This window comes from Neoarius graeffei, chromosome 16 (genome assembly GCF_027579695.1).
Source record: "Neoarius graeffei isolate fNeoGra1 chromosome 16, fNeoGra1.pri, whole genome shotgun sequence".
In the NCBI taxonomy this organism is placed as follows: Eukaryota; Metazoa; Chordata; class Actinopteri; order Siluriformes; family Ariidae; genus Neoarius; species Neoarius graeffei.
Genome location: NC_083584.1, coordinates 48,573,690 through 48,717,868, shown reverse-complemented (window position 1 = coordinate 48,717,868; position 144,179 = coordinate 48,573,690). Strand labels below are relative to the sequence as shown.

General features: G+C 41.3%; 3 protein-coding genes and 1 pseudogene across 6 annotated transcripts; 3 read left to right on the top strand and 1 right to left on the bottom strand.

The window, feature by feature from the left end:
* The first annotated feature begins 42,807 nt into the window (after window positions 1-42,807).
* On the top strand, window positions 42,808-61,937 carry kdm8 (lysine (K)-specific demethylase 8). Of its 2 annotated transcripts, XR_009656807.1 has the most exons (8): window positions 42,808-43,520; window positions 43,660-43,832; window positions 46,585-46,717; window positions 46,816-46,863; window positions 55,190-55,339; window positions 55,648-55,740; window positions 55,878-57,477; window positions 57,753-61,937. XR_009656807.1 is itself a non-coding variant. In XM_060943108.1 (7 exons), the coding sequence occupies exons 1-7, from the start codon at window positions 43,071-43,073 to the stop codon at window positions 56,040-56,042; spliced, it is 1,212 nt and encodes a 403-aa protein (XP_060799091.1). In that variant the 5' UTR covers window positions 42,808-43,070; the 3' UTR covers window positions 56,043-61,937. The 2 variants fall into 2 exon arrangements, 1 of the variants encoding a protein (XP_060799091.1); XM_060943108.1 differs by having other exon boundaries at window positions 55,878-61,937.
* nsmce1 (NSE1 homolog, SMC5-SMC6 complex component) lies at window positions 60,037-103,134 on the bottom strand. Of its 3 annotated transcripts, none has more exons than XM_060943112.1 (8): window positions 102,771-103,134; window positions 84,370-84,517; window positions 84,141-84,262; window positions 83,974-84,051; window positions 83,632-83,778; window positions 67,690-67,806; window positions 61,734-61,860; window positions 60,037-61,622 (listed from the first exon to the last, which is right to left on the bottom strand). In XM_060943112.1, exons 2-8 carry the CDS (start codon window positions 84,485-84,487, stop codon window positions 61,528-61,530), a joined length of 804 nt encoding a protein of 267 aa, XP_060799095.1. In that variant the 5' UTR covers window positions 84,488-84,517; window positions 102,771-103,134; the 3' UTR covers window positions 60,037-61,527. The 3 variants fall into 3 exon arrangements, with proteins under 3 accessions (XP_060799095.1, XP_060799096.1, XP_060799094.1); XM_060943113.1 differs by lacking the exon at window positions 102,771-103,134 and adding an exon at window positions 100,099-100,116; XM_060943111.1 differs by lacking the exon at window positions 102,771-103,134 and adding an exon at window positions 99,518-99,589.
* Window positions 89,574-93,066, top strand: LOC132900244 (probable ATP-dependent RNA helicase DDX46; annotated as a pseudogene).
* A 34-nt stretch (window positions 103,135-103,168) lies between the features above and the next one.
* On the top strand, window positions 103,169-129,469 carry LOC132900805 (uncharacterized). Its single transcript, XM_060943105.1, has 9 exons — window positions 103,169-103,389; window positions 109,698-109,791; window positions 109,885-110,157; window positions 113,417-113,577; window positions 113,689-113,833; window positions 113,919-114,012; window positions 124,074-124,137; window positions 127,811-127,896; window positions 127,998-129,469. Exons 2-9 carry the CDS (start codon window positions 109,707-109,709, stop codon window positions 128,800-128,802), a joined length of 1,713 nt encoding a protein of 570 aa, XP_060799088.1. The 5' UTR covers window positions 103,169-103,389; window positions 109,698-109,706; the 3' UTR covers window positions 128,803-129,469.
* Window positions 129,470-144,179: the final 14,710 nt, after the last annotated feature.

The window sequence follows — 144,179 nt, the reverse complement described above, 5'->3', positions numbered from 1 at the left end:
AAAGTATGAGCGAGAGTAAAGTGACACGATGGCTGATAATTCTGGTTATGTGAGTACATTACCAGCTGCAGAAAGGGCACGGTATGTGGAGAAACTGGCTGTGATTGATGGGTTTGACCCATATGATAAGACTCACGGCAAGGGAGAATGGAAACATAAGGAGGACCTGACACCAATTCTGCCATCTGTTTGCTACCCAGACATTGTAAACTATTTGTTGTTTACACCCAGTGCCTACACTCAGTGTTCGAACTATGCTGATATTTTCGGGGGTCCCTTTTTGTTCCCTTGGGGGGGGGCGCTTGCGCTTGTCTCGGAGCGTGGATCTCCAAACACATGAGAAGCCTTGCGCTTGTCTCGGAGCACAGATCTCCAAACACATGAGAAGCCTTGCGCTTGTCTCGGAGCGCGGATCTCCAAACACATGAGAAGCCTTGCGCTTGTCTCGGAGCGCGGCTCTCCAAACACATGAGAAGCCTATCTTACGCACATATCACGCGGACTCCACACCTCCACACACGCATCGCGTCTGAAGTCATAACTCATCAGGGGAAATCGTGTCCGCATTGGCATGTTCAAAAAACAACCTCGCGTCAACAATGATACCACATGCAAGAAAAAAAAAAACAGTCAGGCTACTCAACAACCAACCTGGCAGCAGCGAGCAAGCCCCAAACCATCCTAAATTATTATTATTATTAAATTGTAGAAGTCTGGGAGGCTTGCTCCTCATACAGTTATCAACTTGGGGCCAATTTAGCATGTTTTAAATCTGAATTTCTTGCGTTTGCTTACCTCAAAGTGTCCGCAGATCATGCACAGACTTATCCATTATATCCACAGTTTTTTGCCAAGTCTCACACAGGTTTCTTTCAAGTCTACTGTTGGGCCAATAAATCATAAATAAAACAGCTCAGATTTGTTTGTTTAAGTCGTTTGCCACTCCACTTTATTCTCGTGGGTTCACATATCACTGCTGTTATTTTCCCCTAATCACGAGTTTGTTGGTCTTCCAATATGGCGCAGGGTCTGTTTACTTCCGGTTTCGGGTGACGTCAGTGAAAGGGGTCTATAGATGACTGTAAATGATAAACTGTGCAGCAAACTAATAAGGTGCAAAGGTAGAATATGGGATGATATTACCGTGTGTGGCTGTGGCCATCACCATTAATAAAGTACTGGAGTCACTATTTCTATATAGCAAACCAAACACTAGGGTATCAGTTCTCCAAGTGTGCTACTGATACTCAGTGTCTATATGTATGGTGCGCCACAATTGACTGGTGTCCCATCCAGGGTGAATTCTCCAACTCGGCAGCCAGTGTTTCCAGGATAGGCTCTGGAACTGTCATGATCCTAACCAGGATACTGAATCAATCTGACATTATATTACTCCTTACCTAGGGCGGCACAGTAGTGTAGTGGTTAGCACGGTCCCCTCACAGCAAGAAGGTTCCGGGCTCGAACCCAGCGGCCGGCGAGGGCCTTTCTGTGTGGAGTTTGCATGTTCTCCCCGTGTCTGCGTGGGTTTCCTCCGGGTGCTCCGGTTTCCCCCACAATCCAAAGACATGCAGTTAGGTTGATGTGGGGCGGCCTTGGGCTGAGGTGCCCTTGAACAAAGTACCTGACCCCTGCCTGCTCCCCGGGTGCTCTGGTGTGGCTGCCCACTGCTCTGAGTGTGTGCTTCAGATGGGTTAAATGCAGAGGATGAATTTCACTGTGCTTGCAGTGTGCATGTGACGAATAAAGGTTTCTTCTTCTTCTACGATATGCCCTAGTGGTGGTGGCACAAAAGGTTGACTCTTTAAAAGTTTCTATCATGTATAAATATCCATTTTACAAACACAATATGAACTGATATGCAGCACAATCCAGTTGACCTGATCTTCTTTAGGTGGGGTTTACATTAGTCTGTATCAGCGGATCATCAGATTAACGTTTTTAAAACGATTAGCGTGCACACAGCAACACCAATACACGATTCGCGTGCACACAGCAACACCAATACACGGATACGCTCGGCTCCGCAGGCATCCTGCGCTCCAAATCACTCCACCCTGAACAGCGAGTGCCCTCTGGAGGGTGCGCACTCCGGCCCTGCGCAGCTCACAGAGCGCGCGAGTATAGCGCACGAGCAGTGATTCGGGACTGAGCCGCTGTGTGTGTGATCCCAGCGCATATCACTTACCACTTGCAAGTGGAAGGATGGCAAGCCTAAAGACAATCATAAGTACACAATGGGCAGTATTTTCATACTTTTATACTCTTTAATGAAAGGTGATACAAGGCGGAAGTCCGCGCCGTTTTTCAGCAGTCGCGTCACATGACCAACGCCAGCGAATCAGGAAGGTGGATGTCACAGTGACGTTGTCCAATGACGATGCCAGCTAGAGCTCAGCACAGCATATCCGCGTATTCTCAATGTTTACACAGCACCGGATCAGACACGATCTGGATTGAATACGTGGACCCTGGCGGATTCCCGTTTCCTGGCGTTTCCAGGCATTTTAATGTAAACGGACAGTGCATCCGCGAAGAAAACGAGACAGATACGGTCTAATGTAAACTTGGCCTTAGAGTGTTTACCAAAAAAAAAAAAAAAACCTGAGGATCAGGCCCCAGCTGCAGTGCTAGTGTTTTTAAATACGTGCTTAACTGCCAGGAACATCTGACATTACTCTGCCACTCATCTCTAACTTCAAAGCCAACTCTGACCCCTTCCCAGTCTCATGGGACACCGCTCTCTGTTGTACTGAATACCCATAGATCCCTCTTGTCTTCTCTGTAACAGCTTTAGTGGGTCTCGTTTAGTGTCAATCGTTCCCTTGAGAATCCTAAGCCATCAGAAAGAAAGCTCTGCTTTCTTCAAATCTTTTCCTTCAAATTTCCAATAAAATGGCAACATGGGGAACATTATCTTATTAATAGAGTTGAACTGATGGCACCAAAATAATGCAGGTTACAGACTATAACCCTTGCATGTTTATCAGATTGTCACTCTGTGAATAAAATCAAATTGAGTTACAAGTAAGATCAGTTTGTGAGCTCATGAAATAAGTTGCATATAATATGCAAATTATTTGTAAATGACGTCTTAGGCTACCTGGAAACCTTTACCTCCAGAGCCTGTGAAGCTAAAATTAGCTAATGAATAAGGTAATGGTGTGACAGCTTTGACTACTGTTGAATAAACTTCAAAGAATAAGATGATGTTGCTGATGCACTAATGGGCAGGCTATTTCAGACGGAAGAAGCGCATGACAGCAATTTGCATACATACATACATAAATACATATATTTACATATGGAGTGTAAAGGGGTACAGATGTTCACCGGTCATTTTCAGTAGTTTCTTAAACACATTTAATGTGTATTAAATAATTATTTCACATTGATTCCTTTCATGGTTTAAAATGGCAGGTCTATGGGTATAAGGGGTATACAATGATCAATTTCTGCCCAAAAAAAAAAAAAGCTCATTCACATTCCACTATACACTAATAGGTGCTGAAATACACAATATGGCCAAAAGTTTGTGGACACCTCTGGCCATCACACTCATACGTGCTTGCTGAACATCTCGTTCCAGATTTAGTCCCTATTTGCTGTTATAATAAGCTCCACTCTTCTGGGAAGGCTTTCCACTAGGTTTTGGAGTGTGGCTATGGGGATTTGTGTTCATTCAGCTGCAACAGCATTAATGAGGTCAGGTACTGATATCGGATGTGCAGTCTGTATCCCAAAAGTGTTCAGGAGCATTAAGGTCAGGGTTGTTTACAGGACACTTGAATTCTTCTACAACGACTTTGGCAAACCATGTTTTCTTGTGGAGCTCGCTTTGTTCAAAGGGGCATTGTCATGCTGAAACAGTTTGAGAAGTTTAATGCTACAGCATACAAAGACTTTTTAAACAAGTATGTGCTTCCAAATTTGCCACAACAGTTTGAGGAAAGCTGACATACTGTACATACCGTAAAAGTCTTCAGCACCCTAATTTTTTTCATACAGACTTTGTTATAGATTTCTATTCTATTACTTCTACATTAGGGTGGCACGGTGGTGTAGTGGTTAGCGCTGTCGCCTCACAGCAAGAAGGTCCGGGTTCGAGCCCCGTGGCCGGCGAGGGCCTTTCTGTGCGGAGTCTGCATGTTCTCCCCGTGTCCGCGTGGGTTTCCTCCGGGTGCTCCGGTTTCCCCCACAGTCCAAAGACATGCAGGTTAGGTTAACTGGTGACTCTAAATTGACCGTAGGTGTGAATGTGAATGGTTGTCTGTGTCTATGTGTCAGCCCTGTGATGACCTGGCAACTTGTCCAGGGTGTACCCCGCCTTTCGCCCGTAGTCAGCTGGGATAGGCTCCAGCTTGCCTGCAACCCTGTAGAACAGGATAAAGCGGCTAGAGATAATGAGATGAGATGTTCATTTTCTAGCACAAAATTAAATGTTACAGAAAAAAAATATGTTTGTATCTGAGCAGCATATTACATAAAACAGCACTTTTCAGATTAAAAAAGAAAACAATGAAGGCTACTCGGTTTTCGTGCAAAATTAGGAAGCAAGTGTGACAAAGTGTCCAGAAGAACTGTGGCTGGTTCTGTAAGATGCTCAGTAAAACCTACAGCTCATTTCCTTATCAAACTGCACTCACTGTACCTCAGACTACTATTTTTTTTTAAAGCAAAGGATCGTCTCAAATATTGACTTTGCTTCATTTATTATGGCTTACTGCTGTTTATAGTTTTTTTTTGTAATGTTGAAACATTTCATTTCATTATTTTTAAAGCCTTTTTTTGTCTATAGCTTTTCTTTACATGTGCCTAAGACTTTTGCACAGCACTGTACATTGGTGTGATGGTCAGATGTATACAAACCTTTGGCCATAGAGGGTAGTTTCACCATCATCTGAAAATGCAGACTTACTAAGGGCTATGAATTTAAACAAACCCTACAGGAACTGCCTAGCCAGCTAGCAATTATGGCTTTATTTAGTTTAACAGTTAGAGCTAATTTTCATGCTATAGTTCCCAACACTAGCCTGAACATTACCCATGGGTCTGTTTCAACACTGCACTAGATTGCTCTTTTTCTCTTGATGCTATCACTGGCATTAGACTTAACATTTCAATTTACCAAGACTGAGACAGAGAAGCCTATACTGCATGGCTGGTAGTGCATGCTTTAATACATAGATATACTTAAGGAAAAAACAACAACAAGCAGTTCAAAACTGGCTCGATTTTTGAGAAAATCATAGCCCTTGGACCTGGCAGACAACCGTGATCATTAAATATTAGGGTATTTGATGTGTCAATATGCAAACCATGTGATCCAACAAGGGCATACGTAGAGGGATTTGTCCCATAGGTCTATCCTGAAACAGCTGTTCTGACTCTAATTAAAGAACTGTAGCAGGTGCCACCTGAGCCCAGACGTCACAGGCACACATCTGGCTGAATTAATTTGATCCAAAATGGTTGCGACAACAGTGCATGCACTGTGGTGTGGTGTTCAGATTATTTACTTGCATTAGGCCAGCTAAAGCAGCACGGTGGTGTAGTGGTTAACGCTGTCGCCTCACAGCAAGAAGGTCCGGGTTCGAGCCCCATGGCCGGCGAGGGCCTTTCTGTGTGGAGTTTGCATGTTCTCCCCGTGTCCACGTGGGTTTCCTCCAGGTGCTCCGGTTTCCCCCACAGTCCAAAGACATGCAGGTTAGGTTAACTGGTGACTCTAAATTGACCATAGGTGTGAATGTGAGTGTAAATGGTTGTCTGTGTCTATGTGTTAGCCCTGTGATGACCTGGCGACTTGTCCAGGGTGTACCCTGCCTTTTGCCCGTAGTCAGCTGGGATAGGCTCCAGCTTGCCTGCGACCCTGTAGAACAGGATAAAGCAGCTAGAGATAATGAGATGAGATTAGGCCAGCTAAAGCACCTGTTGCAAAACCGTCCTGTGCAGTTTTAAAGTGGCATGGCTTAGCCCAGGGTATTTGTCATAGACTGCTCTGTCAGTGAGGTACACAAAGAGCATGATGTACATTGAAATAAAATTAGATCTGGAGTGGTTGCGCTTGGAAAGAAAACTACTCTTATTAAAGTTTGCTGTGCTTGTTTAAATAGGCCTACTTTCTTCACACAGCGTCAAACTTTAAGATACCCATTTGTTACATCCTCAAAGAGTTGCCCTACGTCCATTAAGGACAGCCATAGAACTCAGCAACCCTTAACCTTTAATAGCTTTTATGCATGCATAAATTGCCTTGTGGACGCGCCGGGACATTGCAGTGGTCATTATTTACCCTGACAAGCTGCAGCTGGGGAGGAATGCAGGAGAGCAGGGACGAATGCGAACACAGCGGGCCGAGTTCCATCAGATAGCCTTCACTTCTTGCTCCATTAGGCTCTATTAAAAGCCTATCAGTGCCGTCTATAACTACTGTACATTGACAGTAGGTCAATGTACTGGTTGTCAATTCCAGTACATGATCAAGGGATTAGTGAGATGCTTGCCTTGTGCTTTCTCACTGACAATGAAATAACATCTGCCAGGTATGTAAGCTGTGTCAATGTGAATGGTACCCTGAGGAAGCCATGCATTCTAGCACACTGGGTGCTTTTATGGGATCACAATGCTTTAATTTCATGAGTCAACAGGCTATGACTGGCAGGCTGCAAAAACTAAACAGTGATTAATTGCATTCTGATCCACAGCAACCCAACTACAAGGTTGTTTGGTGCTCTACATGTCCTCACTCACTCACTTTTTTTTTTCAGAAGACCTAGAGCGTAATGGAGGTGATTGGTTTCAGTGTTCCAGACCCCTGGGAGGGTGTTGTTTACGGTCATGCTCCAGCAGTGTCTTCATGCCCTGGCACTGGGCCTGGCAGTTAATGCCGCTAATACTACCGCCTCTGCTCAAGTCAAGTCACCCCAGGTGTTTCAGCCAGGATTAACCTTAAGTGATTTCTGCCACAAAGTTCATCTCCTGCTGTGAAAACAAGCTCAGGATACAGTCCATTTCACAGCCCATGAGAGAAAGCTTAGGAATTCACTAGTGAGAATAATCAGCAGGGAGAAATTTACTGATGCCGCCCTCTTTAGGACATTCTAGGTATTACAGTCTGGGCTTGTGGGGGAAAGGCGATTATAAGGGCAGACCAAACTGCCATGGTGCATTACACGCCTTTAGCAGACGCTCTTTTCCAGAGCAAAGTGCAACAAGTTCAACAATTTTTATCTACTCGGAGGAAACCCACACAGACATGGAGAGAACATTCAAACTCCACACAGAAAGGCCCCCGTCGGCCATGAGGTTCGAACCCGCAACCTTCTTGTCGTGAGGCAACAAAGCTAACCACTGCACAACTGTAATAATATGTAACAAACATTACAAGATAACTGCCAAGTACTAAAAATATTCTCTGTACTTGTCACTCTAAGTGCATACGGACCATCAGAGTATGTGAACTCAAATGTCCTGCACAAAAACTGCTCCAGGATTTTTGTAAATATATATATAATCTCTAGCCGCTTTATCCTTCTACAGGGTCACAGGCAAGCTGGAGCCTATCCCAGCTGACTACGGGTGAAAGGCGGGGTACACCCTGGACAAGTCGCCAGGTCATCACAGGGCTGACACATAGACACAGACAAACACTCACATTCGCACCTACGGTCAATTTAGAGTCACCAGTTAACCTAACCTGCATGTCTTTGGACTGTGGGGGGAAACCGGAGCACCCGGAGGAAACCCACGCGGACACGGGGAGAACATGCAAACTCCGCACAGAAAGGCCCTTGCCGGCCACAGGGCTCGAACCCAGAACCTTCTTGCTGTGAGGCGACAGCGCTAACCACTACACCACCATGCCGCCCATATATATAAAATCTCCACGGTGCAAGAAGGAACGATACCGCAGGTCTTTCATCCCAAGTGCTACCAGGTTCTTCAACGACAGCCTGGCATAATTTAGCACTGTTTTTCCCCCAATGTCACTATTATGTTTTTGTTACTTTATCCGCATCTCATCACCATCATCTACTTATGCTATGCAACAATATTACTATTTGGTACAATATCCTTTTCATTGCAAGTATTTTCTTATTCATGTCTCACTGTCGTACTTGTTGTGTACAATTATGCCCATAGCCTGTTTTTTTTTGTCATTTATTGGTTAGTTTACACACATGTTCCATTCTCATTAGTTATATTATGCTATGCAATAACATTCATTACCTGGTGCAATATTTCTATTCCTATTTCAGGTGCCAGTATTTAATTAGGGCAATATTGCTTCTTCAAATGAAGTACTACTCTTAAGTTCCATTCTTATTTTGTTGTGTACAGTACATACATGGCCTGTGTTTTTATTCTTTTATTTATTTTATTATTATATTTTTACTTTATTTCACCCTATTTCTTTTTGTTACTGTCTATTCCTGACCTTTTCTATCTGTGCTGCTGGAATATGTAAATTTCCCCATCGAAGGATGAATAAAGTATCATTTTTATTTATATATATATATATATATATATGGGCGGCACGGTGGTGTAGTGGTTAGCGCTGTCGCCTCACAGCAAGAAGGTTCTGGGTTCGAGCCCCGTGGCCGGCAAGGGCCTTTCTGTGCGGAGTTTGCATGTTCTCCCCGTGTCCGCGTGGGTTTCCTCCGGGTGCTCCGGTTTCCCCCCACAGTCCAAAGACATGCAGGTTAGGTTAACTGGTGACTCTAAATTGACCGTAGGTGCGAATGTGAGTGTTTGTCTGTGTCTATGTGTCAGCCCTGTGATGACCTGGCGACTTGTCCAGGGTGTACCCCGCCTTTCACCCGTAGTCAGCTGGGATAGGCTCCAGCTTGCCTGCGACCCTGTAGAAGGATAAAGCGGCTAGAGATTTTATATATATATATATATATATATATATACACACACACACACAGCTCAGCGTAAATGAGTACATCCCCTTTGAAAAGGGACATTTTAAACAATATCTTAATGAACACAATTTCCAAAATGTTGACAAATCAGCCTATCTGAAAAATCCAGAAATATCTGGAATTATTATACATACAGGACACTTTTTCAACGGAATAAAAACATGTATTCTATTCCCTTCTAGCGGGTTTCATTCATTTGGTTTGATAGCATGCAATATTATCATCTCGCTTATCCTACATATATTACATCACTCTACCCAATGGAGAACGAGTGTTGAATATGGTTTACGATATTGCATGGTTGTCAAGACAACATGACGTCACACGTCGGAGACGTAAAACTTCCGCGCTAGCAAGCGACTGTGACAATTTGTAAACAAACATGGCCGCCAGGTTTGCATCGTTAAATACAGAAAATTGAGAGAATTTTGAAAGAGAAAGATGCGTTGAAAATCTGAAAGGAATGTGTATAATAATAATAATAATAATAATAATAATAATAATATCATCTGCTGGCTTTTTTGTGGTCTATCAGATATATTCCATTCAACTAGCATGATACTGCACTCGTCTTCGACTCATTCAGTATCATGCTAGCTGAATGGAATATATCTGATATACCACGAAAAAAGCCAGCCAATATTATTTAAATATGTCACTCAGATCTGTGATGTATTTCATATGAAAAATGCAAGTTTTTCAACACGAGAAGATAAACTTCATATCTTCAAGCCAACATGTAATTTTCTTTTTATTATATCAACACATTCACAAACAAAAAGTACCCAAATTTATCAGAACATTTCATCAATTTCCTCACAAGTGATATATATGTTATTTACCAGCTGGGAGGTCCGTATCGTGAAATACCGTGACCGAGGTCTTGAAAGTACTGAGCGAGGCCCTCTGGGCCGAGGTCAGGGTATTTCACCATACAAACCGACCTTAAGCTGGTAAATAATATATTTATTTTTTTCTTTACCAAATTCTAACAGAAAACGAGAGCACCGGAAAAGGAAAACTGAGCCGAGGCGAGCCGCCATTTTGAATCCTCATTCACGGCTGTAATGCAAATGGCTTCCTCCTCGGTATACAAGTGCACTTCCATGACAGGAAAAAAAAATACATTTTACTGCCTATGTAGTCCCCTATTTATACAAAATTGAGTCATTCAGGATTCAGCCATGTTTTTGCTAGGCGTCAGCAACAGTTACAGGTTTTTAGCTTTCTCCTGAAATGTTCTTTTATTTCTTCTTCCTCAGGGTAGTAAAACTCGCTTTCGCTGTGAAGACTGTCGTTATCGCTATCCATGCTGTAAAATTAATGCTATTCTCCTGAGAAATGCTGGCAAAACTGTATAAGATTTTTGATAATCTTATAAATAAATCTTATTAAAAAAAGATAAATGATGACAAAAAATGCTACTATGTTTGTTTTTGTTGTGAATGAGCGAGTCGCCATAGGTCCATAACCAGGGTCCGTATCGTAGGATACGGACCCACTCGCCAGCCAATCAGCACGCAGGATTTGATGGAAACCGGACTGTGAAAAAAATAAAGAGATTTATGTCACAGTTTCAGTTCTCCATGTCCCGGATGGAGCTCGTATGAAAAATACAAGTAGCGTATTTCCCAGTAAAACACTTGTGTCCATGCAATATAAAAGTAATATGACACTAATAATCAAGCAGTTACAGTGGGGCAAAAAAGTATTTAGTCAGCCACCAATTGTGCAAGTTCTCCCACTTAAAAAGATGAGAGAGGCCTGTAATTTTCATCATAGGTACACTTCAACCATGAGAGACAGAATGGGGGGAAAGAATCCAGGAAATCACATTGTAGGATTTTTAATGAATTAATTCGTAAATTCCTCAGTAAAATAAATATTTGGTCACCTACAAACAAGCAAGATTTCTGGCTCTCACAGACCTGTAACAACTTCTTTAAGAGGCTCCTCTGTCTTCCACTCATTACCTGTATTAATGGCACCTGTTTGAACTCATCAGTATAAAAGACACCTGTCCACAACCTCAAACAGTCACACTCCAAACTCCACTATGGCCAAAACCAAAGAGCTGTCAAAGGACACCAGAAACAAAATTGTAGACCTGCACCAGGCTGGGAAGACTGAATCTGCAACAGGTAAGCAGCTTGGTGTGAAGAAGCATTTCAAGGTCCTGGAGTGGCCTAGCCAGTCTCCAGATCTCAACCCCATAGAAAATCTTTGGAGGGAGTTGAAAGTCCGTGTTGCCCAGCGACAGCCCCAAAACATCATTGCTCTAGAGGAGATCTGCATGGGCCAAAATACCAGCAACAGAGTGTGAAAACCTTGTGAAGACTTACAGAAAACATTTGACCTCTGTCATTGCCAACAAAGGGTATATAACGAAGTATCGAGATGAACTTTTGTTACTGACCAAATACTTATTTTCCACCATAATTTACAAATAAATTCTTTAAAAAACAGACAGACAATGTGATTTTCTGGATTTCTCATTTTGTCTCTCATACTTGAGGTGTACCTATGATGAAAATTACAGGCCTCTCATCTTTTTAAGTGGGAGAACTTGCACAATTGGTGACTGACTAAATACTTTTTTGCCCCACTGTACATTGAATATCAGCATGGCTGTGATTAGCTACAGTCAATTCACAGCTGTAGCAATATTCAGTATAACTGCGTTCTTGCTCATTAGATATTGCTTAATTAGAAAACTTGCCAGAATATTCACAGGGCCTCTAGCTGAGACTAGAGGTTAGCATCTGGATCCCATGAGACGCCACAAAAAAGGTCCTTGCTTTCATGTGGGTGCAACCAATTAATCAAATAAGAAGTTATAACATGCATTTACAATGTTCATTCATTCAGCTTTACCAACTCACTACCCAGGGTCACAGTGGTTAGATCAATGAGACTACTAACAGAGTTGGGATTTCTACCTCTAAGTTTTTTATTCAGTGCGTTCAGTGGCACTATGGTTTATAGTTAATTAAACAAACAAAAATAAGAAGAACTCAACTGGTCTAGGCCATGCCCATTTTGGGTTTAAATCCAGATACAGATATCAATATTTGGAGACCTAAACAAGTACAGATGCAGATAGAGATAGTGGTATTGCATTACTCCACCCCTACAATACCAATAACCAGCACGGCACTTGTTTTGGGTCAGTTTTAGATTAATATTTTATTTCAACAATGAAAATAATTCTGCAACAATGAAAAAAAAATTCAGCACTAAAACTATAGTGGTTAGCACTGTGACCTCATAGTAAGAAGGTTCTGGGTTTGAGCCCAGTGGCTGTTGGGGGCCTTTCTTTGTGGAGTTTGCATGTTCTCCTTGTGCCTGTGTGAGTTTCCTCTCCAGTCAAAAGACATGCAGATTCATTCAATTGGCTACTCTAAATTGGGGCGGCACGGTGGTGTAGTGGTTAGCACTGTCACCTCACAGCAAGAAGGCTCTGGGTTTGAGCCCAGTGGCCTTTCTGTGTGGAGTTTGCATGTTCTCCCCGTGTCTGTATGGGTTTCCTCCGGGTGCTCCGGTTTCTCCTACAGTCCAAAGACATGCAGGTTAGGCTGATTGGTGGCTCTAAATTGACTGTAGGTGTGAGTGTGAGTGTGAATGGTTGTCTGTGTCTATGTGTCAGCCCTGTGATGACCTGGTGACTTGTCCAGGGTGTACCCCGTCTGTCACCCATAGTCAGCTGGGATAGGCTCCAGCTTGCCTGCGACCCTGCACAGGATAAGCGGCTACAGATAATGGATGGATGGATACTCTAAATTGCCCATTTGTGTTTGTGATTTTGGGTCACTCTGGTGGGCTATGAATACCCAAGACAATTCATGGAAGCTAGTTGATGGCTTCCTGGATCACTGATCCTCAACTATGAGGACAGCAGACAGACAGACAGACATACTATAATTATTACTCTCAACATGAACTGTTGTTTTGATCTGATATTATGTAATAATACGTTATAGAAACACCCAGCAATTTTAGTCCTGATAGCATCCTTATTTTTAAGATTTAAGATCAATCTGTGTAAAAACAAATAACTTAAAGAGACGTTATCTTTATTATAAGTGGTTCAAATTCATCCTGGAATTGTCAAAAAAGTCCTGACCTTAACCCAATCAAAATGTTGTGGAAGGACCTGAAGCGAGCAGTTCATGTGAGGAAACCCACCAACATCCCAGAGTTGAAGCTGTTCTGTACAGAGGAATGGGCTAAAATTCCTCCAAGCTGGTGTGCAGGACTGATCAACAGTTACTGCAAACGTTTAGTTACAGTTATTGCTGCACAAGGGGGTCATACCAGATACTGAAAGCAAAGGTTCACATACTTTTGCCACTCACAGATATGTAATATTGGATCATTTTCCTCAATAAATAAATGACCAAGTATAATATTTTTGTCTCATTTGGTTAACTGGGTTCTCTTTATCTACTTTTAGGACTTGTGTGAAAAGCTGATGATGTTTTAGGTCATATTTATGCAGAAATATAGAAAATTCTAAAGGGTTCACAAACTTTCAAGCACCACTGTATGTACACAGTGGATATAAAAAGTGTACACACCCCGTTAAAATGATAGGTTTTTCTGATGTAAAAAAATGAGACCACGATTGTAGCAAGCGTTCTAGGTGGGTGGAGCACAGAAGCAAGGCAGGCCAGTACGGAGTTCTCAATAACTCTTATTGTCAGCTTTTCAGTTTCTACACATTTACTCATATACTTACACACACACACACACACACACGTGTTCTGTTCGGGAGAGAGCCCGCTCTGCTCTCGCTCTCTTCCTTAAATAGGGCGCGGCTCCTGTGAAGACGCACAAATACAGGTTAATTCACATCAGGTGTAGTGATTCTGCCACTTACCTTCCCTGACTCCGCCCTCTGGTCACAGCCCAACGCTTGACCACGCCCCCACTGCCACATTCCCCACCGCCCGACTCAGGCCGGGCAGCCATCCGGCCCGCAATCGACTCCCCCCCCTCCTTGACGGGAGAGGAAGTCCGCCACGACCACCTGCGCCCCCGGCCTGTGGACCACCTTGAAGTTAAAGGGTTGGAGTGCCAGATACCAACGGGTGATCTGAGCGTTGGCATCCTTCATGCGGTGGAGCCACTGGAAGGGCGTGTGGTCCGAACAGAGGGTGAAAGGGCGTCCCAGCAGGTAGTAACGGAGGGCGAGGACCGCCCACATGATGGCCAGGCACTCCTTCTCTATGGTGCTGTAGCGCCCCTCACGCACTGACAGCTTTCAACTTATATATAGCACTGGGCAATCCTCCCCCTCCACCTCCTGGGACAAAACAGCCCCCAGCCCTCTGTCCGACATGTCCGTCTGCAATATAAAAGGGAGAGAAAAGTCAGGGGAGTGTAACAGTGGCCCCCCACACAGTGCAGCCTTTACCTCAGAAAAAGCCCGCTGGCATTGCTCCGTCCACTGGACCGGATCTGGTGCCCCCTTTTTAGTGAGATCAGTCAGCGGGCTGGTGACGTCCAAATAATTAGGTATAAACCTACGATAATAGCCAGCCAGCCCCAGGAACTGTCTCACCCCCTTTTTGGTCTTGAGCCTCGGGCAGGCCACAATTGCCACTGTCTTGTTAATTTGTGGACGCACCTGCCCGTTGCCCAAGTGGAAGCCCAGATACCGTACTTCCACCCGCCCAATCGTACACTTCTTCGGGTTGGCTGTGAGGCCCGCCCGCCTCAGCAACCTAAGGATGGCCCTCAGATGTTGGAGGTGCCTCGACCAGTCATTACTATAGATAATGATATCGTCGAGATAGGCGGCCGCATAGGTGGCGTGGGGGCGAAGGACCCTATCCATCAGCCACTGAAACATAGCGGGCGCCCCAAACAGCCCAAAAGGAAGTGTGACAAACTGGTGTAAGCCGAACGGTGTGGAAAAGGCCGTTTTTTCTCGGGATAATGGAGTCAAGGGGATCTGCCAATAACCCTTTGTTAAATTCAGTGTCGAGTAAAAGCGAGCCGTGCCTAGTCGATCAAGCAACTCATCAATACGAGGCATTGGGTACACATCGAATTTAGACACCGTGTTGACTTTTCTATAGTCTACACAGAACCGGATCGACCCGTCGGCCTTGGGTACCAAGACCACCGGACTGCTCCAGTCACTGTGTGACTCCTCGACAATGCCCATTTCGAGCATGGTCTCGAGTTCTTCCCGAACCACCTTTTTCTTGTGTTCGGGCAGTCTGTAAGGGCGGCTGTGCACTACCACCCTCGGGGGTGTCTCAATGTGGTGTTCTATGAGGTGGGTGCAGCCGGGCAGGGGCGAGAACACGTCAGAAAATTCTGTTTGCAACCGGACGACCTCCACGAGCTGGGTCGGTGAGAGGTGGGCTCCACAGGGGACCGGAGCGGTGGGTGATGCCAATTTTTCCTTTTGAACCTCCGGCCCCAGCTCTGCCTTCTCAGGAACCACCGACACCAGTGCCACAGGGACCTCCTCGCTCCAACGTTTTAACAGATTGAGGCGGTAATGCCCCACCCCTGTCCGTTTGCCTCAACTCATAGTCAACGTCCCCGACTCGCCGTGTGACCTCAAAGGGTCCTTGCCATCTGGCGATTAATTTAGAGCTCGATGTGGGCAACAGTACGAGTACTTTATCTCTCGGTGCGAACTCCCTGAGGCGCGTACCCTTGTTGTACCGGCGAGTTTGTCGTTCTTGGGCCTGCCGCAAATTCTCCCGGGTTAGGTGGGCAAGTGTGTGGAGTTTTGCATGCAGGTCAATAACATTTTGGATTTCATTTTTACTTTGTGAAGGTCCCTCCTCCCAATTTTCCCGCAGCACATCTAGAATGCCACGCGGCTTATGCCCGTATAACAATTCAAACGGGGAGAACCCCGTGGAGGCTTGGGGGACCTCTCGCACTGAAAACAACAAGGGTTCGAGCCACTTATCCCAATTACGTGCGTCCTCACTTATGAATTTTTTAATTATATATTTGAGGGTGCGATTGAACCGTTCAACTAAACCATCCGTTTGTGGGTGATAAACGCTGGTGTGGATCGGCTTAATACCCAACAACCTATACAGTTCCTTTAGGGTACGTGACATAAACGCGGTGCCTTGGTCAGTCAGAATCTCTTTCGGGATTCCAACTCGGGAGATAACGCGGAAGAGCGCCTCCGCAATACTGTGTGCTGAGATATTGCGAAGAGGCACTGCTTCCGGGTATCGCGTTGCATAGTCCACCAGAACTAATATAAAGCGGTAGCCTCGTGCTGACCGATCTAATGGCCCGACGAGATCCATCCCAATTCTTTCGAATGGGGTCTTGATTAATGGCAGAGGGCGCAAAGGCACTTTTGAAATGGCCACTGGATTTACTAACTGGCATTCGTGGCACGCCGTACACCACCTACGGACATCGCCGCGAATCCCTGGCCAATAGAACCAGGCCATTATTCGGGCTAGTGTTTTATCCTGCCCTAAGTGTCCAGCCATGGGATTAAAGTGAGCGGCCTGGAATACCAATTCCCGGCGGCTCTTCAGAATCAACAGCTGCGTGACTTGCTCTTTAGTTTGAGTGTCCTGCGTCACTTGGTAGAATCTATCCTTCATAATTGAGAAGTAAGGGAAGGACGGGGTGGCGTTTGGCTGGAGCGTTTGACCGACGATTACTCTCACTTGGTCAAACGCATGCCGCAGAGTCTCGTCTCGCGACTGCTCTAATGGAAAATCCGCGAGGGATTCCCCGAGAGAGAGAGGAGCCGGCGGCTCCTCACTCTGACGTGGAGCTGACGTAGACGGCTCTGTGACAGCTGCTCCCGCCAAAGCGACACCGGGACCTCCCCTTATTAAACTCCGGCAGGACCCACTCTTTACTAGGTGCCTCATTAATTCCTCAAATCCCGGCCAATCCGTCCCCAAAATTATTGAGTGGGTAAGGCGAGGATTAACCGCCACCTTCACTATAAATTTTTCCCCTCGAAAAAAAATGTGGACCGACACCAAAGGGTAGCTGTGAACATCCCCGTGCACACACAACACCTTCACCAATTATGCTCCCCCAATGCCTCGTCTTGCACCAGGCTTTGGTGGATTGAGGTCTGATTACAACCAGAATCCACCAACGCCTGATATGTATCCCCTTGGATACTCACCGGTATGCGATACACTCCGGCCCGATCGAGGGTGGCTCCTGGTGTGTCGGGGATCCGAACCACCGCGCCCACCTCCATTACCGAGCACTGCTGTTGTTGGAGGTGGCCCGGCTCCCTGCAGAGCCAGCAAACCGGCCCGGGCTTCCTGTCTGCACTGGTGCTCTGGGGCTCACTCACCTGGGGGGGGGGGGGAGAGAGAGACAGACACAGAAGGGAGAAATGGGAGGGCACCGTGGGTGCGGCCAGCCGGCTGGGGTGGGGCCGGCCCTGGCCTCCGCAGTGGGGGAACGGGGCGAGGAGGAGACACAGGAGGAGGGGGAGAGAGAGAGGAGAAGAGGTTGTCTGCTCTCCTGCCGTCGGGACAGCCGCCAAATGGTCCTCCGCCAGCTTGATTGCCTGATCCAGCGACGCCGGTCAGTGGCACTGGACCCACTCTGCAGCTCCGGCTGGTAGACGCACGATGAACTGCTCCAGCGCCACCTGGTCGATGATCCCCTCGGCGTCGCAGTTGTCGGCCCTCAACCACCACCCGCAGGCGTCCCGGAGTTGCTGGCCAAACGTGAATGGCCGGCCAAATTCCTCCAAGGGCAAAGTGCGGAAGCACTGCCGTTGTTGCTCAGGGGTGCGCCCCACACGCTGGAGGACGGCCCGGCGAAGGTTCGCGTAGGCCAGCCGGCGGTCAGCAGGGAGCTGTAGCGCGGCCAGCTGCGCCTCTCCCGTTAGCAGGGGGAGGAGGCGCGCCACATGCTGTTCCATCGGCCATCCCGAGGTCTCTGCCACCTGCTCAAAGAACGTGAGGAAGGCCTCAGGGTCGTCCTGCGGGCCCATCTTCATTAGGGTGAAGGGGGACAGCCCCGCGGTGGTGGACCCTGCCGATGCGAGGAGGTGCCGGAACGCCTGTCGCTCTTCCTGCTGAGCCAGCACCAGGGCCTCGAACCGCTGTTCCTGTTCCTCCCGGAGGGCGACTAGTGCCTGGTGCTGGCTTTGCTGGGCCGTGGCGAGGGCGTGGACCAGCTCGGCGAAAGGGGAGGACTCCATGGGGCTGTTCTGCTTCGGCGCTCCAATCCCGGGTTTCGGCACCACTGTAAATAAGCGTTCTAGGTGGGTGGAGCACAGAAGCACGACAGGCCAGTACTGAGTTCTCAATAACTCTTTTATTGTCAGCTTTTCAGCTTCTACACGTTTACTCATATACTTATACACACATGCCACACACACGCACACACACGTGTTCTGGTCGGGAGAGAGCCCGCTCTGCTCTTGCTCTCTTCCTTAAATAGGGCGCGGCTCCTGGGAAGACACAAACACGTTAATTCACATCAGGTGTAGTGATTCTGTCACTTACCTTCCCTGACTCCGCCCTCCGGTCACAGACCGACGCTTGACCACGCCCCCACTGCCACAACGATAAATCATTTCAAAACTTTTTCCACCTTTAATGTGACCTATAACCTGTACACTTCAAATGAAAAACAAACAAATCTTTTAGGAGGAAAAATATAAAAAATAAAAAATGTATAATAAGCATTCAGTCTTTTTGGGTTCACACCTGCCATCAATTAAACTGACTCTGATTAACCCCAAATAAGGTTCAGCTGTCCTAGTAGAATTTTCCTGACATTTTCTCAGTTGCATCCTCCAGCAAAAGCCAGGGTTCACAGAGAGCTTACAAAGCATCAAAGGGATCTCATAAGCCTCGGTCACAACCGGCCGTACGTGCTCCTACGGCCGGTCTACATGCAAAAAACGCAAGAAACGCACGGAGAGCGCATGTGTGACGTGCTGATTTTCGAGCCGTAGACTGGCCGCAGAGGTTCTTTGTCATGTCAAACAAACTCTACGGGCGCTTACGTTTTTTTCAGGTTGCAAGACAAACTTACGGCCAACGTGCATCTTTCTCCACGAACAAAAAAAACGCAGCGATTTGGGAAATGCCAAAAATCGCACGGCCAAAAAATCGTACGTCCGGTTGTGACCTAGGCTATAGTTGAAAGGTATCAGTCAGGAGAAGGGTACCAAAACATTTCCACGGCCTTAGATATACCATGGAGCACAGTGAAGACAGTCATCGAGAAGTGGAGAAAATATGGGACAACAGTGACATTACCGAGAACTGGATGTCCCTCCAAAATTGATGAAAAGATGAGATGAAAACTAGTCAGGGAGGCTGCCAAGAGGCCTACAGCAACACTGAAGGAGCTGCAGGAATTTCTGGCAAGTACTGGTTGTGTATTACATGTGACAACAATCTCCCGTATTCTCCATATGTCTGACTATGGGGTAAGGTCGCAAGACGGAAGCTTTTTCTTCCAAAGAAAAACATCCAGGCCTGGCTAAATTTTGCAGAAATATACATCAACTCTCCCAAAAGCATGTGGGAAAATGTGTTATAGTCTGATGAAACCAAGGTTAAACTTTTTGGCCACAATTCCAAAAGTTATGTTTGGCACAAAAACAACACTGCGCATCACCAACAGAACACCATACCCATGGTGAAGTATGATGGTGGCAGCATCATGTTTTGGGGTTGTTTTTCTTCAGCTGGAACAGGGGCTTTAGTCAAGGTGGAGGGAATTATGAACAGTTCTAAATATGAGTCAATTTTGGCCCAAAACCTTCAGGTGTCGGCTAGAAAGCTGAAGATGAGGAATTTCATCTTTCAGCACAACAATGACCCCAAGCACACATCGAAATCAACAAAAGAATGGCTTCACCAGAAGAAAATTAAAGTTTTGGAATGGCCCAGCCAGAGCCCAGACCTAAATCCAATTGAAAATCTGTGGGGTGACCTGAAGAGGGCTGTGCACAAGAGATGGATCGCTTTTGCAAGGAAGAGTGGGCAAATATTGCCAAGTCTAGAAGTGGCAGGCTGATAGACTCCGGCCCAAAAAGACTGAATGCTGTAATTAAATCAAAAGGTGCTTCAACAAAGTATTAGTTTAAGGGTGTGCACACTTAAGCAACCAGCTTATTGTACATTTTTTATGCTTTTCCCTGGCGGCACGGTGGTGTAGTGGTTAGCGCTGTCACCTCACAGCAAGAAGGTCTGGGTTCGAGCCCCATGGCCGGCGAGGGCCTTTCTATGCGGAGTTTGCATGTTGTCCGCGTGGGTTTCCTCCGGGTGCTCCGGTTTCCCCCACAGTCCAAAGACATGCAGGTTAGGTTAACTGGTGACTCTAAATTGACCGTGAGTGTGAATGGTTGTCCGTGTCAAGCCCTGTGATGACCTGGTGACTTGTCCAGGGTGTACCCCGCCTTTCACCTGTAGCCAGCTGGGATAGGCTCCAGCTTGCCTGTGACCCTGTAGAACAGGATAAAGCAGCTAGAGATAATGAGATGAGAGATAAGATGCTTCCCCCCCCCCCCAACAGATTTGTTTGTTTTTCAATTGAATTGTACACTTATATCCACTGTGTGTACACTTATATCCACTGTGTCTGTGTATATATATATATATATATTTAAGTTTTATTTATATATATATTTATATATATATATATATATATATATATATACACACACACACACACACACACAGGGCGCGATTTGCTGGGGGGGAATCATCCCCCCCCCCTCTGGTTTTTATCTCTGCTGAAAAAAAATCCTCGGGGACAACCCCGTCAATAAAACAAACAAACCAAAAAAAAAAAGTTGACATGACAGGCATGTTGTGACAGTTTTCTATGGTCTACATTGCACTCACTTTCTAAATGACCCGAAGTGGCAGCTTTGATGTTCACGAACGTCCCCAGCAAATAGACACATTGTAGATAATAACAATATCTTTGCATTCTCATAGAACGCAAAGATATTGTTATTATCTACAATGTATCAATGTATCTGCAGGGATGCAAACAGCGCGCCTTTTGGCGGATGCCGCCTTTTTCACGGCCGATTTTTTTTTTTTTAGGGGGGGGCGTTGGAGTGTCTGATTATAATTTCAAAGTAAATTCTGTATTAAAATTACTAAATAAGCAAATCCGTTACGGTCCATGAAACAGGAAGTATAAGGATGAGAAAAAAACAGTTTAAATCGGAAAGCTGCGCACAATGTGAACTGCGCCATCAGAGCAAACTGTTCATTTAGTATTCATGTATTTTAGTGATTTTCGAGTCACTGTCCATTTAATCCGGAGGGAGAGAAACATCACAGCAACGCGACAAGCACTGCGAACTTTGTTGTGTTAGTGTTCGTGTATTTAGTCAGAGAGATAGGAAGATGAATTTACTGTACTATCTCTGGTTTAGTGTTCATTTTCATTTAGTGTTATTCATTTGATATCATCGGATGTTATTGAGCTGTTAGCCTATTGTTACCTTAATTTTGTGACCTTTCATGATTAAAAAAAAAAAAAAACATCCCCCCTTCTGGTTTTTTGACAAATCGCACCCTGTAAATATATATATATATATATATATATATATATATATATATATATATATATATATATCTCATCTCATTATCTCTAGCCGCTTTATCCTGTTCTACAGGGTCGCAGGCAAGCTGGAGCCTATCCCAGCTGAGTATGGGCGAAAGGCAGGGTACACCCTGGACAAGTCGCCAGGTCATCACAGGGCTGACACAGACACAGACAACCATTCACACTCACATTCACACCTACGGTCAATTTAGAGTCACCAGTTAACCTAACCTGCATGTCTTTGGACTGTGGGGGAAACCGGAGCACCCAGAGCGGACACGGGGAGAACATGCAAACTCCACACAGAAAGGCCCTCACCGGCCGCGGGGCCCAAACCCAAAACCTTCTTGCTGTGAGGCAACAGTGCTAACCACTACACCACCGTGCCACCCATATATATATATATATATATATATATATATATATATATATATATATATATATATACACACACACACACTGCTGACACAAATTTAGCAATTTTATCATACAAAGGCAGCTTTCAAGCTTAAAATAGCCCCGACAGGTGATTACACAGATGGAGCATTCATTGATTCTGTCATCCAACTGTCAGTAATTAAATATAACATAACTGCTCACCTTGACCATGTGTCACGTTTAGAGGAATATAGGTTCTCTCATTACAGCACTTCTGTCTTAATCACAGTCATCTACACCAGCACATAAACCATGTTTTAGTTTTTATTCAATCTTTTTTTTTTCAGGTTGAGTGACAGGTGTTAACGAGGCCAGTGGCCTATCAGGAGCCTGGACTGGACCTGGCACTGTATGATGAGAAAGCCTGAGAAAGGTCAGCCGCTTGCACTGACAAGCTTTCTGGAAGTCAGCCAGCAGCTGATGTCAACACTGATCACCCAGAGAGAGATGGCATCACCGAGCCTCTGACCTTCAGCACCTTCACCCCCAACCACTCCCCACAGCATGAGGCGCATTTAAATAAAACATTTGCTTCTCCACAGAGCAGTCACGGCCAATACCGAACCAAGGCTAAACAAGCACATTGATAACATGCCAGTATGGTACAAGTTTCACACAGCACAGCCGGCAGATACTGCTGAGAACAAGCAGTTTCATGGTAAAACCATTTTCACAGAAATTTCATACATCAGTGATGTGTCAAATATTGTGACACTCAACCAACTACGTTTAGGAAATTAAAGTGTATTTTTACTGAAATGTTTCAAGAGAATTTTACTGTCATTGTGAGATCACACACAGTGTTGAGGATCTTACATCATTCATGCACAGGATGCGTAAAGTTCTAGGTATACTGTAAGTATTGACATTTCTACTAAACAGCCTCACTCACCAGGGCTCAGCAAAAAATCCAAAGGTATATCCTTACTGAGAGCACGTGTCACTTTCCCATCATGGGCAATAACTCTGCCTGAGAAACTAGGTGTTTCTCTGGAGGTTATTGTCTGATACGTTGTGAAATCCTAATTACTTTTTTTCAACCAAAAACTTCTTTTTTTCAATATTCTGAGTGTCCATTTATTGCAACCAGTTGTAATTGTGGTTCAATGAGTTTCTTCTGAACCATGCCATCTTCAAAACCTTCAACAAAGTGACTGTATGACTGTATTTGATATAAATACTGCCATCATTCCTAGGAAGCCCTTGCATTATACAACCACAGATATGTAAGTAACTAGCATTCCATTTTACCCCTCTTAAAGCTAGGGTAGATAATTTTTTGAAGCATTTTTGTAATATTTCTTAAAATTCTCTTTACACCCCGACAGCAATAAATAAATCAAATGCTCTGACAATAAAAAGAAAGAAAAAATAGTCCTCTGTGGCAGTCACAGTGCTGTAAAAAGCCCGTCTAATCATTGATGTCATTAGGTCTGAAAGAAATGACTGGTTGGCCTTCCTGCCTGTCTACCTGCACACACTCTGCTTGGCCCAGAGTCTTCTACATACAACACTAGACAGTCATGCTACAGATACAGTGGGGCAAAAAAGTATTTAGTCAGCCACCAATTGTACAAGTTCTCCCACTTAAAAAGATGAGAGAGGCCTGTAATTTTCATCATAGGTACACTTCAACTATGAGAGACAGAATGGGGGGAAAGAATCCAGGAAATCACATTGTAGGATTTTTAATGAATTAATTGGTAAATTCCTCGGTAAAATAAGTATTTGGTCACCTACAAACAAGCAAGATTTCTGGCTCTCACAGACCTGTAACTTCTTTAAGAGGCTCCTTTGTCCTCCACTCGTTACCTGTATTAATGGCACCTGTTTGAACTCATTATCAGTATAAAAGACACCTGTCCACAACCTCAAACAGTCACACTCCAAACTCCACTATGGCCAAGACCAAAGAGCTGTCAAAGGACACCAGAAACAAAATTGTAGACCTGCACCAGGCTGGGAAGACTGAATCTGCAATAGGTAAGCAGCTTGGTGTGAAGAAATCAACTGTGGGAGCAATTATTAGAAAATGGAAGACATACAGGACCACTGATAATCTCCCTCGATCTGGGGCTCCATGCAAGATCTCACCCGTGGGGTCAAAATGATCACAAGAATGGTACATGTCCAGGCCCATCTGAAGTTTGCTAGAGAGCATTTGGATGATCCAGAAGAGGATTGGGAGAATGTCATATGATCAGATGAAACCAAAATAGAACTTTTTGGTAAAAACTCAACTTGTCATGTTTGGAGGAGAAAGAATGCCGAGTTGTATCCAAAGAACACCATACCTACTGAGAAGCATGGGGGTGGAAACATCATGCTTTGGGGCTGTTTTTCTGCAAAGGGACCAGGACGACTGATCCGTGTAAAGGAAAGAATGAATGGGGCCATGTATAGTGAGATTTTGAGTGAAAACCTCCTTCCATCAGCAAGGGCATTGAAGATGAAACGTGGCTGGGTCTTTCAGCATGACAATGATCCCAAACACACCACCCGGGCAACGAAGGAGTGGCTTTGTAAGAAGCATTTCAAGGTCCTGGAGTGGCCTAGCCAGTCTCCAGATCTCAACCCCATAGAAAATCTTTGGAGGGAGTTGAAAGTCCGTGTTGCCCAGCGACGGCCCCAAAACATCACTGCTCTAGTGGAGATCTGCATGGAGGAATGAGCCAAAATACCAGCAACAGTGTGTGAAAACCTTGTGAAGACTTACAGAAAACATTTGACCTCTGTCATTGCCAACAAAGGGTATATAACAAAGTATTGAGATGAACTTTTGTTATTGACCAAATACTTATTTTCCACCATAATTTGCAAATAAATTCTTTAAAAATCAGACAGACAATGTGATTTTCTGGATTTTTTTTCCTCATTTTGTCTCTCATAGTTGAGGTATACCTATGATGAAAATTACAGGCCTCTCTCATCTTTTTAAGTGGGAGAACTTGCACAATTGGAGACTGACTAAATACTTTTTTGCCCCACTGTATATTCCCTTATCAAAAAGAAGTATACTTCACATTCATTTTATTAAGTATACTTAAGTTAAAGTATATTTTTAAGTATACTTTTGTGTACCACATATACTGATATCAATGTACTTACAGTATACTTGTAAGTAAACTAATCTAATACTTCTTGGGACTAAATTGGCCCACTTTTAGTTTATGAAAAGTATACTTTAAGTCTAAGAGAAGTAAAGTTTGCGTATACAACTAGTATTTATTTTGTACTGCAAGTATACCACAAGTAAACTTATATACTAATAGTTTACTAGTTCTATACTTGTCGTCCACTCTTCAGTTTACAAAAGCATACTTCATAGTATACTGGAAATATACTATGAGTTTACTTGTTTTATACTTCTAGTCCACTTTTTTGTTTACTAAAGTATACTTTGTAGTATACTGGAAATATACTATTGGTTTACTCGTTACACACTTCTAGTCCACTTTTTAGTTTACTAACGTATACTTTATAGCATGTTGGAAATATACTATTAGTTACTGGTTATCAGTGATGGGAATAACGGCGTTAGAATAAACGGCGTTACTAACGGCGTTACTTTTTTTAGTAACGAGTAATCTAACTAATTACTTTTTACATCGTTATAACGCCGTTCCCGTTACTTACAATAAAATACTATGCGTTACTTTATTAAAGCTGTTCTCATCTGGCACGCTGCTCGTTCAGCCTTTCTTTACTCTGCTTTAGTGTGGGGCGGGGAGACACGAGACAACGGCACAGTAAGCCAATCAGAGTAGATTTGGACAGCATATGTAGGTAGGCCACGCCTACTGCACTACTGCGCACGCTTTCAATCGGAAGAGCCAGCGATGGCGAGCGGTCAGCCCAGCACTGCGCTTTCACACTGGAAATACAGCATTACTTTTCATTACTTGAAATAAAAGGCAAGAGTGTTTACGTGCAATGCACATTATGTCGAGGAACAAAGCGTTTGTCCTCGTCAGTGGCCAGTAATTAGTAACATAATTTTAATAACTGCAAAAATATATTACATTTGATCGATGTCTTATCTCACATTGTCCCACAAAAATATTAATATAGTGTAGATAATGTTACTAACTGGTTCTGTTAAGTGTCCATTTCAGTCATTAAACACATTTAACATTCACTTTTATTATGATTACACTAATTGAATTTGATTTTTTTTTTTGGGGGGGGGAACAAAATGTAACGGAATAATTACTTTCCCTGGTAATTAGTTACTTTTATGACAAAGTAACTCCGTTACTAACTCAGTTACTTTTTGGGAAAAGTAACTAGTAACTATAACTAATTACTTTTTGAAAGTAACGTGCCCAACACTGCTGGTTATATACATCTAGTCCACTTTTTAGTTTTGAAGTTTACTGCAATTACCCTTCTACTCTAGGTATAGTATTAGTTTTCTTGCCCTCACCCTTACCTCATGTACACTACCAGTAGACAACTTAAGTGTTTTGTACCTTAAGTTACAATTAAGTTATAAAGGTAAGAATTCAAAAAATAACAGATACTCAGGATTAACAACATATTCATTTTCTTTCAAAATCAAAATTTAAAGCAACATTGTATTAAATGCCAAAGTATAAAAACATGGCAATGACAACTGAAATTGGCATCCAAGCTCTAAAGAAAAAGAAATAAATAAAAAAATTAATTATCCCACTCAGGAGAAATAAAAAAAAAACCTTTGATGAAATTGTAAAAATTCAGATGCATTTTGGTGATGGCATATAATGACAGCCAGTATGATTCAAGTCTGTCACAATGTTTTCACCTTTGTTTTCAAATTTGCTGGCAAATAAAATAAGAGAAATGTTTATCTGTCTCTTTGTGGGTTAATAAGACTACGTACAGTGCCTTGAAAAAGTATTCATACCCCTTGAACTTTCATATTTTTCCACCTTACAACCACGAACTTAAAAGTTTTTTATTGAGATTTTATGTGATAGACCAACACAGAGTAGCACATAATTGTGAAGTGAAACAAAAATGATAAATGGTCTTCAAAATTTTAAACAAATAAAAATCTGAAAAATGTGGTGTGCATTAGTATTCAGCCCCCTGTACTCTGATACCTCTAAATACAATCCAGTGCAATCAATTGCCTTCAGAAGTCATCTAATTAGTTAATAGAGTCCTACTGTGTAATTTACTCTCAGCATAAATACACTTGTTCTGTGAAGGCCTCAGTGGTTTGTTAGAGAACACTGAAGAACAAACAGCATCATGAAGACCAAAGAACTCACCAGACAGGTCAGGGATAAAGTTCTGGAGAAGTTTAAAGCAGGGTTAGGTCATAAAAAAATATCCCAAGCTCTGAACATCTCAAGAAGCACTGTTCAATCCATCATTCAAAAATGGAAAAAGTATGGCACAACTGCAAACCTACCAAGACATGGCCGTCCACCTAAACTGACAGAGCAAGCAAGGAGAGCACTGGTCAGAGAAGCAGCCAAGAGGCCCATGATCACTCTGGAGGAGCTGCAGAAATCCACAGCTCAGGTGGGAGAATCTGTGCACAGGACAACTAAGTCGTACACGCCACAAATCTGGCCTTTTTGGAAGAGTGGCAAGAAGAAAGACATTGTTGAAAGACAGGCATAAGAAGTCCCGTTTGCAGTTTGCCAGAAGCCATGTAGGGGATACAGCAAACATGTGGAAGAAGGTGCTTTGGTCAGATGAGACCAAAGTTTAACTTTTTGGCCTAAATGCAAAGCGCTATGTGTGGCGGAAAACTAACACTGCTCATCACCCTGCACACACCATCCCCACTGTGAAACATGGTGGTGGCAGCATCATGCTATGGGGATGCTTTTCTTCAGCAGGGACAGGGAAGCTGGTCAGAGTTGATGGGAAGATGGATGGAGCTAAATACAGGGCAATCCTGGAAGAAAACCTGTTGGAGGCTGCAAAAGACTTGAGACTGGGAAGGAGATTCACCTTCCAGCAAGACAATCACCCTAAACATACAGCTAGAGCTACAATGGAATGGTTTAGATCAAAGAATATTCATGTGTTAGAATGGCCCAGTCAAAGTCCAGACCTAAATCCCATTGAGCATCTGTGGCAAGACTTGAAAATTGCTGTTCACAGACGCTCTCCATCCAATCTGGCTGAGCTTGAGCTATTTTGCAAAGAAGAACGGGCAAAAATTTCAGTGTCTAGATGTGCAAAGCTGGTAGAGACATACCACAAAAGACTTGCAGCTGTAATTGCAGCAAAAGGTGGCTCTACAAAGTATTGACACAGGGGGGCTGAATACTAATGCACATCACATTTTTCAGATTTTTATTTGTTTAAAATTTTGAAGACCATTTATCATTTTTGTTTCACTTCACAATTATGTGCTACTGTGTTGGTCTATCATATAAAATCTCAATAAAAAACTTTCAAGTTTATGGTTGTAAGGTGGAAAAATGTGAAAAAGTTCAAGGGGTATGAATACTTTTTCAAGGCACTGTACATAAAAGATAAGTTTAAGTTCCAACACTGTTTACTCTTAAGCTATTCCACCCCAGAGCCGACCACAAACTTATGGTACATGTAGGCTTAAAAGATGGGATTTAAAACATGCTGCCGTATATCACAAAGAAGCCAATATGTGTGAAAAAAAAAGTATTTTTTTGGCGACTATCAAAAGGATAAGCACAACTACAGGGCAAGTACACTTAAACATATTACACAAATATTTTAATACTTTATTACACTTTTGTTAAGTACAACCCCGATTCCAAAAAAGTTGGGACAAAGTACAAATTGTAAATAAAAACGGAATGCAATAATTTACAAATCTCAAAAACTGATATTGTATTCACAATAGAACATAGACAACATATCAAATGTCGAAAGTGAGACATTTTGAAATTTCATGCCAAATATTGGCTCATTTGAAATTTCATGACAGCAACACATCTCAAAAAAGTTGGGACAGGAGCAATAAGAGGCTGGAAAAGTTAAAGGTACAAAAAAAACAGCTGGAGGACCAAATTGCAACTCATTAGGTCAATTGGCAATAGGTCATTAACATGACTGGGTATAAAAAGAGCATCTTGGAGTGGCAGCGGCTCTCAGAAGTAAATATGGGAAGAGGATTACCAATCCCCCTAATTCTGCGCCGACAAATAGTGGAGCAATATCAGAAAGGAGTTCGACAGTGTAAAATTGCAAAGAGTTTGAACATATCATCATCTACAGTGCATAATATCATCAAAAGATTCAGAGAATCTGGAAGAATCTCTGTGCGTAAGGGTCAAGGCCGGAAAACCATACCGGGTGCCCGTGATCTTCGGGCCCTTAGACGGCACTACATCACATACAGGCATGCTTCTGTATTGGAAATCACAAAATGGGCTCAGGAATATTTCCAGAGAACATTATCTGTGAACACAATTCACCGTGCCATCCGCTGTTGCCAGCTAAAACTCTATAGTTCAAAGAAGAAGCCACATCTAAACATGATCCAGAAGCGCAGACGTCTTCTCTGGGCCAAGGCTCATTTAAAATGGACTGTGGCAAAGTGGAAAACTGTTCTGTGGTCAGACGAATCAAAATTTGAAGTTATTTATGGAAATCAGGGACGCCGTGTCATTCGGACTAAAGAGGAGAAGGACAACCCAAGTTGTTATCAGCGCTCAGTTCAGAAGTCTGCATCTCTGATGGTATGGGGTTGCATTAGTGCATGTGGCATGGGCAGCTTACACATCTGGAAAGACACCATCAATGCTGAAAGGTATATCCAGGTTCTAGAGCAACATATGCTCCCATCCAGATGACGTTTCTTTCAGGGAAGACCTTGCATTTTCCAACATGACAATGCTAAACCACATACTGCATCAATTACAGCATCATGGCTGCGTAGAAGAAGGGTCCGGGTACTGAACTGGCCAGCCTGCAGTCCAGATCTTTCACCCATAGATCTGGATAGATTTGGTGCATCATAAAATGGAACATACGACAAAAAAGACCTAAGACAGTTGAGCAACTAGAATCCTACATTAGACAAGAATGGGTTAACATTCCTATCCCTAAACTTGAGCAACTTGTCTCCTCAGTCCCCAGACATTTACAGACTGTTGTAAAGAGAAAAGGGGATGTCTCACAGTGGGAAACATGGCCTTGTCCCAACTTTTTTGAGATGTGTTGTTGTCATGAAATTTAAAATCACCTGATTTTTCTCTTTAAATGATACATTTTCTCAATTTAAACATTTGATATGTCATCTATGTTCTATTCTGAATCAAATATGGAATTTTGAAACTTCCACATCATTGCATTCCATTTTTAATTACAATTTGTACTTTGTCCCAACTTTTTTGGAATCGGGGTTGTATATCTTGATCAAAAGTTTAAGTATAAGCTTAGTATACTTAGACTTTTCGATATACTTTTCAGTATAAGCCAAGTATACTTATGTATAACTTTATTAAGTATATCTCTGATAAGTAAATAAAAAGTAAACTGAAAGCATACTCTCTTATTTTTAGTTTAAAAGACGTATACTAGAAGCACACTTGAATAAACTTCTTTTTTGTAACAGTTGCTAAAGCTAGTTGACAGCTGTGAGTACTAATAATATTCATGTTTACATTCATTATGATAATGTTAGGTGTGCGAGTTGTGAGGTAGTTGGATATGACAATGACATGTTACACTACTCTTTCCAGCACTCTCTCTGTCATAGACTTGTCCTCCAGCAGTAGTCAGGCAATGCACATTCATGTGTTTTGGAGGAGTGGCTTTGGAGGAACAGCTGAAAGGGAGGGATATTTTTCAATTGGATACAAAATGACCTACTCTACCTATAATTGTCAGGGACTGTGAGAATCACCTGGATAACATTCACTGTCACAATGTGATGAGAAACTGGCACACTTTAATTCTAACTAGAAAGATGTTTGGAGATAGCCAACTCACACCAATATGAGGGACGATGTTAAACTTGTAGAACCTGGGACACCCAAGGAGCAGCCCTGAAGACTTCCTAGTGCAGTATGCATCGGTATAAAACCTCTATATAAGGAGCATGTCATGGTAGGGGCCAGGGATCCAGCCCATTTACAGTCCAAGGTGACATCCATTGGCCATTCTCTGCCTCATGCCTTTCCTCCACAATAGAAGAACAGTTAATATGAGGATCAGATGGCTGCTATTTGGTCTAAAGAGCTGTCTAATCTTCTCCTGCTTCAGTGCTAGTGTGTGGCTTATTTTGTCGTTAGTAAGCTCTTTTCGGAGTTCATCGTGACACCATGCCATAACGTGTGATTAGGGTGGACGTGTGTTGAATTAGCTGCTCTTTGGTGGAGGCACAAAGGAGCCAGTCATCCAAATACACCAGTATACTGATAGCTCTAGCAATCATGGGAGACATGGATGTCTCAAGACCATGTACAGTATACACAAGCAGACATGGACAAATAAGAATAAGCAAGAGAATATATAGTGCCAGTCAAAAGTTTGGACACACCTTCAAATTCAATGTTTTTTCTTTATTTTTATGACTTAAAAGACACTTCATGTCAAAAAGTAATGATGGATGTCATTTCTCTTTACTTAGTTGAGCGGTTCTTGACATTATATGGATTACTACAGTTGTGGAAGAGGGCTATTTACTGTATTTTTATTATTTACGATTTACTCTAACACATTAAGAAGGCAATTAACTCATCCACTAATTAACTTTTGATGAGGCACACCTATTAATTGAAAAGCATTCCAGGGGACGAACTCATGAAGCTGGTTAAGATAATGCCAGTAGAGTGCAAAGCGTCATCAAGGTGAATGCTGGCTACGCTGAAGAATCTAAAATATGAAACATTTTATTTTTTAACACTTTTTTTTGTTTACCACATAATTCCATACACAGTGATGCTTGAAAGTTTGTGAACCCTTTAGAATTTATATTTCTGCATAAATATGACCTAAAACAACAGATTCTCACACAAGTCCTAAAAGTAGATAAAGAGAACCCAGTTAAACAAATGAGAAAATATTACACTTGGTCATTTATTTATTGAGGAAAATGATCCAATATTACATATCTGTGAGTGGCAAAAGTATGTGAACCTTTGCTTTCAGCATCAGGTGTGACCCCCTTGTGCAGCAATAACTGCAACTAAACATTTCCAGTAACTGTTGATCAGTCCTGCACACCAGCTTGGAGGAATTTTAGCCCATTCCTCTGTACAGAACAGCTTCAACTCTGGGATGTTGGTGGGTTTCCTCACATGAACTGCTCGCTTCAGGTCCTTCCACAACATTTCGATTGGATTAAGGTCAGGACTTTGACTTGGCCATTCCAAAACATTAACTTTATTCTTCTTTAACCATTCTTTGGTAGAACGACTTGTGTGCTTAGGGTTGTTGTCTTGCTGCATGACTCACCTTCTCTTGAGATTCAGTTCATGGACAGATGTCCTGACATTTTCCTTTAGAATCTGCTGGTATAATTCAGAATTCATTGTTTCATCAATGATGGCAAGCCGTCCTGGCCCAGATGCAGCAAAACAGGCCCAAACCATGATACTATCACCAGCATGTTTCACAGATGGGATAAGGTTCTTATGCTGGAATGCAGTGTTTCCCTTTCTCCAAACATAACACTTCTCATTTAGACCAAAAAGTTCTATTTTGGTCTCATCCGTCCACAAAACATTTTTCCAATAGTCTTCTGGCTTGTCTACGTGATCTTTAGTAAACTGCGGACAAGCAGCAATGTTCTTTTTTGAGAGCAGTGGCTTTCTCCTTGCAACCCTGCCATCCACACCATTGTTGTTCAGTGTTCTCCTGATTGTGGACTCATGAACATTAGCCAACGTGAGAGAGGCCTTCAGTTATCCTGGGGTCTTTTATGACCTCGCCGACTATTACACGCCTTGCTCTTGGAGTGATCTTTGTTGGTCGACCACTCCTGGGGAGGGTCACAATGGTCTTGAATTTCCTCCATTTGTACACAATCTGTCTGACGGTGGAGTCCAAACTCTTTAGAGATGGTTTTGTAACCTTTTCCAGCCTGATGAGCATCAACAACGCTTTTTCTGAGGTCCTCAGAAATCTCCTTTGTTCATGCCATGATACACTTCCACAAACATGTCTTGTGAAGATCAGACATTAGGGGTGTTCACACGGCAACGTTTACTCCGGTGTAGCACCAGGGCTGCCCCGGTAGAGCGTTCACACGGTACAAAGTTATACCGGTGTAGCCCCTGAAAGCTGCTTAAACCGGTGCAAATCTAACCCTGCTCGGGAGGTGGTTTAAGAAATTTACTCCGGAGTAAATGCTAGTTTGCAGGGCAGCACCGATATAAAATGGGACGTCTGAACACTACAGGGGTAGACTCGCTACGCGTGAGGAGAGTTGATTACATACGGGCATTGCATAATTTGCTTCCTGGTATTTTGCGCTTCCAAAATGGTGAACATCAACAACAACAGAACTGCATGTCTTCCAGTGTTGCCAGATTGGGCAGTTTTAAGTGCATTTTGGCGGATTTGAACATATTTTGGGCTGGAAAACGTCAGCAGTATCTGGCAACACTGGTGTCTTCATCCACGTTGTTTTACCGGCACTAGGTGATGCCATGACAACCGGGAAAAGGAAGTACATTTTCATGCATGCGCATGTTTCATTTCCGCATTATTACTATTGGAAATGATAGTAATAATGATAGGAAATGATAGTAATAAAGTTTTTGCTACTATTGCACGGTCGCAGAAACTGCCATGTGACCGCAAGTGGGGCTGCACCGGTGCTAACACGCTTCTCTCTAGTAAGGAGGTTTGTGACGTGTGAACGCTGCGCAAAATTTACACTGGTGTAAGATATATCGCAACAAAATACATCGGTGCAGCATCGATGCAAATATGTGCTGTGTGAACACCCTATTTGATCGATCCCTGTTCTTTAAATAAAACAGGGTGCCCACTTACACCTGATTGTCATCCCACTGATTGAAAACACCTGACTAATTTCACCTTCAAATTAACTGCTAATCCTAGAGGTTCACATACTTTTGCCACTCACAGATATGTATTATTGGAGAATTTTATCAAAAGAAATTTAATTTTGAACCGGTTCACCATTTTAACAATGTGCATCTAGTCAGCAGGAAAACATTGAGAGTGATGTTCTTGGAGTGAAATATCTGTAATTATACATACAGGACACTTTTCCAATGGAATAAAAACATGTATTCTATTCCCTTCTAGCGGGTTTCATTCACTTTGTTTAATAGCATGCAATATTGTCAGGGTTTTGGTTGAGATGGGGATTGAACATCTTAAACCTCAGGCCACCCTCGGAATGAGACAGAGATTCAGGACAGAGATGCAGAGACTTAGCGTTTTCAAAAAGGAAGTCTTTACTGAGAGCACCAGATCAAAAGTCAAAATAAATCTTTAGCATGTATATTCCAGGCCCAAAAAGGTCAGTCATTAAAATGCACATAAAAGAGAAAACCCAAAAATGGCAAAACAGTACTTGGCACAAAAGTTCAAAGTTCAAAAATAATATCCACTCGAGACGGTCAAAAGCAAAACAATCCTCTTCTTAGAAAACAGAGGGAGTGGTCAAAAGGCAGTTCAGAACAGTGGCGCAAACAGCTATAGTGAAAAACCCAGGACAAGCACTCACACGACGGCTCACAGGAGAACTCAGCAAAGTGGAAAGAAAACAAACTCATATATATATATATATATATATATATATATATATATATATATATAGGCCAGCCAATCAACTACTTGCCATCAATGATTCGCTTAGCCAATAGCATGAAGACAAGTGTAACCCAAGAAAAACAAAATATAATGCAGAATAGTGGCATCTACTGGCCAAGTAGATGAACAGCAGGCTGAAAGGTCCACAGAACCTGACAAATATTATCATCTCGCTTATCCTACATATATTACATCACTCTACCCAATGGAGAACGAGTGTTGAATATGGTTTACGATATTGCATGGTTGTCAAGACAACATGACGTCACACGTCGGAGACGTAAAACTTCCGTGCTAGCAAACGACTGTGACAATTTGTAAACAAACATGGCCGCCAGGTTTGCTTCGTTAAATACAGAAAATTTTGAGAGAATTTTGAAAGAGAAAGATGCATTGAAAACCTGAAAGGAATGTGTATAATAATAATAATAATAATAATAATAATAATATTGGCTGGCTTTTTTGTGGTCTATCAGATATATTCCATTCAAATAGCATGATACTGAACTTGACTTCGACTCATTCAATATCATGCTAGCTGAATGGAATATACAGTATCTGATATACCACAAAAAAAGCCAGCCAATATTATTTAAATATGTCACTCAGATCTGTGATGTATTTCATATGAAAAATGCAAGTTTTTCAACACGAGAAGATAAACTTCATATCTTCAAGCCAACATGTAATTTTCTTTTTATTATATCAACACATTCACAAACAAAAAGTACCCAAATTTATCAGAACATTTCATCAATTTCCTCACAAGTGATATATATGTTATTTACCAGCTGGTAGGTCCATATTGTGAAATACCGTGACCGAGGTCTTGAAAGTACTGAGCGAGGCCCTCTGGGCCGAGGTCAGTATTCAAGGCCGAGGTCACGGTATTTCACCATACAGATCAACCTTAAGCTGGCAAATAATATATTTATTTTTTTCTTTACCAAATTCTAACAGAAAACGAGAGCGCCCGAAAGGGAAAACCGAGCAGAGGCGAGCCACCATTTTGAATCCTCATTCACGGCTGTAATGCAAATTGCTTCCTCCTCGGTATACAAGTGCACTTCCATGACAGGAAAAAAACTACATTTTGCCACCTATGTAGTCCCCTATTTATACAAAATTGAGTCATTCAGGATTCAGCCATGTTTTTGCTCTGCATTAGCAAGTTACAGGTTTTTAGCTTTCTCCTGAAATGTTTTATTTTATTTCTTCTTCCTCAGGGTAGTAAAACTCGTTTTCGCTGTGAACACTGTCATTATCACTATCCATGCTGTAAAATTAATGCTATTCTCCTGAGAAATGCTGGCAAAACTGTATAAGATTTTTGATAATCTTATAAATAAATCTTATTTTAAAAAAAGATAAATGTTGACAAAAAATGCTACTATGTTTGTTTTTGTTGTGAATGAGCGAGTCACCATAGGTCCATAACCAGGGTCCGTATCGTAGGATATGGACCCACTCGCCAGCCAATCAGAGCGCAGGATTTGATGGAAACCGGACCACGAAAAAAATAAAGAGATTTATGTCACAGTTTCAGTTCTCCATGTCCCGGATGGAGCTCGTATGAAAAATACAAGTAGCGTATTTCCCAGTAAAACACTTGTGTCCATGCAATATAAAAGTAATATGACACTAATAATCAAGCAGTTACATTGAATATCAGCGTGGCTGTGATTAGCTACAGTCGATTCACAGCTGTAGCGATATTCAGTATAACTGCATTCTTGCTCATTAGATATTGCTTAATTAGAAAACTTGCCAGAATGTTCACAGGGCCTCTAGCTGAGACTAGAGGTTAGCATCTGGATCCCATGAGACGCCACAAAAAAGGTCCTTGCTTTCATGTGGGTGCAACCAATTAATCAAATAAGAAGTTATAACATGCATTTACAATGTTCATTCATTCAGCTTTACCAACTCACTACTCAGGGTCACAGTGGTTAGATCAATGAGACTACTAACAGAGTTGGCATTTCTACCTCTAAGTTTTTATTCAGTGCGTTCAGTGGCACTATGGTTTATAGTTAATTAAACAAGCAAAAATAAGAAGAACTCAACTGGTCTAGGCCATGCCCATTTTGGGTTTAAATCCAGATACAGATATCAATATTTGGAGACCTAAACAAGTACAGATGCAGATAGAGATAGTGGTATTGCATTATTCCACCCCTACAATACCAATAACCAGCACGGCACTTGTTTGGGGTCAGTTTTAGATTAATAGTTTATTTCAACAATGAAAATAATTCTGCAACAATGAAAAAAATTCAGCACTGAAACTATAGTGGTATAGTGGTTAGCACTGTGACCTCATAGTAAGAAGGTTCTGGGTTTGAGCCCAGTGGCTGATGGGGGCCTTTCTTTGTGGAGTTTGCATGTTCTCCTTGTGCCTGTGTGAGTTTCCTCTACAGTCCAAAGACATGCAGATTAATTCAATTGGCTACTCTAAATTGGGGCAGCACTGTGGTGTAGTGGTTAGCACTGTTGCCTCACAGCAAGAAGGCTCTGGGTTTGAGCCCAGTAGCCTTTCTGTGTGGAGTTTGCATGTTCTCCCCGTGTCTGCGTGGGTTTCCTCCGGGTGCTCCGGTTTCTCCTACAGTCCAAAGACATGCAGGTTAGGCTGATTGGTGGCTCTAAATTGACTGTAGGTGTGAGTGTGATTGTGAATGGTTGTTTGTCTCTATGTGTCAGCCCTGCGATGACCTGGTGATTTGTCCAGGGTGTACCCCGACTCTCACCCATAGTCAACTGGGATAGGCTCCAGCTTGCCTGCAACCCTGCACAGGATAAGCGGCTACAGATAATGGATGGATGGATACTCTAAATTGCCCATCTGTGTTTATGTGTACCTGCCACCAGGTGAGATTTTGGGTCACTCTGGTGGGCTATAAATACCCAAGACAATTCATGGAAGCTAGTTGATGGCTTCCTGGATCACTGATCCTCAACTATGAGGACAGCAGACAGACAGACAGACAGACAGACAGACAGACTATAATTATTACTCTCAATATGAACTGTTGTTTTGATCTTATATTATGTAATAATACATTATAGAAACACCCAGCAATTTTAGTCCTGATAGCATCCTTATTTTTAAGATTTAAGGTTTAAGATCAATCTGTGTAAAAACAAATAACTTAAAGAGACGTTATCTTTATTATAAGAAGTGGTTCAAATTCATCCTGGAATTATGTCAAAAAATTGCTCTAAAAAGGAGAATAAAGGCATGTGCCAGAAGCAAAGCTTTCATCCGTTATGTTAAACCGTGAGAAAGTAAGGAGAGAACACATGCTGTGCAACATCGCCTAAAGCCAAAGCTGTCTGTCTCATACACAGGCAAAGTCATAGAGGGCAGGGAAGCGCTGTTGAGTCAGCACTTACAGCTACTCCACGTCATTTCACGCATTTGGAGTGGTTCATTTGTCAGAAGCAGACTCAGGTGTAACAGAATTAAATTGTCTCCCTTGCTTGTGCGTGCATGCGTGTTTTAACATCTCATCATAAGCAGGTCAGCACCGGGTGTCAGAGAAGGTGATGCACTAACACAACGGCATTTGCCATGACACTGGTGTTGCTGATGCTGCTGTCTTGCAGGTCTAAAGTGTAAACCCTGAGCATGAGACATACAGACAGGTGATACCAAGACCTGACAGTTTGAAATAATTGTCAAAGCAATGTGCAAAACAACCAGGAAGCAAAGCACGGTTTATGCACTCACCTAAGCCTAGATCTATTCAGAGTTATAAGCTTGCTCCTGCTTCATTCCAGGTTCTTGTTGTAACATCTCATAGAAACATGATAGATGACTGAAGTGAATAGGATCTCTTGTCCTTCTAAGTTCATGGAGAAAGTAAATCAAGAATAGACTATTTTACCAGATTTATTGCAGTGCTGTGCCATAAGTCCTATACTCTCCATCCTGATTGCTTATTATACAAATAGATGTGCACCTTTTATTTTGTTCCAAGGTTTTTAACTGTATGGCTTATCTTGTTGATTATAAATGTGTCAGTTGGAGGCATTGAAAAATAACTGCTTTGCGCAAGTTTTAACCACCACTATTGTATAAGAGAGAGAGAGAGAGAGAACTCAAAATCACAAGTTTATACGGGGAAATGCAAGTAAGAGTTTCAATCATACAACTGGAGCTTACAACACAGAGTCGGACACCTCTGCAGCTTATAGCAGTTAAGATTATTTTACAATGATTGTCTTCTTCATTTCCTCTTTTCATTTTGTTCTTTCTATGGCTAATGTATGGGGGGGGGAATATATATTCACACACACACACACACACACACACACACACACACATGGTGGTGCTTGAAAGTTTGCGAACCCTTTAGAATTTTCTATATTTCTGCATAAATATGACCTAAAACATCATCAGATTTTCACACAAGTCCTAAAAGTAGATAAAGAGAACCCAGTTAAACCCAGTTAGAACCCCTCGTGCAGCAATAAATGCAAATAAATGTTTCCTGTAACTGTTGATCAGTCCTGCACACCAGCTTGGAGGAATTTTAGCCCATTCCTCTGGACAGAACAGCTTCAACTCTGGGATGTTGGTGGGTTTCCTCACATGAACTGCTCGCTTCAGGTCCTTCCACAACATTTCGATTGGATTAAGGTCAGGACTTTGACTTGGCCATTCCAAAACATTAACTTTATTCTTCTTTAACCATTCTTTGGTAGAACGACTTGTGTGCTTAGGGTCGTTGTCTTGCTGCATGACCCACCTTCTCTTGAGATTCAGTTCATGGACAGATGTCCTGACATTTTCCTTTAGAATCTGCTGGTATAATTCAGAATTCATTGTTTCATCAATGATGGCAAGCCGTCCTGGCCCAGATACAGCAAAACAGGCCCAAACCATGATACTACCACCACCATGTTTCACAGATGGGATAAGGTTCTTATGCTGGAATGCAGTGTTTTCCTTTCTCCAAACATAACGCTTCTCATTTAGACCAAAAAGTTCTATTTTGGTCTCATCTGTCCACAAAACATTTTTCCAATAGCCTTCTGGCTTGTCTACATGATCTTTAGCAAACTGCAGACAAGCAGCAATGTTCTTTTTGGAGAGCAGTGGCTTTCTCCTTGCAATCCTGCCATGCACACCATTGTTGTTCAGTGTTCTCCTGATGGTGGACTCATGAACATTAACATAAGCCAATGTGAGAGAGGCCTTCAGTTGCTTAGAAGTTACCCTGGGGTCCTTTGTGACCTCGCCGACTATTACATGCCTTGCTCTTGGAGTGATCTTTGTTGGTCAACCACTCCTGGGGAGGGTGACAATGGTCTTGAATTTCCTCCATTTGTACACAGTCTGTCTGACTGTGGATTGGTGGAGTCCAAACTCTTTAGAGATGGTTTTAATCAGTGTTTTCCCCAGAAAAAAATTAAAGCCCTAAATTCTGGCATGATAATACACAGACAATTGAGCGCCAACAGCGCAAAGTGAAACTAGGGGGGTCCGGGGGCATGCCCCCCCCCCGGAAAAGTTTCTGAAAATAGATGCTCTCAGGTGAATTTTCAGGGTCTCTGAGAGGTTTTAGATACATGATTATAGGATAGATTTTACCAGTGTTTCAATGATTTCTGACCTAAATAGTATTAATGTATACACATTTGAAATTTCACCTTAAAGTTCAACATGCAAGTTAAACTGTTTTGTTACAGATTACTTAGGTATATGATAGATTGAAAATCTATGGCGATACCTTAATTATCTATGATCAAGTAGTGTTGTAACAAAAATGTGCATGAAAATATGAACAGTGGTTTGCTCCATCTTATGCAATCCAATGAAGAGAATCGACCATCATGACTTCCTGTTGATCACAAAGGGATCTGAACCTAAGACCTTCCACCTTAAAATAAGTTGCTATATTACTATAACTGTAATGATTTAGAATATTTCTGATGCAATTACCGTAATATATGTATAACTAAGATGCACTGAAAAGAAAAGTAAGGCAACTGCATATTATAAAGTTTAAATTTTGGCACTTTATTAAATGGACTAGATTAAGATTAAAACATATTTAAAGGAAAAGAAAACTTAATTAATGCATTTAAGTTTGCAGAAAGATTATGTACTTATAAACACGTTCATGAAGAGAATTTGTTAATAAGTGTCAAATGTAGTATAATTTTGAATAATAACGATAAACATATGTGGCAGTGTGATGTCACTGTGACCCTTTAACAAAAGAATAATCCAGAGCTTTCTTTTGTTAAATGGATCCCAGTGACATCACACTGCCAAAAATGCTTATGATTCTCATCTCATCTCATTATCTCTAGCCGCTTGTTCTACAGGGTCGCAGGCAAGCTGGAGCCTATCCCAGCTGGCTACGGGCGAAAGGCAGGGTACACCCTGGACAAGTCGCCAGGTCATCGCAGAGCTGACACATAGACACAGACAACCATTCACACTCACATTCACACCTACGGTCAATTTAGAGTCACCAGTTAACCTAACCTGCATGTCTTTGGACTGTGGGGGAAACCGGAGCACCCGGAGGAAACCCACGCGGACACGGGGAGAACATGCAAACTCCGCACAGAAAGGCCCTCGCCGGCCACGGGGCTCGAACCCGGACCTTCTTGCTGTGAGGCGACAGCGCTAACCACTACACCACCGTGCCGCCCCATGCTTATGATTATTATTTGAAATTATGCTATATTTGACATATTATTTGGACAACTTCACTTCGTGAGAGTGTTTATAAGTACATAATCTATCTGCAAACCCAAACTAATGAATTAAGTTTTCTACTCCTTTAAAGCAGATTAATTCTCCTTGATTTTTGCTTGGCCCAATGTTGGGCAACCCTCTCATAGTCCATCTCACTGTCATCCATGCTGATGTGGATCAAATTGTCCAGTGAGTGCTTTTTGAGCCAGTCGCTGTGATCAAAATTAACAACTGTTTTTGTTGTCGTGACAGTTGTCTGGTTTTGTGTGCCATCACTCACGTGAGTTTGTTAACGTTTAGTCAACCAATCTTTGATCGAAGCCATAATGATAATAGACGAGGTCAAACTTTTGTGATTAAAATCAGTCGGCTTTGTCTATCTGGTGGGGGACAACATCGGCAGCCAATGAGATTGCTTATAATGAATCGGAAAATTCTGGGATGTCTGACATTTTCTTTCGATATTTTTATCGGACGGTTTGAACACGTGGTCTCGACAGCCAACAGGTTACAATTTGTTTACATCATACCACGCGGACATATTACTTTGACAGAATCAACGCAAACATTGGGGGGAAAAAGATTGCTTGTTTAACACAAATATCAATCAATATGTAAATGGATCTGTTATTTACTCTCCTATGTACTGTATCGAGATACTTGTGGGTAGGAAATTTAACGTATCGGTATAACTCTAAGCGTATCGGCAGGCAGAGCAAGCGTATCAGGCCCAATTCGCTAAAACGCTTTGGGGAAAACCATGTTAATAATACATGTTTACTCACAAACCAACATCAACTAGATGAATTCAATATTTAAACTGATTTATAAGTGAAATAAAAAAGAGTATCACTAACTTTGGAAGTGTAAATATTTAATACTGGTTAATAAAAGCTCCGGCCTGTATATAATATGCATATGAATATTTATGAAAGGGTGCAAGGATGCTTACAAGTAGTATCTTGAAATTATTAGGTCTCCATATGGCACTCTATCAATCTGATTAACCTATAAATGTCATTGGGTATTTATTTCAACCCTGCAGAGTAGGAAACTCATTTCATATCCTCGAGACTGTTTCCTGGATGCCTCAGAAAGCCTTTAATTAGAATTCACAGGTCATCTAGAAGGTAAATGACCGTGTTCTCGTGTTGAAGGAAGGAAAAGATAAATCGAGATCCTTTTCCTTCAACTTCATGGTCTGATGGCTGATGGGAATGGGGTCTAGTACAGTGGCAATATATATTAGTTTAACTCGGAAGTCATGACTGATATAGCAATAATCTCTCTAAAATAGGCCTATATCTTTCTGAGCCAAGTGAAAACAGAAAACGTAATGATGAATTGTTTCACAGAATCTGTTTTTAGCGGGGAGAAAAGAAAAGAAAAGAAAAGAGCAGTCGGAACGCAGTGTGAACAGGCGAGGTTTCTGTACGGACCGGGTTTGATGTGGCGCAATAGCTCTATTCTGGAGCGTATGCTGCAAATTAGTTTTAAAAATATATTTAAAAATTATTTTAGGAGTCTGAAGAGGTTTAAAATATGCTTGTTCGAAGGTTTAGCGGGTGTCATGTCTTTATAAATGTTTGTTTTTAGAGTATGTGCGTAATTTATAAAGACCATGGAGCTTAAAATGGCAGCCATGAAGAGACACGTGTCCTTTAATTTGTGCTGAAGTTTAAAACCCTGCAGCAGGAGTCATGGCTCAGGTGTGGAGAGATGTGATGGCTGTGTTGCCTGCGACTGAAACTGAGTTCCCCCTTGTGTTTGGTGAAGTGGTTGAACCAAGTGTGCTGGTCATGTTGGAGCTCAGCAGGAAGGAGCTGTACAGCTCATTGATCCCTTCCTGTATTGAAAAAGCCCAGGTTATTATTGATTACTCCTGGGAGAAACTCAACACAGGGACATGGCGAGATGTGGACAAGGAGTGGAGACGTGTTTACTCATATGGCTGCTTGTTTAAAGCTGTAGGAACGTGTCATGGAGAAACATCACAAGACAAGCTTCAGGATGCCATAAAGACATGTGATATGGGTTTGCTTATGGGTGCCTCCATCATGGAGAATGTTTTGCACAGACTCATAGTGGTTCTGAAAAATAAAGTGAAGGTTCCTAGCAAAGAAGAGGACCATGAGCAACCCTGTCCAAAGGTAATCATTTTAGATTATGGTTCATGGAGGTTTGATATCCAGGTTTTCATGATGATGATCTTTCACTGGTGTCACATTTACTGGAATAACAGTCTTCAGACAAAGCTATATGCTCCCCTCTGATTTTCTCTATCAATAGAAACTGAGGAAAGAGTGTATCCTGAAGCCCATAATCAACCCTGCGCTGTCAGTACAGAGGGTTCGATGCCCAGCTCTCGAAAGTTTCCGATCAGAATTTCTGGAGCCCAAAATGCCGGTCATACTCGAGGGAACCATTGACCATTGGCCTGCCTTCAAAGAGCACACATGGAGGTAATGGTGCATATAAATTAGTACCAAAATTCAAAAAAGTGCTTATTTAAGGAGTTAAAGGCATTTTTGAGACAAAGTCGGCAAACAGTCTTATTTTGTCAATTTGGGTGTGCCGAATTCAAATCTGCAATATGCCGAGCTCTATCTGACCTCTGTTGACCTCTAGAGGTCATTGAATTTTGGGCCTGTAAATGTCTCAGCTGAACCCAGTTTCTCAGCTTTCTCAGGAATGAAATGTACTAAAATGATTAATGAAGTTAGCAAATGGCCTTGTTTGTTAAATGTTTGGGTGCTGAATTCATTTTTCATTTGTAAAACGACATATGACCTCTGATAACCTCAAGGTCATTAAACTTGGCCTATAGGCCTATGCATTTAACGGCATTTTTAAACTGACTTTACTCCCCCAAAAAGAATATGAACAGACAAAAAACAAATAGAAAGGAACAAATACAACATTAACTGCCAGTCCATGTACATGTGACTTACTTTTCACAATGAGAATACCTAGGCGATCACCTTACATAACATTGCATTACATTTAGCGGTTATTGTTTATACAAAGCTACTGAAAAAAGGACAGATTCAGCAGCATACAAAATGTGGGGGCATACAGGGTATACAGGTTAATCAGGGTTAGTGTATATATATGAGTTTTTTTCTTTGTTGTTTGTTTATTGTTTTGTTTTAAACGGGGTAAAGCCTTTACAAAAAAGTCATCTCATTATCATCACAATCTTCGAAACCCTCATCCAGATCATCATCATCTATCAGGTCATACACCACATCATGCTGCGCCTCCTCGTCATCTTCATCTTCCACCTCCTCATTCTGTCTCTCCTGGGGCTCTACATCTCCTGCCACATACTCCCTCTCATCACCTGCAGGCTGCTCTGCCTCATCATACTTGTTGAGTGATATCCGTTTGTTTTGATAGCTGTCAGAAATGTCAAGCCAAGGACTTTTAAACTTCGCAGGGGTCTAATCTATCTGATCAATAGCGGTTCAAATTACATTTGTCTTCACGGGCAGCAACGAAAATGAACGGGAAGAAACGAAACTTCGCGCAGCCATGCTGCATGTAGCGGTGTATACTGCGCACGTAAACAATATGGCGGCGCCTGCGTCTATGCCAACTTGACAAATGTCTCTCAAAATCTATTGAAATTATTGTAAAAAACGGTAAAATAGACCAAGTTCTGCTTAAAATGGGCGAGAATCGTTGATAGAAACCATTGAGGCAGTGAGTAGTTTGATATATATACATATAGCGTAGCAAGCCAGTCGCCCACTCGGTCGAGTACATGTTGTCACTAGTCGCCCGTACCCTTTCCAACTCGCATTGGCGAGTGGGCGACCGCCCGTTCCGATCCCTGTGTTGTGATGACACACCAAATGATCAGACTTTGACAATTGATCAAAATAGATATTTCTGTTATAGTGTATATACACCTCTCAGCCATAACGTTATGGCAACTGACAGGTGAGGTGAAGAACGTTGGTTATGTTGTTAAAATGGCACCTGTCAAGGGGTGGGATATATTAGTATAAGGCAGCAAGAGAACAGTCAGTTCTCCAAGTTGATGTGTTGGAAGCAGGAAAAACGGGCAAGTGTAAGGATCTGAGTGACTTTGACAAGGGCCAAATTGTGATGGCTCATTGATTCACATGGCGCACGAAGGCTAGTCTATATGGTCCAATCCCACAGAAGAGCTACTGTAGCACAAACTGCTGAAAAAGTTAATGCTGGATAACACACAAAGGTGTCACCATGAACTTTTTCAGCAGTTTATGCTGCTTGAAAAATCTGAAAGGCAGTCTACCTTTAATCTCCTGATATAGTGAACTAGCACGAGGATGTGTTTTTGATAGAGATGCCAAAGCTCTTCTGTAAGTTGCTCTGGATAAGGGCATCTGCTTAATTGCTGTAAACGTTATAAAAATAAGCAGTTTAAACTTTGCAGTATATTCCAGGTCTAAAAGTGCAGTAATCCATGTAGATTATCTCATCTCATTCATCTCATTATCTCTAGCCACTTTATCCTGTTCTACAGGGTCGCAGGCAAGCTGGAGCCTATCCCAGCTGACTACGGGCGAAAGGCGGGGTACACCCTGGACAAGTCGCCAGGTCATCACAGGGCTGACACATAGACACAGACAACCATTCACATTCACACCTACGGTCAATTTAGAGTCACCAGTTAACCTAACCTGCATGTCTTTGGACTGTGGAGGAAACCGGAGCACCCGGAGGAAACCCACGCGGACACGGGGAGAACATGCAAACTCCGCACAGAAAGACCCTTGCCAGCCACGGGGCTCGAACCCGGACCTTCTTGCTGTGAGGCAACAGCGCTAACCACTACACCACCGTGCCGCCCCCATGCAGATTATATAAACTGAAATCAGTGAAGTCGAGGTTTACATGAGTTCATCTTTAATGCATTTACACTCAGGAGCACGAGTAGAATACAAATGTTTTTTCCGTAATTATTAGATTTCCATGAATGACCAGTTTCTTGTGTAAAATGTGTAAATCATTCACATGCAGCTTGATAAATAAGGGCCCGTTATTTTCAAATACTCGCTCTACCTCACACATATCGTCTGTATCAGCTGTTGTGTATGTTGTACTACACAGGAAATCATATGAAAACCACTAACAGCTCTTTGGAAATGTTTGTGTGACTCTGTGTTGTTAAAGAAGTCATTCTGAGTGTTATGAACTGTTTTGTCTCCACTTCTGTACAAGTGTAGAGTACCTGCGAGTAGTAGCAGGCTGCCGGACTGTTCCTGTCGAGCTGGGATCCAGGTACACTGATGAAGAGTGGTCACAGCAGCTCCTGACAGTGAATGAGTTCATTGACCGTTACATTCTGAGCCAAGTACGATTATAACTGTTTATATGCCATGATCGTGTTTAGGTGTAAAGTCACTCTGGCTGGTTCTAAAGCTGTTTCTGCGTGGGTGTGTTTGTTTACAGGGCGAGGCTCCTACAGGATACTTGGCTCAGCATCAGCTTTTTGATCAGGTGATGTTCTGTTTCAGTGATCTGGCTCGTCATGGTCATGTACCTACAGCGCTCAGCGTAAATGAGTCCACCCCCTTTGAAAAGTAACATTTTAAACAATAGCTCAATGAGCACCAAGAATTTCCAAAATGTTGACAAGACAAAGTTTAATATAACATCTGTTTAACTTATAACGTGAAAGTAAGGTTAATAATATAACTTGGATTGCACATTTTTCAGTTTTACTCAAATTAGGGTGGTGCAAAAATGAGTACACCCCACAACAAAAACTACTACATCTAGTACTTTGTATGGCCTCCATGATTTTTAATGACGGCACCAAGTCTTCTAGGCATGGAATGAACAAGTTGGCGACATTTTGCAACATCAATCTTTTTCCATTCTTCAACAATGACCTCTTTTAGTGACTGGATGCTGGATGGAGAGTGATGCTCAACTTGCCTCTTCAGAATTCCCCAAAGAAAATAATTTCTTTACACCACAAAGGTGAAGGCTACAAGATCAGCAAAGCTTTATTTATCAGTCAGAATACTGTAGCAAAAGTGGTACAAAAATTTAAGAAAGATGGAACTGCAACCATCTCACAGAGACGTCCAGGTTGTCCACGGAAGTTAACACCTCGACAGGAGCGTCTTCTGATGAGAAGGGTTGAAGAAAATCGGCATGCAAGTTCACTGCAGTTATCTAAAGAAGTAGAAAGCCAAGCTGGGGTGACTTTTTCCCATAACACAATACGGCGTACACTGCAGAGGAATGGCATGCATGGATGCCGTCCACGAAAGAAGCCTCTCCTAAAGCCCAGGCACAAAAAAGCCCACCTAGAGTTTGCCAGGGCCCATGCTGACAAAGATGAAGACCACTGGGACTCTACTCTGGAGTGATGAGACCAAGATAAATGTTTTTGGAACTGATGGCTTCAAAACTGTATGGCGTCGCAAAGGTGAGGAATACAAAGAAAAATGCATGGTGCCTACAGTGAAACATGGTGGTGGCAGCGTCCTTATGTGGGGCTGCATGAGTGCTGCTGGTGTCGGGGAGCTGCGTTTCACTAATGGCATCATGAATTCACAGATGTATTGCTCTATACTGAAAGAGAAGATGCTACCATCACTCTGTGCCCTTGGTTGTCGTGCACTTTTCCATCATGACTAAACACACATCTAAGGCCACTGTTGGATTTCTGAAGAAGAACAGGGTGAAAGTGATTCAGTGGCCAAGTATGTCTCCTGATCTGAACCCAATCGAACACCTATGGGGAATTCTGAAGAGACAAGTTGAGCATCACTCTCCATCCAGCATCCAGTCACTAAACGAGGTCATTGCTGAAGAATGGAAAAAGATTGATGTTGCAAAATGTTGTCAACTTGTTCATTCCATGCCTAGAAGACTTGGTGCTGTCATTAAAAATCATGGAGGCCATACAAAGTGCTAGATGTAGTAGTTTTTGTTGTGGGGTGTACTCATTTATGCACCACCCTAATGTGAGTAAAACTGAAAAATGTGTAATCTAAGTTATATTATTAACCTTACTTTCACATTATAAGTTAAACAGATGTTATATTAAACTTTGTCTTGTCAACATTTTGGAAATTCTTGGTGTTCATTGAGCTATTGTTTAAAATGTTACTTTTCAAAGGGGGTGCACTCATTTACGCTGAGCACTGTAGTGTCAGTGTTTATATATACACAAGTAAATATATGTAATCCAAGACAGTCATTTTCATTTGGAACATTATTGACAATCAGGTCTGTAAATATTTGGGCATAGTTATTGTTGTTTTAGCAGTCTACTGCAGTATACTGGAGATGAAATTAAATCATTTATCAGGGATGAGATTTTTCCGCTTTTTTGGACTCATTCTATTTTTTTATATTATTGCAAATCCGTTGAGAGAATTTTTTTATTTATTGGGAGGAGGGTAGGGTTAGTTTATCCTGGTGACTGAGACTGAACTCGTCAGTCAATAGATGTAGACCAGTGTTTACATTTCTATTCGAATGCCTCCATTTTGATTCCCGCACAATCTTGTTTAACGATAGCTTGTATGTGAAGTAAAACTTATCTGCTTTTATGATTGGTCAAAACATCGATGTTAAGGATATAACAGCCAACCAACATTCATCACAGTGAAAACTTTCCCGCTATTTCACTGTGACTTCCAAATTTGCTTGTGTTATACATTTCGATAGTTATTGTGTTCATAATATGTTTAAACGTCAAAATGCCGAATACAATTGACAAGCGAGATGAAGCTAAGGTGCGTGAAATAGATGCGAGTGTGAAGAATAAGTTCAGATGGGACTGGTTGGATAATAAAGTTACGCTAGCCCTGGTAGATAGCAAGCATGGAAAGAAGGAAAGAACTGATAAGCTTGTGGCTCTGGCCAAAAAGCTCAAACTAAAGAAGTCATGCTAAGAATATTGAAACTGTATATAATTGTAAATATTGTAAATAGACAATGCCATAGTAAGGAAACTATAGAGATCTTGCAGTCACGTGACCGGAAAGTACACAGCCGCCATCTTGTCGGTAAAAAACACCGCTGAATACTGCTGCACTCGTGTACAGAATGGATCAGTTTCAACCGACGGACTACACGGCTCATTTTTCTAATGAACAGATAACTAGATATATGTCTAAAATAAACGATCTACAGATTAGTGACCCTTATGGCTTACCGGACGGAGTTTTCACGACCATGTCAGTGGATATGGAACTACCAGCGGAATACCCAGACGTGTATAATTACCTCATTAACTTTCCCTCGCTGTTCAGTGGTGAAGCACTGCGTGCTTATAAATCTCTGGACAGTTATCTTTACAGAAATTCAGGATTTGTCAGCGACTCAGATGTGGCATCTTGTAAACAAGAATCCTCATTGGATGGGTAAGTCACTTAAGTATTGAGTATAGCACTGACCAGCCGATTATAGAACAGAATAAGGTAATTCCAGCTGTAATTCCAAATCGTCCGTTTTGTATACCATGGATCTGGCATTGGAGAGGTAGAGGCTTAGCAGTGGAGGTTTGAGTGGCTGTTTTCTGAGCTTAGTCAACAGGCCGGCTCTGCCTGCAGCCTCGCTTTCGCTTCCGCTCCCGGTGCCGCCTCCTTTGCTTTGCTTCCGATAACAATCCACGGAGACCCCGCTGGTCTCGCTATCTCGTCCGGAATGTTACTTTTTTTTTTTTTTTTTCTCGTCCGGAATGTTGTGCATGCGATGGAAATCGCTACAAACCGTCATTTTCTGTTGGAAACCAATGTCCAGTAAGTCCATACGGTTGTAGTGGATATTGAAGTCCGGTACAGACAAACAACACGCAAAAATACACACAATAAACATAAAAACCGTGCACAGGTAGGGAGAGCTTGTAGCCGCAGCCGTTGTAGTAGAATTGTGTGTGTATATAGTAGGGTTTTCCAGAAGAAAAGGTAGAAGTAGAAGGCGGAAATATGGCGTTTGACCGACAAGATGGCGTCTGTCACAATCTGGATCGGCTGTGACGTCACATGCAAGTGCTCCATACATGAACATTCCAAATAGACAATTCCATACTAAAGAAACTCTACAACATTCCCTCAAATACATGAGTTTGATTATCCCCTTCTATTCCTCAGATGACTGTGTGCAACAAGTTTTGCACACAGTAATATTCTGTTTTAACCCAGCCATCTAAGTTGTTGGATGTTTTTTTGTTTGTTTGTTTATGGATAGTTTTCTAGAAAATGTTGACTGACATTTGGATGCATGTAAACTTTCATGTCAGTTTAAACATTAGATGAACATTATTTTATAATGGAATCAAAGTTAATGTTTATTTTTCAGACATAACAAGGTATATGAAAATGGTTTATAGTATCTTGGCATACATCTGAAAAAATGTCAAATATTTTGTAGTTATTCATATTCGCAAGGGTTTCTTTATTTGTTCCTAAAAGTGGATTTGTCACATGTATTTCTTATCAACTTTAATAACTTTCCAGTTATTAATAATTTAAGGGTATTTCCTTTACATTTGAGATTTAAACTCATTCTTTTTTCAGAAGATCCAAGTTTCTTTTGTAACGAGATCTAAGTTTCTTTTGTAAGATCACAAAAGCTAAACTTTAATAGCAAAGTTTGAAACTTGGCTACATCTTCGAAACACTTTTTTTTTTTTTTTGGTCAAATTCATGCCTTCATACTCAGTTTTTGACCAAGTGTCATGCAAAATGTAACATTAAACATATAAAGAAAAGAAAATGGTGACTTATGGGTATATTGTTACAAAACCTAAAAGGTTGTACTGAATATGCTGAAAAATTCAAACAAAGTGGGATATGATATTTAAGAAGAAACACTTGTCATGATACAAAAGTTTCAGTTGATGGCATGTTGAATTGGGATATTAACTTCTAGAAACATACATGTATTTCATTGCTAAAATTAATGGTTTTTGGGTGTTTAAATTGCCAAAATCCATCAGCTTCCAGAGGCTTTGCCCCCTGGTTCCCCACCGGGGCGTTGCCCCTGGACCCCACTGGGGACCTGCATCCCCCAGACCCCCCCTCGCTACTTTTCAGATTTTTTTTTTTCTCAACATCCACTCTCGTCCCTGATTTATACGACCTGCAAAGTGCACACTTTAATTTGAGGGTATCTACGTACATCCAAATCGGATGGTGTAGAGATGGGAGCACTTTTTATATGTGCACCCCCCCTTTTTTTGTTTAATACCAAAAGTATTTGGACAATTCCCTTCAAAATAAGCGAATAAAAGGTATAGAGAAGCAATCCTTCAGCAGAGAGGCCAAAATTATGAAATTTTTAAGATTGTCTTAACGTGTCAGCTCAGTGATATTCCGATATTATGGAATCCAAGACAAAATATACTGAAAACCGTATTTAACAAGTGTTGCCAGGCAAAACAAACCTCGCCCGGCAGCACTTATTTTATACCTGCAAAAGTTTGGGCATCCCGGTCAAAATTGCTGTTACTGTGAACAGTTAAGCAAGTTGAAGATGAAATGATCTCCAAAAGTTAGAGAGGACTCAAAGTCTTTTGCAGTCAAACAGGGTTTTTTATTTGCCTTTCTAGCAATCCAACGGGCAGTTCTTTCAGAAAGTTTTCTTCATCTTCCAGACCTCACCTTGATCTCCACTGTTTCTGTTAACTGCCATTTCTTAATAACATTACAATCTGAGCAAACAGCTACCTGAAAACACTTTGCTATGTTCTTGTAGCCTTCTCCTGCTTTGTGAGCATCAATTATTTTATTATTCAGAATGTGAGGGAGTTGCTTAGAGGAGCCCATGGCTGTTGATTTTAGGGACAAGTTTGAGGAGTCAGAGAATTTATACAGCTTTGAAATCTGCATCATCTGACCTTTCCTAACGAAGAATTTGAACAAGCCACAGCTCAGTAAGCTAATTAAGGTCTGGAACCTTGGTAAAAGTTACCTGAGAACTCAAATTTATTGGGGTGCCCAAACTTTCGCATGGTGTTCCTTTTTCTTTTTTCACTCCAATTGTACAAAACAAAAATAATTCACAAATCTTGCAGAAAACGCTGAAAAGAAATGTCGTCTTTACCTTTTATGCCTTTTGGTGATCAGTTCATCTTCTGCTCACTTAACTATTCACAATAACAGACATTTTAAGTAAGGGTGCCCAAACTTTTTCATGTCACTGTATATGTTGATAATGGTAATATTTCTCAGTCATCAGCTGTCAAGCCTATGAAAATCTATGACCTTGAGTTTGACATTTCAAAGTCATTCAAGGTCATGGTGCCAAATGAAAGCCCATATGGTACTTCCTATAAGTTGATAATGTTAAATATCTGTCTACCATCAACCGTTTTCAAGTTCCAGCTCTCTGAAAATCCATGACCTTGAGTTTGACCTTTCAGGGTCAAAGCTCATGGTGCCAAATGAAAGGCCATATGGGAGTTCCTGTATGCTCATAATAGTAAACATCTGTCTATCAGCAACTGTTTGAGTTATAATGGAAAATGTTTTGACCAAAAGGTTGACCTTTCCAGTGACCTTCACCTTGACCCAATTATCCCCAAGATTTAATCAGGTAAACCATTGCCCACCTACCCTGAAAATTTGAAGTCAGTCGGTGCAACCGTCTAGATGCTAGACTGTTAACAGGCAGACACGCAAACAAACCGCACTGATTACAATACCTCGCCCCGCTTACTCCGTCACGGGTGAGGTAATAATAATCACCCCAATTATAGCAGTGTCGCTTTAGAGAAATCTGTTTGAAGTTTAAGAAATGAAAGTTCAAGTTTTTTTCTGATGTAATTTCATTCCTGACTTTCCTCATAAGATTTTGCGTTCAGAGTTAAACCTAGCCAATTTTCTATGCTTTTTTAGGGTCAAAAGATACCCCATACAGTGTGAAATTTTCATTCAGTACCTTTATCTTGAATACTGCAACTAAAAATGGTTACCACATTTTGCTGTGAATGTCATTCCATTACCGAAGAACTACCCAGAGTTGCTTTCAAGTCTGGCATTTGGAATCTGTTGCTCTTCATGCTCATTATGTCCAAAGAGCTGCCACTGCCGTTAAAGCAAGCTATCATTCGGTTGACAAATCAAAACCAGGCCATCCGAGAAATATCAATGTTATGAATAAATCTACTATTTGGAATGTTCTGTTGAGCCCAGGAAGACCATGGAAAACAACTGTAGTGCATGACAAGAATTCTTTCTTTCTCTTGTGAAGAAAATTTCCTTCACAACAGTTGGCCTGATCATGAACACCCTCCAGGAGGTAGATGTATCTGTGTCAAAGTCAACAATCAAGAGAAGCCTTCACCAGAGTAAATACAGAGGGTTAACCACACTATGGAAACCCCTCAAAAACAGGAAGACTGGATTAGAGTACAGTAAAAGTCTGTACAGTTTTGGAGCAACTGCCTATGGACACTTGAGACAAGAATCAACTTGTAGCAGAATATACAGTTGTGGTCAGAAATTTACATACAGTGACATGAATGTCATCTTGGATATGAATGTCATGGCAATATTTGGGCTTTCAGTAATTTCTTTGAACTGTTCTTTTTCTGTGGCAGAATGATTGTACAGCATACATGTTTAATTAAAAAAACCTAGAATTTGGTGCACAAGTTTTAATTTTCTTTGGGTTTTCTGAAATTAACACGGTCAAAATTATACATACATGGTCAAAAAGTTACATTACAGTTACATTATACTTACAGTGGTGCTTGAAAGTTTGTGAACCCTTTAGAATTTTCTATATTTCTGCACAACTATGACCTAAAACATCAGATTTTCACACAAGTCCTAAAAGTAGATAAAGAGAACCCAGTTAACCAAATGAGAAAAATATTATACTTGGTCATTTATTTATTGAGGAAAATGATCCAATATTACATATCTGTGAGTGGCAAAAGTATGTGAACCTTTGCTTTCAATATCTGGTGTGACCCCCTTGTGCAGCAATAACTGCAACTAAACATTTGCGGTAACTGTTGATCAGTCCTGCACACCGGCTTGGAGGAATTTTAGCCCATTCCTCTGTACAGAACAGCTTCAACTCTGGGATGTTGGTGGGTTTCCTCACATGAACTGCTCGCCACTGTATGTAAACTTCTGACCACAACTGTAGCTAGGAGAAGAGGAGTATGGAGAAGGGAAGGAACTGCTCATGGTCTGATGACAAAAGGAGCAGGATGGATTCTGAAGTATCGGGTGATATGATCTGCTCATATTCAGCCAAATGCTTTAAAACTCATTGGATGGTGCTTCACAGTGCACATGGACAATAATCTAAAGCATACTTCGAAATCTCCCAAGAACTTTTCCAGGGAAAAAATGGCAGTGTTCTGCAATGGCCAAGTCTATCACCTGAGCTGAATCTGCAAGAGCTGCATTTCGCTTGCAAAAGAACAAACAGGATGTGAAGACAGCTGCAGTGAAGACTTGGCAGAGCATCAACAAGGACGAAAGCCCAGCGTCTGGTGATTGTCTATGTGTTCCAGACTTCAGGCAGTCAATGACCGCAAAGGATTTCAACCAAGTATTAAAAATTAAAGCTGAAAGTCAGCACTTTGCACTAACATTTCATTATTTAATTTCAACTCTAATATAATGTAGTAAACAGCTAAAATAATTATAACTTTGTCAGAGTCTATATTTTGATGGACCTGGCTGTATATGCTGCTGCGTAGTGCTCCAGTGATGTCATTCTGACAGAGTTGTCTGTAACTTTTGAAGAGTCGTGATCACTGTGGTTAAGTCTGCCAGACCAGTTTGTTTTCCAAGGCCTTATTAGAATGAAAAGCTAACAATAATATTTATTCTTCCAGGTCCCAGAGTTGAAAGAAGACATCCGTATCCCTGACTACTGTTGCCTTGGAGAGGGGGATGAAGACAACATCACGATTAATGCTTGGTTTGGCCCAGGAGGAACCATCTCTCCTCTGCATCAGGATCCCGAGCAAAACTTTCTGGCTCAGGTTAGTGATACTTTTGTCCTGATTTTTCCTTTGGAAAACCAAGGTTTACTTTCTCGACGTTTCCTCGAATAGGCAGTAACGTTTTTTTATCTTCTATTACGGTTTTTATTACTTATTTTTATATAGTATTCATACAGTAGTTATATCATATTTTTACACAGTATTTTTATATAGATTTGATTGGATTTTCTGGATGAAGAGCCAAAATTGTATTTGGAAAGCCAGAAATAAACCATTAAAAAAAAAATTTCCATAACGTACAGTATTTGCAAACTCACTGCTGGATTTCTTTCCCCGGTCACTAACAGGTGGTTGGAAGAAAGTACATTCGTCTGTATAGACCTGAGGAAAAAGAAAATCTCTATCCACATCAGTCTGAGCTTCTGCATAACACCAGTCAGGTACTGTACACTACCTTGAGCCTGGCCTCTAAACCTATTATCTAAAAACAACTGCATTACAGTACGCAGCATAAGATGATACCCTTACAACAAATTAATACATGTGCTGATGATCATCCATGATCTGTCCTGCCCAGGTGGATGTTGAAAATCCAGATGTAGTCCAGTTCCCAGACTTCTTCAAAGCCTCTTATCAGGAGTGTGTACTTGAGCCTGGTGAAGTCCTGTTCATCCCCAAACAGCACTGGCATTATGTCCGCTCATTAGAGCTCAGCTTCTCTGTTAGCTTTTGGTGGTCGTGATATTGGTGCCCCTTTAACATTTTTCAACATTATAAGTAATATTATACATACAGGACACTTTTTCAGTTTAATAAAAACATGTATTCTATTCCCTTCTAGCAGGTTTCATTCATTTGGTTTGATAGCATGCAATATTGTTAGCTTATCCTATGTGTATTACGTCACTCTACCCAATAGAGAATGAGCGTTGAATATGGTTTACGATGTTGCATGGTTACCAAGATAGCATGACATCACAGATCAGAGCTGATGCAAATATCCAATGGGAGTTTTCTGCTGCGCATGCACAGAAGCATTTCTTTGTTCACCAGGAAAGAGAGAGACGCGTTGAACACCCGAAAGGCTACCAAAACGTCATTAGATATTCTTCATGCATATTGACGAGAAAAACATACCAACGGACATCGAAAAACTGGAAAAGCGACACATCGGAGATGTAAAACTTCTGTGCTAGCAAGCGACTGTGACAATTTGTAAACAAACATGGCTGCCAGGTTTGCTTTGTTAAATACAGAAGATTTTGAAAGAGAAAGGCGCATTGAACACCCAAAAGGAACGTGTATGAATATTGGCTGGCTTTTTTTCGTGGTATATCATGTATACACCACGAAAAAAGAAAACTATATAAAATCTGATAGACCACTCAAAGCCACCCAGTATTACTTAAATATTGGATCATTTCTGCAGTGTCAAAATCTTATGGGGTATTTCAAGCAAATAATCAGATACCGTTTACAATCGAAGTATTGTGAAATATGCAACAGAAGTCAAATATGATTTCCTTCCCCCTCAACCTATTTTTGAAGCTCTCTTGCGATGGTTAGCAAATTTAACCCTTTAATTCCTAATTTGTGATCATTTACAAATAGTGCATATGTAAATTAGTCTTTTTATACTAATTTTGTCTTGGTTTATTTTATGACCAAACTGATTTCCAGATACTTTTTCCAACCAAAAAAATTGTACGTCAATAATCGACCTTTTTTTTTTTTTTTTTTTTTTTCCAGACCAAAAAAAAAAAAATCAATACTGGCTTCAGTGAAAACACAAGCAAGGGTGACTTGCTTGAGTCTCCAGAAAAACTGTGGCAGGTTCTCAAAGCTGCCTCGAAAAGCTGCCAAAGGCTTGTCATGCCAAATATTGACTTGGTGCTTTTTACTGCTCTTTATAGAGAACATTAAGTTCATTATTTTTAAAGGCTTCTTTGCCTTAGTGTGTGTTTTTTTTTTTTTTTTTTTTTTTTTAAAAACACCTCTGTTTAAGATTTTGAAAAGTACTGTATGTCCAAAAGTTTGTGGACACCTGACAGTAATGCTTATACATGCTTTCCACTAGATTTTGGGGCGTGGCCGTGGGGATGTGTTCATTCAGCTACAAGAGCATTGGTGAGATCAGACACTGATGGTGTGTGAGGATGTTCCAGTTCATCTCACAGGTGTTCAGTACAGGACACTCGGTGTTCTTCCTTCATTAATCTTGGCAAAGCATGTCTTCATGGAGCTCGCTTTATGTACTTGTCACAAGTCTCAGTTTCAGGCTGAAGGAGGGGAAACTGTAAAGCTACAGAATACAAAGACATTCTCTACAAATGTGTGGAAACAGTTTTGGGGAAGAACCACATAGTGTGCATAAAGTAAAAAGACATTTACTGCATTTGTATACTTGTACCATCATTATTACACTTTTTTTTTTTTTTTTTTTTCCTATCAGGCTGATGATTTGACCCAAAGCATCTTATTAACTGCCAAGATCACAGCAGAGCAGTTGGAGGTCAAGGGTGTTGTTCAAGGACCCAACCATTCCCAGTGTTGGGATTTAAACTGTCAACCTTCAAGTCAATAGCTCAAAGCCTTCATCACTGACCTTGAACATTACATTAAATTAAATTTGTGAGTATCATACATGTTACACACACATCTCCCTCTAAACATTTAGTTGGAGATGATGAATCCCTATCATCACTTTGGGGTTTGTTTGGGTTTTTTTGAACAAAAAACAGTGTTAAACCACACTGTATATTGATGTTCGCTTCAGGCCTGGTTGTTTATCACTAAACTCCACATTTAAGAATTCGAACAATAAACACTCACGCGGTTATGCATTATTAGCACATTTTAATTATTGAGGCTGATGTTCCTTTTTTTATTTGTATCAGGAGGAACTACACATCCGGTACTTCCAGTTATATACAGTATATTCCTCATTCGTTAATTCATGTTTACCACAGCCAGCTTACAACTATGACAATTACTTTTGAAAATGTTTTGACTTGAAAAATGTATATTGTTTAAAGCATTGTGTATGTACATGAAAAAATTAAAGGGGGAATCAATGAACATTTGCATTTTTAATTATATAGAGCAGGGCTTTTCAAAGTGTGGGGCGCCAGAGTTCTTCAGGGTTTGGGTTTTTTTTGAACAAAAAACAGTGTTAAACCACACTGTATATTGATGTTAGCTTCAGGCCTGGTTGTTTATCACTAAAGAGAGACAAAATGGATCGATTTTTAGTACCTAAAGCTACAGTGAGTGAGGAGATAAAGTCTGGGCCAAGCAAAAAAACAGAGCCTCCAGGATGTTGCGATTTGCAACTTCAGCGCAAATTCAACCAATCCCCGCGAATTCAGGGCGGTGCTGCAATTATCTCCAATCACCGCAACTTTCCCGCAAATTTGACCAATCATTGGCGTCGTCTTGAGGTGACGTCGACAAACTACCTTCCGCCTTACTTCCGTGTGTTCAAGAGAAGCAGCATGCGCGTTATGTTTACAGTGAAGCACTGTGTGCACTTTTATTTTTTTTTTTACTTAATACAAGAAATTAATGGATGCCAACATTTTTGCCAAAATGGTATTTTATTTTCCATTGTTTAGGCAGCTTCAGCATCATACTGTGAGATTCTGTTCAAATTGTTTTTTTTCTTCTATGAAGCCTGAGCCATTTATTTTTAGTTTATAATTATTGTTTAATTTAGTCTTCAGGAGAGACTGCCTGCACACAGTACTAGTATTAATAGTTTTTTTTCTTATATGAAAAAAAACTATTATAACGCCACAGGCTTGCTCATTGGGGATAGATTAGGGATAAAATTAGCTCATGTTTTAAGTCGTTCAAATTCTGTAAAGCTGCTTTGCGACAATGTTTATTGTTAAAAGCGCTGTACAAATAAACTTGATATGAAAGCTGAGGCATTTATTATATTTTAAGGTAACTTCATGTTGTGCTGTGAGGTTCTCTGCACTTTAACTTTTGAACCAACAGGTGCATTTGGATAAGTAAAGCCTATTTTTCTGCATTTTTGTAGTCCTGGTAATCTTTTACATTGGCAAAGTTGTTTATAGGACCATTTCTCAATGTCTGTTTTTTTTAATCGATAGTTTTTTAGTAATAATTTTAATCACAAAGAGAAAATTGCAACAATTTCTCGCAACTTTCACTTCCTCCCCCAATGTAATCGCAACAAAAGCCTAAAAAACACCACAACTTTCATCGCAATTTTTTTTTGGAAAACCCCCGCAACATCAGACGTTTTAGCCCACAACAATCACAAAAAAGGCCCACGGAATCCTGGGGGACTGGAAAAAGAAGGAAGTATGACCACGATTATTTAAAGTTTGGATTTTCATGGACTGGATCTGAAGATGCTCCACTGCCACAGTGTGTTGTCTGCCAAGAGGTGCTAGCTAACGATGCTATGAGATGTTTAAAATGTGAAAAAGAAAAAAATGTGTACAACAACCATTTTTAAAAATATGAATGGAACATTTAAGTATAGCAACAACAAAAATTGTAAGGGGGGCTGACTCTCCCACACTTTGAAAACCCCTGATCTAGAGGGTATTACATAGCTGGGCGAAGATATTAAGTTTATCTTCGAGTGGATATATCATGAGTGAGGTGAAGTGAAGGAGTGAAAATATTTTCAACACAAGATTAACACAGTGGTACAAAGTTTGTTTTTTATATTATATGGACACATCCACAAGAAATAAATATGCAAGTTAATCAAAAGAATTTTAATTTTGAACCGGTTCACCATTTTGACAACGCACATCTAGTCAGCAGGAAAACACTGGGAGTGACTTCATCAGAGTGAAATATTGGGAAATGTGTCACTCAGATCTGCGATGTATTTCTCATGAAAAACACGAGAAGATATCTTCAACCCAATGTGTGATTTTCTTTTTATTATATTAGACACACAAAAAGTACCCAAATTTATCAAAATTCATCGATTTCCTCATGAGTGACATCTCTCTCTCACACACACACAGTACTGTGCAAAAGTCTTCAGCACCCTATTTTTTTTTCTCCATACAAACTTTGTTATAGATTTCTGTTTTATGACTTCTACATTACTGAGTCAGTACGACAACATTTTAGAGTCCAAATGTTTGTATCTGGCGGCACGGTGGTGTAGTGGTTAGCGCTGTCGCCTCACAGCAAGAAGGTCCTGGGTTCGAGCCCCATGGCCGGCGAGGGCCTTTCTGTGTGGAGTTTGCATGTTCTCCCCGTGTCCGCGTGGGTTTCCTCCAGGTGCTCCGGTTTCCACCACAGTCCAAAGACATGCAGGTTAGGTTAACTGGTGGCTCTAAATTGACCGTAGGTGTGAATGTGAGTGTGAATGGTTGTCTGTGTCTATGTGTCAGCCCTGTGATGACCTGGCGACTTGTCCAGGGTGTACCCCGCCTTTCGCCCGTAGTCAGCTGGGATAGGCTCCAGCTCGCCTGCGACCCTGTAGAACAGGATAAAGCGGCTAGAGATAATGAGATGAGATGTTTGTATCTGAGCAGCATATTCCATAAGAGAGCACTTTTCAGATTACAAAAGAAAACATAATGAAGGCTGCTGGGTTTTGGTGCAAAATGAAGGAGAGTGTCCAGAAGAACTGTGGCTGGTTCTGGAAGATGCTCAGTAAAACCTACAGCTCATTTCCTTGTCGAACTGCACTCACTGTACCGGAGGACTACGATTTATTTTAAAAGCAAACAGTCGTCTCACACCAAATATTGACTTTGTTTCATTTATTATGGCTTACTGACTATAGGATTTTTTAACGTTGAAACATTTAATTTAATTCTTTTTAAGCCATTTTTGGTTGACAGCATTTCTTTACACGTGCCTAAGACTTTTCCACAGTACTATACACCATGGTTTTGGTTCTCCATGTCTGGGATGTAGTTCGTATGAAAAATACAAGTGGTGTCCATATAATAGAATCCAATATTTTACTCAGGATATTTCTCAACTTTCTCCACCAGATTCTGTCAAAGTATATTTCACCTTCCAGATATCTATTTTCATTTCAGGATTCTATAGTGCAGCAAACTCGGATTGTTCATTCCAAGTGCATTTTTCTCTGTTCTTCTTAACTGTATCATCATATGAGCCTATTATTTAAAAAAAAAAAAAAAGCATCCAGCTGAACTATGACCCTTAAGTCTGCATTCCAACACTGATATCAGGATGCAGTGAGTTGACCGACATCACGACCTCCTGGAGCGGCGTGTAGCAGATGTAGAGGGTGCAGGAGCAGGCAGCTCTCTTGCAGATGACTGGTTTTGTGATTCTGGCTGGATTTCTGACAAAGTAAAGCAACACATACATTTACGCAATGTTTCCTTTTGTTTTATATGACTGGATCTGTGCAGATGTAGTAAATTCAGACCAACTGTATAATAACGAATCTTACCTGGTATCTCATGAGCCCAGAAGTCACTACAGGAAGGGCAGTGTGGATCAGTGCGTCCTTTAAAATATCTGGCCACGCAGTGATAATGCATCTTGATTCCACACTCGAGGTTTTCACAGATTTGGCCCTGAAAACATGAAGGATAAGTTTGTACACGGAGATGGAGATCAATTTCACTGGCACTGAAAATAAATAATGCATCAATCATGTGCTGCACAAAGTGATTCTTTTAAAGCTTTTTAAATGCTATTTTAAAGGAATGGTCTACGCTGAAACACAAAACAATGCTGCGTTCGTGGGGCATCATAAGTGGTATTATATTATTCTATCTATGTTCACGGGATATGTGCAATCACGCGCTCTGATAGCCTAGTAGTTGAGTAGCCAATCAGCTCATATACCATGAGTAGAGAAAAACAAAATGGCAGAGCATGTTGCTGAACCAACCGAGGACGAAATAAAAACTGCTTGAAAACAAAACCCCAAAAAATACACACAAAAAAAAGCAGCAAAATACAGAATGGTAAGAACGTATCTTTTTTTTTTCAAGAATTATTATTATTAATCGCATATTTTTTAAAAAATTGCTACTGCCATTTCACCGGGTTGTTTGCATTCTAAGTGGAAATTATTTTGTCGGACAAGTTTTTATTTAGCGAATTTCAAAAAATTAAAAATAAAAATGCTCCGTTTCTCAATCTAGTGAACGTGGATGGAAAAAGAACAGTTATTCCACTCGATTTCGTGGAATAACTTCGTCGTCACTTCCCATCTCAGCACACTGAACATGAGAAACGGGGGGGAAAACAACATGGACGGCTCCATGAAAGCGTGTTTGCTTGGTCAGAGCGCATAAAGCTCATAAAAAGCTACTGCACACGCATTTTTATAGTTACAGGCCCAAGTGCTGTTTTACTACAGTGGCCTTCAAACATTCATGTAATATTTTGGCTTGAAACTGCAGCACAGTTACAACAAGTAGCCTTAGCAACAGGCTAGCTGGCTAACATTATAACGTGGATTGCCTTCTCAAAACAGTGATTAACATGGTTAGTGTTATATTTTTAACCAAGTACAGTGGTGCTTGAAAGTTTGTGAACCCTTTAGAATTCTATATTTCTGCATAAATATGACCTAAAACATCATCAGATTTTCACACAAGTCCTAAAAGTAGATAAAGAGAACCCAGTTAAACAAATGAGACAAAAATATTATACTTGGTCATTTATTTATTGAGGAAAATGATCCAATATTACATATCTGTGAGTGGCAAAAGTATGTGAACCTTTGCTTTCAGTATCTGGTGTGACCCCCTTGTGCAGCAATAACTGCAACTAAACGTGTGCGGTAACTGTTCATCAGTCCTGCACACCGGCTTGGAGGAATTTTAGCCCGTTCCTCCGTACCGAACAGCTTCAACTCTGGGATGTTGGTGGGTTTCCTCACATGAACTGCTTGCTTCAGGTCCTTCCACAACATTTCCATTGGATTAAGGTCAGGACTTTGACTTGGCCATTCCAAAACATTAACTTTATTCTTCTTTAACCATTCTTTGGTAGAACGACTTGTGTGCTTAGGGTCGTTGTCTTGCTGTATGACCCACCTTCTCTTGAGATTCAGTTCATGGACAGATGTCCTGACATTTTCCTTTAGAATTCACTGGTATAATTCAGAATTCACTGTTCCATCAATGATGGCAAGCCGTCCTGGCCCAGATGCAGCAAAACAGGCCCAAACCATGATACTACCACCACCATGTTTCACAGATGGGATAAGGTTCTTATGCTGGAATGCAGTGTTTCCCTTTCACCAAACATAGCACTTCTCATTTAAACCAAAAAGTTCTATTTTGGTCTCATCCGTCCACAAAACATTTTTCCAATAGCCTTCTAGCTTGTCCATGTGATCTTTAGCAAACTGCAGACGAGCAGCAATGTTCTTTTTGGAGAGCAGTGGCTTTTTCCTTGCAACCCTGCCATGCACACCATTGTTGTTTAGTGTTCTCCTGATGGTGGACTCATGAACATTAATATTAGCCAATGTGAGAGAGGCCTTCAGTTGCTTAGAAGTTACCCTGGGGTCTTTTGTGACCTTGCCGACTATTACACGCCTTGCTCTTGGAATGATCTTTGTTGATTGACCACTCCTGGGGAGGGTAACAATGGTCTTGAATTTCCTCCATTTGTACACAATCTGTCTGACTGTGGATTGGTGGAGTCCAAACTCTTTAGAGATGGTTTTGTAACCTTTTCCAGCCTGATGAGCATCAACAACGCTTTTTCTGAGGTCCTCAGAAATCTCCTTTGTTCGTGCCATGATACACTTCCACAAACGTGTTGTGAAAATCAGACTTTGATAGATCCCTGTTCTTTAAATAAAACAGGGTGCCCACTCACATCTGATTGTCATCCCATTGATTGAAAACACCTGACTCTAATTTCACCTTCAAATTAACTGCTAATCCTAGAGGTTCACATACTTTTGCCACTCACAGATATGTAATATTGGATCATTTTCCTCAATAAATAAATGACCAAGTATAATATTTTTGTCTCTTTGTTTAACTGGGTTCTCTTTATCTACTTTAAGGACTTATGTGAAAATCTGTTGTTTTAGGTCATATTTATACAGAAATATAGAAAATTCTAAAGGGTTCACAAACTTTCAAGCACCACTGTACGTACTGTGTGTGTATTCACTAATCTAAAGCCAATACTGCTATAAGAACTACTTTAAAAATAACGTGGAGGGACTTTACACTGTTCACAGTGTGAGCAATCACGTTGATTTGACATCACTGGAGTTGAAATTGCAAGTTAAGGGGGTGTTTTTGGTGGTTTTTCAGGTTGTAAGTGGTGAAGTACAAGTTGTAACCTCGCCCTGACCGTAGTATACGTTTATACTGAAATATTTATGATAGGTTTTATGATTCTGGTAGGAATTTGTTGACTGCTGCTGCATTTCTGTTAGAAGTCAGTGGTTGTGTGCCAATTCCTGCTCAGGATGTATGTACAGTATTTGTACAGCTTTCACATCCTTGTGGTTCAAAGTTCAAAAAGTTTCCTTTTCCACCAACAGGGAACGAGTTGAGTTCTGCTTCATGCACCACAGTTTGAACCGTTCAGAGCATTGCGGCAAAAATTGATTCGGAACCTGAAAAGTTGGTTTTCCCAGCATGAACTGTTACATCATCAGTGGGCATGTTATTAGTTTGGAGAGTTTCTACGTTTTCTTATCACTAGTAGTTGGTCCATGCTTGCTTTTTTTTTTTTTGGATGAAACAAATATCTGCAATAACGTAACAAAAGCTTGCAGTTAATCAGTCAATGCAGACCACCATCTTGCTACACCCATTGTGCAATACCATCCATTCATGATGCATCTTTGATTACAATGGTTCTGCTCAAAACTGTTAGAAATGCGGGCTGGTTCGCTAGCTGGCACCAAGATTCTGAGTCCTGAATGGAAGCGGGCCCCTGTTGGTCAAAAAATGGTGAGAGGAGTTTCTGTACGCTGCAAAAAACCTGAATTTGAGGAGAAAATTCCTTAATACTAGTGAAATTATCTTGGAATAAGTTGGTTACAATCTAGAACTAGTTTTAATAATCTCACAGTTGGTGTTTTGTATTCTTCTAATAGGAAATGCTAGATCGTTTCAACTATATTCAAGATATTCTAACTTGTCATTTTTGCAGTGTAGAAGAAGACAAGACACCAACTCAGATTATTAAAACTAGTTCTAGATTGTAACCAACTTATTTCAAGATGTCTCGTCAAGTAAAATCATCTGTCCATGCAGCAAGATAATTTCACTAGTATTAAGGAATTTTCTTCTCAAATTCAGGTTTTCTGCAGCGTACATGTTCTCCAATTTCCTCACCCTTCCCAAAAGTATGCAGGTAGGCAGACTGGCCATGCTAAATTGCCCTCTAGTTATGAATAAGTGTCTGAAATGTGGATATGGATGGTGTCCTCAGCTGAACTGGTGAATTCTCCCACTTTGAACCTTAGCTGAGAAATCCATGACAGATCCATTGCCACCATAATCAAGATAAAAGCAGTTAGTGAAGATGAATGAATGTTATTCCAGGTTGATTTTCCACCTTTCAAGCAGAAATGATTCATTTCCAGGAAGTGTGTCATAGTAGTGTCTATGAGGCTTTTAAGTCATGGAAGATATTTTGTTTATACTGATAGAGATATACCTTTGGCATGCTTGCAACTGGTTTTGGCCAGTTTGCTTGCTAATTGTTTTGGTTGGTTCCAGTTAAATCCTTAAAACTTATCTTCAATCGCACATCTGCTCCCTGTTTTCATAAGGTTATCCTGAGCAGTGAGGTAATGCTTCATCACCCGTTGACGTTACCCTGTCATATACGGATAACTATGTAAATCATATCTTCCAATCATATAGAAACAACACACTCTTAGATCCTATCTTCCAAACATGTAGCTACAACACATTACGTTACATGCATTTAGCAGACGCTCTTATCCAGAGCGACATACCCAGAGCAGCCTGAGAAGCAGTTGGGGTTAGGTGCCTTGCTCAAGGGTACTTCAGCCATTCTTGCTGGTTCAGGGAATCAAACCAGTGACTTTTTGGCCCCAAAGCTGCTTTTCTAACCATTAGGCCATGACTTCCCCCACAAGAACATACTCTTGAACACACTCTTTGCTGTACTCCCTGCACACTCATGAGTGTATGGCCACTTCAGACTCCAACACCATCATTAAGTTTGCTGATGATACAGCTGTGGTGGGCCTCATCTCCAATAACGATGAGTCTGCCTACCGAACCGAGATTAAATATCTCACGGACTGGAGTGAGGAGAACAACCTCACACTCAACATCAGCAAAACGAAGGAGCTGATAATGAACTTCAGCAGGAAGCAGCAGAGGGACCCCCAACCCATCTGCATCAACGGGGCCCAGGTAGAGAGAGTGGACAATTTCAAATACTTGGGTGTCCACATCTCACAGGACCTCTCTTGGTCCTGTCACACCAACAACCTGGTTAAGAAAGGCCGCCAGTGCCTCTACTTCTTAAGGAGACTGAAGGACTTCAAACTCCCACTCAGAGCACTAAGGAACTTTTACTCCTGCACTATTGAGTGTCCCCTGAGTGGGAGCATCACTAACTGGATGGGAAGCACCACCAGGAGAGACCAGCTGGCTCTCAGGAGGGTGGTTCGCTCTGCTGAGAGGACCATCAGGACCACCCTCCCTAACCTGCAGGACATTTATTCCAACCGCTGCAGGGACAGAGCCAGGAAGATCGCCAGTGACCCCAGCCACCCAAATCATAGACTGTTCTCCCTGCTGCCTTCAGTGAGACGCTACCGACAGCTGAAGGCCAACACTGAGAGGATGAGGAGGAGCTTCTTCCCTCAGGCCATCAGACTGTTGAACTCTTCATAATGATAAATACACTACTATGCACTCATAACCACACAATCATCACATCAGCCATGTTTCCACTCATTAATATAGTTTTAGAGGGTTTTTTTCCTTTATTTCTATTGATTTTAATTTATCTTACCTATATATTTTTATACTCTCAATGACCTAAGGTACATAAGAATTTCACTGTAATTACTTATAATTATATGTGACAAATAAAATTTGAACTTGGATATATACTCATGTTTGCCTTTCAATAAACTGAGAAACATCTCTGAACAGCTGTACTTCATCAATGACTGTTGTATGTGCATCAACGAATGTCTTTTAACAACAGACATTGTCGCAAAGCAGCTTTACAGAATTTTAATGACTTTATACATGAGCTAATTTTATCCCTAATCATCTTCAGTACAGATAGATCAAAACCCATCATATACCTAAAGGTCCAGCCACTTGGATCAACTGCTTCTCATTTGTAACTTCAAAATGACCTGATGACTTAAAAGCTTTACATGTTCCCAGTAACTGTTCGGTGCATATTTTGCTCACCTGTAAGACGATGTTGTGGCACACGTAGCACAGTCTAACGACGTCCTGGTAAACTGTACGTATATACTGCTCCATCTCCATGATACAGCGAGCGCTTAATGTGTATTCGCCTTGTTTCTGGGGAAAAAAAAAAAGACATCCAAAAAAATTTTTTTCAGTGGTCTTTAATTTGTTCTGACACGTGTTTAAGTTACTGTAAACGTCATCTATCCATTTGTCTCCTCTATAAAAGTGTACAAGACTAACGTATTAACATGAAATCCTGAATTTATTTTTTTTTTACTATGGCACTTTGAAGCTGGCAAACACGTGAATATTAATTTCGCATATTTGAGTTAAATACATGGCACAATAAATAAATCCTGTGGTGCATCTAGTACATTTACATCTTTGACAATATTTGTTTTCTTTGTTTTTAATTTGCTAAGGGGAAGATTGGTGGCACGGTGGTGTAGTGGTTAGCACTGTCGCCTCACAGCAAGAAGGTTCTGGGTTCGAGCCCAGCGGCTGGTGAGGGCCTTTCTGTGTGGAGTTTGCATGTTCTCCCCGTGTCTGTGTGGGTTTCCTCCAGGTACTCCGGTTTCCCTCAGTCCAAAGACATGCAGGTTAGGTTAACAGGTGGCTCTAAATTGTCCGTAAATGTGAATGGTTGAGAGGAGAAAAACTCTATAATAATCCAGTAGAAGGCAACGGAAAACCACTACTGTAAATATTCCCTAGACACTTTGATGGCTGAAGCCTTAATGGATGGATGGAAGGGGAAGAGTTGCCTTAAAATATTCAAAACCTATTCAAATTTACAGGTGGTAAATCTCTAAAATGTAGACTTGATGTAAATTCGGGCAAAAACGAAGCAAGCCAGGAAAAGCTTTCAGAGTGGTCGGTCAAATAAAAAGGGTTTTAGGGTGTATTCAGACCAGGATAGTTCGATAGTTCACTTGCTTTGGTCCGAACCAAATGTTTTTTTTATTTTTTCATTTTGGTGCGGTTCGCTTTCACACTGTACATTTTAGTAAGCGGACCAAAATCTGTCAACAAAGCCACACGCCCTGAGGTCGTTCAGCTATTGGTCAGAGACAACGATTTTCAAAATGTTGACAAGACAAAGTTTAATAGAACATCTGTTTAAAGCCTAGGTCACAACCGGACGTACGATTTTTTGGCCGTGCGATTTTTGGCGTTTCCCAAATCGCTGCAGTTTTTTTGTTCATGGAGAAAGACGCATGTTGGCCGTAAGTTTGTCTTGCAACCTGAAAAAAAAAAAGTAAGCGCCCCTAGAGTTTGTTTGACATGACAAAGAACCTCTGCGGCCAGTCTACGGCTCGAAAATCAGCACGTCACACGCACGCCCTCCGTGCATTTCACGCGCGCCCTCCATGCATTTCTTGCGTTTTTTGCACGTAGACCGCCTGGAGGAGCACGTACGGCCAGTTGTGACCGAGGCATTACTTATAACGTGAAAGTAAGGTTGATAATATAACTTAGATTACACATTTTTTCAGTTTTACTCAAATTACGGTGGTGCAAAAATGAGTACACCCCACAACAAAAACTACTACATCTAGTACTTTGTATGGCTTCCATGATTTTTAATGACAGCACCAAGTCTTCTAGGCATGGAATGAACAAGTTGGCGACATTTTGCAACATCAATCTTTTTCCATTCTTCAACAATGACCTCTTTTAGTGACTGGATGCTGGATGGAGAGTGATGCTCAACTTGTCTCTTCAGAATTCCCCAAATAAAATAATTTCTTTACACCACAAAGGTGAAGGCTACAAGAAGATCAGCAAAGCTTTATTTATCAGTCAGAATACTGTAGCAAAAGTGGTACAAAAATTTAAGAAAGATGGAACTGCAACCATCTCACAGAGACGTCCAGGTCGTGCACGGAAGTTAACACCTCGACAGGAGCGTCTTCTGATGAGAAGGGTTGAAGAAAATCGGCATGCAAGTTCACTGCAGTTATCTAAAGAAGTAGAAAGCCAAACTGGGGTGACTATTTCCCGTGACGCAATACAGCGTACACTGCAGAGGAATGGCATGCATGGATGCTGTCCACGAAAGAAGCCTCTCCTAAAGTTCAGGCACAAAAAAGCCCGCCTAGAGTTTGCCAGGGCCCATGCTGACAAAGATGAAGACTACTGGGACTCGATACTCTGGAGTGATGAGACCAAGATAAACATTTTTGGAACTGATGGCTTCAAAACTGTATGGCGTCGCAAAGGTGAGGAATACAAAGAAAAATGCATGGTGCCTACAGTGAAACATGGTGGTGGCAGTGTCCTTATGTAGAGCTGCTGGTGTCGGGGAGCTCCATTTCATTGATGGCATCATGAATTCACAGATGTATTGCTCTGTACTGAAAGAGAAGATGCTACCATCACTCTGTGCCCTTGGTCGTTGTGCACTTTTCCAAAATGACAATGATCCTAAACACACATCTAAGGCCACTGTTGGATTTCTGAAGAAGAACAGGGTGAAAGTGATTCAGTGGCCAGGTATGTCTCCTGATCTGAACCCAATCGAACACCTATGGGGAATTCTGAAGAGACAAGTTGAGCATCACTCTCCATCCAGCATCCAGTCACTAAAAGAGGTCATTGTTGAAGAATGGAAAAAGATTGATGTTGCAAAATGTCGCCAACTTGTTCATTCCATGCCTAGAAGACTTGGTGCCGTCATTAAAAATCATGGAGGCCATACAAAGTACTAGATGTAGTAGTTTTTGTTGTGGGGTGTACTCATTTTTGCACCACCCTAATTTGAGTAAAACTGAAAAAATGTGCAATCTAAGTTATATTATTAACCTTACTTTCACGTTATAAGTTAAACAGATGTTATATTAAACTTTGTCTTGTCAACATTTTGGAAATTGTTTGTGTTCATTGAGATATTGTTTAAAATGTTCCTTTTCAAAGTGGGTGTACTCATTTACGCTCAGCACTGTAAGTTCCAGATGTTATTTCATAGGTTTGATGCCTTCAGTATTGTTCTAAAATGTAGAAAATAGTCATAATACACAAAAACTATGAATGAGTAGGGGTGTACAAACTTTTACTGGTACTGTATAAAGATAGAAAGACTATATAAAGACAACTTTAAATATGAAATTCATATTCAAATACTCCTGTCAGCTTTGAAGCTCCATAATTTGCATCTTCCTCAAAGCGTGTTCCCAATGTAACAGGAATTTCCTCTCAACAAAGCCTAAAAGTGTTAAGAATAGTTATAACTAGGGCCTCCATGTGTCACAAGGATAGGAGTCACAAGTGCCCATTGATCATGTTGACAAAATGGCAGAGAATCCAAGTATAGTGTGTGACTGGCCCTGCTCTCTAGCTGGGTCGGACGGTATCCCTGTCCCGTCACGATCAGAGTGCTAATCACTGGTGAGCTCTTGTATACACATCAAGACAGATAGCACTCTCCTCCGAGTGTGTTCAGCTGCCGCATCATACCACCTCTATAAAAGTGAGCGTTACACTTCACCTCTAGATATCAGGTGGAACTTGGCTGTGTAGGGATGGGCTGCCATGCCCGTAACCATAGTAACCATCTTCCCCCTTTCACAGTACAGCATTGAACACACCAATCCCTGTACTCGACGCCATGTTCTATCGCTGCCCGTTCTTCTGACTCCCTGTAACGGTACTGGATACAGAGACGTCATGGCTGCTTTAAACCCGCGGCGGAATCGAAATTCTTTCTCTCTGGCGGTGGATTCCACGTGTGAAAGACAGAAGCCGATGTATTGGTGCTACTGAAGGACAAGAACAAAGAACAAGCTATTGAAACCAGACCTTTAGCCAAAATTCAATGTATTTGATCTTCGCAGAGTTGTAATAATAACTGAACCAGTTAGTTACTGCAGCCCAATGCAGTATTTCAAAGAGAAAAAGCGACCGGATCCCTTTTTCAACATCGACGAACTATAAACTAGATTCCTTCCAGATCATTAGACAACCGACAGGACACCGAGAATCTTCAGCTGACGAGCTGTAAGGAACAAAACTGTCTTCTTCCTGGATCTGCGTTCCGCGCTATCTTCGGAACAGAAGGCGCACTTTCAATCGCTAACAAGTAAGGCTGGCATCTGGGCAATTAGTCTTAATTGTGGCTAGTTGATGTAGCTACAGAATTGACTTTAAAGCATTGCTGCTGGTGTACAAATCTCTAAATGGTACAGGGCCCAATTACCTCTCTGATATGTTTCAGCGGCCTAACCCAATCAGATCTACCAGATCGCAGCAGAAAAATTTACTGTTAAAACCTGTTGTTAAAACAAAGTGTGGTGAAGCAGCTTTTAGCTACTATGCAGTACAGCTATGGAACCAACTGCCAGAGGACATCAAAAATGCTCCTGCTGTTGGCAGCTTCAAATCTAGACTAAAGACCAAGCTGTTCTCAGATGCTTTCTGCTAAATTATTAATATCGCCATCTCTACATGTTTTAAACTCTTTACTTTTAGTATCTCCATGTTTTAAATTTTACTTAACTTTTATTCTATTTTATTCTGCTGTTTTTTTTTAAATTGAACTTTTATCTCATTTTATTATTTTATTTCTACTATTGTTTAATTCTTATTAATTTTCTTCCCCATTTATTTTATGTAATTTTATTTTCTATTGTTTACTGTTTTGCTTTTACTTCTGTAAAGCACATTGAACTGCCATTGTGTATGAAATGTGCTATATAAATAAACTTGCCTTGCCTTTATTTGAATTTGTTTATGATTCACATGAAGGTCGGTCTTAGACCGCATGTTGTTTGATTTACTATCTGTATTTAGTTAGATCGTGCATGCGCTCTCTCTCTCTCCTTTTAACTCCCTCCATCGTACTCCATTCCTCAACATTGGGATTTCAAGAGCAGCTAAGAGTTGAGTAGAATTTGGGTTTAAGGCCTAGCCAAGACTAGTTTAAACCACAGAATCCTTTGTTCTCCTCGGTTTTTTTTTTTTTGCGCGCCCCTTTCTGTGCTGATCATCCCCCTTTTGGGCACAGCTGGTACGGAATTCGCATTCCATACACACACACACACACACAAACACGTGGTTTCCCTATCACATTTTTAACATCCACTCGCCCCTATGCTGTAACACTGGCTATAGCTTATTACTTCTGATCACCATTAGATTAGATAGAACTTTATTGATTCCTTTGGGAGGGTTCCCTCAGGGAAATTAAGATTCCAGCAGCATCATTACAGGATAAACAGAGAATAGAAAACAGAGAAAAAACTTCTAGATAAATTAAATATTTATATATACAAATATAAAAAGAATAAAATATGGGAAAGAGAGGAAGGGGCCAGCAGGAGAGATCTTGCACTTTATATTGCACATTGTCCAGTATTGCTTATTGTTAGGCTAGGCTACTGCTCCTTCCCGTCCTCTGTCCTCCTGTTACCCCTCCTCCCCCCCAGAGAGGAGTTGTGCCTTAATTATCATATTCACTACTGATTCTTATTTGTACACGTTGTATCGCCATTTATATTTGAATTATTCCTTGGCTGCTATTGTTGCTATACCTGATCCGTATTAGCTTGCTAATTCATGTCAGCCATTTCAATAAATGGTATCTTTGGAATAAACTGTGCCCTGTTTATTGTTACAATATTCACTGAGTGCCAACCTCTACCAAGAAAAGTATTCTAATTGCCTTCACCCATTTGGTATATGAATGTTATAGACCTCGAGTAAATGTATTACATTAGAGCTACAATACTCACTAAACTATAGCAACATCAAGTTATTCCAGTGATTTTAACAATTTAGCTATAAACTATTAGACACTTGAATTAATGATTAATGAATTTATGAGACTGATTCCTTTTTATATGAGACTGATTCGATAAGCCTATTGCACCTACAGCTGTGAGTAAACTGGCAGAAAATCATGCAAAAGAAGAAATACACTGTAATCATCACAAACTATAGCGTCTTATAACCCATGTCTGGAAGTCATGCCAATATAGACGTCCTTGCAAGAATTCTGTAATTACAGAAGGAATTAAACACAATGTACTGTTAGTGGAAAAGAACCAGCTTCAGGGTTCACACTGCACCACAGCATTGGCAAATACTTTAACGCAACAGCACATCCTGAGGTTTTTATTCTCTTATACCACAGCAATCTGCCACCAAAGCTTGTGCTGTATAACAGTATCATCATCTCCTCTACATGATATTACATACCACAATATCCAGTGATGTTTATCACAGATATAATATATAATATAATCACGAGTGTTTTACTGGGAAATACGCCACTCATATTTTTCATACAAGCTCCATCCAGGACATGGAGAAACAAAACCATGACACAAATCTCTATGTCACTTGTGAGGAAATTGATGAATAGTTTTGATAAATTTGGGTACTTTTTGTTTGTGAATGTGTCGATATAATAATAATTAAAAAAAAAATCACATGTTGGCTTGAAGATATGAAGTTTATCTTCTCGTGTTGAAAAACTCACATTTTTCCATACAAAATACATCGAGGATCTGAGTGACATAATTCCCAATACTTCACTCCGATGACGTCACTCCCAGTGTTTTCCCGCTGACTGGATGCGTGTTGTCAAAATGGCAAACTGGTTCAAAATTAAAATTCTTTTAATTAACTTGGGTGATTTTTTTTTTTTGTGGATGTGTCCATTTAATATAAAGAACATTACACAGTAGTGCGAAGATATGAAGTATGTCTTGTGTTGAAAATATTTTCACTTGTTAATATGTTCACCACTTGAAGATAAACTTTATATCTTCACGCAACCTTGTAATATTTTATATACACTACCGTTCAAAAGTTTGGGGTCACTTTGAAATGTCCTTATTTTTGAAAGAAAAGCACTGTTCTTTTCAATGAAGATCACTTTAAACTAATCAGAAATCCACTCTATACATTGCTAATGTGGTAAATGACTATTCTAGCTGCAAATGTCTGGTTTTTGGTGCAATATCTCCATAGGTGTATAGAGGCCCATTTCCAGCAACTCTCACTCCAGTGTTCTAATGGTACAATGTGTTTGCTCATTGCCTCAGAAGGCTAATGGATGATTAGAAAACCCTTGTACAATCATGTTAGCACAGCTGAAAGCAGTTGAGCTCTTTAGAGAAGCTATAAAACTGACCTTCCTTTGAGCAGACTGGGTTTCTGGAGCATCACATTTGTGGGGTCGATTAAATGCTCAAAATGGCCAGAAAAATGTCTTGACTATATTTTCTATTCATTTTACAACTTATGGTGGGAAATAAAAGTGTGACTTTTCATGGAAAACACAAAATTGTCTGGGTGACCCCAAACTTTTGAACGGTAGTGTAATAAATTACCAGACCTGGCAACTGTTAGGCATTTTGTGTAGGAGCGCCGCAAAAACACTGACTACAGTTGTACAAGTTATAATACACCAGAAGAATAAACAGCAGTCTTTTTCACCCAAATAAAATAAGCGAGGAGACAAATGATGTGGGCTGTTTCACAATCAGGGTACACTTTTTGGGTCCACAATAATCCAAAAATCAAACTTCAGATTTTTGTGTTTCTCTGCTGCAAAAGTGATTTTTTGAGATGGAAATTAACTGTGCAGAATTTCAGAGCTACAGGTCATATAGTGGGCGTGTTACTTGTGGTGAGAAGACAGCATACACACACACACACACAATATTATATATATATATATATATATATATATATATATATATACACACATACACACACACACATTATATATATATATATATATATATATATATATATATATATATATATATATGTGTGTGTGTGTGTGTGTGTGTGTGTGTGTATATATATATATATATATATATATATATATACACATACATACACACACACACACACACACATACATACATATATACATATACACAGAGTGCAGAATTATTAGGCAAGTTGTATTTTTGAGGATTAGTTTTATTATTGAACAACAACTATGTTCTCAATCAACCAAAAGACTCATAAATATCAAAGCTGAATATGTATGGAAGTTGGAGTGGGGCGTTTTTAGTTTTGGCCATTTTAGGAGAATATGTATGTGTTCAGGTAACTTTCACTGTGCAGAATTATTAGGCAACTTAATAAAAACCAAATATGTAGCCATTTCACTTATTTATTTTCACCAGGTACACTGATATGACAACTCCAGATTTGCAAATAAACATATCTGACATTCAAACACAAAACAAAAACAAATCAGTGACCAATATAGCCACCCTTCTTCATGAGGACACTCAAAAGCCTTCCATCCATAGATTCTGTCAATTTCTTTATCTGTTCATGACCAACATTGTGTGCAGCAGCAACCATGGCCTCCCAGACGCTGTTCAGAGAGGTGTACTGTTTTCCCTCTTTGTAGACCTCACGTTTTATAATGGACCACAGGTTCTCTATGGGGTTTAGGTCAGGTGAACAAGGGGGCCATGTCATTATTTTTTCACCTTTCAGACCTTTACTGGCTAGCCACGCAGTGGAGTATTTGGACGCATGAGATGGAGCGTTATCCTGCATGAAAATCATGTTCTTCTTGAAAGATGCTGACTTTTTCCTATACCACTGCTTGAAGGTTTCTTCCAGGAACTGGCAGTAGGTCTGGGAGTTGAGTTTGAGTCCATCCTCAACTCGAAAAGGTCCAACAAGCTCGTCTTTGATGATACCAGCCCATAGCAGTACTCCACCTCCACCTTGCTGGCATCTGAGTCGGAGTGGAGCTCTGTGCCCATTACTGATCCAGCCACAGGCCCATCCATCTGGCCCATCAAGAGTCACTCTCATCTCATCAGACCACAGCACCTTAGAAAAATCAGTCTTAAGATATTTCTTGGCCCAGTCTTGACGTTTTATCTTGTGTGCCTTACTCAGTGGTGGTCGTTTTTCAGCCTTCCTTACCTTGGCCATGTCCCTCAGTATTGCACACCTTGTACTCTTTGACACTCCAGGAATGTTACAACTCTGGAATATGGCAGAACTGGATGCTAATGGCTGCTTGTTAGCTTCACGCTTGATTTTCCGCAGATCATGTGCAGTTATTTTGCGCCTTTTTTTTCCACACGCTTCTTTCGACCCTGTTGACTATTTGCAATGAAACGCTTGATTGTTCGGTGATCACGTTTCAACATCTTCGCAATTTCGAGAGTGCTGCATCTGTCTGCAAGACATCCCACAATTTTATACTTTTCAAAGTCTATCAGATCTCTCTTCTGACCCATTTTGCCAGAGGAAAAGAGGTTGCCTAATAATTATGCACACCTGATATAGCGTGTTGATGTCATTAGACCACACCCCCTCATTACACAGATGCACAGCACCTGATATACTTAATTGGTAGTAGGCTTTCAAGCCTAAACAGCTTGGAGTGGGACAACATGCATTAAAAGGATGTTGTGGTCAAAATACTCACTTGCCTAATAATTCTGCACTCAGTGTATACATACACACATATATATATATACACGAGTGATTCCACACTTATGGGTACTGAAATGGGGACATGAACTTATTTTTAAAAATTCACCTAAAACCATTTCTTTTTTTACCATCAGGTCACAAAACATGTAATCTTTAATGAATGATATGTTAAAAGATAACTTTAATTTTCTGAGATGTAATAAAAACATATTTATATGCCAAAGTCAAGCCTATGAGTTCCAAAATGATGTCTGTTACATTACTTCTGTTACGATTGTCCATCTCGCGTCTGTTACAAATTAATTACAATCTAGCTATATACCATGTTAATCTTATTGAAAGAATGTGTATGTTTATTCTACTACACGTTTATTAATTATATTCGCTAAAACATCACCTTCCTATGTTTCAAAAAGTAATTCTACATTGTTAAAATTGAGAATATATATGTCCACAACACTTCTGTTACGTTCTGACTTTGGCATATAAATATGTTTTTATTACATCTCAGTATTTTTTCTACTTGGAGCAGGCTTCACTCTTAAATAATTCCTAATGTAAGGGTGCTGACCCAAATGTGCAACTCAATTTCCAAAGAAAAAGGCCGCACCTTGCATATAATGTCCTTTTATTGCACAAACGCGTTTCGGCGTGTGCCTTCCTCAGTGTGCACACTGAGGCACACTGAGGAAGGCACACGCCGAAACGCGTTTATTACATCTCAGAAAATTAAAGTTATCTTTTAACATATCATTCATTAAAGATTACATGTTTTGTGACCTGATGGTAAAAAAAGAAATGGTTTTAGGTTAATTTTTAAAAATAAGTTCATGTCCCCATTTCAGTACCCATAAGCGTGGAATCACTCATATATATATATATATATATATATATATATATATATATATATATATATATATATATAGGACCTAGTTGCAGGAGTTAGTCTGTCAAAAAGACACCCATGATTGTGAAACAGCCTGAATGTAAAGTGAATCCTCATCATTGTTCCCCGTCCACTGCTGCATTGGGTTTGGTGCCGAGGAGCTTTCAACAGAACCTTTATTTATGCTGTATCTCTCTCTGCAGCTGTGTTTTCAACAGTCCCGTAAGGTTTTTTTATATAGTTTTTTCCAGATGTCACAGGCGTACAGCTTCTTGTTAGATCGAAAAAGAATCTGTTTTTGCGAGGCAGAGTTTGGTAGTCTAGTTATATGCGCAACATATTGAAGGTGCTGAGACAAGCTGAAGAAATTACGGATTGGCAAGGTATTGGTGAATAGAAGTATGCCTTCGTTAGTGTATTTAACGATCTGCAAAGGTGTTTTGAACTCTGATATTAACAGACACTGTGGTGATTTTATATCTTAAATGTAACATGACTGTGAAACAGCCTGAATGTAAAATGAATCCTCATCATTGTTCCCCGTCCACTGCTGCATTGGGTTTGGTGCCGAGGACACACGCCTTGATGTAATCACAAGCAATGTGGTTTATGATGATTATATATTAATTCAAAGCCAAGTATGTTGATTTTTGGGAAAGAACTAATTAAGTTGATTCTATTAAAAGTAATAATTAATTGATCTTATGAATGATCATAATTACAGTAAAATACAGAAAAGACCTTGAGATTGCTTATACTGAAAGGGTGTTTTCTGCTAAATCACAGGCCTGTTCAAAAAGTGTATTATCCTAATTCCAGTGCCTGCAGGAGTTATTACGTATATGTTGCAATGAGTGAGCCAAGGCCATGTTGAATAGAGCAATTGTTCATTCTGGAGTGTTTTGCATGCTAACGTAATAAATTTTATCAAGTTATTCTGAATTGGGTATTGATACAACACAAGCTCCACAGCTGCGATGTGCATCATTTTTTTAATTCTATGTCAGACTGGCCAAGGCCACGATTTGTACCCTATCAAGTGTTGTGCTTGTTTGTACCTGCAACCTGTACCAGTCTTTAACCGGATTTGACTCTAGTCATTTTGAATCATGTATTGTACGCTCTGAATGCTGTGTTGTTCATGACGTATCACTTCTTATCATATGTTTTGATTCTTTCTGAATTGACCGTTCATACTGGAAAAGTTGGCTCGGTTGGTACAAAATATGAGAAGCGTGAGATTTACAGCCCAACAGAAAATGTTGAATTGGTATGACGTGACACGTTAACCAATGAGATTATCTGTATATGTTGTGCGTTTTTGAAACTGTATAAAATGAGAACTTTGCGATTTTGAGTCGGTTCACTCTGCAGACCGAGCACAGCTTTTCTTAATTGATTTAATGAAGCTCTAAACTCTTCTGCAACCTCTCTGAATCATTTTTGCTTGGGAGAGTTTAAGTTTTGAGAGTTTCCACGACAACGCTTCCTGGAAGCCCCGCCCATGTCCTTTATCTTATGCACTCGAGTGTTCAGTCACAGTAAATCGAGAATGTTTTGAATTCCTTGATGTGAAATATGCCCGCATGCTTGACTGAGTTAGCATCACACAGGACTGGAAGTCACAGGAACAGATCAGTAGAAAATGGTTAAAACAGCTCTCTTGTGTTTCAGCCAATATTAAAAAATAAAAAGACAAAAGACTTTCATCCAAATTATACAGGGTTACAACAAAGCGTTAAAAGGTAACACTTTACAAATAATGTTAATGGGGAAAAAAAAATTACTTTTTTTCTCTTTTCACAGTCTCTCCTGTTTAACAGAGGAAATGTCGGTCATGTGCGTATTTGGCAACGGATTTCGCCCTACTGCTCTCAGCCCATCAGAACACACCCTACTGCTCTCAGCCCATCAAAACACACCCTACTGCTCTCAGCCCATCAGAACACACCCTACTGCTCTCAGCCCATCAGAACACGCCCTACTGCTCTCAGCCCATCAGAACACGCCCTACTGCTCTCAGCCCATCAGAACACGCCCTACTGCTCTCAGCCCATCAGAACACGCCCTACTGCTCTCAGCCCATCAGAACACGCCCTACTGCTCTCAGCCCATCAGAACACACCCTACTGCTCTCAGCCCATCAGAACACACCCTACTGCTCTCAGCCCATCAGAACACGCCCTACTGCTCTCAGCCCATCAGAACACGCCCTACTGCTCTCAGCCCATCAGAACACGCCCTACTGCTCTCAGCCCATCAGAACACACCGTAATGCTCTCAGCCCATCAGAACACACCGTAATGCTCTCAGCCCATCAGAACACGCCCTACTGCTCTCAGCCCATCAGAACACACCCTACTGCTCTCAGCCCATCAGAACACACCCTACTGCTCTCAGCCCATCAGAACACACCCTACTGCTCTCAGCCCATCAGAACACGCCCTACTGCTCTCAGCCCATCAGAACACGCCCTACTGCTCTCAGCCCATCAGAACACGCCCTACTGCTCTCAGCCCATCAGAACACGCCGTAATGCTCTCAGCCCATCAGAACACACCCTACTGCTCTCAGCCCATCAGAACACACCCTACTGCTCTCAGCCCATCAGAACACGCCCTACTGCTCTCAGCCCATCAGAACACACCGTAATGCTCTCAGCCCATCAGAACACACCCTACTGCTCTCAGCCCATCAGAACACGCCCTACTGCTCTCAGCCCATCAGAACACGCCCTACTGCTCTCAGCCCATCAGAACACGCCCTACTGCTCTCAGCCCATCAGAACACGCCCTACTGCTCTCAGCCCATCAGAACACACCGTAATGCTCTCAGCCCATCAGAACACACCGTAATGCTCTCAGCCCATCAGAACACGCCCTACTGCTCTCAGCCCATCAGAACACACCCTACTGCTCTCAGCCCATCAGAACACACCCTACTGCTCTCAGCCCATCAGAACACACCCTACTGCTCTCAGCCCATCAGAACACACCCTACTGCTCTCAGCCCATCAGAACACGCCCTACTGCTCTCAGCCCATCAGAACACGCCCTACTGCTCTCAGCCCATCAGAACACGCCCTACTGCTCTCAGCCCTTCAGAACACGCCCTACTGCTCTCAGCCCATCAGAACACACCGTAATGCTCTCAGCCCATCAGAACACACCCTACTGCTCTCAGCCCATCAGAACACGCCCTACTGCTCTCAGCCCATCAGAACACACCGTAATGCTCTCAGCCCATCAGAACACACCCTACTGCTCTCAGCCCATCAGAACACGCCCTACTGCTCTCAGCCCATCAGAACACACCGTAATGCTCTCAGCCCATCAGAACACACCCTACTGCTCTCAGCCCATCAGAACACGCCCTACTGCTCTCAGCCCATCAGAACACACCGTAATGCTCTCAGCCCATCAGAACACGCCCTACTGCTCTCAGCCCATCAAAACACACCCTACTGCTCTCAGCCCATCAGAACACGCCCTACTGCTCTCAGCCCATCAGAACACGCCGTAATGCTCTCAGCCCATCAGAACACACCCTACTGCTCTCAGCCCATCAGAACACGCCCTACTGCTCTCAGCCCATCAGAACACGCCCTACTGCTCTCAGCCCTTCAGAACACGCCCTACTGCTCTCAGCCCATCAGAACACACCGTAATGCTCTCAGCCCATCAGAACACACCCTACTGCTCTCAGCCCATCAGAACACGCCCTACTGCTCTCAGCCCATCAGAACACACCGTAATGCTCTCAGCCCATCAGAACACGCCCTACCGCTCTCAGCCCATCAAAACACACCCTACTGCTCTCAGCCCATCAGAACACGCCCTACTGCTCTCAGCCCATCACAACACGCCCTACCGCTCTCAGCCCATCACAACACGCCCTACCGCTCTCAGCCCATCAGAACACGCCCTACTGCTCTCAGCCCATCAGAACACGCCCTACTGCTCTCAGCCCATCAGAACACGCCGTAATGCTCTCAGCCCATCAGAACACACCCTACTGCTCTCAGCCCATCAGAACACGCCCTACTGCTCTCAGCCCATCAGAACACGCCCTACTGCTCTCAGCCCATCAGAACACACCCTACTGCTCTCAGCCCATCAGAACACACCCTACTGCTCTCAGCCCATCAGAACACACCCTACTGCTCTCAGCCCATCAGAACACGCCCTACTGCTCTCAGCCCATCAGAACACACCCTACTGCTCTCAGCCCATCAAAACACACCCTACTGCTCTCAGCCCATCAGAACACACCCTACTGCTCTCAGCCCATCAGAACACGCCCTACTGCTCTCAGCCCATCAAAACACACCCTACTGCTCTCAGCCCATCAGAACACGCCCTACTGCTCTCAGCCCATCAGAACACGCCCTACTGCTCTCAGCCCATCAGAACACGCCCTACTGCTCTCAGCCCATCAGAACACGCCCTACTGCTCTCAGCCCATCAGAACACGCCCTACTGCTCTCAGCCCATCAGAACACGCCCTACTGCTCTCAGCCCATCAGAACACGCCCTACTGCTCTCAGCCCTTCAGAACACGCCCTACTGCTCTCAGCCCATCAGAACACACCGTAATGCTCTCAGCCCATCAGAACACACCCTACTGCTCTCAGCCCATCAGAACACGCCCTACTGCTCTCAGCCCATCAGAACACACCGTAATGCTCTCAGCCCATCAGAACACACCCTACTGCTCGATTATAACACTCTTACATTCTTACAGCACGGTAGCATAGTGTCTACCGCCTCTATATGAAGCAGTAGCCACAAAAACCTTGACCAGATGACTCCCAAAATGTTGGAGGTTGTATTTGAGATCAATGCCCATCTATTCTGAAAGTTTCACGAAGATTGCTCCAGCCATTTTCCCATAATATCATTAACCAAAAAAAGAAACAAAGAAACCCGACCAAAAACAATACCTTGCCACCTGTGGACTCCGTCCTGGTCGAGGTAATGACACCAACATGTGCTGTTATGTTATTTTTACTGCACAATAACTAAAAATCCATCCTCCAGCTGGGATTTTATGATGGCCCCAGTTCCCAGCTACACAGTTGATAACGTGCCCTTTTCTTTCCTCCCTTCCCAACTTGAAATGGTGGAAATGACTGCTTTCCTGTCCTTACTTTTAATGTGTGTATAGTTCCAGCCATAGTTTTCACAGCTGAAACAGGGAACGGGTGATGAGGGGCTGAGGGAGCTGCAGCTCGCCATGTTCCAGAGAAACCAGGAAGTGCAAAGTCGTCAGTCCTGAAGTAAATTTACTGAGTGTTAACTCTGACTCACCGACACCAGAGAACAAACGTTGAACAAACACTTCCTAACACAAAGCTTCGCCATATCAATATTAGTTTTTGTCCTTTGTTAAATAAAATGCATTTTTAATCCAGTTATTCTTCTTCTGAGGTTAGATTGTGGAGCGTCCACCGTAGAAGTCCCTGTGAATATCGTTCCTGTCGTGAAAACTCAACGTGCAGGAACGAGCACATTAATATCAACCTGTGATAGCTGACGCTACTGTCCGAGCTGCTGTTGTACAAAAGTCCTGACCGATTCAACAGAATTTATTCCTCAACACTGTAATCGAGTCATAAAATGTACCTCATTTAACCATTTGTCCTGGACAAACTTATTCAGCACATGCTCCGTTTCCTTCTTCTTCATTTTCTTTGTCTGGAGACGATCGGCACAGTTCAGGAGATCAGTGGAAGAGACGGTACCGTTCTCCGAGTCGAAAATCTGATCCATCTGAGGTTAAAGATATAAGGACAACAGCATAGGTTATGCTCAAGCTTTCTTGAACGTGTCATTTTGACAGGAAAGAGGTTCGGTGGAATGAAATGCAAATGAAAAAAAGAACCGTAATGACTCAATGTATTTGTTCCTCTGATGGAGCAGAAAAATGCAAAAAAAAAGAAACCATCCTCTATGCAAAGTATTTACCGTTTTCCTGAACAGTTCCAGCTCGTTATCAGCGTAATCAGAAGACATTCTCGTGATGTCTGTTTCAGCAATGTTAACCTGAATGGGAAAAAAAACAACAACAAAAAACCACAGTTGCTAAGTATGATGTCACAGCATAAGCATACACATTTAAATACACTACTGACCAAGGCGTAGTGCTGTGCTCCGTCCTCTTCCGACGTGCCTTTTCTAATCTGCATGAACATGGGCTGAAGATTCGTATTGATCACGTCGATGAATTCCTCCAACTTATCTGGCAAAAAATGTGCTACGAGAGAGCAAACACAAAAATAAACCCTATTCAAATGTGTTTGAAACAAAAAAGAAAAAAAATAAAGATGTTATACATTTCAACAGAGTCAATAATTTACACACCTCCATGAGTCTCACAACAATGGCGAAGAAGTGCCTTGGCCTGAACGCTACTGATTACACCGTTACTCATCATGGTCTGTAAGAACCGCCTATGGCTGTCGCCCATAGGTCGGGACATTCTGCTGGGTTCTCTTCTCTATGAGGGTAACTAGATTTAAAAAAAAAAAAAAAAACATTTTTAAAAAGGGCCTAGGTGCAGGGAACATCACTAATAAATGCAGAGGTTGTAAAATAAATGCAAAATAAATAGTAGGACGTTTCATTCTGGTTAAGTTGAATACTTGATTCTGATTGGCCAATTGCCACATTTTTATATAACAGACCGTCGCTATGAACCATGTCGTTAGTGGAAGTAATAAAATACTTTGTAAATCAATATTGTGTGTCAAATTATGGATTAATTTAGTAAGTAGCTGTGTAATAAGCGGGATAACGTACTGTACATAAACTGCCCACTGAGTAAAAGCTGGAGACCAGGGGTCTCCAACTTTTCTGGGACTGAGGGCTACCCGAAGAATGAGAAACTATATGGAGGGCTAGTCATTCAAAATAATTTACTTAAAATAAAAGGCTTAACATCCCTTTAAAATAAGACTATGCAGAATTATGTGCTTTTAATTAACAACAATCAAGGAATAGAAACTGGCATTTTAACATGAACATTTTAATTATGAATAATCATAATCTCAACATATCAATACTGTTTAGGAATTACAAACTTTTTTGCAAATTCCAAAGTTTAATTATGCTAACTCTTATTAGCTAATGCTAATAAGTTAATTATGATGATAATGAACATATTTTGTTGTAATCTCATGTTGGGAAAGTACATTTGCCCACTTTTAGAATTATACACACAAAAAAAAAAATCATTCTGATATTCTCACTACAATTAACAGCTGTTACATAAAAACAGGTCTGGAAATGCCAAAAGCACAATAATAAAAGGTTATAATTTTCCCTTTTCAACACACAACAGTTCTGTGAAAGTTCAAACTATTCAAAATCAATTCCTTAGCAAACTGCACTGCAACAGTAATAGAACGCTTGCACTTCTAACACGGCATACAAGTTGAAACTCTTAACTGCGTCCTTAAAGGATTTCACCTTATTGCAGATTCAAAACATTCAAGAAATCATTCTCTTAATAGTCTTTTCTCTTCTAAGTTTTAAAATGCATTTCATGCATTGATTTTTGCATGTGAATGGCTCCTAGTGGGAAGCCGGACACTGCATTGAGTCCGCCAGTGCACTGTTGCCCCTTTTCCACCAAAGCAGTTCCAGGGCTGGTTCGGGGCCAGAGCTTAGTTTGGAACCGGGTTTTCTGTTTCCACTGACAAAGAACTGGCTCTGGGGCCAGAAAAACCGGTTCCAGGCTAGCACCAACTCTCTGCTGGGCCAGAGGAAAGAACCGCTTACGTCGCGGGGGGGGGGCGGAGTTGTTAAGACCAACAACAATAACAAGACCGCGAAAGATCGCCATTTTTAAGCGACGAGAAGCCGCAGCTGTACAAACGCGAAGTCATCCATTATTATTGTTGTTGCCGCTGCTGCTTCTTCCACGTTGTTTTTGCTTCGATATTCACGTCAAGGTTTATGCAAACGTAGCGACGTAATGACGTGGCTTCCCTTAGCACCGCGAGCGATGGAAAAGCAAACTGGTTCTTGGCTGGCTCGCAAGTTGAACGAGTTGTGAACCAGCACCGGCCCCGAACCAGCCCTGGAACTGATTTGGTGGAAAAGGGGTAGTAGTCAGGGCTGTAGCTTGACACAGCAACTCTGATTGAATCTTCAAGATGTAGATCAGTTAAGCAAGTTCTGTGTTTGTTTTTAATGAAATTCATGTTAGAAAAAGCTGACTCACAGAGATACGTCGAACCAAACAGACAGGCAACTTTCAAGGCTACTGTGTGCACACCTTTGTATTTTTCTGAGTCCACAAGATACCAGAAGTTTGAGGATCCCTGGTGGGATTTGAGAGTAACGTCGTTTTGCAACGTAATGATTTCCATTTCACTCTCATCAGCATTCAAGTTGAACACTTCACCTAGTTGTTCAGAAATGCATGTGATGTCACATTGCATGAAAGGATTAGCAGTGAATGCAACACAAGGCTGCAGTTTATCAAAGTCATGAAATCTTGCCCAAGTCTAGATATTAGCTGGATGAACTTTTCTACAGCCCCGTCTAAGGCTACAGATGCAGGGGCATTTCCATTCAAAACTGACTGCACAGATGGAAAGTGCAGGAATTTCTTACTTTGCAAATGCAGAGAGAAAATGTTCAGCTTTGCTCTGAATGCGTTCACAGCACTGATCATGTCCGATACAGTCTTACCTTTGCCTTGCAGTTCACAGTTCAAGTGATGCAGTTTCCCTGTGATGTCTGTTAGAAAGGCAAGGTCAAGCACCCACTCAATGTCCCTCAGCAAAGTAGCTCTCTGGATTTGATGAACTCTTTGATTTCATCCAAAAGTGACAAAAAGCGCTGCAGACCTCGACCCCTGCTGAGCCATCGTATCTCTGTGTGCAGCAAGAGGTCACCGTACTCAGCTGACAGCTCCTCCAGAAGAAGTCTGAATGACCGGTGTTGTGTGGCATTCGCACGGATCCTGTTGACAATCTTCACTACTGGAGTCATGACGTGATCAAACCAATCACTTTGGCACAAATTGCCTGCTGATGGATGCTACAGTGGTAACTGAGGAAATGGGAAAGACCTGGATTGCTTCTGCAGCGCACAATAAGACCAGAATGACGGCCGGTCATTGCGGGAGCTCCGTCGGTAGTTACCGATACCAACTTTTGAAGTGGCATGTTTTTCTCTGTAAAATAGTGCTTTATGGCCTCGTAGATGTCAACAGCCCTTGTTGTGGTTTTCAGGGGCAGCAAAGTAAGCATCTCCTCCTTCACAGTGAAATCACTGAACACCATTCTGACGAAGACCATCAGCTGCGCCGTGCTGGTTTTATCCACCGACTCGTCACACTGAATGCTAAAGTACCTGCATGTACTCGTGTCACCGTTCAGCTGTTCCACCATGTTAGTGGACATTGCTGATACTCTCCTGGCGATGGTGTTGGCACTTAGCTGAACATCCGCGATGGCAGCGAGGATCTCCTTCCCATTCTTGTGATCTTTAAACAAAGTGTCTGCAACCACTGACATCACCCCTTTGACCACCTCTCCGTCCGAAAATGCCTTTTTGTGCTTAGCCAGGTCGTGTGCTGCTCTGAAGGAAGCTTCTGTAGCCGCTTTTGATTGCTTTGCCGGCTTGGTGAAAAAAGACTGTTGTCCGCCCAAAGCTGCCTTGAGGTCACGAGTCTTTTGAGCACGTAATGCGCTGCCTGGAGGGTAGCTAGCATCAAACGTTCTGTGGCATGTAGAAAAATGTCTCTCCACATTGTCTCTCTTAGCCAAGGCTACGGCTGCTCCACAGATCAGACACACACAACGTTCACCAACTTGAGTAAAGAAGAATTCTTTCTCCCATTCATCCTGAAAGTGATAAGTCTTCTTTTTCTTGCTCTCTGACATCACGTTTAAACACTTTTACAAAACTGCCTTTACTTATCGCACTGTGTTGATCGCTATCCATTGGCGGGCTAACGACTGAGGACTGAACACAAAGGGGAGTTGGCGCGCTGGCATAATGGGCTAAACTTTGATCCGGCAAAGAAAATTATTACATTAGGCGTCTATTTTAATTTAAAAAATATTAGGGGGATTTTTAGAAAATACTTCTGGATTAAACTTCAAGGCATCTTAAAACAAACAATAAAAATAATATTATTTTTTAAAGATTACCAAATATGATTTGAACAGTGCAGTAGTCACTGGCTATTTTTAGAACTTCCATCGCGGGCGCCTCCCAGGCTCCCAGCGGGCTACCTGGTGCCCGCGGGCACTGTGTTGGCGAGGCCAACTATAGACAATAACAATCTCTCTACTGTAGCTAGTCCAGGTTAGCTCGCTGTTTTCCAGCCATAATAAATTACATGAGCCATTCCACCGAATCGGTGCCATTTCCATCCCTAGAAAATTATATGTATAAATGCATATAAAAATGTACTTTAAAATACATTTCCTTATTACGCAGAATGTCCTGCACATTGATCTGATTTCAAATTTAAGATATATAATTGTAAGGATTAATAAAAACTACCTAAAACACTGAAACATAGCATGTTACACCTGTCCCCGCACTCTAACTTTATACTTAACTATGAAATATTATGATTAAAATCCTTCAGAAACAGTATTTCTTTTGCACTGTTGTGTGACTCCATATCCTATCCATGGTTTAAATATATTTTTTTCATAAGAAATCCACAATATCTTAAAATACACATTTTAGTCGTGTCCCTGAGTTTTCACTCAGTCCTGTTACCCAAACATATTACCCCATCTGACAAATTTGGAACATTCCATAAATCACATGCTCAACAGGAAGTTACATCAGTTGTGTCTTCTGAAGGCCATGGGAAGACCAAAAGTTAATCCTCTCATTTACTTTTCTGTATATTTGATGATTTTTTTTTAACTTTGACTGATAAGGTCAATGTCAACATACTGTCCTGTTACTTAAATCATTTCTTAGATGATATTTGTTTATTTTAAAAATACAGATTTTTGGTAAATCACTAGAATGTGCTAAGTGTGGTCATGCTATTAGCGATGACGCCATGTGGCTTAATTTCATGCATTAGCTAACCCTTGGCTAAAAACTCAGTCCTGTTACTTTCAGAGTTTTGGTAACAGGACTGAAAAAAAATGCAGCCATCTTTGACTTCCAAACCTTGTAACGTAGCCTGAGGTTGACCAATACACATTTTGAATAGTTAAATATGTGTGTTATTATAATCAGTGTTGAAAAGATATAACAAATTAAGTTTAATTTGGGAGTGGTACAACAAGCAAATGGCACCCATTCGGTGGAACGTCCCACATCCTGGCCCTAGGGGGATGTGGGTTGGGGGAGAGAGAGAGAGAGAGAGAGAGAGAGATCTGGTTTAATCTTCTTCTAATGTTTTCCTCTGATTCAATTTTCTGACTCATTCATTCGATTCTTTTAACTCTGTTGGTTTATTCGGCTGCCGATCGATTCTTTGGTAAAACATTTCGGCTATTTCACAAAATCGAGCTGTACACAAGCCGATAGCCAACAAGACATGGAGCAAAGAATCAGAATCAAAATAATTGGTCATGGAGAACATTGACGAGATCAAAAAGGAGCTGGAAAAGATGAAACAGGGCAAGAAGTGGAGCCTGGAAGATGATGATTGTGAAGGAGGACCGGCCCCAATGGATCAAGAGGGGGAGGATGACGAAAAGAAGGAGGGCAAAGTAGAGGAAGCAGAGGTGACAGAGGAGGAGAGGAGCTTGACCCCTTAGATGTCTCCATGGAGGAAGTGAAGAAGTTCAACATGGGCACCATGAAGGGAGGAAATGACAAAAAAGGAGGCATGACTGTGACAAAGGTGGTGACGGTAGTGAAGGCAAAGACAAGACCTCACACTACCAAAAGGAAAGGAGAGTTAATGGAGAACAATCAAGATGCCATGGAGTATTCATCAGAGGAGGAGGAAGTGGACCTGCAGACGGCTCTCACTGGCTTTCAGACCAAATGGCGAAAAGTTCTGGAGCCCATGTATCATCAGAAAATCCGCAAGAATTTCTACGTAGAAGTACCTGAACTGGCCAAAATGACCCAAGAGGAGGTGAATGAGTATCATCTGGAGCTTGAAGGGATCACAGTAAAGGAGACAGGATGTCCCAAACCCATCAAGACCTGGGTGCAGTGTGGAACCTCCATGAAGGTCTTAAATGCCCTTAACTATGAGAAGCCCACGCCCATCCAGGCTCAGGCCATTCCTGCCATCATGTCAGGACGTGACATTATTGGCATTGCCAAAACAGGAAGTGGGAAAACCTGCTGCCTATGTTTCACCATATTTTAGATCAGCGACCCCTAGAAGACAAGGAGGGGTCTATTGCAGTCATCATGACGCAGACACGCGAGCTCGCTTTGCAAATCACAAAAGAGTGTAAAAAGTTCTCCAAGCCACTGGGACTCAGAGTGGTGTGTGTGTATGGAGGAATAGGCATCAGCGAACAGATAGCAGAGCTGAAATCATTGTGTGCACTCCTGGTCGAATGATTGACATGCTGAGAGCCAACAGCGGATGAGTGACGAACCTCAGAAGAGTTACATATGTCGTAGTTGATGAAGCTGATCGAATGTTTGATATGGGCTTCAAACCACAGGTAATGTGCACAGTGGATAACGTGCAGCCAGATTGTCAGACAGTAATGTTTTCAGCAACATTTCCTCAAGTGATGGAGGCTTAAGCTCGCCGTATTCTCAACAGACCAATTGAGATTCAGGTTGGAGGAAGGAGCGTAGTGTGTTCGGATGTGGAGCAACATGTGATTGTCATTGAGGAGGAGAAATTCCTGAAACTGTTGGAGATTTGGGGTGATTATCAGGAGAAAGGCGCAGTGATTATTTTTGTAGATAAACAGGAATATGCTGACGGCCTGCTGAAAGACCCGATGAAGGCCCTGCATGTCTCTGCATGGAGGAATTGATCGATATGATCGCCATTGTATACTAATAGCGGAGCTCCAGCGGAGCACCATACCTAAGGCCAAGAAAAAATAATTGTTTGTTTCCGGTTACCCGACCGACCGTTTAAAAAAATGCCCCGACCCTAGACTTTTTTGTTAGATGTTTAAAAAAAAATGTATTTTCACCGACCAACAATAAATTTTGAAAAAAAATATATCTGCATTACGATTTGCATAATATTGTCGATCTGACAAGTGACTAATTCTAAAACGCATATATCGGACAAGAAACACTCATTGATTTCTCACGGCCTCAATCTGACGTCATGACCTCTTTCCGGGAAACTCCGGCTTGTGTTGTACACAACACTAGGCATCATGGCGGCCAACGAAGTGTTCTCGATTACCATGATCGGTTGCGACCACACGGAAGATTGTAAGACAATAAGTTCATTTTATAAGTTTTCAACTGTAAAAGAACTCTACGAACATTATCATCCTCCGCTGGACGAGTCATGCAAACAGTATACACACAGCGCCCAGGCTAACAGCAGTATCGATATCACGATGGAAGTCACGTTGGAAAGCCTGCTCAGCAATTTTGGCTTGCGGGCACTGACATTTGAATGTAAACGGAAGCCGGAGTTTCAAAAAATGTTAGCTATCAAAACAAAAATACTAAAAGTACACGAGGATGCAAAAGTAGAGGCAACAAAGGTGACAAATAATGCCACACCTAAAATTTATTTAAAAAAAAAAAAAAAAACCTACCTACCCGGTATTTTGTGTGATAAAAAAAAATAAAAATAAAAAGACCTACCTACCTACCCTATTTTTTTCAAGATGTAATAGGAAACAAACAATTATTTTTTCTTGGCCTAAGAAAAAATGGTAAACCCATCGAGTCGATTTTTTGTGGTTTGTCCGTGTACCACCAGTCATACACACCGCCTAGTGGTCAGTGTTAGTAATTACCAGTCATACACACCGCCTAGTGGCCAGTGCTAGCCAGTAAAGAAATAAAGCAAAAAAGAGACTGGCTATGATAAGATTCTACAACCCAGAAACAGGTGGGAGCTCCGCTTTTAGGCAGTACCTAAATCTATATACTAAATTATTTTAAGAGCGGCACGTGTCGGCTGGTGGTGGCCACACCTGTGGCAGTGAGAGGCCTGGGTGTAAAGCACCTCATTCTGGTGGTCAACTACAGCTGTCCCAATCATTATGAGGACTATGTCCACCATGCCAGGAGGATGGGCAGAGCTGGAAATAAGGGCTATGCATACACGTTTATCACAGAGGATCAGGTGCGATATGCAGGTGACATCATTAAAGCTCTGGAGTTGTCAGGATCTTCAGTTCCTCCTCGGCTCCAGCAACTTTGGGCTACATTCAAGGAGCAGCAGAAAGCGGAGGGGAAGAGTATTAAGAGCAGCAGTGGGTTTTCAGGGAAAGGCTTTAAGTTTGATGAGACTGAACATGCTCTGGCTAACGAAAGGAAGAAACTGCAGAAAGCAGCGCTCAGTCTTCATGACTCAGACAATGAGGACACAGCACTGGATATAGATGAGCAGATCGAAAGCACGTTTAACTCCAAGAAGCGTGTGAAGGACCTGGTGGTTCCAATGGACGTCAGCTTCAGGACTCAGCATCACTACTGCAGGACTCCATGGTCTTGCTGCACCTTCAGCTGGAACTATCCAGAAACTTGAAATCGCCAAGAAACTGGCCCTGAAGATCAATGTGCAGAAAAACCTTGGCGCAGAAGCTCAGGACGTGATGCACCAGGTCACTAACGCCATCATGAGAGGTGGCACCATGATCGCACCCTCCATCTCTGCTAAAACAATTGCTGAGTAGCTTGCCAAGAAAAATCAACACCAAGCTGAACTACACACCCATTGAGAAACTGAAGGAGGAGCGACAGAATGCTGAACAATCAGGGAGTGTCAAGAGGTATGAAGAGGAGCTGGAGAGCAACGACTTTCCCCAGATGGCAAGGTGGAAGATGACATCTAAGGAGGCTCTGCAGAGGATTGGCAAATATTCAGAGGCTGCCATCACTATCAGAAGACCATACTCCCCGCCCCCGGCAAAGAAGTGTTGTCCTTTTTTTAATAAAGGATAGACCCTGTCACATAGACCATCCCAGAGAGATTCCTTCTGGGAGACGAAAGGGGTCAATAGTCACCAAGAACTTCAGTTCCTTAATTTTAACTAAAAAATAGGTGCCCTATGGGTACATGTGGCTACTGCTTACAAATACAATTGTTTTCTGATACAATGTCCATACAGTAAATATAGCATATATCATCATCTGTCATCCGTCGGGCCGGTGACTTGGTAAGATATCCTATCCCAGACCCGCCGGTCGAGCATAGCTGCTCTGAGAGGTGAGCTCTCTCAAATTGACTTCATTCTATGTCGTAAGCGCTGGCGAAACACTCTTAGAGACTCTCAAGCACACTCATCATCCAATCCTGTTGGCAGCAATCACAGAATTGTTACTGTGTCTACCAAACTGAGTGTCCGTTCGATCAGGCGCCCGCGAATGAAACGGCTCAACTGGTCTTCCTTGACTTCGGACCCAAATCTTGCCTCCTCCGTCGATGCTTTAATATCCGAAGAATTCCGAAGCCTTCCTGAAGAAGACCAATCTTATTCGTCCTTCGTGGGAGTCTGTAATAAAGTGGGGTTGTCCCTTTTACCCAAAGAACATCCCAAAAAGTCACCACTTTCCGACTGCCCTGCGGTGGTGGAGGCACGCCATGTCACTATTAACGCCAGCGTTCAGCTTACTCAAGCTGCCCAGGCTTCCCTTTGTTCTATGTACGTTATGCAGGAAGAATTAAGAATCCGAGCCATCCTCGACCGGTTCGACTCCAGTAACACCTTGAAGGACACAAAAAGCGCGTGAAACCTAGTGAAGAAGTTATCCAACAAATCTTCAAACCCAGTATTCATCCAAGGCGAAGATCGTTTGAAGCTCTGGAAAGACCATTTTCAACGTGTGTTATCACCTGATAGCCCTTCACCAGAAAGGCCAACCGAGGCCAAGTTTACATTAGACCGTATCTGTCTCGTTTTCTTCGCAGATGCACTGTCCGTTTACATTAAAACGCCGGGAAACGGGAATCCGCCAGGGTCCACGTATTCAATCCAGATCGTGTCTGGTCCGGTGCTGTGTAAACATTGAGAATACGCGGATACGCTGTGCTGAGCTCTAGCTGGCGTCGTCATTGGACAACGTCACTGTGACATCCACCTTCCTGATTCGCTGGCGTTGGTCATGTGACGCGACTGCTGAAAAACGGTGCGGACTTCTGCCTTGTATCACCTTTCATTAAAGAGTATAAAAGTATGAAAATACTGCAAATACTGATGCAAATACTGCCCATTGTGTAGTTATGATTGTCTTTAGGCTTGCCATCCTTCCACTTGCAAGTGGTAAGTGACTTGCGCACAGCGGCTCAGTCCCGAATCACTGCTCGTGCACTTCACTCGTGCGCTCTGTGAGCTGCGCAGGGCCGGAGTGCACACCCTCCAGAGGGCACTCGCTGTTCAGGGCGGAGTGATTTGGAGCGCAGCCGCTGAGGAGGAAGCGATGAGCCGCACTGACACATTTCAACTTACGTGCCGAATTAGTCATGTGATTAGCGTATCCGTGTATTGGCGTTGCTGTGTGCACGTGAATCGTGTATTGGCGTTGCTGTGTGCATGCTAATCGTTTTTAAAAACGTTAATCTGATGATCCGCTGATACAGTCTAATGTAAACCCCACCTGAGATCATCCAAATCTTTGAACTCAATGAGCAAATCTTCACTGGGCCATTCAGCCGTAATGAAGTTAACTCTGCTGTTGACGAGATGAAATCTGGTCGCACTCCTGGGATGGATGGTCTCCCTATTGAGCTATGGAAGCTCCCAAACATCCGCGACTTCCTCTTCACGTTCTGTAATGAAACCCTTACAGGCAATAGGCCCAAGGAATGGGGTCTAGCAGGCATTGTCCCTGTCCCTAAGAAAGGCAACCTGACGTTGCCTGACAACTACAGGGGAATTAGTCTAGCTCAGATCGCCTCTAAAGCGTATAACCGACTGTTACTCAATAGGTTGAGGCCGGTAATGGATAACTTCTTGTGCCCAAACCAAAATGGCTTCCGTCAACTGTGTTCTACTAGCGTTCACATCTTAGCCCTCCGGCGCATTATCGAACAGCTCATGAACCACCACAAAGAAGGTGTGATAGTCTTTTTGGACTTTAAGAAGGCTTTTGATTCCATCAGATGCAACACAATGTTTTCCATTCTACAAGCATATGGCGTCCCCTCTAGCAGGGTCGAGGCAATCAGGACAATGTATATCGATAACACTGCCGTGGTTATAACTCCTGAAGGCATAACTGAGGAGTTTTCTATCAACTCGGGCGTCCTTCAAGGAGACCCCCTAGCTCCTCTGCTCTTCATCATTGTTCTTGATTACGCCTTGCATTTAGCCCTTCGCATGGATGATGGGCTCACTCTTAAATGCCGTAGAAGTTCTTGCCACCCTGATGTCCATCTACCCGATCTCGACTTCGCTGATGACACTGCTCTTCTCGAGGACTCGGTGAATTCGGGCGAGGATCTTCTCCACCGACTAGAACTGACTGCTAAATCAGTTGGCCTTCAGTTGAACGCATGCAAAACCAAATGGATGCATATAAATTCCTCTACGGACCAATCTCTCCATGCACTTGACAACTCTGCTATCGAGAAGGTGGACGACTTCAAATACCTTGGCAGTTGGATGAACACTGCTCATGACATCAACTCCAGAAAGGCCAAAGCCTGGGGCGCCCTAAATTCTCTAATCAAGGTGTGGGCTGCCCCGCTGTCTAGAGACACAAAGGTCAGAGTGTTCAAGGCCTCAGTCGAATCCATTCTTCTCTATGGATCAGAGTCTTGGTCTCTAACGAGAGCACAAGAGCAATCCTTGGATTGCACGTACACCTGCATGCTCCACAAAGTGTTCAATGTCAGCTGGCAGGACCATTGGACAAACGACCGCCTGTACAGTTCCTTACCACGCCTCTCGACCATAATTGCCAAAACGCCGTCTGGCATTGTGCGGCCATGTGTTTCGTCACGATCAACCTGCCGCACAAGTTCTCATGTGGGAGCCTGAGGCGAAGCGCAAAGTCGGTCGACCACGTACCACCCTGAAAATGGTCCTTGAGCAAGAGACGGGGTTGAAGGAAGAACAACTCAGAGCAGCTATAGCATATATATAGGTTATCAATTATACTCGCCTCATCTCTTGCAAGCATCACCAAGTTGTGAGCAGCATCAGGGCTTTGTTCAAAATACAGTGCTGTGAACTATATCTGTTTTCAAAATAGTAAGAAAGCACTTGTTCCTGAATTGTCTTAGAAGCATTATTTAGTACTAACGAGCACATTTTGTTTCTTATTTCATTTCTAGTTCTGATTAGTTCCGAAGTTTATCAAGAAAGAGAATGCGTAATCGAACTTGATAAGTTCTGACTGGTCACGAAGTTTTGGTATTGTTACACTCATACTCGTTCTTGTGAACCTTTGATAATGCGAGACGAACTGTTCATATCGCGAGATCACGATTGGCCGTTCTGGTGATTGTAATACTTATGTGCATACGCATTGCGCTATTGTTACACTCACAGGCTTTCGTCTAAACCGGGGAACAGGGGCGCTGCGCCCTCTTACTCTCGGCGTGCGCCCTCTTACCGAAATGCTGACTGAACCCCAAGTCACACTCAGGCCATGCACTTGTATGCTACTGCACAACATGCAATCTTTCTCAAAACGATCTTTTCTCCGTGAAAACATCCCAGCAACACCACGTGACAATGTGTCTGATCATCAAATACGTTATAATTACTCCAAAACTATTCCAATCATAGTAGATACACCGTCAGATGGTGCAAAAACAATCCGAATTGGCGTTTTCCAGACTGAGGCGCCATGTTGTTTAGTTGTCGCGGCTGCTCTCGCGAGATTTGACATGGGTTACATACAAGGTCAGCTGACTTGTAGAGCGAGACTGAATGACCTTTCACCCACCGGCGCGGGAGCTTTTGACAGAAGTAGTTCGCGAGTTGTTTTTGTTAACACTTGGGCATTTAAAGATGTCATCCCGCGGCACGAAGCGGAAGAAAGCCAAGGACTGTCCGAGGCAGAAGATTACTTCTTTCTTTTTCAATGTTGACAGACAATTTGTTACAATTTCCCTCTCAGATAGCCTCAGAATGTCCCATTGTAGCCTCAATTTTTCAAAGGCTTTGCACGGCGGAGAGGGGGGGACAACCGGCACCGTCCCCCCCCCGCGCGCTTCGCTCCCTCGCCATGGTGAGCGCCCTCATACTAAATTTTTCTAGAAAAAAACCTGACTCATTCTTACAACATGATGATAACGCAAGATCAGCTGTTCATATCGCGAGATCACGATTGGCCATTCTGGTGATTGTAATGCTTATGCGCAATTGTAATCTTTATGCGTATGGCAGTGCGCGATTGTTACACTCTTGCATTCTTACAGCACAATGACATAGTGGCTACCGCCTCTATATGAGGCAGTAGCCACAAAAATTGTTGTCTGATCCCATGTCCATACAGTAAATATAGCATTTACTCTATGAGGCAGTAGCCACAAAAATAAAGCATAATCCAAAAAAATTAAAAATCACAGAATATACCAAGTGTCTGTACTTTATATTATTCTACTCATCTCTTACAATTTTCGAAACTGAAATCTCCGAACCGAGGCTGACATACACACACTGTCGCCATGACCCAAACTCTTATTTCCTGGAAATGGCCCGGTGCTAGAGCTCAGTGGTCTCAATACTCTTTTCAACAACTTCCTGTAACAACTCGGAAGTGCATCACAGTCAGTGCGTTTACATGCACATAGAGAAAATCGAATTTCTGCCGTTGCTCGACTGAAATCGAAGTTCTAAATGCCATGGATACACCTTAGCTAGGCTGAAATTGAACCAAACTGGATTTCTCGTAATCGAGCTACACGAACTAGATTATGCGATTTTAGCCGAGCTACTTAGTGCATGTAAACCCTATCGAGCTACGTAGTCGAGCTACTTACTTCAGCACTGCCCCTTCCGGAAGTGACGAGTGACGAGACCACAAGCGAGAAACACGACAGCCTCGGTCGGCATGACAACAGTAGTAGCGAGCAGCAGAAGAGGTCAGGAGGAACAAACGAAGAAGAGAAAATGACGAGCAGAAACGTGCACTTCTGGAGCAATGAGGAGACAGAGTTCATGCTCATTCAGCTTAAGGAGTTGAATATATTAAAATTCATGGACGGGAGAAAAACACGCAATGGAGAACATGGAACTGATAACTTTGTTTAGACTCTTGAATAGCTCTTCTTCATGACGACAACCGGAAGTGTACCAACACGATGGGGCGTGTAGCGCCACCTGTGGCTCGGGTGCACAATGCACCTCACACAATAGCTCGATTTCCTTGTGTGCATGTAGGATTGGATTTCTCTGGCACCCCTGCTGGGACCCTTTGCTCGATTGCCGAAAGCAGCTCGATTTGGATGTGCATGTAAACGCACTGACTGACATTATACATGGGACCACTGGACGAAGACGGCGAGGAAAGGAGGACAACCTGGAGTATATTTTAAAATAGGAACACATTTTTCCTCAGTAATAAGCATAAACATGTCTGAAAACGATTTATTTAGTCTAGTCCATTTATTTCGAATGGTGAACCGAATTGTATACACTCACTGGCCATTTTAATAGGAATACCTGTATGTGTATACGTAACAGCGCACTGCGCATGCGCTTGTTGTACTCATTCTTACAACACGATGACATATTGGCTCCTGCCGCTAGGGGCAGTAGCCATAAAAATGAAGCTCACAGTAACGTATACGAAGAAGACCTTAATGAAAATACAACTGAGATCCATCAGCTTTAAACAAATTTATCAAAATTTACTTTTGATAAGTTATGCTTAAGATCGCCAACGTGCAGTATAAAAACCATTTTTAGGAACAGATTAAATAAACTTGTCATTGCAGGTGTATTTAGTTACCATTTAAGCAAAGTTTAGTTGATGTACGTGTTAACTTTTATAAACTGTGCTGAAAAGAGATTCTGAATAAAGAAAATCAGGTCGTTTCTTAAACAAGTATTCAAAAATATTGCCGTTAAGATGCTAGGTCTGTTTTATGTGTGTATGCATGAGTATCAGATTACAATCATGAACGTAACAAGCTATTAAACTGTCAAATGAATGAGGTTTGAAAAGATAAATCCTTTACTGATCAGTAGCAAGATGACTCATCATATCTTGTATTTATTTGTTGCGTCAATTGTGCACATCCAAAATAATAATAATAAGTAAGACTGATATTTAGCATGGGCAGAACAGTGTAATGTCCGCAACTAACTAAACAAACTACAACTGCATCTCAAATCGAATGCTTCTCTACTATTATAGAGGTTAATACTGTAGAAAATGTTCAGTTATTAATTAAACATGTTTACAGGTAAAAAAGACAGCAGCTAGTAACTTTACTTACAGCAGAAGTTTATAAAACATCCGATGGTTCTAATCTACCGCCAGCTAGCATGCGGGCTGAGTTCAAAATGGCTTCCTGAGCACACATAGGGGTCCTACGTAGTGTGCACACACTGTTATTTTGTGCCCTATGTAGTGAACGGACCTAGGCAGTACGGACCCGTTTGGGATGAAGTCACACAGCCTGTGAAAATAAACGCTTCCGGTTTAGCTTCCGGTCCACAAATGCAGTTTAAGTGAATTATTAATTATCAGTTAGATTATTTTTGATTAATTAGGTTTCAGCACAAGTGAAATATATATATATATATATATATATATATATATATATATATATATATATATATCGACGAGGGCCTTTCTGTGTGGCGTATGCATGCATATTTATTGCATCTGTAATGGATTACACTGAAATGTGTCAGAATATCAGTTATGACCAAAATAAATATTTAAAGTGCTTGTCTAATAAACCCAACATAAATTATGCTTATTCAAGTACTATATAATAATAATAATAATAATAATAATAATAATAATAATAATAATAATAGGGTGACATAGTGGTTAGCGCTGTCGCCTCACAGCAAGAAGGTTCTGGGTTCCAGCCCAGCGGCTGGTGAGGACCTTTCTGTGTGGAGTTTGCATGTTCTCCCCGTGTCCGCGTGGGTTTCCTCTGGGTGCTCCGGTTTCCCCCACAGTCCAAAGACATGCAGGTTAGGTTAACTGGTGACTCTAAATTGACCGTAGGTGCGAATGTGAGTGTGAATGGTTGTCTGTGTCTATGTGTCAGCCCTGTGATGACCTGGCGACTTGTCCAGGGTGTACCCCGCCTTTCGCCCATAGTCAGCTGGGATAGGCTCCAGCTTGCCTGCGACCCTGTAGAACAGGATAAGCAGTGACAGATAATGGATGGATGGACACACACACTACAGAATAATCTCTAATCATACACCACAGAGAAAACTCTAAACAAACCTCTAGAATATTCTCTAACCACAAACCTAGCACAAGGACTAATCACTCTCATAAAATAATCTCTAATCAAACCCCTAGAATATTCTCTAATCACACACCTAGCATAATCTATAATCATTCTCATAAAATAATCTCTAATCACAACCCTAGTATAATCTCTAATCGCTCTTATAAAATAATCTCTAATCACACACCACAGAATAATCTCTAATCAAACCCCAAGAATAATCTATAATCACACACCACAGAATAATCTCTCATCAAACCCTGAGAATAATCTCAAATCACACAGTCAGTATAATTTCTAATTGAAATTAGAAATTATACTGAAGGTGTATACACCCCTAGAATGTCTAATCAAACCCCTAGAATAATCTCTAATCAATCTTATAAAATGATGTCTAATTCCACCTTCTAATCCAACCCCTGGAATAATGTCAAATCACATACCACAGAATAATCTCTAATCACACACCACAGAATAATCTCTCATCAAACCCTGAGAATGATCTCTAATCACACCTTCAGTATAATTTCTAATTGCACCCCTAGAATGTCTAATCAATTCCCTAGAATAATCTCTAATCACACCTTCACTATAATCTCTAATCCAACCCCTGGAATAATGTCAAATCACACAACACAGAATAATCTCTAATCACACACCACAGAATAATCTCTCATCAAAGCCTGAGAATAATCTCTAATCACACCTTCAGTATAATTTCTAATTACATCCATAGAACGTCTAATCAATTCCCTAGAATAATCTCTAATCACACCTTCACTATAATCTCTAATCCAACCCCTAGAATAACCTCTAATCACTCATACAAAAATGTCTAATAACATCTTCATTTTTATCTCTAATCCAACCCCAACCCCTAGAATAATTTCAAATCACATACCACAGAATAATCTCTCATCAAACTCTGAGAATAATCTCTAATCACACCTTCAGTATAATTTCTAATTACATTCCTAGAATGTCTAATCGATTCCCGAGAATAATCTCTAATCCAACCCCTGGAATAATGTCAAATCACACACCACAGAATAATCTCTCATCAAAGCCTGAGAATAATCTCTAATCACACCTTCAGTATAATTTCTAATTACATCCATAGAACGTCTAATCAATTCCCTAGAATAATCTCTAATCACACCTTCACTATAATCTCTAATCCAACCCCTAGAATAACCTCTAATCACTCATACAATAATGTCTAATAACATCTTCATTTTTATCTCTAATCCAACCCCAACCCCTAGAATAATTTCAAATCACATACCACAGAATAATCTCTCATCAAACCCTGAGAATAATCTCTAATCACACCTTCAGTATAATTTCTAATTACATTCCTAGAATGTCTAATCGATTCCCGAGAATAATCTCTAATCCAACCCCTGGAATAATGTCAAATCACAAACCACAGAATAATCTCTCATCAAACCCTGAGAATAATCTCTAATCACACCTTCAGTATAATTTCTAATTACATCCATAGAATGTCTAATCAATTCCCTAGAATAATCTCTAATCACACCTTCACTATAATCTCTAATCCAACCCCTAGAATAACCTCTAATCACTCATACAATAATGTCTAATAACAGCTTCATTTTTATCTCTAATCCAACCCCAACCCCTAGAATAATTTCAAATCACATACCACAGAATAATCTCTCATCAAACCCTGAGAATAATCTCTAATCACACCTTCAGTATAATTTCTAATTACATTCCTAGAATGTCTAATCGATTCCCGAGAATAATCTCTAATCCAACCCCTGGAATAATCTCTAATCACTCATACAATAATGTCTAATAACATATTCATTTTGGGCGGCACGGTGGTGTAGTGGTTAGCGCTGTCGCCTCACAGCAAGAAGGTCTGGGTTCGAGCCCCGTGGCCGGCGAGGGCCTTTCTGTGCGGAGTTTGCATGTTCTCCCCGTGTCCGCGTGGGTTTCCTCCGGGTGCTCCGGTTTCCCCCACAGTCCAAAGACATGCAGGTTAGGTTAACTGGTGACTCTAAATTGACCGTAGGTGTGAATGTGAGTGTGAATGGTTGTCTGTGTCTATGTGTCAGCCCTGTGATGACCTGGCGACTTGTCCAGGGTGTACCCCGCCTCTCGCCCGTAGTCAGCTGGGATAGGCTCCAGCTTGCCTGCGACCCTGTAGAACAGGATAAAGCAGCTAGAGATAATGAGATGAGATGAGACATATTCATTTTTATCTCTAATCCAACCCCTGGAATAATTTCAAATCACATACCACAGTATAATCTCTCATCAAACCCTGAGAACAGTTTCCAATCACGCCCCGAGAATGAGCTATAGTCACACCGTTACAATAACTTCATCACTATCAGATTAAAATCTTATCATGCTGTATTTCTGAAATTCCTCAGTTGAACTCTAGCATCCCGTTTCTAGAGTTTTTACTTTCACTTTTCCAGCGAAAGTGCCACATTCTACACAAAGCCTGCTATTTCTCAGGAAGTTTTTGTTTTTCATGGCAGAACCCGGTATCAACATTTCGTCCATTACTGTGTTCCTGTAATCCACGCTTTTCCGTCCTCCATTTTTTTCTTTAATGGAATATGAGGCGTGAACAGTCCTTACGATTTTCCTCAGAAGTGCTGTAGTTCCAGGAAGAACAGAGAACACGCCCATTCTGCCCAATCCCGCAACGGGGAAGTGAGATAAAGCGCTGGGGTTCCCACAAGATCCTCCAGTCCCAGCAGTGCTTACACTATAAACTCGGATAAAATAAGGCCTGTGCTCCGCTTATAATACAGGAGTCAAACCCGACAGATGTGACTTTGATCAGTGAATCCTTGGATAATTTGGGAATCATTTGATTTTGTTCTACTTGCTGTAAAAACACAACGGTGAGTTCCTGAAGCTTTTTCATGGCTCTTCCGCAGCTGTTCATAGAAACAGATCCCGTTAAAAATTAGTCGTTCAAATTCTGTAAAGCTGCTTTGCGACAATGTTTATTGTTAAAAGCGCTATACATATAAACTTGATTTGATTTGATTAAATTATAAATCTATACTTGTATATGTTACTTCTTTTGTAAAGGCCATTTTAACAGTTTCCTTTTTTCCCTTCTGATTCTACTGTACAGCAAATTTCATAGTGTTAAAAAAGTATTTTCACTACTGCTATTTTGTATATTGATTTTAGAGTATATATATATATATATATATATATATATATATATATATATGTATATATATATATATATATACTCTAAAATCAATATACAAAATAGCAGTAGTGAAAATACTTTTTTAACACTATGAAATTTGCTGTATATATATATATATATATATATATATATATATATATATATATATATATATATTTGAAAGGGTTTCAGGGCTTCTTTTATCTGAAAGGGTTCGGGGTTACCTGAGCATTTTTTAACATAGTTACTGGGAGACCAAATGGTCTTCCACACTGAAAAAAGTGAAACAAAGCTGTTGTTCATTTAATGTATTTGTTTTCATTCCAGTGAATAAAAAAATAGTTTGCTCCCATATTCAAAAGTTGTTTAAATGAATTTCAAATATTCAGGTTTAACAAAGATTATTTACATTAAGTAATAAAACCGATGTATTTGGGGTGCCATGGCTCAGTCGACTAAGGCACCATACCATAAATCCGGGGGCCTGGGTTCAATTCCGACCCGAGGTCATTTCCCGATCCCTCTGCAGCTCATTTCCTGTCTCTACACTGTCCTATCCAATAAAGGTGAAAAAAGCCCAAAAAAAATCTTTAAGAAAAAAACAATGTATTTATTTTAATTTAGGAAAATCTGAAATAATTGCTTTGGTTCAACCATCAGAAATTGGTTTACATGAAGTTAAATATTTCAAGTCAAATCAAATGAATTATTTATATTGTATAACACTACAATATTAGGTGTGATTGATTACCTCAATTTTTTTAATTTGAGCCAATGTTTAATTTGGTCTCCTAGTCAATGCCAAACCAGCTTCACTGGGAGACCAAATTTTAAACCAAGTTATGGCTCGGCAATTCTGTGGAAAACAAAACATATTCTTGATTGCAAATCTTTGCATACTCTGTATTACTCATTATTTTTGCCATATCTGACTTACTGTGTTGAAGTCTGGGGAAACACCTACAAAACCACTCTGCAGCCGATATGTACAATACAGAAAAGAGCAATAAGGACAATAAACAAAACAGGATACAGAGATCACACAAACTCACTATTCATAAAATCACACATGTTGAAATTTATGGATCTGGTCAAATTCAGAACAGCACAAATAATGTACAAAGCGAGAAATAATCTATTGCCAAAAAATATACAAGGAATGTTTAGTGAGAGAGAGGGGGGATATAATCTAAGGGGAGACCTAAATTTTAAAAAACCAAAGGTTCAAACAAATATGAAAAGCATGTGTGTATCGAGCTGTGGGGTGACTTTATGGAACAGACTGGAGACAGAAATAAAACAAAGTGCAAATATAAATCTGTTTTAAAAAAGGTACAAAAAATATTTTTAAACAAGTATATAGAAGAGGAAGTATGTCAACGGAGGATGATGAGGGATAAATAGAATAGGGTTGATTGTTATATTAGAACTAACTTAGTATATGGTATATATTTATTTATGGGGATAGTTTATATCTTCATATTTACAGGGATAGGTATGTAGTAGATATTTATTTTTGTAATTATATATTTATATAGATATTTATGAAGTGTATATATGGTATATAGTATGTATATATTTTTGTAATTATATATTTATATAGATATTTATGAAGCGTATATATGGTATGTAGTATATATTTATTTTTGTAATTAAATATTTATATAGATATTTTTGAAGTGTATATATATGGTATGTAGTATATATTTATTTTTGTAATTATATATTTATATAGATATTCATGAAGTGTATATATGGTATATATTTTTATAGGTGTATTAATGTAGTTTGGATTTCGGGGTAGTTAAAAAGGGGTGGGAAATTAAAAAAGTATTGTACTTCTTCCCACTCCTTTTTCGAACAATGTGCGGTGTATTGTAATGTCTTAGCTCTTTATGTTATTTTATTTATTTATTTTTTTGTCACTTTCTCATTTTCTTTCTTTTGTATGTACAAATAGTTACATAATTTTTTTTTATACATGTTCGAAATAAAAATAAATTCATTCAAATTCATTCATTCATTATCATTTGGTTCAATCAGTTGCAACTAATTAACCAAGTACCATGTAAGTATACATTTAACCCTTTGATGCAAACCATATGCGCACCCCTTCTAATGCACAACATGGGTCAAAAATGACCCGCATTCATTTTCCAGGTTATTTCATGCTGGCTGAGTTTTTCTTTGCTCTATCTTTTGAAATCTATTATTTTATGATTGAATATTCCAAGTATTCTTTAAATATCTTGTTTTTAATTACCACAAATGATTAATTTAATTTTTTCTTTCCTACTCTATGAACAAAAATACTTTTTATATTACTACACATGGGTCATCCAAGTGTGATTTAAAATTAAATGTCTTAATACTATAATAATAATTTGTTTCAAGTAATTACTTTAGCAGTGAATGGGGCCAGTTATTTATTTATTAACGATGTAGTTAGCTAAGCCAACTACAATAAAATTAGCTAACTAAAGTAGAATATGTCAGCAGCTAGGTAGCTAATAGTAATTACTTGTAACTTTCTGACAAGTAATCTACTCACTCTCAAAGTAACCTAAACATAATCAATTTTTTTCTAAGGTAATGTTAGAACAATTGAAAAACATTACTTCCATGTATTAGATGGGCAAAGGGCGCTGTGCTGAGCTGCGAAATGTCTGACACAAGCACAATTCACAGTTCCCACCAAACGCTGGAGTAAATGCATGCGGGCTGTTTCTGACCCATGTGTGTAAACTTGATGTAGAATTACAAAAGCTGTGCTTGTTCATAACTTAAGAAAGGAAAAATAAAAATGATGATTTGTGCTAAACAAAAACAAGATATTTACTGCATATTTGGAAAAGTAAATGACAAAATGAATTTATTTCAAAAGTATATCATAGAAACATTCAGCCATACAGTGGGGCAAAAAAGTATTTAGTCAGCCACCAATTGTGCAAGTTCTCCCACTTAAAAAGATGAGAGAGGCCTCTAATGGCCCGTTTCCACTACCCTTTTTCAGCTCACTTCAGCCCGACACGGCTCGCGTTTCGACTACCAAAAACCAGCACGACTCAGCTCGCTTCAGCCCTGCTTAGCCCCTAAAACTCACACCGTTTTGGAGTGGGGCTGAAGCGAGCCAAACCGTGCCGAGTGAGGCTGGGGGCGTGAGCAGACACTCCCCTGTGCACTGATTGGTGAGGAGGAGTGTCCTCACATGCCCACACACGCCCCACGAGCGCGCTGGGATCTGTAAACACCGTAAACCCGGAAGGAGAAGAATTACGAATTACGAGAATTTCTGAAGCCTTATGCGCCTCGCCTCATCTATACGCTCTTGCCAGTATCTGTTGGCGTTGTCAGTGACAACAAGCCACAGCACCAAGACCAGCAACACTAACGACTCCATGTCCTCCATGTTTATTGTTTACTATTCGGGTCGTGAGACTACCGCTTAAAAGCTCACTGATGTCACTGTTTGCGCTGCTTAACGACATCACGTGACGTCCACCCACTTTCGCTAACTCCACCCAATGTGTCCACCCACTTCCAGCCAGCACGGTTCAGCGCGGTTGTAGTCGAAATGCAACTCCAACAGCCCCGCTCAGCCCGACTCAGCACGGCACGGCTCAGCCCGACTCAGCCGCATTTGTAGTGGAAAAGCGGCATAATTTTCATCATAGGTACACTTCAACTATGAGAGACAGAATGGGGGGAAAGAATCCAGGAAATCACATTATAGGATTTTTAATGAATTAATTGGTAAATTCCTTAGTAAAATAAGTATTTGGTCACCTACAAACAAGCAAGATTTCTGGCGCTCACAGACCTGTAACTTCTTCTTTAAGAGGCTCCTCTGTCCTTCACTCGTTACCTGTATTAATGGCACCTGTTTGAACTCGTTATCAGTATAAAAGACACCTGTCCACAACCTCAAACAGTCACACTCCAAACTCCACTATGGCCAAGACCAAAGAGCTGTCAAAGGACACCAGAAACAAAATTGTAGAACTGCACCAGGCTGGGAAGACTGAATCTGCAATAGGTAAGCAGCTTGGTGTGAAGAAATCAACTGTGGGAGCAATTATTAGAAAATGGAAGACATACAAGACCACTGATAATCTCCCTCGATCTGGGGCTCCACGCAAGATCTCACCCCGTGGGGTCAAAATGATCACAAGAACGGTGAGCAAAAATCCCAGAACCACACGGGGGGACCTAGTGAATGACCTGCAGAGAGCTGGGACCAAAGTAACAAAGGCTACCATCAGTAACACACTACGCCGCCAGGGACTCAAATCCTGCAGTGCCAGACGTGTCCCCCTGCTTAAGCCAGTACATGTCCAGGCCCGTCTGAAGTTTGCTAGAGAGCATTTGGATGATCCAGAAGAGGATTGGGAGAATGTCATATGGTCAGATGAAACCAAAATAGAACTTTTTGGTAAAAACTCAACTTGTCGTGTTTGGAGGAGGAAAAATGCTGAGTTGCATCCAAAGAACACCATACCTACTGTGAAGCATGGGGGTGGAAACATCATGCTTTGGGGCTGTTTTTCTGCAAAGGGACCAGGACGACTGATCCGTGTAAAGGAAAGAATGAATGGGGCCATGTATCGTGAGATTTTGAGTGAAAACCTCCTTCCATCAGCAAGGGCATTGAAGATGAAATGTGGCTGGGTCTATTCAGCATGACAATGATCCCAAACACACCTCCCGGGCAACGAAGGAGTGGCTTCGTAAGAAGCATTTCAAGGTCCTGGAGTGGCCTAGCCAGTCTCCAGATCTCAACCCCATAGAAAATCTTTGGAGGGAGTTGAAAGTCTGTGTTGCCCAGCGACAGCCCCAAAACATCACTGCTCTAGAGGAGATCTGCATGGAGGAATGGGCCAAAATACCAGCAACAGTGTGTGAAAACCTTGTGAAGACTTACAGAAAACGTTTGACCTCTGTCATTGCCAACAAAGGGTATATAACAAAGTATTGAGATGAACTTTTGTTATTGACCAAATACTTATTTTCCACCATAATTTGCAAATAAATTCTTTAAAAATCAGACAATGTGATTTTCTGGATTTTTTTTTTCTCATTTTGTCACTCATAGTTGAAGTGTACCTATGATGAAAATTACAGGCCTCTCTCATCTTTTTAAGTGGGAGAACTTGCACAATTGGTGACTGACTAAATACTTTTTTGCCCCACTGTACGTGAAATAACCTGGAAAATGAATGCAGGTCGTTTTTGACCCATGTTGTGCATTAGAAGGGTAGTGATACAAAAAGGGTTTTTATTCAAAAAGTAAGAAAGGAAAAAATTAAATAAGGATGTATGATGATCAAAAACAAGTTAATTGAGGAATACCTTGAATACTGAATGATGGAATTAATTTATTGCAAAGATATAGAAGATAAAATCTCAGCTGGGTCACTTTTGACCCATGTTTTGCATCAAAGGGTTAATATAAATATTTTTTATCTGTTTCCTCCGGGTGCTCCAGTTTCCCCCACAGTCCAAAGACATGCAGGTTAGGTTAACTGGTGACTCTAAATTGACCGTAGGTGTGAATGTGAGTGTGAATGGTTGTCTGTGTCTATGTGTCAGCCCTGTGATGACCTGGTGACTTGTCCAGGGTGTACCCCGCCTTTCGCCCGTAGTCAGCTGGGATAGGCTCCAGCTTGCCTGCGACCCTATAGAACAGGATAAAGTGGCTCGAGATAATGAGATGAGATGAGAGATTTTACAAGTAAGGTGAGAGAGAAATGGCATTTCGATTCTCCTATAGTGAACTGACAATAAAGAACCTTTGAATCAACTCCAAGAGAGTCTATTTTAACACTATGCTGGTTTTTATTTTTGTCCCAATCTGTGCAGTGTTAATTTGACACTTCCTAAATACACAACTGACTCCTTTACAGTTAAATCAACTTTTTACAGTGTCATTTCAACTCTGTATTTTAACACTTTTGCCTAACACTGGTAAATTAACTCTGAGAATTTTGCTGTGTGTAATTTATGCAGCCTGTTAAAATGGGTGCCTTAATGCTCATCCTGCACGTAGGCCTTATCATCAGGTTTGGCTTCACTGAGTCATCTCAAGATCATACAGAACCAGGCAAGTTTGTGCATTGCTTTTGAAACTTGGGCAATTACTGACCATTAAATTCACAACACCTCAAAAACCATATATACATTTTTTTTTCTTCAGAGCCTAGCCTGGATCTGGAATGCCTCAATGATTTCGACGAAAAGATGACATGCTACTTGACCTCGAACCAACTTGACAGTTGCTCCGAATATAGTCTCAATGTGTCTATAGATGAGGTTATGTACACATGTGATTTCAAGAAACTTAATTCCAGTGCTTGTGAATGCTCAGTACATGTGATACATGGCTTTGTTTTGAATGAGGACAACACGGCTAATGTGTTGAGAAGGAAAAACTTCTTGTTCAAGAAAACTGTCCCGACTACAGAAAACAGTAAGTAGACAAAACAGCTAACTTAATCACTTATGTTTTAAGTTTAAAGCTAGACGGCCTTTCGATTTCATAAAATCGGTGAAATTTAGTTCCTTCTGAAATTTGTTCAGTGTGATATATGTTTATTTCTGTAATATCTCACAAAATATCAGGCCATTCTGTGGCTGGGAAGTTGTTTAATTTGAGGGGATTCCCGAGCAAATAATGTGCATTAAATCACTCACTTTGCACAGTCAAGCAGACAGAGGAAGTCTGTGTGCGAATGCGCAGGTTTATCTTCTTCTTCCTCCTCTTCTTTTGGGTTTTACAGCAGCTGGTATCCAGTGTTGCATTACTGCCATCTACAGGTTTACCTTGACCGTGCACTGACAGTTACATCATTCTGTCACTAAACGAACAGCTAATCACACCGAGGTGCTCGCTGACCACCGATATTTATTAGTTTGGTCCCGCGTTTTCTTTCCTTCGCAACATAACATCTTTTCTTCTCGCTTTCTGTTACTGTATCACATTTCATTCGCACCCTCACGTCCTCCATTTTTCTCTCTTGTTTCAAATTTGTATCCCACAATGTCTTGCGCGAACGGGGAAAGCCTACTACGTGATGCATGATGTAGTATCTTGAATTGGGTCATGGTGAAGCAGGAAAAAAAATAGTGGAGAATTTAGGGCCACATGGCCCTAAATTCATTAATTGCTTTACTTAAAAAAAAAACTAATAAAATTGGAAGTCTGTGATTCGAATTCAGTAGCTTTCGGTCCACTAAACATAAATAATTGGGTGTCAGGGAAAATTATTTTTATGACCTACACTTGAAAAATCTGAAAGGCAGTCTACCTTTAATGACATCATTATTTCTTGGCAGAATCTTAATGTCAAAAAGGTATTTAATTATTTGGTTGATTAATGTGGTGGTGTCCTGGGGTCCAATCAATGCTTGGAATGTTTTAGTCATTGTGTGAATGGAGTGAATTAGTTGTCATGTGAGATATAATTTTCTTTAGTTGTGACTCAGTGGCACGGTGGTGCAGTGGTTAGGACTGTTACCTCACAGCAAGAAGGTTCTGGGTTTAAACCTTGCAGCCAACTCGGGCCTCTCTGTGTGGCGTTTGCATGTTCTTCTTGTGACTGTGTGGGTTTCCTTCCACAGTCTGTCCAAAAACATGTGGATTACGTCAACTGGCTACTCTAAATTGCCCATGGATATGAGTGTGATCATTGTTTGTCTCTCTGTGTTAGCTCTGCGATAGATTGGCAGCCTTCTCAGGGTGAACCCCACCTTTCATTTGAAGTCAGCTGGGATTGGCTCCAGCTTCCCTTTCCCTTAAACGATTTACTTAAAAAAATCCCTGACAGATAAGCGGTATAGATGATGGACAGATGGATTTGTTTCTTACATGTACATGGATACTTTGATGAAATGACCTGTGTTGACTGACAGATCGATCATCTGTTATCATTGTTAAACCTAGCTGTTCCAGTTCTGTTATGTACAGCTACTGCTTACACACACACACACACACACACACACACACACACACACACACACACACACACACACACAGTGGATATAAAAAGTGTACACACCCCATTAAAATGATAGGTTTTTCTGATGTAAAAAAATGAGACCACGATTAATAATTTCAAAACTTTTCCGACCTTTAATGTGACCTATAACCTGTACAATTCAACTGAAAAACAAACAAATCTGTTGGGGGAAAAACATAAAAATAAAAAATGTACAATAAGCATTCAGTCTTTTTGGGTTCACACCTGCCATCAGTTAAACTGACTCTGATTAACCCCAAATAAAGTTCAGCTGTCCTAGTAGGATTTTCCTGACATTTACTCAGTTGCATCCGCCAGCAAAAGCCAGGGTTCACAGAGAGCTTACAAAGCATCAAAGGGATCTCATTGTTGAAAAGTATCAGTCAGGAGAAGGGTACAGAAACATTTCCACGGCATTAGATATACCATGGAGCACAGTGAAGACAGTCATCAAGAAGTGGAGAAAATATGGGACAACAGTGACATTACCAAGAACTGGACGTCCCTCCAAAATTGATGAAAAGACGAGACGAAAACTGGTCAGGGAGGCTGCCAAGAGGCCTACAGCAACACTGAAGGAGCTGCAGGAATTTCTGGCAAGTACTGGCTGTGTACTACATGTGACAACAATCTCCTGTATTCTCCATATGTCTGACTATGGGCTAGGGTCAAAGAGAAACATCCAGGCCCGGCTAAATTTTGCAAAAAAAAAAAAAAAACATCAACTCTCCCAAAAGCATATGGAAAAATGTGTTATGGTCTGATGAAACCAAGGTTGAAATTTTTGGCCACAATTCCAAAAAGTATGTTTGGCGCAAAAATAACATTGCACATCACCAAAAGAACACCATACCCACGGTGAAGCATGGTGGTGGCAGCATCATGTTTTGGGGTTGTTTTTCTTCAGCCGGAACAGGGGCTTTAGTCAAGGTGGAGGGAATTATGAACAGTTCTAAATACCAGTCAATTTTGGCCCAAAACCTTCAGGTTTCTGCTAGAAAGATAAAGAGGAATTTCATCTTTCAGCACAACAATGACCCCAAGCACACATCGAAATCAACAACAGAATGGCTTCACCAGAAGAAAATTAAAGTTTTGGAATGGCCCAGCCAGAGCCCAGACCTAAATCCAATTGAAAATCTGTGGGGTGACCTGAAGAGGGCTGTGCACAAGAGATGCCCTCACAATCTGACAAATTTGGAGCGCTTTTGCAAGGAAGAGTGGGCAAATATTGCCAAGTCTAGATGTGGCAGGCTGATAGACTCCGACCCAAAAAGACTGAATGCTGTAATTAAATCAAAAGGTGCTTCAACAAAGTATTAGTTTAAGGGTGTGCGCACTTATACAACCAGCTTATTGTATGTTTTTAATTTTTTATGTTTTTCCCCCAACAGATTTGTTTGCTTTCAATTGAATTGTACAGGTTATAGGTCACATTAAAGGTGGGAAAAGTTTTTAAATTATTTATCGTGGTCTCATTTTTTTTACATCAGAAAAACCGCTCATTTTAATGGGGTGTGTACACTTTTTATATCCACTGTATGTGTGTGTAGATAGATAGATAGATAGATAGATAGATAGATAGATAGATAGATAGATAGATAGATAGATAGATAGATAGATAGATAGATAGAGCTATCTGTTTCTGTTATAAATTTAACTTTTCTATGTAAATACTTGCCAGTTCATGAATGCATTTCTTTTAAACAGTTAAGCCTAAAAAACCAGTCATTCTGTCAGTCAATGAGACAGAGAATGGAAACTTTCTCATTGCCTGGGACGCCATATATGACAATGAAAAGGTGTTCAAGGAAGGTCTGACTACAGAGCTCACTTACTATGTCGAAGGAAGCAAAGAACACAGAAAAATTGTAAGTAAGCTGCGTGTAATGAACAACCATACATCAGTTCACGCACCCAATGTTGCCATACTGTACAAAACTTATTATGTAAACAGCTAAACCTTGCTTTTTTCCATACAGTTGCCATTGAATAAAAACCAGTGGAATTACGAGCTTGTACGCAGAAACCTTCAGTCAAATTCCAACTATATTGTGAAGGCAAGAGTGAAATCAGAGGACAGTCCAAGATTCAGTGACTACAGTGATCCATATAAGTTTTCCACATGTACTTAATTTTTATTAAATATGTAAAACCATTTACTAAAACAAAAAAAACGATATTACTATATTACATGTATCTGTGTTCTCAGCCTCATCTGCAAATGACGTTCTCATGATAATAATTCCCATCATGTGTGTAATCCTGATCATCTGCATAGTCACCATCTACTACTCTTACAACAAGTAAGACTGTTTCCATTTTAGTTACTTCAGATAGTTCAGTTACAGTTAGTTGGATGTAGCTCTACCACAAGTGTTAGAGGGTGATTTGGCACACACATGCCGCATGGTACTATATCTTTTCAGTTTCGTATCATTGCCTACCCATGGTGTAGTTCTGTATCTAACCTGAATCCCAGTACTAGGGGTTTCCTCTTATTTTATTTTTATAGCACCTTTAACAATAGACATTGTCACCAAATTTGTTATTTTTGCATTGTTTTTCAGTAATAGCTCCTTACACACACACTATTTCCAGAAAAGTTGGGATATTTTCCAAAATGCAATAAAAAAAAAAATCTGTGATTTGTTAATTCACAAGAACCTTTATTTAACTGATAAAAGTACAAAGAAAAGATTTTCAGTAGTTTTACTGACCAACTTAGTTGTATTTTGTAAATATAAATTAAGTTAGATTTACAATATGATGCTATTTGATGCCTACAACACACTCAAAAAAAATGGGACAGAGGCATTATTACCGTTGTATTACATCACCTTTCTTTTTAATAACACTTTTTAATCGTATGGGATCTGAGGACACGAATTGTTTTGCAGTTTTGCAATTGGAATTTTTGTCCATTCTTATTTGATACAAGACTTCAGCTGCTCAACAGTCCGTGGTTGCCATTGTCTGATTCTCTTCTTCATGATGCACCATACATTCTCTATAGGAGACAAATCTGGACTGACAGCAGGCCAGTCAAGCACATGCCCTCTGTGTCTATGAAGCCACATTGTTGTGTATGGTAGCTCGTGCACAAGGAGGTCTGGCATTGTCCTGCTCAAATAAGCTTGGACTTCTTGGGAAGAGACATTGCCTTAATGAATATGTCTCTCAAAAATCCCACTATACATCTCCACGTCAATGATACCTTCACACACACAACTTACGCATGCCGTGGGCACTGATGCCCCCCAAACCATACAGATGCTTGCTTTTGCACCTTTCTCTGAAAACAAACTGGATGGTCGTGTTCACCTTTGGCACTGAGAACTTGATGTCCGGTTTTCCCAAAAACAAGCTGAAATGTGGACCCATCTGACCACAGCACATGTTTCTACTGTCTTTCAGTCCATCTGAGATGAGGTTGGGCCCAGGGAAATCAACAGTGTTTCTGCATAGAATTGATGAATGGCTTCCTCCTTTCGTTATACAGTTTCAGGTTGCATTTCCGGATGCAGCGGCGGACTGTGTTAAGTAACAACGGTTTTCTGAAGTACTCCCATGGCTATATTTGTCACATTTGTGACAAATGTGGCTGTATTTCTCGCATTAGTATGACAGTTTCTCTGAATCATTTCACAATATTATATACTGTACCTTTTGAAAGACCTAAATTCTCTATAATCTTGCGTTAAGAAATGTCCTTTTTTGAATTGACTAACAATTCTCTTCACGAATTTTGGCCCAAAGCATTGATCCATGACCATGCCTACTTGCAAAGACTGAGCCTTTGGTGTTGCTCCTTTTATACCCAATATTGTTATCAATTCACCTGCTTATTGTGGAATCTTCCAAAATGGTGTTACTTGAATATCCTATAAACCTTTCAGTCTTATTTTGCCTCTGTCCCAACTTTTTTTTTGAGTGTGTTGCAGGCATCAAATTGCAAATATTTAAGTTGATCAATAAAACTACTGAAAATCTTTTCTTTGTAATTTTGTCTGGTAAATAAGGGTTCACATTTATTAACAAATCACAGATTTTTTTTTACTCATATTGGAAAATATCCCAATTTTTCTGGAAATTGGTTTATACATACATACATACATACATACATACATACATACATACATACATACATACATACATACATACTGTGTATGTGTGTGTATTACACACAATTTTATAGTCAAACAGTATGTTTATACACCAATCAGCCATAACAATATGACCACTGACAGGTAATGTGAATAATATTGATTATCTCAGTACAGTGGCACCTGTCAAGGTGTGGTATATATGAGGCAGCAAGAGAACAGTCAGTCCTTGAAGTTGATGTGTTGGAAGCAGGAAAAATGGGCAAGTGTAAGGATTTGAGTGACTTTGACAAGGGCCAAATTGTGATGGCTAGATGATTGGGGCTGAGCATCTCCAAAATGGTACATCTTGTGGGGTGTTCCCAGTATGCAGTGGTTAGTACCTACCAAAAGTGGTCCAAGGAAGGACAACCAGTGAACCGGCGACAGGGTCATGGGCACCCAAGACTCACTGATGCGCATAGGGTGCAAAGGCTAGCTTGTCTGGTCCAAGCCAACAGAAGAGCTATTCTAGCACAAATTGCTGAAAAAGTTAATACTGGCTATGATAGACAGGTTTCAGAATACATGGCACATTGCAGCTTGCTTCCTGTGGGGGAAACTGCTGAAAAAGTTAATGCTGGCTAAAACAGAAAGGTGTCAGCATTAACTTTCTTGGCAGTTTGTGCTACAGTAACTCTTCTGTGGGATTGGACCATATGGGCTAGCCTTCATTTCATTTCATTTTTTTATTCGGAATCACCATTAACACTTGTTATAAACAAGGCTATTCTTCCTGGTGTCCAATCTTCTCGCATCACAACATCAAACAAATCATACATATACATACAATACACATAGACAGTACAACCCCGATTCCAAAAAGATGCTGGAAAAGTTAAATGTACAAAAAAGGAACAGCTGGAGGACCAAACTGCAACTCATTAGGTCAATTGGCAATAGGTCATTAACATGACTGGGTATAAAAAGAGCATCTTGGAGTGGCAGCGGCTCTCAGAAGTAAAGATGGGAAGAGGATCACCAATCCCCCTAATTCTGCACCGACAAATAGTGGAGCAATATCAGAAAGGAGTTCGACAGTTTAAAATTGCAAAGAGTTTGAACATATCATCATCCACAGTGCATAATATCATCAAAAGATTCAGAGAACCTGGAAGAATCTCTGTGCGTAAGGGTCAAGGCCGGAAAACCATACTGGGTGCCTGTGATCTTCGGGCCCTTAGATGGCACTGCATCACATTCAGGCATGCTTCTGTATTGGAAATCACAAAATGGGCTCAGGAATATTTCCAGAGAACATTATCTGTGAACACAATTCACCATGCCATCCGCCGTTACCAGCTAAAATTCTATAGTTCAAAGAAGAAGCGGTATCTAAACATGATCCAGAAGCGCAGATGTCTTCTCTGGGCCAAGGCTCATTTAAAATAGACTGTGGCAAAGTGGAAAACTGTTCTGTGGTCAGACAAATCAAAATTTGAAGTTATTTATGGAAATCAGGGACGCCGTGTCATTCGGACTAAAGAGGAGAAGGACGACCCAAGTTGTTATCAGCGCTCAGTTCAGAAGCCTGCATCTCTGATGGTATGGGGCTGCATTAGTGCGTGTAGCATGGGCAGCTTACACATCTGGAAAGACATCATCAATGCTGAAAGGTATATCCAGGTTCTAGAGCAACATATGCTCCCATCCAGACGACGTCTCTTTCAGGGAAGACCTTGCATTTTCCAACATGACAATGCCAAACCACATACTGCATCAACTACAGCATCATGGCTGCGTAGAAGAAGGGTCCGGGTACCGAACTGGCCAGCCTGCAGTCCAGATCTTTCACCCATAGAAAACAGTTGGCGCATCATAAAATGGAAGATACGACAAAAAAGACCTAAGACAGTTGAGCAAGTAGAATCCTACATTAGACAAGAATGGGTTAACATTCCTATCCCTAAACTTGAGCAACTTGTCTCAGTCCCCAGATGTTTACAGACTGTTGTAAAGAGAAAAGGGGATGTCTCACAGTGGTAAACATGGCCTTGTCCCAACTTTTTTGAGATGTGTTGTTGTCATGAAATTTAAAATCACCTAATTTTTCTCTTTAAATGATACATTTTCTCAGTTTAAACATTTGATATGTCATCTATGTTCTATTCTGAATAAAGGATGGAATTTTGAAACTTCCACATCATTGCATTCCATTTTTATTTACAATTTGTACTTTGTCCCAACTTTTTTGGAATCGGGGTTGTACATTACATTGTATAATTTGTTACATTTTTCTTAATTACTTGTTAATTTAAATGGGGGAAGAGTTAGAACAAAGCCATCGACGCTTTTCTTCTTCCCCCAGCACGTTTTCTGTTTTTGTTCCATTTATGGTTTTTTTTTTTTGTAAATTTCTTTTATCATGTGCAAATAAGGGCGGCACGGTAGTGTAGTGGTTAGCGCTGTCGCCTCACAGCAAGAAGGTCCGGGTTCGAGCCCCGTGGCCGGCGAGGGCCTTTCTGTGCGGAGTTTGCATGTTCTCCCCGTGTCCGCGTGGGTTTCCTCCGGGTGCTCCGGTTTCCCCCACAATCCAAAGACATGCAGGTTAGGTTAACTGGTGACTCTAAATTGACCGTAGGTGTGAATGTGAGTGTGAATGGTTGTCTGTGTCTATGTGTCAGCCCTGTGATGACCTGGCGACTTGTCCAGGGTGTACCCCGCCTTTCACCCATAGTCAGCTGGGATAGGCTCCAGCTTGCCTGCAACCCTGTAGAACAGGATAAAGCGGCTAGAGATAATGAGATGAGAATGAATGTTCATTTCTAATATACATTACCACAGGTTTCTCTCCACTTTCCATATTACCTTTTCTCCAATTCAAATAATAAAAGAACATAAATAAAAACACCAAAAGAAAGAAGTAAGTCTGAGAGTGACCCAAGGATGCAGACACCCAGCCCCCAACATGTGCCCACCTACACCCCCTAACAGCGGAGGGTCCCTGGTAGCACCGGTGAAAACGCGCCAGACACCCGCACCCTGAGACCCCCACACACACACTCCTCACTTCCAAAAACATAAATCATAATACAAACTCAATAAAACAATAATCTATTTTTATCATACTCAGTAATATTTTAGACTTCCCACAACAAAATCATAATTCTTAAGATCCTACAAGGTATTGTTTTATCAGCATCTTAAATCTTTCCCTAGTATTCTCATGCACAAGATACACTGGCAGTGATTTCCACCTCTCCATCGCTTTATGTATGACTGTCTTCTCTTCTGAATACTACATGTATTGGCTCTGGGCAATATAAACCTTCCATTAGTTGCATATCGCATTTGATATTCATGTTGAACAAAATTAGGCAAAAAACTTTTATACGACATTCTTGGGGACTGTGTTAACATAATGTTTCTCAAAAAGGTTAACAGAACATAATAAAGACCTCTGTCTTACAGTTAACCATCTCAATCGATTATGCATGTCCTTCACGTTGGTTCTATAAGAACAATGTAATGCACAACGTGCTGCTTTATTTTGAACAACTTGAAGTTTTCTCATGTCTTTCATAGAAGCACTAGACCATATTACAAAACAATAATCTAACTGAGACATCACTAAAGCATTTAAAACCTGTTTGATAAATTCCGGTAGCATACCTTTTGAAATTTTTCTTACAATTTTATCACTATGGTTAGACCATGATTAAGTATGATTAATAGTAATGCCCAGAAGTTTAGTCTCTTGTACTTGTTCAACAGAAATATCATTTACCTGTAAATTCAATTTTGGTTCAGCTTTCAACTGATACCTTGATCCTATTAATATGGTGTAGAGGTCAGAGCAGGTGGGTGGAGCACAGAAGTACGGCAGGCCAGAACTGAGTTCCAAAAACTCTCTTTATTTGCACTTTACAGTCGCAAAACATACACTCTCCCAGCCACATGCATACACACACACACACACACACACACACACACACACACACACACACACACACACACACACACACACACACACACACATCAGTCATCTGGTTCAGGAGAGAGCCTGCTCTGCTCTCCCTCTCTTCCTTAAATAGGGCACGGTCACTGGGGAAGACACACAAACAGGTTAATTCACCTCAGGTGTAGTGATTCTGCCACTTACCTTCCCTGACTCCGCCCTCCGGTCACAGACCGACGCTTGACCACGCCCCCACTGCCACATACCCCCACCGCCCAACTCAGGCCGGGCAGCTGTCCGGCCCAAAGCCAACTCCCGGGGGGGGGGCGGTAGTCGGTGTGTGACTTCAAAGGGTCCTTGCCACTTGGCGACCAATTTGGAGCTCGATGTGGGCAAAAGTATGAGTACTTTATCTCCCGGTGTGAACTCCCTAAGGCGCGTACCCTTGTCGTACAGGCGGGTTTGTCGTTCTTGGGCCTGCCCCAAATTGTCCTGGGTTAGGTGTGTGAGTGTGTGGAGTTTTGCACGCAGGTCCATAACGTATTGAATTTCGTTTTTACTTGGTGAAGGTCCCTCCTCCCAATTCTCTCGCAGCACGTCTAAAATGTCACGCAGCTTACGCCCATATAACAATTTGAACGGGTAGAACCCCGTGGAGGCTTGTGGGACCTCTCGCACTGGAAACAACAAGGGTTCGAGCCATTTATCCCAATTACGTGCGTCCTCACTTACGAATTTCCTAATTATATTTTTGAGGGTGCGATTGAATCGTTCGACTAAACCGTCCGTTTGTGGGCGATACACGCTGGTGCGGATCGGCTTAATACCTAATAACCCATAAAGTTCATTCAGTGTTCGTGACATAAACGCGGTGCCTTGATCAGTCAGAATCTCTTTCGGGATTCCAACTTGGGAGATGACACGGAAGAGTGCCTCCACAATACTGCGTGCTGAGATATTGCGAAGAGGCATTGCTTCCGGGTATCACGTTGCATAGTCCACCAGAACTAATATAAAGTGGTACCCTCGTGCTGACCGATCTAATGGCCCGACGAGATCCATCCCAATTCTTTTGAACAGGGCCTCGATTAATGGTAGAGGGCGCAAAGGCGCTTTTGGGATGGCCGCTGGATTTACTAACTGGCATTCGCGGCACGCCGTACACCACCTACGGACATCGCCGCGAATCCCTGGCCAATAGAACCGGGCCATTATTCGGGCTAGTGTTTTATTCTGCCCTAAGTGTCCAGCCATGGGATTAAAGTGAGCCGCCTGGAATACTAATTCCCGGCGGCTCTTCAGAATCAAAAGCTGTGTGACTCGCTCTTTAGTCTGAGTGTCCTGCGTCACTCGGTATAATCTATCCTTCATAATTGCGAAATAGGGGAAGGATGGGGTGGCCTTTGGCTGGAGCATTTGACCATCGATTACTCTCACTTGGTCAAATGCATGCTGCAGAGTCTCGTCTCGCGACTGCTCTAACGGGAAATCCGCGAGGGATTCCCCAATAGAGAGAGGAGGAGCCGGTGGCTCCTCACTCTGACGCAGAGCTGACGTAGACAGCTCTGTGACAGCTGCTCCCACCAACGTGACACCGGGACTTCCCTGTATTAAACTACGGCAGGACCCACTCTTCACTAAATGCCTCATTAATTCCCCAAATCCCAGCCAATCAGTCCCCAAAATTATTGAGTGGATAAGGTGAGGATTAACCGCTGCCTTTACTATAAATTTTTCCCCTCTGAAAAAAATATGGACTGACACTAAAGGGTAGCTGTGAACATCCCTGTGCACACACAACACCTTCACCAATTGTGCTCCCTCCAATGCCTCGTCTTGCACCAGGCTTTGGTGAATTGAGGTCTGATTACAGCCAGAATCCACCAACGCCTGATATGTATCCCCTTGGATACTCACCGGTATGCCATACGCTCCGGCCCGATCGAGGGCGGCTCCTGGTGCGTCGGGAATCTGGACCACCGCGCCCACTTCCATCACCGAGCACTGCTGCTGGAGGTGGCCCGGCTCCCTGCAGCGCCAGCAAACCGGCCTGGGCTTCCTCTCTGCACCGGTACTCTGGGGCTCACTCACCTGAGGGGGGGAAGAGACAGACACGGAAGCAGGAAATGGGAGGACACCGCGGGTGCGGCGGACAGGCTGTGAGGGAGCCGGCCCCTGCCTCCGCGGTGGGGGAACAGGGCGAGGACGAGACACAGAAGGGGAGGGGGAGAGAGAGAGAGAGAGAAGAGAGAAGCGAAGAGGGGATCTGTGATCCTGCCGCGGTAACAGCCACCAAATGATCCTCCGCCAACTCGATGGCCCGATCCAGTGACGCCGGGCGATGGCACTGGACCCACTCTGCCGTTCCTTTGGGAAGTTGCGCGATTAACTGCTCCTGCGCCACCAGGTCGACGACTCCCTCGGTGTCGCGGTTGTCGGCCCTCAGCCACTGCCTGCAGGCATCCCGGAGTTGCTGGCCAAACGCGAACAGGCGGCCAACCTCCTTTAGGCGCAGAGCGCAGAAGCACTGACGATGTTGTTTGGGGGGGTGCCCCACACGCTGGAGGACAGCCCGGCACAGGTCCACATAGACCAGCCGGCTGTCGGTGGGGAGCTGTAGCGCGGCCAGCTGCACCTCGCCCGTTAGCAGGGGGAGGAGGCACGCTGCGCACTGTTCCACCGGCCACCCCGATGCCTCTGCTGCTTGTTCAAATAGCATGAGGAAGGCCTCGGGGTCGTTGTGCGGGCCCATCTTCGTTAGGGTGAGGTGGAGTGGGCCCGCAGTGGTGGAGATGGTGGACCCCGCCGACGCGAGGAGGTACCGGAACGCCTGTCGATCTTCCTGTTGTGCCAGCACCAGGGCCTCGAACCATTGTTCTTGCTCCTTTCGGAGGGCGAGCAGCGCCTGGTGCTGGCTCTGTTGGGCCGTGGTGAGGGCGTGGATTAGGTCTGCGAAGGGAGAGGACTCCATGGGGCTGTTCTCCTCTGTGCTCGGCATCCTGGGTTTCAGCAGCACTGTAGAGGTCAGAACAGGTGGGTGGAGCACAGAAGTACGGCAGGCCAGAACTGAGTTCCAAAAACTCTCTTTATTTGCGCTTTACAGTCACAAAACATACACTCTCCCAGCCACACGCATATATACACACACACACACATCAGTCATCTGGTTCAGGAGAGAGCCCGCTCTGCTCTCCCTCTCTTCCTTAAATAGGGCGCGGTCACTGGGGAAGACACACAAACAGGTTAATTCACCTCAGGTGTAGTGATTCTGCCACTTACCTTCCCTGACTCCGCCCTCCGGTCACAGACCGATGCTTGACCACGCCCCCACTGCCACATATGGTCTTTGTTTTGATCGCATTAAGCACAAGTTTATTACTGGATACCCACTCTACCACTAATTGTAGTTCTTTCTGTAATATATCATTAACAATATCAGCTGATTCTGCCGCTGCATATATTGTTGAATCATCCACGTACATAGAAATTTGAGCTTTACTCAGCACCAAGGGGAGATCATTAATGAAAATCGAAAACAATAAAGGCCCTAAACAGCTCCCCTGTGGTACTCCACAGTCAACAGAACTAACTTTAGAAAAACTACCATTAAAGTAAACAATTTGCCCTCTATCTCTTAAGTAACTCTCCATCCATTTTAGTGCAGGAGGAGTGAAATCATAATGTTTAAGTTTATCCAATAACAAAAAATGATCAATAATATCAAACGCTGCACTGAAATCCAGTAAAACAGCATCCACCAATTTTCCACCATCCATATTACATTGCCAGTCATCAATCATTTGTGTTAAAGCCGTACATGTACTATGGCCTGGCCTATAGGCATGTTGATAGTCTGTATTTAAATTATGTACATCAAAATATCTTTGTATTTGTTCAAAAATAATCTTTCGTGCCCCATGCAAATCATTGAGCCTTCGACACCCATGACCCTGTCGCCGGTTCACCGGTTGTACTTCCTTGGACCACTTTTGGTAGGTACTAACCACTGCATACCAGGAACACCCCACAAGATGTGTCATTTTGGAGATGCTCAGACCCAATCATCTCGCCATCGCAATTTGGCCCTTGTCAAAGTCACTCAGATCCTTACACTTGCCTATTTTTCCTGCTTCCAACACATCAACTTCAAGAACTGACTGTTCTCTTGCTGCCTAATACTAATGTATCCCACCCCTTGGCAGGTGCCACTGTAATGAGATCATCAATATTATTCACATTACCTGTCAGTGGTCATATTGTTATGGCTGATTGGTGTAAGTAATTTGTCAATTTTTAACTGAAAGTGTAAACTTCTGAATTGCAGGATCGTGACAGAGTGGTGGAACAAGATTCCTACTCCAAAAATAGCTACTAATTTTGTAAAACAGGTAGGCCATGTTTCTGTTCCCATTAATTGTTTCCCTGTTTTAACACATGACTTGAATTACAGTGTTAAATACTGTACACCTTGCATCTAAAATGCAAGACACTGTACTGTCTGTTAAATTATAAGCTCCTGATCATTTTTTCATATAGTATAAAATATTGAGGGGACTAAAAGAAAAAACTGAAAAAAAGAAGAAAAGTACTTTTTTCCTCTAAATTATCAAAAACTTATACCTAATTATCAAACTTACACCTAATAGCAAGAGCTATCAGGAATCATAAACAGGAAAATTGATTGCTTAAGTACTGTAATTTTCATTTGAACTTCCTGTCTTTTTTTTTTCTACAACCTACATCTCAAATCAGAAAAAAGTTGGAACGGTATGTTGAAATTGAAATTAAAACTGAAAACAATGATTTGTAAATCATCTTTGACCTGTATTGCACTCAAAACAATACAACAGCACGTTATTTGACTTACCTCAAGAATTTTATTGTTTTTTCAAAATAAACACATTTCAGTTTTGATTCTTGCAACAAATTAAAAAAAAAATTGGCACAGTTAAGTACTTTGTAATGTTCCCATTCCTTCTCATAACACTTAAAAGTTGTTTAGGGACTGAAGACACCAAGTGATGAAGCGTTTCAGGGGTTATTTTGTCCTATTCTTCCTTCAAACAGGTCTTAAGGTGTGCAACAGTACAGGGTCGTCGCTGTTGTTATATTTTTCATTTCAAAGTTCTCCACATGTTCTCTGTTGGGGACAGAGGGGACAGGCACCCTCTTCTTCCACAGCCCTGCCTTTGTAATGTGTGCAGAATGTGGTTTTGCATTGTCATGTTGAAATCTCCCTGGAAAAGATGTCAGCTTGAAGGCAGAATATGTTGCTCCAAAATCTCGGTGTACTTTTCTGCATTAATGCTGCCAACACAAAAAGTGTAAGTTACCTTTGCCAAGGGCACTGACACAACCGCATACCATGACACACCCTGGCTTTTGGCCTTGTTGCTGGTAACAGTCTGGATGGTCCTTTTCGTCTTTGGTCTGGAGCACACAGCGTCCATTTCTTCCAAAAAATGATCTGGAATACTGATTCATCTGACCACAATACACGTTTCCACTGTGTGATGGTCCATCCCAGATGCCTCCGAGCCTAGAGAAGTTAATGGTGCTTCTGGATACAGTTAGCATAAGGCTTCCTTTTTGCACAGTAAAGATTTACAGTGCCTTGAAAAAGTATTCATACCCCTTGAACTTTTTCACATTTTTCCACCTTACAACCACGAACTTAAAAGTTTTTTATTGAGATTTTATGTGATAGACCAACACAGAGTAGCACATAATTGTGAAGTGAAATGAAAATGATAAATGGTCTTCAAAATTTTAAACAAATAAAAATCTGAAAAATGTGGTGTGCATTAGTATTCAGCCCCCTGTACTCTGATACCTCTAAATACAATCCAGTGCAATCAACTGCCTTCAGAAGTCATCTAATTAGTTAATAGAGTCCTACTGTTTGTAATTTACTCTCAGCATAAATACACTTGTTCTGTGAAGGCCTCAGTGGTTTGTTAGAGAACACTGAAGAACAAACAGCATCATGAAGACCAAAAAACTCGCCAGACAGGTCAGGGATAAAGTTCTGGAGAAGTTTAAAGCAGGGTTAGGTTATAAAAAAAAATCCCAAGCTCTGAACATCTCAAAAAGCACTGTTCAATCCATCATTCAAAAATGGAAAAAGTATGGCACAACTGCAAACCTACCAAGACATGGCCGTCCACCTAAACTGACAGAGCGAGCAAGGAGAGCACTGGTCAGAGAAGCAGCCAAGAGGCCCATGATCACTCTGGAGGAGCTGCAGAAATCCACAGCTCAGGTGGGAGAATCTGTGCACAGGACAACTATAAGTCGTACACGCCACAAATCTGGCCTTTTTGGAAGAGTGGCAAAAAGAAAGCCATTGTTGAAAGACAGGCATAAGAAGTCCCGTTTGCAGTTTGCCAGAAGCCATGTAGGGGACACAGCAAACATGTGGAAGAAGGTGCTTTGGTCAGATGAGACCAAAGTTGAACTTTTTGGCCTAAATGCAAAGCGCTATGTGTGGCGAAAAACTAACGCTGCTCATCACCCTGCACACACCATCCCCACCATGTTTCACAGTGGTGGCAGCATCATGCTATGGGGATGCTTTTCTTCAGCAGGGACAGGGAAGCTGGTCAGAGTTGATGGGAAGATGGATGGAGCTAAATACAGGACAATCCTGGAAGAAAACCTGTTGGAGGCTGCAAAAGACTTGAGACTGGGAAGGAGATTCACCTTCCAGCAAGACAATGACCCTAAACATACAGCCAGAGCTACAATGGAATGGTTTAGATCAAAGAATATTCATGTGTTAGAATGGCCCAGTCAAAGTCCAGACCTAAATCCCATTGAGCATCTGTGGCAAGACTTGAAAATTGCTGTTCACAGACGCTCTCCATCCAATCTGGCTGAGCTTGAGCTATTTTGCAAAGAAGATTGGACAAAAATTTCAGTGTCTAGATGTGCAAAGCTCGTAGAGACATACCACAAAAGACTTGCAGCTGTAATTGCAGGAAAAGGTGGCTCTACAAAGTATTGACACAGGGGGGCTGAATACTAATGCACACCACATTTTTCAGATTTTTATTTGTTTAAAATTTTGAAGACCATTTATCATTTTCGTTTCACTTCACAATTATGTGCTACTCTGTGTTGGTCTATCACATAAAATCTCAATAAAAAACTTTTAAGTTTGTGGTTGTAAGGTGGAAAAATGTGAAAAAGTTCAAGGGGTATGAATACTTTTTCAAGGCACTGTAACTGGCATTTGTGGATGTAACTCCGTATTGTAGCTTGACAAAGGTTTGTCAAAGTAATCCCAAGCCCATGTGGTTCTATCAGCTATAGATGAATGATGATTCTTGATGCAGTGCCGTCTGAGGGATCAGAGATCACAGGTGTTCAGCTTAGGCTTGTGCCCTTACCCTTTATGCACCAAAATCCTCCAGATTCCTTGAATTGTTTAATGATATTATGCACCATAGAGGGTGAAATATCCAAATCCATTCCTATCTTTCTCTGAGGAACATTGTTTTTAAATATTTCAATAATTTTCTCATGCATTTGTTGACAAACCGGAGATCCTCCTGGACACTGATTTTGTACCAAATCATGATTACAATCACCTGTTGACATCACCTGTTTCAAATCACATCATAATTTAATTGTTTTACCTCATTACTAACCCTAAATTGTCCCCATCCCAACTTTTTTTTAGAATGTGTCGCAGGCCTGAAACACAGGAATGGATGTATATTAACAAAATGAAATGAAATTGACCAACAAAACATGAAATATCTTGGGTTCATTCTGTCTGCAAGGAAATACAAGTCAAAGTAAATTTATAAATCACTACTTTTTATTTTTATTTGCATTTTCCATACCATCCCAACTTTTTCTGATCTGGGGTCATCATACTGAAGACCAGATTTGTATTGTAGCTGTATAAAACTGACTCCTTTCTTGTCCTTCTAAAATGGCTACAGTCATACAAAGCAATAGTGACCTATACTGACACACACAGAGCATTATTGCTATATTATTTCCAAAATAAATGATTTTTTTTCTTTTCTGCATACTTCTGATGATAAACAGGTCCCAATCATGCTGTCATTTCCAAATGACACGTCACATGTCCATTTTGAATCATCAAAACTGGTCCACTCTGGGGAGAAGACATGGTGATTCCTTTTGTTTTGCACATTTGAAAAGTATTAATTAAAAGCAATGTTCTGTTATTGTTTAGCGCTCTTCTAAAGTCCTGCTGTTTTCCTGACAATAGGCCAGAGTCTCTTCTCGTAGACGTCAAAGGTGAAAACAGCCTCAACAGCCTTGGTAAAGGTGACAATTCAGCTGAACTGATTTATGGCCAAACAGGCTATGAGAGTTTAGAAGAAAACAGCACTGAAAATAAGACTCACTGCGAACATGTCAAAGAATCTCAGTCAGCAAACCTTCGTCAAATGCCGATGTCCAACGAATATTATAAAAATCTGAAATCAAACATTGACGACGGTAATGGCAAAAGGGAGTGCGAGAATAGCTCTGGCTTCAGTAACAAGTTCTATATGATTTCAGTGTCTGACTCCAAGTTCCAGAACCCAGAAATCCAACACTTTATCAGTGACTTTAATGAAAGTGAGAATGTATTGCCTGCTCTGGCAAGAAACCCAGACCCCTGGATACCTACAGACTTTGAGTACAGCTCATGCACTGGCTCCTCAGGATCTGAAAAGACCAGCCCGACTCAGTTCACACCCTCCAGCAACGAGATTATTGTGGTTCCTGGATATCAAAGCGTCAATGAGGTCATAGATTGTGCATCTACAGACCAAGCATCAATCAGCTTTCATAATGATGTTAATCTGATAAAGGAAAAGCTATTATGCAACAACAACCCACATATTATTTCCTGTGAAACCACCATCATCCCAGTCGAGAACGGATATAAAGATATTCAAAGCTTACTCCAAAATTCGGGAGAACAACAGAGCCTCACCACTGAACCGGAACTGAAACAGCTTTGTGGCCCGGCTTTGCATACCTCTCCAGGTATTCAAATTGACTGTTCCTATCACAGGGTTTGAAGTCACAGCTCAGAAGAGAATTTTCCAGAATTGTAATCTATACAGAAAAGACATGGAATGTATAAAGATAATTGTTTATCCACTACCAATTAAGCAGAGGGGAAAAAAAGTCTACTTACACACTTGTATCCAACTCAGTAAACACCACAGCATTATTATCATCCAGCTGTCGAAATCCGCTGTTCAAGCTGTCGTTAAAGCCATAAGAATGAGCATTAGCATGATGAATTTTAGGAGTGTGTGTACAAGTACAAGTAAAGATATGTTTGCAAACTATAGCAATATAAATAATATCAAGTTACTCTTAAGTATTGCACTTTATTACATGCTTATTGATATGTTTTGCTACAAACTTTGGCACAATATTTAGGCAGTACAGAAAATAATTGGCATGTATGTAATGAATAACTTGGTAAAACAATGTGTTGGGCTGTTAAAAAGAAAACCAGCATCTTCATTGTCTAAAGTTAACTGTTAAAGCAGAAGTATGGCAGATAGTTAGTTAGTTAGCTAGTTGTTTTTATTCTGTGTGATATCATATGGAATTGTCAATAATGCAACAAGATTTAAAAAAAAAGAACGTAATTCGGAATGGATAATAATGCAGTCGTGGCCAAAAGTTTTGAGGCCGACACAAATTTTGGTTTTCACAAAGTTTGCTGTGTCAGTGTTTCTAGATCTTTTTACCAGATGCTTCTATGGTACACTGAAGTACAATTATAAGCATTTCATAAGTTTCAAAGGCTTTTATTGACAAATACATCAAGTTTATGCAAAGAGTCAATATTTACAGTGTTGACCCTTCTTTTTCAAGACTCCTGCAGTTCACCCTGGCATGCTAGATATCAGCTTCTGGGCCAAATCCTGACTGATGCCAACCCATTCTTGCATAATCAGTGCTTGGAGTTTATCACAATTTTTGGATTTTTGTTTGTCTACCCGCTTTTTGAGGATTGACCACAGATTCTTGATGGGATTAAGATCTGGGGAGTTTCCTGGCCCTGGACCCAAAATTTCAATGCTTTGTTCCCCGAGCCACTTAGTTATCACTTTTGCCTTCATCAGAGAAAATAACTTTACCCCAGTCCTTTGCAGTCTGCAAAAAGTCCTGCAAAAAGTTATTTTCTCTTATGAAGCCCCCCTTCAGACTGTTTGGGACATTTGGAAAAATGATTGTCCGGAGAAGAAAAGGTGAGCGCTGCCATGAGTCCTGTGTCATGCCAATAGTAAAGCATCCTGAGACTATTCATGTGTGGGGTCGCTTCTCGTCCAAGGGAGTGGGCTCACTCACAATTTTACCTAAGAACACTGCCATGAATAAAGAATGGTATCAAAACATCCTCCAAGAGCAACTTCTCCCAACGATCCAGGAGCAATTTGGTGATGAACAATGCTTTTTCCAGCATGATGGAGCACCATGTCACAAGGCAAAAGTGATCACTAAGTGGCCCAGGGATCTTAATCCCTCGAAAACCTCTGGTCAATCCTCAAAAAGTGGGTGGACAAACAAAACCCCAAAAATTGTGATAAACTCTGAGCACTGATTATGCAAGAATGGGTTGGCATCAGTCAGGATTTGGCCCAGAAGCTGATATCCAGCATGCCAAGGTAAATTGCAGGAGTCTTGAAAAAGAAGGGTCAACACTGTAAATATTGATTCTTTGCATAAACTTGATGTGTCAATAAAAGCCTTTGAAACTTATGAAATGCTTATAACTGTACTTCAGTGTACCATAGAAACATCTGATAAAAAGATCTAGAAACATTGACGCAGCAAACTTTGTGAAAACCAAAATCTGTTTCATGCAAAACTTTTGGCCATGACTGTACATTTAGGCATGAGAAAAACAAACTGAAAAAGACAGAAGCATAGTTTTGTGGTGCATTATTACACAACTTCTAAAAGCAAACAAGTGTAAACCACTTCCTTGGAGTCTCTTAAAAATACTGATCTTTTCTGTCATGTATTTACAATGCAGTGTAATGTGAGAATGTAATCTGAGATAAGATGGAAACATGTTCGAGCCTGTAGAAGTATTTAGTCTGAATAAACAGCTATAGAGCAGAAATTCCAGCCGAATAAAGTGAGTCACATTTGGACGGCACAGTGGTGTAGTGCTTAGCACTGTTGCCTCACAGCACGAAAGTCCTGGGGGCCTTTCTGTGTGGAGTTTGCACGATCTCACTGTATCTGCATGGGTTTCTTCTGGGTGCTCTGGTTTCCTCCACAGTTCAGAAACATGCAGTTAGGTTAACTGGCTACTCTAAATTGCCCATAGATGTGAGTGTGCAGAAAGGAAACGGTTACCCTGCTGCTGCAGTTCTGGTCAAGTCAACCAAATATGGTTCGCCTCAAGCCTGGGTCAGGTTTGGCAGTGACGATGAATTATCTCATTATCTCTAGCCGCTTTATCCTGTTCTGCAGGCAAGCTGGAGCCTATCCCAGCTGACTATGGGCGAGAGGCAGGGTACACACTGGACAAGTCGCCAGGTCATCACAGGGCTGACACATAGACACAGACGACCATTCACACCTACGGTCAATTTAGAGTCACCAGTTAACCTAACCTGCATGTCTTTGGACTGTGGGGGAAACCGGAGCACCCGGAGGAAACCCACGCGGACACAGGGAGAACATGCAAACTCCGCACATAAAGGCCCTCGCCGGCCACGGGGCTTGAACCCGGACCTTCTTGCTGTGAGGCGACAGCGCTAACCACTACACCACCGTGCCGCCCACGACAAATTATGTTTACTATAATCTAGTGTACTAGAAGCTATGAAAAGAATAAGCTTCCTCGGAAGCTTGATAGGAATAATTCACATGATGGAATGTTTTGTGAATATTCTGCTGTTTTGTGAGACGATTTGATCAAACTAGTCCATGCTGTTTGTTCCTCTGAATGTAACATTACCTTGCCAAGGAAATGTCTGATTATAGAATGTATGCTTTTATTAACTGTAACTGGAGAATTTGTTTGAGATTTTATACATTCTGCCACGCGTAAATACTTTACGCTAGATAATACAAGCAGTTTTTGCCTTTTAAGTATTCAATTTTCTTTCATTTGGTGGCAGGGCTGCTCATTTTTTGCCTCAGTGATCAGTTCAAAATGTGTTTATGTAGCTTGAGTTGGTCTTCCCAACCGCTAAGGGCGAGTGTAGAACGAGGCTTCTTGTGATCTGTTGAATGTCACAGCCACTGGGGATAAGAGAGGGACATGTAGCCTGACTGAAAAATCACAATTGGGTTATGTAGAGGTCAAAGCACAGACATGAAGACTGTGAGGACAGTTTAAGATGACTGAATCATCAGCATCAGCAATCTAAGAGAAAACAAGACAAGAGGGGATCGTATACACAAGTTCACAAGGATACACAAGCGCTGTAAACAAACTGCACAGAGATGCTAAATTAGTAAGGACGTGTTGGTGGAGTTGGAAAAAATAACACTTGTAATGATGTCTAGTACCACAACTGTTTCTCTTGAAATCTCTTAAATGCTTGAAAGGATTGAGTGGTGAAGCAGGGTGCGTCTCTGCCTCAGAGTTCAGATCCAATTATCAGGTTACTGGGGCTCGTTTTTCAAGGTGGATACAGACAGATTTAGGCATAAAAATAGTTTGTATGAACGTTTACACAAGAAACTTTGCATTCATGTCTGGGGATAGTGGTGGCTCAAAAGTTAAGGATCTAGGTGATTGAGCCCAAGGTTATGGGTTCAAGCCCTAGCACTGACCACTGTTGGGCCCTTGAACAAGATCCTTAATCCTCTCTGCTCCAGGAGCACTGTGTCATGTACTCCCTTGTTGTATATCGCTCTGGATAAGAGAGTCTGCTAAATGCCCGTAATGAAAATTCTGTAAGCTTAGGGAAAAAAAAGTTCATATCCTACTTGTGGTCCTGAGTGTGTAATTGTATTTGTAAGAGGACTAATTAATGTAAAACTTTTTTAAAAAATTGCTTTGACTCATCATTTCCAATTAGTTAGTGCAATTTTATAATTAAGTTTTTATTTTCAGGTTTAAACAGCTTATGTATTTCAAGTACACACACATTTTGCGGAACCCAGTCATTTCATATTAATAGAATTAACTAAAGAAATATTAAATATGAAAAAATAAAGAAAGCAAGCCAACATAAATCCATAAATTAAGACAAATCATATTAAGAAGAAATACTGGCGTAAAGGCGAATGCACGATAATGGCACAGATGGTGTGTACATTTTTTTGCCCCTCATGGTCTTGTCTTTTAATGATGTGCAACACTTTATGAGAGCCAGCACTAAGTGACCGTTAAGCGACTGATCTGGTACGTCTCAGTGGGTGGCACAGCGGTGTAGTGGTTAGCACTGTTGCATCATAACAAGAAGGTTCTGGGTTCGAGCCCAGTGGCTGATGGGGACCTTTCTGTGTGGAGTTTGCATGTTCTCCTCGTGTCTGCGTGGGTTTCCTCCGGGTGCTCCGGTTTCACCCACAGTCCAAAGACATGCGGTTAGGTTAACATGGGGTGGCCTTGGGCTGAGGTGCCCTTGAGCAAGGCACCTAACCCCCTGGGCGCTGTAGTATAGCTGCCCACTGCTCTGGGTATGTGTGTGTGCTCATTGCTCACTTGAGCGTGTTCACTGCTTCAGATGGGTTAAATGCAGAGGACGAATTTTACTGTGCTTGAGTGTGCATGTGACAAAGGCTTCTTCTTCTCAAGTTTCGGCTTGCTGCATGCCAAAATCCTCTGACGCAGGCCTTACTGTTTTTCTAGGATTACGTCAGGGAGGTTGCGCTGGCATGTCAGGGATGTCTGATTGACAGTCACCAAGATACTGCTCTGAATTTAAAAAAAAATTGCAGTTTCCCTGTGTGATGTGCTTGGGGATATAAATAAACAGTCTGTTTTTCTTCAGTTTTTACAACCCCGATTCCAAAAAAGTTGGGACAAAGTACAAATTGTAAATAAAAACGGAATGCAATGATGTGGAAGTTTCAAAATTCCATCTTTTATTCAGAATAGAACATAGATGACATATCAAATGTTTAAACTGAGAAAATGTATCATTTAAAGAGAAAAATTAGGTGATTTAAAATTTCATGACAACAACACATCTCAAAAAAGTTGGGACAAGGCCATGTTTACCACTGTGAGACATCCCCTTTTCTCTTTACAACAGTCTGTAAACATCTGGGGACTGAGGAGACAAGTTGCTCAAGTTTAGGGATAGGAATGTTAACCCATTCTTGTCTAATGTAGGATTCTAGTTGCTCAACTGTCTTAGGTCTTTTTTTGTCGTATCTTCCATTTTATGATGCGCCAAATGTTTTCTGTGGGTGAAAGATCTGGACTGCAGGCTGGCCAGTTCAGTACCCGGACCCTTCTTCTACGCAGCCATGATGCTGTAATTGATGCAGTATGTGGTTTGGCATTGTCATGTTGGAAAATGCAAGGTCTTCCCTGAAAGAGACGTCATCTGGACGGGAGCATATGTTGCTCTAGAACCTGGATATACCTTTCAGCATTGATGGTGTCTTTCCAGATGTGTAAGCTGCCCATGCCACACGCACTAATGCAACCCCATATCATCAGAGATGCAAGCTTCTGAACTGAGCGCTGATAACAACTTGGGTCGTCCTTCTCCTCTTTAGTCCGAATGACACGGCGTCCCTGATTTCCATAAATAACTTCAAATTTTGATTCGTCTGACCACAGAACAGTTTTCCACTTTGCCACAGTCCATTTTAAATGAGCCTTGGCCCAGAGAAGACGTCTGCGCTTCTGGATCATGTTTAGATACGGTTTCTTCTTTGAACTATAGAGTTTTAGCTGGCAACAGCGGATGGCACAGTGAATTGTGTTCACAGATAATGTTCTCTGGAAATATTCCTGAGCCCATTTTGTGATTTCCAATACAGAAGCATGCCTGTATGTGATGCAGTGCCGTCTAAGGGCCTGAAGATCACGGGCACCCAGTATGGTTTTCTGGCCTTGACCCTTACGCACAGAGATTCTTCCAGATCCTCTGAATCTTTTGATGATATTATGCACTGTAGATGATGATATGTTCAAACTCTTTGCAATTTTACACTGTCGAACTCCTTTCTGATATTGCTCCACTATTTGTCGGCGCAGAATTAGGGGGATTGGTGATCCTCTTCCCATCTTTACTTCTGAGAGCCGCTGCCACTCCAAGATGCTCTTTTTATACCCAGTCATGTTAATGACCTATTGCCAATTGACCTAATGAGTTGCAATTTGGTCCTCCAGCTGTTCCTTTTTTGTACCTTTAACTTTTCCAGCCTCTTATTGCCCTTGCCCCAACTTTTTTGAGATGTGTTGCTGTCATGAAATTTCAAATGAGCCAATATTTGGCATGAAATTTCAAAATGTCTCACTTTCGACATTTGATATGTTGTCTATGTTCTATTGTGAATACAATATCAGTTTTTGAGATTTGTAAATTTTTGCATTCCATTTTTATTTATAATTTGTAATTTGTCCCAACTTTTTTGGAATCGGGGTTGTATTTGTCAAACCATTTTCTTTTCATTTAATTCACACTTTATTCAGCTTTTCTGTAGTTGGGCTCCAGATTTCATGTGCTGTTACATTGTTAAATAATATGTTTTAATTGGTATAAGTCAAAGTAACTTTCACGTCTATCGCTGAGAAAGTCTTTTCCTGCCATTTAATTGTTATTTCAGCCCTAGGAGCTTTACCTTTTATGGGCGTGACCAAATACAAATTAGCTGTCCTGGCTATGCACGTGGTCATTTATAAATGATTGGCATTCATCAACATAAGCACGTGAGTAAGAAGAAAATCAGCATTGACAAAACTTGTGTAAATCTTGTGTAAAACTTGTGATGTTTTTTAGTTCGGTTTGGTTTACGTGAATATTTACACACACCTTTAGTAAAAGATTTATACGTAGCCCACTGTCTGTGTCGAGTTTTTGCACATTTATCCTGTTTCACTGGGATTTTCAGTTTTCCTTGCGCCTCTCAAAACAAGACAGGACATGTCTGTGTTCTATTGGCATCTCATATAGAATGTGTTCCAACCTTGCAGCCAATTTTCCAGTGATGGGCTTTCAACTCAGAAGTGTTATGTCCTGAACAGAGACAAATCAATCGTCCATTGTCTACCGTATATCTGAGTGCAAGACATTTATCTGTCAAATAATCTCTTGCTGGTTCTTCTGTCACTTATTGTGTCATGCCTCACACCATCTTGTGTCATATTAAGACGTGTAAAAGGGCCATTTGCTGGAAAATGCAGACTCACATTTCAACATGACAGAAAGAAGGAAATGAGTTTACAGAAATGGTTCGAGACTGAATATGATGGTTGAAGCACAGGCACAATTTTTTATCATTATACACGTATTATTGTGTACTGTTTACACAGTTCTGTGTCACATTTGGTAAAAAAAAAAAATCACTTTATCCTTATTATACCGTGAGTATATCCTTTCACATGTGTTCTTATCAGATACATACTGAATGTAACCACAATGAGATCAGTCACATCAGATTTCAGGGTTTGTGTGTACATGTACATCTTATGACGTACATGTTATTTTAGCGAAAACAAACTGAATTAATCTCAGGTTATTCATTTGCGTTAACTTGAGCTCTCATTAACTTTTGCGCTTCAGTACAGAACAATGATTAACTGCCTCGCAAATATGACATTTACTGTTGTTATCGATGCAAGTCTTTTCAAAATGTGTCCATCCATCCATATGGTTTCACAATATTTACTATAATTTACCAACAGTTTTCAAGTCGTAACCATGATTCTTACCATTTCAATTCATGTACAATATGCACGCTCACAGTCCGTATAGACTAATTAACACTGATATTGTAAACGAAAACAAAATGTATTCAACTATACTGTACAAGTCTGAGTTATTAATCATATAATCATATATTCAAGCACATCATTAAAAAACAAAACAAACTAAGCATCAGTAAAAGACAATATACTGCTGTGGTACTTTGTTGGCAAAAAGGTCCACAGTTGCGGCGGAGTTTTGTTGGTTTTCAGCATAAATATTCCAGTAATGAACTAAATGAACCAAGAGCGTTACTTGGTGTTAGTGGAATTTTTTATCGTAAATTCATCAGAAAACTTTATGAAATACTTCATAACTTGTATGTTTTATAACTGAAAATAAGACTTGGAACATGCACATACTGGATATGTTGTTATTTTGACATGTATTGCTTTCTCTGCAAATCTTTTATGTTCTGCATAAATAATCCAAATAAAGATCTTACAAAATGGTAATGTCTGGCCTTCATATCCATCCCAGATTAAGAACAGGGTCCAAAAAGTAACTAGATCTTTCTTTCCCCATTCCTGGCACAGGGAGGTAGCGATGAAAAATAACAATACAGGTCTCTTTCAAGGCCCTGTAATCAGAATGAGCAGGGGTGGACAAAGTACCCAACTTCATTACTTAAGTCAAAGTACAGATCCCACTGGTTAAATGTTACTCCGATACAAGTGAAAGTTGTCCAGTCAAATTTTTACTTAAGTTAAAGTACTGAAGTACTTGCTTTTAAAAATACTTAAGTATTAAAAGTACATTTTCTGTCAACACATTGTTCTATTATTGCCACAAGGCTTACAAAACCTAATGCCGTTACCAAAGACAGAAATGTGAATTCACAAAATGAACGCATCATGGTGGTTTAACGTTAAGCTAGCTAGTCAGTGAAACTCCACCTGACATGCTAGCAAACTCTTTTCAAACTCAAAATCATATTGAGTAGCTAATGCTACTAGAAAAGAAATATTTCTACATTCTGTTTATTTGGCAAGATTATGCTAAAACATTTCTGAAAGAACTTCAGATAAGTTAACGTTATTCATGTTAGCGTAACTCCGTTTTTACATGCTAACTAACAGTGTCCAAGTTAACTAGTTGTGTGGTAACATTAGCTGTGGACAAGGCTACGGCAACTTGGTGGGTAAATCCATAGAAAGTCATTTGACTAACCAGACTGCATAGCTATTGCAACGTTATCGCTAGCTCTAAAAGCACAGACAACTTCACTGCAAGCTTTCTCTTGGAATAAAACATTTATATTCCTCAATATGCTTCTGCAGGTCAGACGGCGAGTTTTTGTAGGCCGTGATGTGGTCCGTTTTTGGTAAACAAAGCAAACGTAAAACGAAACGAATCTTTAATCCTTTCAGAAAACTGAAACATGGGTTCATGGGCCATGGGAGTGTGCATTCTCCAGAAGAACCACCTCCTTCCATTCTGCCATCAACTGATCATGTTAAATAATGCTGCTGGGGAATCACTGATCTTGATTTTATACAGTCTATGGATGTGACGTGACCCTAGTGATTACTGATCGGCTCTCAGCGTCACCTGTGAAAAATGCAATCACGTTTTAGAAAATAAAAGAAAAAACATCCACTTTCAAAGCTGCTTCATAGTAACGAGTAATGAGGACCTTGATAGAAATGTAATGGAGTGAAAAGTATGATATTTGTCTTTCAAATGTAGTGAAGTTAAAGTCATAAGTTTCCAAAAAAAAAATTCTCAAGTAAAGTACAGATACTCAAAAAGTGTACTTAAGTACAGTACTCAAGTAAATGTACTTCATTACTGTCTACCTCTGGGAATGAGTGTATCCTAAACCCCTGGGTGAGGACCCATTTGAGGGCAAGTTTGGTACCGGCAGCCGCAGTAATTCCAGCTCCAATAGTGTATATTAAAGTTTGCTCAGAGTTGGATCTTGGGAGCGGGCTGGCGGTCTGCTGCGAGGCGAGCCTGCCTCCTCTGTGCCCCCTGGATGCCCTTGGCTGGGTGTACAGTCCCTTTCAGGGATCCAGAGTGTTACTGAAATATATTTTTTAAGAAAGGTCCCACTAAAGCAACAAAAAGTGTACCATGAATGTAGCACTGAAATACACTCACCGGCCACTTTAATAGGAACTTGTTCTTGATTCTAAGATTCCTGTTCTTGGCTGCAGGAGTGGAACCCAATGTGGTCTTCTGCTGTTGCATGCTAAGATGCTTTTCTGCTCACCACGGTTGTAAAGGGTTGTTGTGAGTTACTGTATCCTTCCTGGCAGATCATTTGAACCAATCTGGCCATTTTCCTCTGACCTCCCTCTTCTTAACAAGATGTTTGTTTCCACCCACAGAACTGCCGCTCACTCAATTTTTTTTTTTTTTTTTCGCACCATTCTGTGTAAACTCTAGAGACTGTTGTGTGTGAAAACCCCAGGAGATCAGCAGTTTCTGAAATACTCAAACCAGTCCATCTGGCTCAAACCAACACCCATGCCACAGTGAAAGTCACACTTTGAGATCGCAATTTTTCCCATTCTGATGTTTGAAGTGAACATTAACTGAAGCTGTTGATTTGTATCTGCATGATTTGATGCATTGTGCTGCTGTTGAGGGATCGGCTGATTAAAGGCAAGGCAAGGCAAGTTTATTTATATAGCACATTTCATACACAGTGGCAGTTCAATGTGCTTTACAGAAGTAAAAGCAAAACAGTAAACAATAGAAAATAAAATTACATAAAATAAATGGGGAAGAAAAATAATAAGAATTAAACAATAGTAGAAATAAAATAATAAAATGAAGTAAAAGTTCAGTAAAAAAAAACAGCAGAATAAAATAGAATAAAAGTTAAGTAAAGTTTAAAACATGCAGAGACTGTAAAAGTTAAGAAAGTTTAAAACATGTAAAGATGACAATATTAATCAGTTAGCAGAAAGCATATGAAAACAGCTTGGTCTTTAGTCTAGATTTGAAGCTGCCAACAGCAGGAGCATTTTTGATGTCCTCTGGGAGTTGGTTCCATAGCTGTACTGCATAGTAGCTAAAAGCTGCTTCACCACACTTTGTTTTAACAACAGGTTTTACCAGTAAATTTTGCTGCTGCGATCTGGTAGATCTGATTGGGTTAGGCCGCTGCAACATATCAGAGAGGTAATTGGGCCCTGTACCATTTAGAGATTTGTACACCAGCAGCAATACTTTAAAGTCAATTTTATAGCTTACTGGAAGCCAGTGAAGGGACCTTAGAATTGGAGTAATGTGCTCTGTTCTTTTTGTTCGTGTGAGAACCCTAGCCGCTGCATTTTGAATCACCTGAAGTCATTTGATGGTCTTTTTTGGGAGGCCTGTGAAAAGGCCATTGCAGTAATCAACCCTACTAGAGATGAAGGCATGTATAAGTTTTTCCAGATCATTTTTTGACATAAGTCCTCTTAGTTTGGAAATGTTTTTTAGGTGATAAAATGCCGTTTTAGTGATTGCTTTCATGTGACTGTCAGCTCGCTGTCAATGAAAACACCAAGATTTTTAACCATTTCTTTTGTTTTAATCCCCTTTGTGCCAAGAATAGTGGTAATCCTGAGTCTTTCATCTTTTTTCCCAAATAGAATTACTTCTGTTTTATCTGTGTTCAGCTGAAGAAAATTTTGTGACATCCAGTTGTTGATTTGGTCGATACACTGGTAGAGACATTCAAGGGGGGCATAATCATTAGGTGATAGAGCAAAATAAATTTGGGTGTCATCTGCATAGCAGTGATACAAAATTGAGTTGTTCTTGATAATTTGTCCAAGTGGGAGCATATAAAGGTTGAATAGTAATGGTCCAAGAATCGACCCCTGGGGGACACCACAGGTCAAGGACATTGATGTTGAGGTACAATTTCCCATGGTAACAAAGAAGCTTCTATCTTTTAAGTATGATTTTAACCAATCGATAACTTTACCAGTCAACCCAACCCAGTGTTCAAGTCGATATAGCAGTATGTTGTGATCAACAGTATCAAAAGCTGCACTGAGGTCCAGTAACACCAGGACCGATGTTTTGCCTGCATCAGTATTAAGACGTATGTCATTTATAACTTTAATCAGCGCTGTTTCAGTGCTATGATCGGCACGAAATCCTGACTGAAAGTTATCAGAACAGCTGTTTGATATCAAGAAGGCAGTTAATTGATTGAAGACAATTTTTTCAAGGATTTTCCCGATGAATGGTAGATTTGATATTAGCCTGTAGTTGTTTAATACTGAAGCATCCAGATTATTCTTTTTAAGTAGGGGCTTTACAACGGCTTTTTTCAGGGACATAGGAACAATGCCAGTCTCAAGGGATGTATTTATGATCTGAAGCACATCTGTAATTATAAGGTGAAGAACAGACTTAAAAAAGTTGGTGGGCAGAATGTCCAATTCAGATGTTGAGGAACTGAGATTTTGTACAGTTTTTTCAAGAGTCTCTTAATCAATTAAACAAAATTCTGACATTGTGTTGAAGTTGTCTGTCTGTGTCACTGGTGATTGCAGCTTTTCAATTATTTGCAAATGAGATATATTATGAGCAATATTCTGCCGTATTTTATCGATTTTACCTTTGAAGAAGGATGCAAACTCATTGCATTTATTAACTGAGAGAAGTTCAGGTGCTAATTGTGGTGGGGGATTAGTTAGCTTCTCTATTGTTGAAAATAGCACACGGGCATTGTTCATATTCCTGTTGATGATGTTGGAGAAGAAAGACTGTCTTGCTTTACGAATTTCATAATTATATTTACAAAGCATCTCTTTATGGATTTGATAATGGATGTGAAGTTTAGATTTACGCCATTTTCTTTCAGTCTTTCTACATTCTCTCTTTAGCAATTTAACAGCTGGGTATTGCTTCCATGGTGCTTTCTGCTTGTCATTAATTCTTTTGATTTTGAATGGAGCAATATCATCCATAATTTGGGTCATATTTAAATTAAAAATTTCCAGTAAATCATCTACAGAGTCTGACATTTTGGTTGAGATCCGAGAGAGAGATTGCTCAAAGAGAACACATGTGTTGTCGTTTATGACTCTCCTACCCATAGTCGTTGAGCTGTTCTGAATGTGAGGAGACATAGAAACATCAGAGAAAACACAGAAATGATCAGATAAGGCCAGGTCAACAACAGTAGTAGAAACAGTAAGACCCTTTGTGATGACGAGGTCAAGGGTATGACCACGAGAGTGGGTCGGCCCCTGTACATGTTGTACTAGGTTGAAGTTGTCAATAAGTGCAAGTAGTTCTCTGGCATAAGTGTTTTCAGGATTATCTACATGGAAGTTAAAATCCCCAGATATAATAAGACAGTCAAACTCTAAGCAAATGACTGACAACAGTTCACCAAACTCTTCTAGAAAAACTTTGGCTGAATGTCTCGGAGGCCTGTAAATAGTTAATAACAATATGTTAGGAGAGCATGTAACAAGTGCACATAAGTGTTCAAAGGATGTAAAATCACCAAGTGAGGACTGTTTACATTGAAAAGAGGCTTTGAATATATTTGCGATCCCTCCACCTTTCCCCTGTCGGGTAGCACTCATGAAATTAAAATTTGGGGGAGCTGCTTCAATAAGGGTGGTAGCACTATTTGCTTGATCCAGCCAAGTTTCAGTTAGAAGCAAAAAATCAAGATTGTGTTTGCAGATAAGATCATTAATTAAAAATGACTTGTTTGAAAGTGATCTAACATTCAGGAGAGCTAGCTTTACAGAAAGTCTAGAAGTAATATCCGCTTTGGCACTCTGATGTTGTTTTGAAACAGGAAGGAGACTAGACTGGTTTACCCCCTGGGTTAAATATGCTCTATGTTTTCTATTTCTTATCAACACAGGAATAGAGAATGGCATAGGCATACTGGGTCCCAGCTTGTTTTCAAAACTACACCCAATGCAGGGACCCACAGCACATCATACAAGACTCTTTGTATGTTCCATGAGGTTGGAAGGGGGAAGGATTGGAGATGTCATGTATTTTTTAGATGGTGAAAAAGATTGGTAGCCAGCTGAAAGTCCTGGGCGAACACAGTTCAGTCTGTTCGTTGATTTTTGATGAACTGGGTACACTGCTTGTCGCGACTGATTTGGGCTGGAAAAAAAAAAGTGTAGCCATTGGCAGCAGTCTCTGCATACTTTTAGGGAAATCCATGCAGGGGGGAGACGGAGATGGTACAATAAAGTCAGAAGAGCGAGACTTTGGTGAGGTCTTTGTAAGTGTCTCCATAACTGTCTCTGTGGTGACTGTCTCCCTGACAGTCTCTGTGATACTTGCATGGGGTCGAGATGTGGATGATGCAGCCTTGGCATGATTGTCTTTGGTCAGGTCCTCAATCTGGATGGAATCGCTTGATGGAATCGCATGCTCACATTCTTCATGTGATTGTTGATGTCCTTGGCAGTCTGCCCCAGATGGTTCTTGGCAGTCTGCCCCAGATGGCTGTGTGTCCTTGGTGAAGACTTGCATAGATGATTGTTTTGGCTTTGCAGAGGTCTCATCTCATCTCATCTCATCTCATTATCTCTAGCCACTTTATCCTGTTCTACAGGGTCGCAGGCGAGCTGGAGCCTATCCCAGCTGACTACGGGCGAAAGGCGGGGTACACCCTGGACAAGTCGCCAGGTCATCACAGGGCTGACACATAGACACAGACAACCATTCACACTCACATTCACACCTACGGTCAATTTAGAGTCACCAGTTAACCTAACCTGCATGTCTTTGGACTGTGGGGGAAACCGGAGCACCCGGAGGAAACCCACGCGGACACGGGGAGAACATGCAAACTCTGCACAGTAAGGCCCTCACCGGCCATGGGGCTCGAACCCGGACCTTCTTGCTGTGAGGCGACAGCGCTAACCACTACACCACCGTGCCGCTGCTTTGCAGAGGTATTGTTGATATTTGTAACTAGGTCAGTCTGCGATATCTTATCAACTGTTTTCCTCAATGTTGGCTGAGAGAAAATTGCATGTTGTAGAGCGAGGCTATAATGATCAGCTAAAACTTTGGTCTCAATCCAGCTGAGTTCAGTGCTATTTGGCTTGAAGAATTCTCTGCGATTCCAGAAAAGGTTAAAATTGTCTATGAAGTTCATACCAAATAAAAAACAAGTTTTTCCAAGCCAGGTGTTAAGACTGAAGAGTCGAGTAAATGCAAAGCTTCCCCTTGCAGGGAGTGGGCCACTGATAAAAGATTGTATTCCAGTCTTATAGAGATCAGAAAAAAGTTTTCTGAAATCATCTTGGACAAACAGCTGTTCTCTGAAAACATCATTTGCTCCCACATGCACAACAATACGTTTGATAGTTTTATGCTCGGACATGAGTTTCAAAATGCTGTCTTTGGTGTCAGAGATGGATGCATTTGGAAGGCAGCAAATAATCATCCCATGTCCTTTTAAATGTCTTACAGTGGAATCACCAAGAACAAGGGTTGTGGGATCAGGTGGTGTTACGAGCTGCTTTTTGCCTCTTCCCACAGCTCTTCGGTTGTGGTGCGATCTCTTTCTATGATGTGTTTGTCCGCCTGAAAATTCCGCTTCC

Bases quoted from the DNA above. Each gene is read 5' to 3' on its own strand.
- kdm8 (XM_060943108.1), top strand. From the start codon at position 43,071: ATGGCTCAGGTGTGGAGAGATGTGATGGCTGTGTTGCCTGCGACTGAA. The intron at 43,521-43,659 runs GTAATCATTTTA...CTCTATCAATAG, and splicing joins ATGAGCAACCCTGTCCAAAG to AAACTGAGGAAAGAGTGTAT. The intron at 46,864-55,189 runs GTGATGTTCTGT...TTATTCTTCCAG, and splicing joins AGCATCAGCTTTTTGATCAG to GTCCCAGAGTTGAAAGAAGA.
- nsmce1 (XM_060943112.1), bottom strand. From the start codon at position 84,487: ATGTCCCGACCTATGGGCGACAGCCATAGGCGGTTCTTACAGACCATG. The intron at 84,052-84,140 runs GTCAGTAGTGTA...TTTCCCATTCAG, and splicing joins GAGCACAGCACTACGCCTTG to GTTAACATTGCTGAAACAGA. The intron at 83,779-83,973 runs GTAAATACTTTG...CTTTAACCTCAG, and splicing joins TGGAACTGTTCAGGAAAACG to ATGGATCAGATTTTCGACTC.
- LOC132900805 (XM_060943105.1), top strand. From the start codon at position 109,707: ATGGGTGCCTTAATGCTCATCCTGCACGTAGGCCTTATCATCAGGTTT. The intron at 109,792-109,884 runs GCAAGTTTGTGC...TTTTTTCTTCAG, and splicing joins TCAAGATCATACAGAACCAG to AGCCTAGCCTGGATCTGGAA. The intron at 110,158-113,416 runs GTAAGTAGACAA...TCTTTTAAACAG, and splicing joins TGTCCCGACTACAGAAAACA to TTAAGCCTAAAAAACCAGTC.